The following is a 144,179-nucleotide window of genomic DNA, read 5'->3' on the forward strand; positions in this document are numbered from 1 at the left end:
GGAGCACCACAGTACGTAAGACAAATACTAACAAGTATGAAAGGAGAAATTAACAATAACACAATAATAGTGGGAGACTTTAATACCCCACTCACACCTATGGATAGATCAACTAAACAGAAAATTAACAAGGAAACACAAACTTTAAACGATACACTAGACTAGTTAGACCTAACTGATATCTATAGGACATTTCACCCAAAAACAATGAATTTCACCTTTTTCTCAAGCGCACATGGAACCTTCTCCAGGATAGATCACATCCTGGGCCATAAATCTAGCCTTGGTAAATTCAAAAAAATTGAAATCATTCCAAGCATCTTTTCTGACCACAATGCACTAAAATTAGACCTCAATTACAGGAGAAAAACTATTAAAAATTCCAACATATGGAAGCTGAACAACACACTGCTGAATAACCAACAAATCACAGAAGAAATAAAAAAAGAAATCAAAATTTGCATAGAAACGAATGAAAATGAAAACACAACAACCCCAAACCTGTGGGACACTGTAAAAGCAGTCCTAAGGGGAAAGTTCATAGCAATACAGGCATACCTCAAGAAAAAAGAAAAAAGTCAAATAAATAATATAACTCTACACTAAAGCAACTAGAAAAGGAAGAAATGAAGAACCCAAAGGTTAGTAGAAGGAAAGAAATCTTAAAAATTAGGGCAGAAATAAATGCAAAAGAAACAAAAGAGACCATAGCAAAAATCAACAAAGCCAAAAGCTGGTTCTTTGAAAGGATAAATAAAATTGACAAACCATTAGCCAGACTCATCAAGAAACAAAGGGAGAAAAATCAAATCAATAAAATTAGAAATGAAAATGTAGAGATCACAACAGGCAACACAGAAATACAAAGGATCATAAAAGACTACTATCAGCAATTATATGCCAATAAAATGGACAACATGGAAGAAATGGACAAATTCTTAGAAAAGTACAACTTTCCAAAACTGGACCAGGAAGAAATAGAAAATCTTAACAGACCCATCACAAGCATGGAAATTGAAACTGTAATCAAAAATCTTCCAGCAAACAAAAGCCCAGGTCCAGATGGCTTCACAGCTGCATTCTACCAAAAATTTAGAGAAGAGCTAACATCTATCCTACTCAAACTCTTCCAGAAAATTGCAGAGGAAGGTAAACTTCCAAACTCATTCTATGAGGCCACCATCACCCTAATATCAAAACCTGACAAAGATCCCACAAAAAAAGAAAACCACAGGCCAATATCACTGATGAACATAGATGCAAAAATCCTTAACAAAATTCTAGCAATCAGAATCCAACAACACATTAAAAAGATCATACCCATGACCAAGTGGGCTTTATCCCAGGGATGTAAGGATTCTTCAATATCTGAAAATCAATCAATGTAATACACCACATTAACAAATTGAAAAATAAAAACCATATGATTATCTCAATAGACGCAGAGAAAGCCTCTGACAAAATTCAACATCCATTTATGGTAAAAACTCTCCAGAAAGCAAGAATAGAAGGAACATACCTTAACATAATAAAAGGTATATATGACAAACCCACAGCAAACTTTATCCTCAATGGTGAAAAACTGAAAGCATTTCCTCTAAAGTCAGGAAGAAGACAAGGGTGCCCACTTTCACCATTACTATTCAAAATAGTTTTGGAAGTTTTGGCCACATCAATCAGAGCATAAAAAGAAATAAAAGGAATCCAAATTGGAAAAGAAGTACAACTCTCACTGTTTGCAGATGACATGATCCTCTACATAGAAAACCCTAAAGATTCCACCAGAAAATTACTAGAACTAATCCATGAATATAGTAAAGCTGCAGGATATAAAATCAACACACAGAAATCCCTTGCATTCCTATACACTAATAATGAGAAAATAGAAAGAGAAATTAAGGAAACAATTCCATTCACCATTGCAACGGAAAGAATAAAATACTTAGGAATATATCTACCTAAAGAAACTAAAGACCTATATATAGAAAACTATAAAACACTGGTGAAAGAACTCAAAGAGGACACTAATAGATGGAGAAATATACCATGTTCATGGATTGGAAGAATCAATATAGTGAAAATAAGTATACTACCCAAAGCAATTTATAGATTCAATGCAATACCTATCAAGCTACCAACAGTATTCTTCACAGAGCTAGAACAAATAATTTCACAATTTATATGGAAATACAAAAAACACCGAATAGCCAAAGCAATCTTGAGAAAGAAGAATGGAACTGGAGGAATCAACCTACCTGACTTCAGGCTCTACTACAAAGCCACAGTCATCAAGACAGTATGGTACTGGCACAAAGACAGAAATAGAGATCAATGGAACAAAATAGAAAGCCCAGAGATAAGTCCACGCACATATGGACACCTTATCTTTGACAAAGGAGGCAAGAATATACAATGGATTAAAGACAATCTCGTGTTTTTGCCTGGAGAATCCCAGGGACGGGGGAGCCTGGTGGGCTGCCATCTATGGGGTCGCACAGAGTTGGACACGACTGAAATGACTTAGCAGCAGCAAACACAATCTCTTTAACAAGTGGTGCTGGGAAAACTGGTCAACCACTTGTAAAAGAATGAAACTAGAGCACTTTCTAACACCATACACAAAAATAAACTCAAAATGGATTAAAGATCTAAACGTAAGACCAGAAACTATAAAACTCCTAGAGGAGAACATAGGCAAAACACTCTCCGACATACATCACAGCAGGATCCTCTATGACCCACCTCCCAGAATATTGGAAATAAAAGCAAAAATAAACAAATGGGACCTATTAAACTTAAAAGCTTCTGCACAACAAAGGAAACTATAAGCAAGGTGAAAAGACAGCCTTCAGAATGGGAGAAAATAATAGCAAATGAAGCAACTGACAAACAACTAATCTCAAAAATATACAAGCAACTCCTACAGCTCAATTCCAGAAAAATAAATGATGCAATCAAAAAATGGGCCAAAGAACTAAATAGACATTTCTCCAAAGAAGACATACAGATGGCTAACAAACACATGAAAAGATGCTCAACATCACTCATTATCAAAGAAATGCAAATCAAAACCACTATGAGGTACCATTTCATGCCAGTCAGAATGGCTGCGATCCAAAAGTGTACAAGCAATAAATGCTGGAGAGGGTGTGGAGAAAAGGGAAGCCTCTTACACTGTTGGTGGGAATGCAAACTAGTACAGCCACTATGGAGAACAGTGTGGAGATTCCTTTAAAACCTGGAAATAGAACTGCCTTATGATCCAGCAATCCCACTGCTGGGCATACACACTGAGGAAACCAGAAGGGAAAGAGACACGTGTACCCCAATGTTCATCGCAGCACTGTTTATAATAGCCAGGACATGGAAGCAACCTAGATGTCCATCAGCAGATAAATGGATAAGAAAGCAGTGGTACATATACACAATGGAGTATTACTCAGCCATTAAAAAGAATACATTTGAATCAGTTCTAATGAGGTGGATGAAACTGGAGCCTATTATACAGACTGAAGTAAGCCAGAAAGAAAAACACCAATACAGTATACTAACACATATATATGGAATTTAGAAAGATGGTAACAATAACCCTGTATACAAGACAGCAAAAGAGACACTGATGTATAGAACAGTCTTATGGACTCTGTGGGAGAGGGAGAGGGTGGGATGACTTGGGAGAATGGCATTGAAATATGTATGATATCATATATGAAACGAGTTGCCAGTCCAGGTTCGATGCATGATACTGGATGCTTGGGGCTGGCGCACTGGGACGACCCAGAGGGATGGTATGGGGAGGGAGGAGGGTTTAGGATGGGGAACACAAGTATACCTGTGGCAGATTCATTTTGATATATGGCAAAACCAATACAATACTGTAAAGTTAAATAAATTAAAAATAAAAAATAAAAATAAAATAAAATAAAATAGACATGTTTCCAATAGAAGACTAACCAGAACTTTTTTGTGTGTTTTTTAAAATTCTGAACAAGTTGTGTTGTTATAGTTCAGTGTTAGTTTAAAATATCACCTTCTAAAATACTACATTCCATACCCATCACTGCATCTCCCTGATTTCCATCACCCTATTTCAACACACTCTGTACTTAAAATTACTTTGTTTACTCACTTGTTTGTTTCTTGTTTACCATTATTAAACTATATAATCAGGGAATATAGATACTTTATCTGTTTTTCCCAGAACATACCTTAGTGCCTAAATGATATTCGGTACATGTTAGGAAACCAAACAAACAATACTTGTTAAATGAATAAATGTTATTTTATGAATTCGCCATATGACTGAGAAATCCTAGCAAACATTCTCAAAAGTTGGAGATTGGAATAATATAGGACTAGAGAGTTGTGGAGAATATAACTAATGTCAAAAAAAAAGTGGATATTTAGAGTATAAAAGGTATTGAATTGCCTCATTATGAAGCAGATTCAGTCAGATAAGAGATGCTAGAAGAGTACAAATGTGAAAGCTACTTTTGGAGTAAGTAGTTCTCAGAGTGTAGTCCAGGGCAAGCAAGACCAGCATCTCTCCAGTAGTTGTTCAGTCACTAAGTCGTTTCTGACTCTTTGAAACCCCGTGTACTGCAGCACGCCAGGGTTTTTTGTCTATCACCAACTCCCAGAGCTCACTCCAATTTATGTCCATCCAGGAGCTGATGTTGTCTAACCATCTCATTCTTTGTCATCCCCTTCTAAGAGAACTCTGAAAACAAAATAAATAAATAAATAAAACTCCAAGTATTCTAACAACAGTCCTTAAATGTTCGTGGTGGTGGTGGTTTTAGTCGCTAAGTCTTGTCCAACTCTTGCCACCCCATGGACTGTAGCCCGCCAGGCTCCTCTGTCCATGGGATTCTCCAGGCAAGAATACTGGAGTGGGTTGCCATTTTCTTCTCCAGGGCATCTTCCCCACCCAGGAATCAAACACAGGTCTCCTGCATTGCAGGCAGATGATTTACTGACTGAGCTATGCGGGAAGCTCACTGGGTTACTAAGCTCTCAAAATATACTACTTACCCAAATAAAATTCATTGTATGTTCTCAAAATTTGGAGATTGGAATAACATAGGACTAGAGAGTTGTGGTGGAGAAGGCAATGGCAACCCACTCCACTACTCTTGCCTGGAACATTCCATGGACGGAGAAGCCTGGTAGGCTGCAGTCCATGGGGTCGCAAAGAGTCAGACACGACTGAGAGACTTCACTTTCACTTTTCACTCTTATGCATTGGAGAAGGAAATGGCAACCCACTCCAGTGTTCTTGCCTGGAGAATCCCAGAGACGGGGGAGCCTGGTGGGCTGCCATCTATCGGGTCACAGAGAGTCGGACACGACTGAAGCAACTTAGCAGCAGCAGCAGCAGCAGAGAGTTGTGGAGGATATAACTCATGCAAAAAAAAAAAAAAAAAGGTACTTGTTAGGAATTTAAATTATCTGCCCCACCTGAGAACTGATACTCCATATATTTTAACAAGGCTTTCAGGTGATCTGTTGCAAAGTAAAGCTTGAGAACCATGGCTTTAGCTGTGAGGACACTGCCTAATGATAAAATTACACATAAGATAAATTGTTCTACATAGATCATGAATAATATAAATAAAATTACACTTAAAGATATTGTTTTACAGATATCATGAATAATATTCAATCAAAGTATATATTTCACAATTTTTTCCTCTGCTCAAGCTACTCTACTTGTTTACTTTGTTGAAGGCAGAATTCACACATCCATAAATTAGGGCTCAGATCCTGTCATTATTAAGTTAACCTCACAATCTTGAAAATCAGCAATTCTCAAGCTTTTACTCTACATTTAGTCTGCTATAGATAAATCCTTAAATGGAACTTTTTTTAAAATCTGCTCTCTTTACTCCAAAAGTATTCATCGCTCTGCAAATTGCAGTCATCTCCATTAGCTAAGACTCACAACTGAGAAGTTGAACTAAACTCATTTTAATGTATTTGATTGTCACAGACATCATTTATCTCTATAAATTATCTAGTTCTTTTCAAGGAAAATTTGTGCAGTGTCTCTGATTTTTTTTACCTAAAAATTGCCAGAATAACAACTACCCTGTAATGCTCCATGAGGAAAAAATGAAGTGGAATTAAATGAACACAGGAATATCAACCTACTACCTAGAAATTGATGGGGAAACAGTGGCTGACTTTATTTTTCTGGGCTCTAAAATCACTGCAGATGGTGATTGCAGCCATGAAATTAAAAGACGCTTACTCCTTGGAAGGAAAGTTATGACCAACCTAGATAGCATATTCAAAAGCAGAGACATCACTTTGCCAACAAAGGTCCATCTAGTCAAGGCTGTGGTTTTTCCAGTGGTCATGTATGGATGTGAGAGTTGGACTGTGAAGAAAGCTGAGCACTGAAGAATTGATGCTTTTGAACTGTGGTGTTGGAGAAGACTCTTGAGACTCCCTTGGACTGCAAGGAGATCCAACCAGTCCATTCTGAAGGAGATCAGACCTGGGATTTCTTTGGAAGGAATGATGCTAAAGCTGAAACTCCAGTACTTTGGCCACCTCATGCGAAGAGCTGACTCATTGGAAAAGACTCTGATGATGGGAGGGATTGGGGGCAGGAGGAGAAGGGGACGACAGAGAATGAGATGGCTGGATGGCATCACTGACTCGATAGACGTGAGTCTGAGTGAACTCCAGGAGTTTGTGATGGACAGGGAGGCCTGGCGTGCTGTGATTCATGGGGTTGCAAAGAGTCGGACACGACTGAGCAACTGAACTGAACTGAACCTAGAAATCAGACATACATTCTCAGGACCTTATCTAACAGGTATTGAAATTTTGATTAGGATTTTCTGCCAATGGAATATGGCTTTACTATTACAAAAAAGTCTGTTTAGGATGCTTAAAAACTTTCCAAATGATTTACATTGCCAGTACAGATGAAATACCTCTGTCAGCCACATCAGACTGATTGGAAAAAAATCATAAACAAGTGCCAAATTACATTTCTAATGAATTCCCTTAGCAGAGAAACCCAGGGAGAGCAGCAAATTGAAAATTAAATTGGTGCCATGACTGAGGCAGATAACTAGGGGGATGGGAATTAGAGGTTGGAAGTGTCAAATAGGGGTTAGAAATAGAGCGACAACTCTAATGCATGATCTTATAAGAAATAGACTCGGACTGATCATAGAAAAGTAGCCTAAAACTTGAACAGAAAGAGTTTCATTCAGTGTAAATAGTTGGGACACATAGGTAGTTAAAGTTTCACAGTTAGTTTTAATTGGGTTGTTATGTCAACTTACTTGTGGCAAAATTATATGCTCCTAAATGGTCAGGTTTACAAAATACAAATAATCCAAAGTATCTGGGACTTCCTCTGTCTGTGTTTGAGGAGAGAACTACTTCCTCCCATTCTATTTGAAGATGATCAGATTGACTCTCACAAGAGAGGATTTGAGTTTACCAGAGATGATACCATAGTCATTGTCTAGGATGTGTGAAAAATTTAAAACAATAAGGCCTTTAGAACACGCTGGCCTGAACTGGAGAGGATAAAAATATAAGATACACTATTGTGTACTCTGCTGTCTACTACATAAACCTGACTTTCGCATACCTTTGTAAGAAGGTATCAGTTCAGTTCAGTTCAGTTCAATCTCTCAGTCATGTCTGACTCTTTGTGACCTCAGCATGCCAGGTATAATAAGGTAAGAAGGTATAATAGACATTAATTATTACCTTATGATTCCACCACTGCGGTATCTATGATAGATCATTTAGCTATGTAGTAGGCTGAAAAACAATATATTCTATGTATGCTTTCCACACTTTTTAAAATGAAGATTTGCTCATCACTGTCACCAACCATGAGGTTTGCAATGTACTTCAAATGCTCTGTGTCCTACAACCACATACAATGGGGTTCTTCATTAACTTTTCTTTCAGTTTACCTATCTATGATAAAAAATGCACTGCCCTTCCAGTATAACTTTCTTCCACTCCTTCAAATTCATCTCTCAGAAAACTAAAAGCATCTGAGACTTGGTGTTAAATGCTAATATTTTGTTGCCTTTATAAAACATTCTCTTTCACATGTTAAACCCATAACTTTTATGAAAAGTCTTTAGTGCTTGCCTATTCTAAGATGGGCAGAGAAGAAAATTCTAGATGCTGAATCTGTCTGGTGGGCTTACAATGGCCACAGAATTGATGCTAATAATGTGGCAGTACAGCATGGTAAATCATTTAAGTGAATTTATTTACTAAGTAAAATTAAGTGCACTTCTGTTGTGATATAGTGATTGAACAGTTTTCCTGTTTTCTCTTATGCTCTTTCTCTTTCAAGACTAAGCAGTAAGCCAGTACCTTTTGAATAACACTGTCTTTATTGTTGGTAAAGTATTCCTGAAATAAATAGAATTTCTGGAATCCTAACTACCCAAAGCAATTGAGTTTTGAACTTAATAGTCTAATTTTTCATCATTTTGTTTCTTTTTTACAAAACTTTGTCCTTATCTCAAAAGTAATGTATATACTCCCTTGGAAAAGTTAGAGGCAAAGCATAAAGAATGAACTGTTAATATTTTAATAAAAATGAATAAAATAATCATAATTCCTTATAGAGAGAAAACAATTGCTTAATCACCTCTGTCCTGGCACTTCCTGATAATTAGCTTGGAGATTGGTAGGAAGGAAAATGTTTGTTAGACTGAAAAACTGAGTTGGACAGCAAATAATGTGTCTGGTTATTAAAAATCAAACTTTAGTGCATAAAGTCCTCTTATTTGCATTGTCATATTGCATTAGACAATATCTATAAAATTTCCCAGACAAATTATTAGTCGGATGTAGAGCTTATAATTTCTGATAACAGGTGACTCTAGGTAGATAAATCACTACAAATTTCTTATTTATAAATTATACTATATTTCATAAAAGTTAAAAGATTGACCATTTCAAAAAAGAAAGATCACAAGCAAATATGAACCTAGCCTAAGCAGTTGTGTTAGTACACACACACACAAGAAGTGTAATAATGTTCTTGAGGTACATTCTGGAGAAAAATATATCAAGCATGCCATGGAAGTTGACACAGGTTAAAAAGGATAAACATAAAGCAGAAAGACAAGTCATGCTTCAATACCTTCTCTCTTGTCTTTATTATCTGTTCTCCTCTGATTTACACACCTGGAGTAATGTAGACTGGGAGACTTGGAGCAGATTTCCTCAGGGTGTCACAACTGCTATATTTGTTTGGGAAGGAGAGAGAAGGAAGTGACTACTATGTGCATCCAAAGATAGCCTCAGTATTTAAATATACATTTAAATAGTATAGCTGCACAAGCAGCTGCTCAGTGAAAATTTTTGTAGGATTAGTTGCAAATTTTTTTCTTCTACTTACTTTAGGATTATTTGGTCCTTCTTTTTCTAACTTTTTATGGTAGAAGCTTAGAACGTTGATTTTACATCTTTCATATTCTCTACTATAAGGACTTAGACTTTAATTTCTCCCAATAATGTTTTCTCTGTAAAATTTTTGCAAGTATTTCATTAGATTCCCTGTTAAGCAGTTGGTAATTTTCTTATCTTACTATCTTTTAACACTTCATGCTTAAACTTTTATATGCTGGGAAAACAACTTTCAAAGTTACATATCCCAATATTTCATTCTTCTTGCTATAATTCTAGGAAGAATCTTCTAATAAATATTCACAGGCAATTATGAAATTTATATAAAAGAACAGATATCCTCTTAATAGAAAAAAATACATTTATAAACTCTATAGAACAATAGTTTCTCATGTAAAGAACTGAAAAGAATTATTAAACCTAATAATAATTAAATAATTATTAAATTATTAAATCAATGTTCTAAGCTTCTACCATAAGGAAAAAGGTACTTATAGCTGATAACCATATCTTCCTTTACCATAACTGGACTTCCTGAATCTATTCATAAAGATGATAGCACATTTCTAATAGCAATTCAAATTTCACTAGTTCTTACCTCCACCTTATGTTATGAGAATTTCAGCAACTTGAAAATAGATCATAGCACATTCCCTCCCCGAGTCACTTATTCTGCGATGACCAGAAAAGCTCACAATTAATACAGAATACAGCTGTTTCCTGTTAGGTGCTTCCATTACTTTTGCAGACTGTGCAACAAACCTGCAGGGACAGCTGCCGCTCACCAGATACCATCAGCAAACCCACAGAAGATTTTGTGTGCAGGAAGAGAACTGTTATTCTCTATGAGAATAATAAGAGTTGTATGATTTCTGATAACAGGGACTCTAGGTAGATAAAGCACTACAAATTGCTTATTTCTAAATTACATAGAGAACTTGGGAGGACTCCTCTCTGCCTGGATTTGCCACTTTGCTAAGAGGATCTCAAAACTTTGATGCTTATGCATCAAAATTTTTGGAAAGCTTTTATTACAACTCCTCTGGACTATATAGGACTCAACTGGAGCTGAATCAGTAGACAAATCTAAATAATAAAAGCTATAGCATTTCCAGTTTACTGTTGAAAGAGACAGATCTTAATAATTACTCATAATTTCCCCTATACTTTTCTGATAGCATAGGCAGATTTTATATAAATGAAAATGATATGGTACATGCCCTGTGCTTGTGTGTATCAGACATGATATGTCATGAGTCTAACATAAGCAGATTTAAAAAGCAACAACAACAAATTTGTACCATTATCCAAAAGTTCATACAAGTAGAAAGAAAACTATCCCACTTAGGCAGAAATGTATGTACATACACATATACACACATACAAAACAGATGTTCTTATGAAAAGAGAGGGTCAGTTGTCACTTGTATTCTATAATTTGAAAGATATTGATATAACTTTCACAGTTTCCCTCAAACTGATGTCTGAAGTCTGAGCATTTAGATTTATTTTACAGCTCATGTTACCCTGAATATGAAATGATTAATTAGAAGCACCCTGAACTGTGTGACCAGGAGGAATATTTTAAAGATTTACAGAGGAAAAGCGCTGTCAGTTCTGTTAGATCAAAGAGGGATTCTTTTGCCCTGCAAAGCTGAGTCAGAAGATATTCTACGTACAAGGTGATAGAACACAGTCCTATTTAAAGACACAGTATGGGCAAAATGCTGGAGAAGGCAGTGGCAACCCACTCCAGTGCTCTTGCCTGGAAAATCCCATGGACGGAAGAGCCTGGTGGCTGCAGTCCATGGGGTCGCGAAGAGTCAGACACGACTGAGCGACTTCACTTTTACTTTTCACTTTCACGCATTGGAGAAGGAAATGGCAACCCACTCCAGTGTTCTTGCCTGGAGAATCCCAGGGATGGAGGAGCCTGGTGGGCTTCCCTCTATGGGGTCGCACAGAGTTGGACATGACTGAAGTGACTTAGCAGCAGCAGCAGCATGGGCAAAATGCAGAGGCAATGACTAGAGATGGCCAAGGGCTTAGAGTAAGTGAAAAAAAGCACACTCTCTGTATATACATAAACAGATAAAAGTCAACTCTGTGAAACATGCAGCAGGCATTTTTCAGAGTAAATTTGGAAGGAACAAATGTCCTCTAGATTTCCCCAGATAAAACTCTGGCATTTAAATTGAACTTTTTTATTTTTTGCACTAAATGGCAATATAATGTCACTTCCTCCTGAAAATCCAATAAACCTATAGTAAAGGTATTTTAAAGACATTATCCAATAAGCATGGAAGAACAGCAAAGTATACAACAGAAGATTAATGAAAGAACAGGTGATAGATACAGAATATCAAGAAAACTGAACCTTAATTCAGCAAGTGAAGTTTGAGAAATAGGGCAGTTTATACCACAGAATGTTCGAGTGTTTTATGGACATACAGCACCAGATACCTCTATAAGCAGGGTGGCAAGGAAGCAGAAATGTCAGGAGGATTGGGTTAAAGTTGTTTGAGTAGCATTTAGAGTGTCATTTTATACTCCTGGATAAAGCCCTATCCCACCAATTCCTTTACCGCTACTGCTTTTTACTAGATATATATTTCCATTAAGAAAGAAAGAAAAGAAAAGAAAGTGAAGTTGCTCAGTTGTGTCCAACTCTTTGCAACCCCACGGACTGTAGCCTGCTAGGTTCCTCTGTCCATGGAATTCTCCAGGATCTCCTTAATATTTCCATTAAGGAGGATATAATGGAGAGTCTTTCTGGTAGAATACACTAGATACTGTTGGGGATCTGTCTCTATACTGAAAATAGGGGGATTAGTGAACACATGCATTCTGAATGGTAAGTGCTGAGTACCAAATATCCTTTCTACAATACAACACCCAAAAATCTGATGGCCAAACTACTAGTCTCCACACAAAATATTGGAAAATTTTTCTCTGGGAAATCTGACAAGCCTAAGAGAAAAAGACCTGGAAATACAGACAAGGAAAGTTTCCAACAAGTTTCTCACCTAAATTACCTTAGAAAAATGTTTCCCAATAATGGCTATTATCTCCTCTCCCCCCAAAAAAGTAACAAGGGTTCATGTATTGGTAAGGATATGGAGAAATTAGAAACATTATATACCATTAGTGAGAGTATAAATGATGCAGCCATAATGAAAACTATGTAGCGGTTCCTCACAAAAATTAAAAATAAAATTGCACAAGCTCTGGCCATCCCAATTCCATGTATCTTATAACCCAAAGAATAATATTCCATTGTATGTAGATGGCCCACATTTTTGTTTTTTGATTCATTAATTCATGGAAAAAATAGAAAAATATTAACAAAGTAGTTAGATATTAAGGAATACTATCTTAACAACCCATATTAAGAAGAAGTATTTAAACTGATAATCTGATTTATCTATAAAAAGAAAGGGCTACTCAAGAAACAGAAACCAAAATAACTAAGAATAAACATAGGTCAAGATGCTCAAGCTTGGTATTATTCATGGAAATGCAAATTAAAGCAACAAATGCACATATTTCAGTTATCAATTTAGAAAAATAAAAGTACAATTGCATTTATTGCTGACAAATGAGTCAGCATTTAATGTGGACAAAAATTATCTCATGCCTTACTGGTGGGATTCCAAATTGATACAACTTTTTTAGGGAATACACATTATCCTTGAGCCCAGCAACTCAGAAATGTAAACTAATATTTAAGAATAAATTTACAGAGCTGTTTCTATAAACATTAAAAAATGTACGTCTTGAAAGCCCATCAATTAGAGAATAATTAAATAAATTACATCATTCTATGCAACATTATAGGCTTTGGAAAAATAACTTCAGAAAAAAAGAACGTTTCCTTTGAAACAGAGGAATAGTAATTCTGGTCCATAGAGCTGACAGTTATAAACGTGGATCTAAAACAATGTAGTTCAAGAATAGTCTGGAACCCACACCACATGAGGTGGAACTCCATGAGAAAGGTCAGAAACACACAAGCTTTTGACTTAACAGTGGTAGTAAGGGTATCCTACAGAAACCAAGAATGTTTCCCACAAAGCCAGATACATATACCTTGGCTAGTTGTCTAGAAGTTGAACAAGGATATGGGGAATGATAGAGCAGTTTCAAGCCCAGCTGCTGATTCAGGCCACCAGAGAGAATCTGTAAATCAGTAGCAGTGGGTGTTAGCCACAAAGTGACTGTTGCTTCTCTTTTGTCCTCCAAATTTCCCAAGAATCTTCCCTCCAACCCTCCTAAATGGAAGGGAATTCTGAGAAATGTAATTTGATTTAGCTATTTTGCCACATTACAAAGCTACCACAGAAAGTATGTAGTATTAGTTAAAAGCATGAACTCGGGAGAGAAATTACCTCTTTAGAATCCCATGACCATCAGTCACTAATTATGTGAATTAAGAAAGTGACAATTTTCTCTGCCTCCATTTTCTCAACTGAAAAATCATATTGCTTTCCTACTTCATGGTGATTGAGCTAGTAGAATCTGTGAAGTGCTCAGAAATACAGCTAATATAATTATTACATTGTTGTTCAGTTGCTCAGTCGTGTTCTACTCTTTGTGACCCCACGGACTGCAGCATGCCAGGCTTCCCAGTCCTTCACCATCTGCCGGAGCTTGCTGAAACCCATATCCACTGAGTCAGTGATGTCATCCAACCATCTCATATTCTGTCATCCGCTTCTCCTCTGACCTTCAGTCTTTCCCAGAATCAGGGTCTTTTCTAAATAGTCAGATCTTCACTTCAGGTGGCCATAGTATTGGAGGTTCAGCATCAGTCCTTCCAATAAATATTAAGGATTGATTTCCTTTAGACCTGACTGGTTTGATCTCCTTGCAGTCCAAGGCACTGTCAAGAGTCTTCTCCAACACCACAGTTTAAAAGCAACAATCCTTCCATGCTGAGCCTTCTTTATTGTCCAATTCTTACATCCATGCATGACTGCTGGAAAAACCATAGCCTTGACTACATGGAGCTTTGTCGGCAAAGTTACGTCTCTGCTTCTTAATACTGTCTAGGTTGGTAATAGCTTTGTTTCCAGGGGGCAAGAATCTTTAGTTTCATGGCTGCAGTCACCATCTGCAGTGATTTTGGAGACCAAGAAAATAAAATCTGTCACTGTTTCTATTGTTTCCCTGTCTATTGGCCATGAAGTGATGGGACCAGATTCTATGATCTTCATTTTTTTGAATGTTGAGTTTTAAGACAACTTTTTGACTCTCCTCTTTCACTTTCATCAAGAGGCTCTTTAGTTGCTCTTTGCCATCTGCCACAAGGGTTGTGTCATCTTCATATCTGAGGTTATTGATATTTCTCCCATTAATCTTGATTCCAGCTTGTGCTTCATCCAGCCCGGCTTTTCACTTGATGTACTCTGCATATAAGTTAAATAAGCAGGGTGACAATATACAGCCTTGACGTACTCCTTTCCCAATTTTGAACCAGTCTGCTATTCCAAGCCCAGTTCTAACTGTTGCTTCTTGACCTGCATACAGGCTTCTCAGGAGGCAGATAAGATTGTCTGGTATTCCCATCTCTTTAAGAATTTTCCACAATTTGTTGTAATCCACACAGTCAAAGGCTTTAGCATAGTCAACGAAGCAGACATAGATGTTTTCCTGGAATTCTCTTGCTTTTTTGATGATCCAATGGATGTTGGCAATTTGATCTCTGGTTCCTCTACCTTTTCTAAATCCACCTTGAACATCTGGAAGTTCTTGCCTCACTTTGAGAATTTTGAGCATTACTTGGCTAGCATGTGGAGTGTGTGCAATTGTGTGGTAGTCTGAATATTTTTTGGCTTTGCCTTTCTTTGGAATTGAAATGAAAACTGACCTTTTATTACATACTATAATTTAAAATCACTTTCAGTAAATGGCCTTTGAATACCCCTTTCAAGTTTTCTCAGAAAAAAGTCTCAATAATATGGTTTTAATTAACATGAAACTTTCTTATTAGTTTTATTTCTCATTAGATTTTCCAATTGTCTCACCTTTGAAAGAAGAGATGTAATATTCTAAGCAGTAGACTATAAACCTATGGCTCATGGACCATCTATATCATGGGGCCTATTGTTTTCGGCTCACAAGCTAATATTATTTTTATGTATGGTTGCCCCTTGAACAGTGCAGGCTTGAACTTACATCCAAATGCCGGGAAAGTTTGTAAATTGTGTGCCTGACTGCTTCAGTAGACACAGAAATAGTGAGAAGAGGATGTGAGTAGCAGAAGTACTTAAATGGGAAAAAAAGAAAATATAAAGACTAGTCAACTCCTTCCTGTCAGCATGAATGCAAAAATTCTTACACAGCAAAGAATTTCCCACTAGTCCATAAAACCTCAACAGCTGAAGAAGGTAGCTGGGATAAATTTACTATGTTAAACAAATTTTACTACTCATAAATGAGTATGTATGTGGGTATAGACTTAATGTGATTTTGATACTTCATTTAATATCAGGTGTGAATTGAATGCTACACTTGCAGAAAGTTTTATAAAAATATTTAATAGAATTTATCAATATCCAAAACCACTTAAAAATTTTCAATTTTATTAAAATAATTTTGAGCTAACTTTTTAGTTTTTTATAAATGATATTTTACATTTTAGTTTCAAGAAAAATCTTTTGAAAACAAATGTGAAAATAATTTTATTTTTTTTTTCACTTTAATAGAGTTTGACTTAAATATACTTAGTTTCTTATACTTGGAAAACAATTAAATTTTATTCGATAATTAAGCAAGAGTTCAAGTCAGAGTCATGATAAAATATGCAAAAGTGGAGCTCAAAAAAGAGCTGGAAAAAATGGGGAAAGTCTTCATAGAGGTAGTTTGTTTACATATTTTAAAAGCTAAAAAAATTTAAAAGATTATTTTTATCTAAGCATAACCAACCTAAATTAAGCATATGAGACACTGCTGCTGCTAAGTCGCTTCAGTCGTGTCCCACTTTGTGCAACCCCATAGACGGCAGCCCACCAGGCTCCCCTGTCCCTGGGATTCTCCAGGCAAGAACACTGGAGTGTGTTGCCATTTCCTTCTCCAATGCATGAAAGTGAAAAGTGAAAGTGAAGTTGCGAAGTCGTGTATGACTCTTCATGACCCCATGGACTATAGCCTACCAGGCTCCTCCATCCATGGGATTTTCCAGGCAAGAGTACTGGAGTGGGGTGCCATTGCCGTCTGCGATATAAGATACTACAAGTGATTAATTTACTGAAGATTTAATTTCTTATGAAGAGAAGAAAACTAACTCATCAAATTCAAAAGTTGAACAGGTCAAATGAAAACCCTGTAATTTTGTTTAATCATTCTTGATTAAAGCAACATGAAGCATATCACTTGCATACAAAAAAAGAACATATGCAATTCATAGAACCAAAAGAAGGATAAGCAAATAAATAGCCATTCATGGTGTATAACAATTACTAGAAAATACCAATAAAAAATATTGGCTTGAAGTTATTTAAAGAATAAAATTACAAATGCATTATTTATCAACTGTAACAGTGATTTTATATACAATATTTATAGAAAACACTAGAAAATATTTAAGTATAGTAAAATGACTTCAAAATGTGATACCAGATGGACTAAACATGCACATTAGATATAAATAATGAAATAGTCACTATCTAGAATGAAAATTTCTAAATGAGATTAATCATTAAGTTTTAAAAAGAAAGAAGAAACCAAAATAAAGTAGAAGTAATTGAAAATTAGTTGATTCAACTAGAACACTTGGAACAAGAGTCCTGTTGAATAAGAAACATTTGTACATGTTGTTGAACTACTCAAAGAAAAAAACAAGAGATCAAAATTAATAAATGTTTTAAAGATTTTACACGAATTTTAAAAGCACAGGTTTTGATTCAAGTGGCAAACTGAAGAAACAAAATTCTATATTAGACCTTAATGTAAAAGTCAAAGGAAGGGTCCAAGATGGAGGCATAAGAAGATTGAAAACTTACCTCTTCCCACAGATACACGAACCTACACCTACCTTTCCAGCAGTTCCTCCTGAGGAAGAACTGAGAGCTGATCGAACAGCTTCTGCCCAACATACGACCAAAGGACCACAAAAGGATGGGGAGAAGACAAGGAGACACAGTGTCCATGAGAACTCCACCCCCAGTCTGGTGGCCAGCAGTAAGGAAGAATAACCCTGAGAGGCCCAAGTACAGACTTGCCCACCCTGGGGCACAGTGAACAAAACAGCAGTTTAGAAAGCACCTAGATTATCCATGAAGAAAATCCATTTATTAACCCTAGAGCATCTGTCAAATTGAGTGGAGAACTGCTGAAACTGTCTCTGAGGTTAGGAGAATCAGAGAATGCCATTGCTTTCTTCCCTCTCCATCTTATTACCCAGTAGGAAAATAGGTGATCCAGCCAGTCTGCTAAGGTTGTCCCAGTGCACCCCTGGCTGCCAGCTACAGTCGTCCTTCTAAGGCATCCCTGGCGTACCTGTCCAAGCTCCAGCCATTCCACCAAGATGACCCAGGTGAAATGCACCATGGGAACCTTGTCTTAGTAGTATAATCCGAAGAGACATTTTTCCAAAGCAAACATAGATGGTCAATAGGGACATGAAAAGATGCTCAGCATCATTAATCATCAGAGAAATGCAAATCTAAACCACAATGAGATATCACTTCACACTTGTCAAAATGACTGTTTAAAAACAATGAATACATTTTATCGAGGATGTGGAGAAAAGGGAACCCTCCTGCATTGTTGCCGTGTGTGCTTATTCACTCAGTTGTGTCCAACTCTTTGTGACCCCATGGACTGTAGCCCGTCAGGCTCCTCTGTCCATGGGGATTCTCCAAGCAAGAATACTATAGTGATTGCCATTACCTCCTCCAGGGGATCTTCCCAACCCAGGGATCGAACCTGGGTCTCCTGCACTGGAGGCAGATTCTTTACCATCTAAGCCACCACGGAAGCCCAAGAATACTGGAGTGGGTAGCCTATCCCTTCTCCAGGGGAACTTCCCCTCCCAGGAATCAAACTGGGGTCTCCTGCATTGCAGGTAGATGCTTCACGAGCTGAAATTTAAATTGCACATAGTACAACCACTATAGAAAACCATATGGAGATTCCTCAAAAAACTAAAATTAGAAACTACCACATGAGTGAGCAATTTCACTTCTGGGTATTGATCTGAAAAAAAAAATAAAAACTCCAATTTGAAAATGTATATATGCCTCTGTGTTTATTGCAGCATTATTTACAATAGTTAAGATTTAGAAGCAGTCTAAGAGTCCACTGATAGATGAACTGACTTTTAAAAAAGAAGTAGCTTGAGATGGTTGGATGACATCACTGACTCAATGGACATGAGTTTGAGCAAGCTCCGGAGCTGGTAATGGACAGGGAAGCCTGACATGCTGCAGTCCATGAGGTCACAGAGTTGGACACAACTGAGCAACTGAACTGAACTGATACACACACACACACACACACACACACACACAAAACACAATGGAATATTATTCAGCCATAAAAAATAACGTGTGGTCATTTGCAAAAACCTAGATATACCTAGAAAGTATTATGCTAAGTGAAATAAATCAGACAGAGAAAGGCAAATACTGTGTGATTTTACTAATATTTGCAATTTGAAAACAAAACACACAAACATTACAAAACAGAAACATACTCATAGATACAGAGAATAACCTAGTGGTTGCCAGAGCAGAGAGGTTGGGGTATTTGTGAAAAAGAGATGGTGATTAAGAAATACATTCCCAGTTATAAAATAAATATGTCATAAGGATATAATACACAACATCACAGTGTTGTGTATTACATATACATATATATTACAGGGAATATAGTCAAGAACATTTTACATTTTAATACCTTTGTATGGTGACAGATGATGACTTACTGTGGTAATAATTTTTTAATGTATAAAAATATCAAATCACTGTGTGCTACACTTGAAACTAACGTAATACTGTCAGTCAATTATACTTCAACAAAAAATAAAGTGGACCTGCAATATCATCTACAAATATAAACTAGTAATAAGGTAGATCATATCTACTCAGGATAGGTGGAGAGAGGAAGTAAATCTAGAACAGCTGTGAAAGTTAACACGTTTATGGATATAAAGGTGGCACTGAAGAATAAGAGTTGGAGTTAAAGGGAAAATTAAATTCACTGAGTAGCACAGGGCCACTAGTTCATGTTCAAAATGATGAAAGAAATTTTTAAATATTTATTTAAAAATTAGTTTGTGATATGATTGAGAGAACAGTTATTTTCTCCTTAGCTTCTTCCTCAGAAGCTACTCATATGACTTTTTTTTCTACTCTAGAATGTAGAGAGCAGGAAGAAACACCACTCTCATGCTCACAATAAAAAACTGTTGACTAACTTTGCATTCACAAATTTTTAAAAAATCTATCATGGGACTGAGGTCAAGTAACAACCAACTGGCCCCAAATCTAAGGAGGAGCACACAGGCACACACACAGATGGAGTGAGGAGAAACATAAATGCTCATTTACCTGGTGTAATAACACCTCTGACTCAAGGAAGGGACGGTAGCTAAATCCGGATAAAGTTCTGAGCCTTGGAGCTATGTGTGGGTTCACAACCATCAATTCCTTCAGCATGTCAGATCAGCTATCTTTGGCACCCCCTCACCAAAGAGAGGCCCCAACACTATTCTTGGACTCTTTAGGCATTGAGGCAGATTGTACCCAACTTGAAATTCCTACTTGATTCCAGTGACTGACCGTAATACAAATCAGCTTGTTCTGAGCTGTATCCTAATTAAAAGTCCCATTGGAAACTTTCCTGAAGATTATACAACATGCCTCCTACCTTTGAGTGTGACAATCCTAATGACCCTTTTGAACCACAAATATCACTTTGCCTATTGAAGTTCCCAGCAATTGGAGGTAGCCTCTCATTGGAGCTCCCTCTCAAGGTTTTAAAATTGTTGCCCTGAAACAACTCCTAAATATAGCATTTTTGATAAATAGTCATTAGCATACTATTGGCCTTGGTCTGAAGCCAAACACTTATCCAGAAAGGCCTCATAAACCTCTGATATAACATCCCTATTTGGAGTCAGTTCAGAGTCCACGACCAACAAGACAAAGCATACTCAAAAAGTCTTACTCGTCAAGTAGAAATGGCATATTCATCCAATTTAAGCAGCAATCTTAGCTTTACATGAGAAAGTACCAGCTGATCTGTGAGGGGTACTTTATTCCCCTCTCCACTGCCTGAAGAGAAGCCGCCTGTTCAATGGATCCTCTTGCTGCTGAGATTCCCCAAAATGCATGGCCCCATTTACTGACAGCTCTGCCAAACTGAAATGTGGTGGTGTGACAGGGCTTCTGCAGGTTCAGTCTCAGAGCATCTGGGCCAGACTGAAAAGCACTATGTTGATTCTCCACTGTGGGCAAATCTCAAACTGTTCTCATAGCTCAGACAAATACTTCTCATGATGAACTCCGTTACATTTTCACTGATTTTGAGCTGTTGCAAAAAGCCTAGAGGTTTGGTCAGCCACATGGAAAACTACAAACTGTTAGGTTAAAGACAACTTTTTGGGGCCATGAAGTATCACAATGAGGCTTCAAATCAAACTATCTGGGCCACATGTACAGATGGCCTCAAAAAGGATTCATTCTCTAATGAGGCCAACTGGACTCGTACTGCTAATTGAGCCTGCGCTGCCCAGATTGTCAAGAGTCACTGCATAGATTCATCACTATGTGAGATATGGCAATCCACCCACCATCATATCCTGGACACAGGGGAAAGGATTCTGTTTCTAATGAAGAGGCTACCACCACATGCCAGACTCTTGCTGAAGATGGCCCTGTTGTCTCAAGGTGGGAGAGACCAAGTTCTTTGGGACTTGGTCCCCACCTAGTCCTTACAGACTAATTACATTAGCTCTCTGATCCCCTTAGCCAGGAAGTTAATGGTGCCTTAGTGTTGTCAGCGGAGAAGGCACTGGTGACCCACTCCAGTGTTCTTGCCTGGAGAATCCCAGGGACGGGGGAGCCTGATGGGCTGTCATCTATGGGGTCGCACAGAGTCAGACACGACTGATGCGACTTAGCAGAAGCAGCAGCAGCAGCAGCAGTGCTGTCAGCACATTTTCAGGTTATGGAATTGCTTCCCACCCCCAGACAACTGACTCCAGTCACCCTGTTGTGGTCCTTAAAACTTAATCTCTATTATGTGCTTGACTTTCTGGACCGCTTGCAGTCTGACTGTGGTGCTCCTTTAATCACAAGTCATTAGACAATGTCCACAGTGCCCTGATGGGTATTTGATGGCTCTTCCACACTGCCCACCATCCCCAGGCATCCAGTATTTTTGAGTAATGGAAAATTTTCTAAACACCAGCTCAAAAAGATTTCTCAGTCTACTTTCCTCCCTGCCTCCTAATCTACACACCTGATTATGGCAGTTTAGTCATTAAATGAACATCTAATGATCAGGATGAATGCTGTGGAAGGATGTGTAGACCTATTTTGAAAATTAGGGGCTCCAGTCTGACCAGTCCTGAGCATTAGGCTTCTTTCTTTCCCTTAACAGAAAACTGAGACTGGAAGAGGTAGTGCATTCTCCTAGTTACAGCTGAACCAAAAGAAGTCTTAGAGGATTTGAACTGAATTCTGGTCCAGTCTCTGGATTCTCTCGTTGAATGTCCATAGTTTTAAACATAATAATAATGACTCTTTGGTTGAACACACTAGACAACAAACCCACAAGGCTAAAATAGGGAGTTTCCTGGGTCTCTGAAGACTTGATAAGAATCCTAAAACCCTGTCACTCTTGTACCAGATCCCTTCAGATGATAGCAGAGGATGGTTTAAAAAAAAAAAAAAAAAAGATGACTTTTCAAAAACTGTGACAGCATGTATAGATTTTAGAGTAGCAGAAAGAATGCAACAAACCTGGCACCTTAGGAAGGAATACCTTAGACCTGGGAGGTGTGAGAGAGGGAGGGATCTTATGATCATTTGTATTTCAGAATTGCCCTTGAAAGCTTCTCTGTAAAAGATAGTGCCCCATCACCAGTCTCCCAGCTGTTTGTGAGAAACTTGAATTTAACTGACTCCTGGATTCTATATCCATACCAGAGATCTTTGACGATTCTTTAATCATTATTCCACTTAACCATGCACGAAGTCAATTGGAAATAGAAGGAAAGGTCCCATATCCCACAGATCCCTCATAAAATGCTTGTCGGTCTTCTGGATCATTCCTACCCTTATTTTTGTAGCTGTTCCTCTAATGCTGCATAAGGCACAGATATCTGGCCTTATGCAGCCAGATGCATAAGGCATGCAACTGATGGCAACTGATGGAATGCAAGAACCAAACAGATCAGCCAAACTGCCTCTAGGGAGTGTCTCCAAAACCAAGAATTAGACTCAACCATTCAGAGTGTTCTGGGAGCTACATCATATGACTGGGACACGCTCTGAGAGACACTGTCAACTTGTGTCTCCTGGCCAACATAGGTCTCACTGAGGGATCCTTACAATTAGAAACAACATTTTGTTTCCAAGTTTACTTCCCTCTCCATGGCACTTCTTAAACAAAAGCCACCATTAACTTTTTTCTCTCCTTCCAGTGTCTAAGAGAATCCTTCTATAATTGATATAGCTTTCAGAAGACTGTGGCAATCTCCCCAAAATGGGTACCCTCAGTACTTAGAGGAGCTTCCCAGAGGGATAGCTGACTCATGTTTCACGAGTACAGAGAAGGCAATGGCACCCCACTCCAGTACTCTTGCCTGGAAAAATCCCATGGATGGAGGAGCCTGGTAGGCTGCAGTCCATGGGGTCGCTAAGAGTCGGGCACGACTGAACAACTTCACTTTGACTTTTCACTTTCATGCATTGGAGAAGGAAATGGCAACCCACTCCAGTGTTCTTGCCTGGAGAATCCCAGGGATGGGGGAGCCTGATGGGCTGCCGTCTATGGGGACGCACAGAGTTGGACATGACTGAAGCGACTTAGCAGCAGCAGCAGCAGCAGCAAGGGGACAGTTTTACCTCCAGTGAGAATCATTCCTTTAGAAAACATGGTATAGATTTGTAAGATTAAACTGCCGGATGTAGGGTTGTTCATATCTTCTCATAACCAGTCAGCAGAGTCTAATATAAGTCACCACTGACTGTGTCCTTTTGTGAGTATAGGCTTGGCAATCAGATGGTCTCTTTGAAAGACATGGGTATAATTCCAGATGTGCCACTTAAAAATGAAATGATCTTAAGAAAATCAGATCACTTCAGTCTTTTGAAGTTTTTCTACCTCTGAAAATGTGAAAAATATTACCCAAATTGACAAGGTCATGAATTCTTCTGGCACATTCACCGGCTCAAATAAATGATGGTTCCTTTCTTTTCTTTGCTTCACTTAAAACTTTTAATGATACAATTGAAATATTTTTTCGTTATTTTTCTTTAGACATTTATCGTTTGAGACTTTAAGCTTCTGACTTTCCTAACGAGAAAAAAAGTCTTGCCAATACTATGTGATGTGCTGAAAGAAAAACTGGACTTTGCAATCTTCGAATCTAGTTATAAATTGAGGTCCCATCACTCTTTTTTTAAAAATCATTTATTTATTTTACTTGGAGGCTAATTACAATATTGTGGTGGTTTTTGCCATGCATCAACATGAATTAGCCAAGGGTGTACATGGGTCCCACCGTCCTGAACCCCCCTCTCACCCCCCTCCCCATCCCATCCCTCTGGGTTGTCCCAGTGCACCAGCTTTGAGTGCTCTGCTTTATGCATCAAACTTGCACTGGTCATCTATGTCACGTATGGTAATATACATGTTTCAATGTTATTCTCTCAAATCATCCCATCCTCACCTTCTCCCACAGAGTCCAAAAGACTGTTCTTTATATCTGTTCTCTTTTGATATCTTTCACATAGGGTCGCCGTTACCATCTTTCTAAATTCCACATATACGCATTAATATACTGTATTGGTGTTTTTCTTTCTGACTTACTTCACTCTGTATAATAGGCTCCAGTTTCATCCACCTTATTAGAACCGACTCAAATGTGTTATTTTTTATAGCTGAGTAATACTCCATTGTGTATATGTACCACAGTTTTCTTATCCATTCATCTGTTGATGGACATCTAGGTTGCTTCATGTCCTAGCTATTGTAAACAGTGTTGCAATGAACACTGGGGTACACGTGTCTCTTTCAATTCTGGTTTCCTCGGGGTGTATGCCCAGCAGTGGGATTGCTGGGTTATATGGCAGTTCTATTTCCATTTTTTAAGAACCTCCACACTGTTCTCCATAGTGGCTGTACTAGTTTGCATTCCCACCAACAGTGTAAGAAGGTTCCCTTTTCTCCACACCCTTTCCAGCATTTATTGTTTGCACACTTTTTGATGGCAGCCATTCTGACCGGCATGAGATGGTACCTCACTGCAGTTTTTATTTGCATTTCTCTGATAATAAGTGATGTTGAGCATGTTTTCATGTGTTTGTTAGCCATCTGTATGTCTTCTTTAGAAGAAGACATTTCTTCTGAACAGGAGAAATGTCTGTTTTTCTTGGGCCCATTTTTTGATTGGGTCATTTATTTTTCTGGTATTGAGCTGCATGAGCTGCTTGTATATTTTGGAGCTTAATTCTTTGTCAGTTTTTTCATTTGCTATTATTTTTTCCCATTCTTAAGGCTGCCTTTTCACCTTGCTTATAGTTTCCTTCATTGTGCAAAAGATTTTAAGTTTGATTTGGTCCCATTTGTTTATTTTTGCTTTTTTTTCCATTACTCTGGGAGGTGGGTCATAGAGGATCTTGCTGTGATTTATGTCAGAGAGCCATCACTCTTTGTCAGTGTAAACTTAAGCAAGTTTCTTAAACTTATAGACTCAAAAAAATGAGGGGTTTGAACTAAATGATCATTATAGTGCTACAAATTTCTAAGAGAATAAATGTCTTTTGAGCATGGTGTAAAATTGCTAAAGTATCTTTTTAAAAGTCTTGAGATCTATTTTAAAGTGCCATCTTTTTAAAATGTATTACATATATTCTTACCTTCTTTAAAAAAGTACTCCAAATACACTTAGCTATTTATTGATAAATCATGATTACTATTATGGTCATTAAATATTATTATGAGCTATAAATACTGAACAGTCTTAAAATCATTATTTTTAGATTTAGAATCAGACATGTGGGCTCTTCCAAAATCTGAGAAACATAAATTTCCTTTTTAAAAAAGTTAGAAAAGTAGTTGGTCAAGTTTTATTTTTTAACTGCAAATTAAGTAAGACAGAGAATTTGTTTATCCTAGGTTAAAGGCTCTATCTAAATATACCTTTAATAAGATTTCCTATATTAGTAAATTTTCTTATAGAAACAGTTCACATTTCACATCTTTATTGAAGACTAACCCAGGTATTTTAAAATATATACAGGAAATGATGGGATTCTTGTTTGCAGAGCTCTAAGATATCAGGACTATGTGACATTCTGAAGGGTCCCTGTCAGTGAAGTGAATGTACTCTAAGCACTATTTCAGCTCACTGCCAGCTCAGGCCCCATGCACAGATTTTCACAAATTAATTCTTTCAAGTGTGAAGTATATTCTGGCAGTTATTTTCAGATACACAACCAAAGAATGTTGTGTTGTGTATCCAAGAACCTAGGGGCTGTGTTGGAGCTTTGGGAAAAAAGATGAATATTGTGTGCTACTATATCATGAGCCCATTTTCTCATGGTTTACTTTTTTATTATTCAGATTCATTCAGAAGCAGATAATCACGTTTCCTAAAACAAAACATCTAATTGCCAAGAGAGCGACATTGGAGTGACTATTGAGAATGGAGAATCCTTTTGCGGATCACAATGACATGAAATCTCCTTTAATTCCTGTTTCAAGAGCATGTTGATAGGAGTGAAGCTTGAAATACTAAAGGGAAATAGACTTTACAAAGAGGAGACAAAATGATCTAAATGATGCTGCCTGTATGGAGATTGTCCTATTAGCACAGGGCAGTCTTGGTTTGGATAGACCATGTTAATGTTGAATTAATCAAGATGTTAAATATTATTGTTGAAATAATAATAAGATAATATTCTTCTTATATAGATGCTTATGATCTCTACTTATGCAGTGTCTCTTTCCAAAAAAGGCAGTGTAGTGTATTTACAACCTTGTGTCAGTTTCGGGCACACAACATTGTGATTCAGAAATTGAGCATAGTCCCTGTGCTATACAGCAGGTCCTTGTTGGTAATAATTCAATATATAGTAAATGTGTATACATTAATTCCAAATTCCTAATTTGTGCTTCTCTCTCTCTTCCCCTTTGGTAACTATCAGTTTGTTTTCTATGTCTGTGGGTCTGTTTGTGTTTTGTATATAAGTTCATTTGTATCACTTTTTTAGATTCCATTTATAAGTGAAATCACACTATTTGTTTTTCTCTTCCTGGCTTACTTAGTGTGATTGTCACTAGGTCCATCCATGTTGCTGTAAATGGCATTATTTCATCTTTTTATGGCTTAGTAATATTCCATTGTATACATATACCACATCTTCATCTGTTCATCTGTCAATGGGCATTTAGGTTGCTTCCATGTCTTGGCTATTGTGAATAGTACTGCTCTCAACGTTAGGGTGCATAATTCTTTTCGAAGTATGGTTTTCTCTGGATATATACCCAGGCGTAGCATTGCAGTATCATATGGTAGTTCTGTTTTTAGTTTTCTAAGGGCCTTCCATACTGCTCTTCATGGTGGCTGCATCAATTTACATTCCCACCAACAGTGTAGGAGGTTCCTTTTCCTCCACATCCTCTCTCGCATTATTTGTGGGCTTTTTGATGATATGGCCATTCTGACTGGTGTGAGATGATACTTCATTATAGTTTTAATTTGCTTTTCTCTAGTGATTAGCAATGTTCGGCATCTTTTCATGTGTGTTGTGTCTTTTTTTTCAGAGCTCAAAGCAGTCTGTTGTTCACAACTCCTTAGTCAAGTAGAGTCACTGAAGGAATCCTATATTTTAATAGTTTAAATTTGATCTTCTTTGTTGAGAACTATGGGCTTCCCTGATAGCTCAGCTGGTAAAGAATTCACCTGCAATGCAGGAGACCCAGGTTCCACTTCTGGGTTGGGAAGATCTGCTGGACAAGGGATAGGCTACCCACTCCAGTATTCTTGGGCTACCCTTGTGGCTCTGCTGGTCAATAACCCCCCTGCAATGCGTGAGTCCTGGGTTTAATCCCTGGGTTTGGAAGATCCCCTAAAGAAGGGAAAGGCTACCCACTCCAGTATTCTGGCCTGGAGAATTCCATGGACTGTATAGACCATGGGGTCTCAAAAAGTCAGACATGACTGAGCAACTTTCATTTTACTTTTCACTTTTCACTGAGAACTATAATTATGTCTTCCCAGTTCCCCATCTGTATGAAGTAGAACTATTTCTTTGTCTCAGGCAAATATTGAAATTATTTTTCAGCCTTATATCTGCAAAGAATACCTGATTTAATTGTGGAAGCTCAAGGTATTTTCTTATCATTTTGCTGAAAGATATCCACCTAAAATATCAAAGAAGGCATGTAACCAAAAACATTTTAAAAGGAACTGATTGATGTTTTACCTTCTTTGTTTTCTATATGAACACTCACTAAAGGCTATTTGGAGAGTGATTTTATATATATGCCAATTGTGTTGGTAATGGCAGTTTTATTTGTTTTGCATAGAAGCTGCATTTCAATAAGGAGTAAGACAATAAGAACATAAAGGAAGTGCTCTAAACTTCCTAGCTTTCCAAAATTCTGAAACATCCTAGAAAATGGATATATTACTTTCCCTAGGAAAAATTCTAAGGTAGTATTCTCTTTATGTAAGTAAGGGAAGGGTTTCAGTGAATTGAGAAAGTTATTAATAAGGCATTTATTACATTCCTTCCTTTAAAGTCTGACCACTACCTCAGCGTCCTGGCTACGTTCTTTACTTGTGGCTCCTAAGACATTTCCAAATCCATCTTCCCTTTCATAATTTACTTTCTCTGCAGAATGACTCCTTTATACCTTCACTATTCCTTTGTAAAGCTTTGTTTGTCAAGTGCAAACATGAGAGACATTTCTAAGGAAGAATAAGTAGGATCTAATAGCCAGTCCACTCTGAAGGAGATCAGCCCTGGGATTTCTTTAGAGGGAATGATGCTGAAGCTGAAACTCCAGTACTTTGGCCACCACACGCGAAGAATTGACTCATTGGAAAAGACTCTGATGCTGGGAGGGATTGGGGGCAGGAGGAGAAGGGGACGACAGAGGATGAGATGGCTGGATGGTATCACTGACTCGATGGACGTGAGTCTCAGTGAACTCCGGGAGTTGGTGGTGGACAGGGAGGCCTGGCGTGCTGCGATTCATGGGGTTGCAAAGAGTCGGACACGACTGAGTGACTGAACTGAACTGAACTAATGGCTTATTTGATAATGGGGACAAGGGAGATGATGGCATTTAGATAAAAAGAATCTGAAGATTGTACCAGCAGGGATAGAGGCAAGGTATTTATTTATTCTCACAAGTGAGAAATGTCTGCTGCACTGCTCCTTTACTAAAAAGTTTGCTGCCAGCTTGGGTTCTGGGACATTTACCAAGGTTTCTGCTTCTTTGCCTAAACAGTCAAGAAACAGAATGAGAAGTCAGAACTTTCCTAACCATCCATTCCAATTTCCATCTATTTTAGACTGATGTTTGTCTCTATTTGCCAAAAAATGTTTATGTTTTTCTGTGTACTGCCTAACCTGAAAGTTCTTTTCTTCCAGATCCTAACTATACTTTTGAAACTTGAATATCTGTGGCTGATTCATGTTGATTATGGCAAAAACCATCACAGTATTATAAAGTAATTATCCTCCAATTAAATAAATAAATTAAAAAAAAGAAAAGTTTTCACTGGAAAATATATTCCCCTTTGCAATATGCCTTTGCCTAAATTATTAGAGAAAGTGGCATTTCTTGTCCTTGACTCTAATGAGCCTTATCTATTGCCAGACATTGTATAAGTATTAAGGATTACAAGGCAACTGAGAAAACTCCCCTGATTCAAAAGGCTAAAAATTCAAACATATAAAAAATAAACGCCATACCATTCAGCGAGTGTGTGGTAAAGGTGGGGAAGAAGTCCACAGGGAATTAAAAAATTCTTCCTAGGGAATGTGGCATCACAGATAGCTTCATAGAGGTGAGGGTCTTCACCCATTTTTAAACAAGAAATAGAAGTTTCCCTTTCATACAGAGAGAGCAGATGAGTATAGACACAGATGCAGGAAACTGACTGGTGTGCTCAGAGAATGGCAAGCAGATCTGTATGCATAAAACCCCAATACAGACAAGCATTTCACAAGAGATAAAAATGGATAGGCCAGAAGGTCACTTTACAGAAGAACTGTGTCATCTCTGGGGCACAGTGATCATCTGTCTTATGCTCACCCACTCTATCCACATTATGTGGCTGCTCTACTTGTGGGATCACCCCACTCCAAACTCAGGGGTGGACCGTGATTGATCTCAGCTATCACGGTATTCCCACTTCCCTTGCCATAGTGGTTGTTTCAGCAAGAGATGCTAACCAAGGCCTAAATGAATCAATTCAGTTCAGTCGCTCAGTCATGCCCAACTCTTTGTGACCCCATGAACCACAGCACGCCAGGCCTCCCTGTCCATCACCAACTCCCGGAGTTCCTTCAAACCCATGTCCATCGAGTTGGTGATGCTATCCAGCCATCTCATCCTCTGTCATCCCCTTCGCCTCCTGCCCCCAATCCCTCCCAGCATCAGAGTCTTTTCAAGTGAGTCAGCTCTTCATACAGGTGGTCAAAGTATTGGAGTTTCAGCTTGAACATCAGTCCTTCCAATGAACACCCAGGACTAATCTCCTTTAGGAGGGACTGGTTGGATCTCCTTGCAGTCCAAGGGACTCTCAAGAGTCTTCTCCAACACCACAGTTCAAAAGCATCAATTCTTCGGCACTCAGCTTTCTTTATAGTCCAACTCTCACATCCATACATGACCATAGGAAAAACCACAGCCTTGACTAGACGGACCTTTGTTGGCAAAGCAATGTCTCTGCTTTTGAATATGCTATCTAGGTTGGTCATAACTTTCTTTCCAAGGAGTAAGCGTCTTTTAATTTCATGGCTGCAGTCACCATCTGCAGTGATTTTGCAGCCCAGAAAAATAAAGCCAGCCACTGTTTCCACTATTTCCCCATCTATTTGCCATGAAGTGATGGGACCAGATGCTATGATCTTCTTTTCTGAATGTTGAGCTTTAAGCCAACTTTTTCACTCTTCTCTTTCACTTTCATCAAGACGCTCCTTAGTTCTTCTTCACTTTCTGCCATAAGAGTGGTGTCATCTGCATATCTGAGGTTATTGATATTTCTCCCAGCAATCTTGATTCCAGCTTGTGCTTCTTCCAGTCCAGTGTTTCTCATGATGTACTCTGCATATATGTTAAATAAGCATGGTAACAGTATTCAGCCTTAACATACTCCTTGTCCTACTTGGAACCAGTCTGTTGTTCCATGTCCGGTTCTAACTGTTGCTTCCTGACCTGTGTACAGGTTTTTCAAGAGACAGGTCAGGTGGTCTGGTATTCCCATCTCTTTCAGAATTTTCTACAGTCAACATGCTGCAATTCCTTGTCCAAAATAAATTGTTAAAAGAAGGCCCAGTTATTAATAGCATGAAGTTCAAGACCTTTTTTAAATGGTTGTGAAAACTGATTGGAACTGCCCTTCTTCTGGGAACAGAAGATAGTTATCCCATTTGCAACTGAACAAAGAGAATGAAGCTAATGAAATGGTGGGGAGAGTAAAAGAAAAGCAGGGAAAAAATGCATGAGGCTCATCCTATATTTTGATTGGATGATCCAGTTAATTTACTTTTAGACATAGTATTAAATTTTCTCTGTTTTAATAGCATTATTATTATTGAAGTATAGTTGATGTATAATACTGTATGTTACAGGTATACTATATCAGTTCAGTTCAGTTGCTCCATCGTGTCAATTTCTAAAGATTATATTCTATTTAAAGTTATTATAAAATATTGGCTATATTCCCCAAGTTGTCCAACATATCCTTGTAGGTTAATAGTTTGCACCTCTGTGGCCTCTGTTCCTATGTCCTCCCACCTTCCCTCTCCCCACTGATAACCACTAGTGTGTTCTCTATACCTGTGAGTCTGCTTCTTTTTTTGTTATATTCACCAGTTAGTTTTAGTTTTTTAGATTCCACATATAAGTGATATCATAGCTTTTTTTTTTCCTTTCTCTGTCTGACTCATTTCACTTAGCATCATGTTTTTGCTAACAGTAAAATTTCATTCTTTTTATTCTATTAATTTATTTTATTATTCTATTATTTATTTTATTCTAGTAATATTCTATTGTGTATATGTTTAGCACTTTTTCTTTATCCATTTATCTGTTGATGGACACTTCAATTCAATTCAGTTAAGTTCAGTCGCTCAGTCATGTCCAACTCTTTGCAACCCCATGAATCTCAGCATGCCAGGCCTCCCTGTCCATCACCAACTCCCAGAGTTCACTGAGACTCACGTCCATCGAGTCAGTGATGCCATCCAGCCATCTCATCCTCTGTCGTCCCCTTCTCCTCCTGCCCCCAATCCCTCCCAGCATCAGAGTCTTTTCCAATGAGTCAACTCTTCACATCAGGTGGTCAAAGTATTGGAGTTTCAGCTTCAGCATCAGTCCTTCCAAAGAACACCCAGGACTGATCTCCTTTAGAATGGATTGGTTGGATCTCCTTGCAGTCCAAGGGACTCTCAAGAGTCTTACACCACAGTTCAAAAGCATCAATTCTTCAATGCTCAGCTTTCTTCACAGGACAGCACTTAGGTTGTTCCATATCTTGGCAGTTGTAAATAATGCTGCTGTGAATATTGAGGTAAATTTATCTTTTAAAATTAGTGTTTTGGGATTTTCTCTGGTATATACTCAGGAGTGGAATTTCTGGCATAGGGTCTTAGGGTACTTCTATTTTTAGTTTTTTAAGAAAACTTCAGCCTTCCATAGTGGCTGCACCAACTTACATACACACCGACAGTACACAAGAGTTCCCTTTTCTCTGCATCCTTGCCAGCATTTGTTATTTGTATTCTTTTTGATGACAGCCATTCTGACATGTGTGAGGCGATATCTCATTGTGGTTTTGACTTGCATTTCCCTGATGATTAGTGATGACAATCTTTTCATAGTATTAAATTTTCTGATACAGTATCCTAAAGCAGCCGTTGAAATATTTTAGTTAGAAATGTAATATCACCAGTTTTATACTTTAGAAATACCATTAAGACACAGGTGTAGAAAGAATTCAAGAAGCACATGACTGAGCTCAGGGAACTCTTAAAAATCTACTTTTGTAGCCATATAAGAAGCTATTCAATATGAAAGATTCAAGAGTCAGGTATCAGACATAATGAGAAGATAGAGCCTGCAAGACTTAGTGTCTTTTGGCCTGGGGAGAAGGGTGAGGAAAGAAGATTATTTTATAGTGATTACTAGATTTCTGAGTCTAGGATACACTGTTTCTTATTTTACAGGAAATTCTGGAGGTGGAATAATTTTTCAAGAAGATTTCACTATGTTGATAGGAGCAAACATAGGAAGTAAAAACAGATGTGTCAAATAAGCCTTGGATATTCTCAAAGTAATCTTTGATAGCAATATAAATTTGAGGACTACAAACAGCTTTAGGGGAATACATTGAGTGTGAAGAAAAAATAATAAAACATAAAATTCAGAAAGAAAGCTAATATTTCATATTGATCCAGTAGAGGAAGTATAGGAAATGTACAGAAAAGCAATATGAGAACAGAGACAGTGGCATACCAGAAACTAAGGAGGGCAAGAACGGCCTAAAGAAAATGAAGAAGATGTTGAAAATACTGCAGGAGGAAAGAAACGATACCACTCATCAATCCACAGACATTTATCACTGCTCCGACACTGTGCCAGGTAAGGTTGTGCAGGTTGCAGTACCCTATGCAGGAGGCAGCCAGAGTGCATATCTCACAGAGCTTGGCATCTACATGGGTCATTTCCCACTGTAGACAAAGCAGTTTCAGCGCAGCAGTCAGAACAGAACCCGAATTACAAGTATGGGAAAATGAGTGGAATGAAAGGAAGTGAAGTCTTCAACAGCAGGCAGAAGTGTTGCGAAGCATGCTGGTGAAGCTGGGAATTGTTGGGGAGTGGCCTATGACAGGCCATCTTTAATATTTTTAAGATGAGAATGAGCATGTTTAGACTGTGAGAGGAAGAACTTAGAAACATTTGAAAATATAGATGAGAAAGGAAACAACAAATGTTGCTCAAAAGGTCCTAGAAGAGGTGAGGAGAGTTTGAATCTAGAGCACAGATGGAGAGGTGAGCCTTGGATATGACAGAAGATGGAAAAACAGAAGAGTTGTTGGCCATCCTTGCCCCCACTCACTCCCCCATGCAGTGAGGGACTCTGCTCTGTGATCTTACAGAGCCATCCACATATATCTGTATTATTGGTGTGCTTATTTTTAAGTGTTTTTCTCCCCAATAAGCTGAGTCCCATGCAACCAGCAGTGGTGTATACCACTTGTTTGCCCAATGAGAAGAGCGCTGTCTAGGATATATCACATGCTTAACAAGTGTGTGTTATTAACAGAATGCTTCCAGAGTTGAACTGAACATTCTTGACTTAAAAAGACTGCATTCCAAAGGTAAAGAAATTTTCAAGTAACTTCAGTTAGTTCTCACTTTGTTTTCATGAGCCCTCAGGCATCAGTAACATAAATAAAATAAAACACTTCAATGTTATAGTGGGATTTTCTTTTGAGTTCTTCATGGATTTTGTTACCATCATGGCTATAAATAACACATACAAACATCTCCATATGACTTCAACCTACACTCAGGACAATTGTCATCTACTTTCACTGAATAAAGGCCCTTCAAATGCTAACAGCTTATTTGCAGTTAACTCTTTCAAACATGTAGAAACTGCTGTTATGGGACCTCAGAATTAACACTACTACTTAATGTTGTAAACTACTAGTTTCTCTAAAGCATAAATAAATGTAGACATTTCATAGGGTTCTTTGTATTGATAATAAAATCAGAACTGGTTTTTAGTTAAGTGAGGGTTTTTTAGTAACTCCTCTGTTTCCTTGTTGGCTCAAATGGTAAAGAATCTGCCTAAGTGCAGGAGACCTGGGTTCAATTCCGGTGTTGAAAAGAGTCCCTGGAGAAGGGAATGGCTACCTTTTCCAGTATTCTTACCTGAAGAATTCCATGGACAGAGGAGCCTGGTGGGCTACAGTTCATGGGGTTGCAAACAGTCAGACATGACTGAGAGACTAACACTTTCACTTTCCCTAATAACTCACATAACCAATATTCTCTATGAAGGAATGGGATTAAAAACACTAATTGGAGATTTATTTTTATACAACTAAGCACACATCTGCAATCACTATGCTTGCCCTGTCTCCTTCCCAAATTGTCTCTAATCTTATAAACAAAGAAACATATTTCATGATTCAGTAAACAAGAATAAAATGTTGTCCTTTTGAAAATTCTATTTCAGAGAGACTTTCAATACCTTCAAAGTTCTTTCTTTATCCTTAGATGATAGACTCATTTTTAGTTCTGAAAGAAAGGACAGTAGGAAATAAAATGTTAATGTGTAGCCACCATCATTGATCTCTACAGAAGAGATTATACTCTCTATTAAAAATAAATTCTTGACATTTTGTACCACATTTCAAACCCAATTAAACCAAAAATTAATATGACAATGATTTCCAAGCTCTTACCAATGACTCACTTAATTCACATGAATGTTAGAAATACAAAATTTGTCCTGTACTGCTGGCTTTAATTTACGTTAGTCTGTTACATCCCTATTGACTCTTTTGTATATGTGTATCTATAAAGAATTTGTTCCACTGTGACAGTTAACCTAGTTGATAATGACTTACACTAATAGGGTTTATTTTTCTCACATAATGAGAAATTGGAAGGTAGAAGGTGGCTATAGTCAGTTCAGCTCCTCAGTAACATCTCAAGGAATAGCTCTTTCTACCTTTCTGCTGCACCATCTTTAGCGTGTTAATGTGTTTCTCATGAAACCCAAAATATGATCACAATATGTTTGCTTCAGGTCCACAACCTGTCTGCTTTCTGTGCAGAAAAAAATGAGAACAATTGATTCTGACCTCTAGTGTTCCCTATTTCAAGAGAAGAAAAGCTTTGCAGAAACCCGTCCATGTGTTATCATTTTGGTATCATTGGCATGCTATAATGCAAGAGAAATCAGGAAAACAGAGGACAGAATTCTAAGGACTGGATTAAACAAACATTATGCATTGCCCAGGGCTGTGCATCTTGTTCCTAACAAAATAAGACAACACTTATAGCAAAAAAGGGAAGAGAGAGATTTTCACAGACAACTAGTAATGTCTACCTGTGTACATAATAAAGTCTCTCTTATTTAAATTATTCACAGAATACAATTTCACTTTTTCTTACATTTTCTAGTTTAAAAAAAGATATTAATAGTTTTATTATAAGCTCCTCAAGAGCTGGGATTGTGACTTTTTTATTACTTTGTTACCATAGATATAATAACTGACATACAGCAGATGTCCAATAAACATTTGTGGATGGGTGTATAAACATATGCAAATTACTGATTTTCAAAAAACATCGAATGCCATAACCTCATTCAGTACTAAAATTATACTGAATAGTAGATGTTTTATGATGTATCATGTAGCTGTGAGCCTCTCATGTTTTTAATTCCTTTTCTTTTTAAATTAATTTCCAGGTTTATTGAGTTGACATAAAACACTGAATAAGTTGTGCAACATGTTGATTTGATACACTTATATATGGCAAAATGATTATCACTATAGTGTTAGTTCACACTCTATCACGTAACTGTCATTTCATTTTTGTGTGAGAATATTTAAAGACATACTCTCCTAGCAACACCCAAGTATATACTCGGTTCAGTTCAGTTCAGTTGCTCAGTCGTGTACAACTCTTTGCAACCACATGAATCGCAGCACGCCAGGCCTCCCTGTCCATCACCATCTCCAAGAGTTCACCCAACTCACGTCCATCGAGTCAGTGATGCCATCCAGCCATCTCATCCTCTGTCGTCCCCTTCTCCTCCTGCCCCAATCCCTCCCAGCATCAGAGTCTTTTCCAAGGAGTCAACTCTTCGCATGAGGTGGCCAAAGTACTGGAGTTTCAGCTTTAGCATCATTCCTTCCAAAGAAATCCCAGGGCTGATCTCCTTCAGAATGGACTGGTTGGATCTCCTTGCAGTCCAAGGAGTCTCAAGAGTCTTCTCCAACACCACAGTTCAAAAGCATCAATTCTTTGGCACTCAGCTGTCTTCACAGTCCAAAACTTACATCCATACATTGCCACTGGAAAAACCATAGCCTTGACTAGACGGACCTTTGTAGGCAATGTAATGTCTCTGCTTTTCAATATGGTATCTAGGTTGGTCATAACTCTTCTTCCAAGGAGTAAGCGTCTTCCAATTTCATGCCTGCAATCACCATCTGCAGTGATTTTGGAGCCCCCAAAAATAAAGTCAGGCACTGTTTCCACTGTTTCCCCATCTATTGCCCATGAAGTGATGGGACCAGATGCCATGATCTTCGTTTTCTGAATGTTGAGCTTTAAGCCAACTTTTTCACTCTCCTATTTAACTTTCATCAAGAGGCTTTTAGTTCCTCTTCACTTTCTGCCCTAATGGTGGTGTCATCTGCACATCTGAGGTTATTGATATTTCTCCTGGCAATCTTGATTCCAGCTTGTGCTTCCTCCAGCCCAGCATTTCCCATGATGTACTCTGCATATAAGTTAAATAAGTAGGGTGACAATATACAGCCTTGACATACTCCTTTTCCTATTTGGAACCAGTCTGTTGTTCCATGTCCAGTTCTAATTGTTGCTTCCTGACCTGCATATAGGCTTTTCAAGAGGCAGGTCAGGTGGTCTGGTATTCCCATCTCTTCCAGAATTTTCCACAGTTTATTGTGATCCACACAGTCAAAGGCTTTGGCATAGTCAATAAAGCAGAAATAGATGTTTTCTGGAACTCTCTTGCTTTTTCCATGATCCAGCGGATGTTGGCAATTTGATCTCTGATTCCTCTGCCTTTTCTAAAACCAGCTTGAACATCTGGAAGTTCACGGTTCATGTATTGCTGAAGCCTGGCTTGGAGAATTTTGAGCATTACTTTACTAGCGTGTGAGGTGAGTGCAACTGTGCGGTAGTTTGGGCATTCTTTATACTAAGTATTATTAATTATAGTAACTGGGCTGCGTGTTAGATCTGTAGAACGTATTCAACTTATAACTGGAATTTTTGTTTTTTGACCAACATCTCCTCATTTTCCCCATCCCAACCACTGGTAACCACTATTCTACTCTCTTGTTTATGTGAGTTCAGCTCTTCTCAACTTAACATACAAGCAATATCATAGTGTTTCTCTGTCTGACTTATTTTACTTACCATTATGCCCTCAAAGTCCACTCAAGTTGTCATAAATGACAGGATTTTTTTAATGGCCGAATAAATTCTATTGTGTATGTACACAACATCTTCTTTACCCATTCAACTATTAATGAACATTTACATTGTTTCTATATCTTGGGTATTGTGAACAATGCTGCAACGAATGCTTAAGAGTACAATATACCTCTTTGAGATTTTATTTTCATTTCCTTTAGATTTATACACCCAGATGTGAGAATGGATCTTATGGTAATGCCATTTTTAACTTTTTGAGAAAACTCCTTCCTGTTTTCCACAGTGGCTGTACCAGTTTACATTCCCAACAATACACATCCCCTTTTCTCCACATTCTCACCAGTATTCTCTCATTATTTCTTGTCTTTTGTGATGATAACCATTCTAATAGCTGTGAGGTGACATCTCATTGTGGTTTTGATTAACATTTCCTTGATGATTAATGATGTTGAGCATCTTTTCATGTACCTATTAGCCATTTGTATATCTTCTTTGGAAAAGTATCTATTCAGTTCCCCTGCCCACTCCTTCATCAGATTGTTTTTTTGCTATTGATTTTTATGAGTTCTTTATATACTTTGTATATGCTATGCTATGCTATGCTTCGTTGCTCATTCATGTCTGAATCGTTGTAACCCCATGGGCTGTAGCCCAGCAGGCTCCTTTGTCCATGGGGATTCTCCAGGCAAGAATACTGAGGGGGTTGCCATGTCCTCCTCCAGGGGATCATCCCAACCCAGGGATCAAACCCAGGTCTCCCGCACTGCAGCCAGATTCTTTACTGTTTGAGACAGGGAAACCCCATACTTTGGATATCAACCCCTTATCACATACAATTTACAAATATTTTCTCCCAATCCAAAGGTTCCTTTTTATTTTTTTGATGGTTTCTTTGCTGTGTAGAAGGTTTTAGTTTGGTGGAGTCCTGCTTGCTGATATTTGCATTTATTGCCTTTGCTTTTGGTGTCAAATCTTAAAAATCATTGTCGTGACCAAAGTCAAGGAATTTTTCTCCCTGTGATTTCCTCTAGGAGTTTCATGGTTTCACATTTTACATTCAAGTCTTTAACCCATTTTGAGTTGAGTTTTCTATATGAGGTAGGACAGGGGTCCAGTTATTATTTTGCTTGTTGCTGTCCAGTTTTCCCAACACCATTTATTGAAAAGACTACCTTTTCTTCCATTGCTTGTTCTTGGCCCCTTCATCATAAATTAATCTGATCTTTGTCATTTCTTCCTTTTGCTAACTTGGGGCCTAGTTTGTTCATCTTTTAAGTTTTTAAGTTTTGCCAAACCTTATGAAATTTAAAGGCAGTTTCCTTTCTCCAAAGAGAGATGTTGTTATTTACCTATTAAGTGTATTAAGGGTAAAAAATAGAGTAAATGTCCACAGTAATTGAGAAGAAGGAAGGAAGGAACAAGGGAAGGAGGCAAGGAAGAAGCAAGAGAAAAAAAGAGAAAAGGCAGGAACGGAAATGGAAGAAACAAGCTATCAAGTGATTGTCAAGGTTTGGATAGCAGCTAGAGGTCCAACGGTAAAATGCAGCACCATCCAACATCCTGGAAAAGATAAAAAGTGTAGGTTGATTCAGCTCTGTCTTCCTATGTCCAAAGAGCTTCCCTGGTGGCCCAGACTGTAAAGCGTCTGCCTGCAATGCGGGAGACTCGGGTTTGATCCCTGGGTCGGGAAGATCCTGTGGAGAAGGAAATGGCAACCCACTCCAGTACTCTTGCCTGGAAAATTCCATGGAGTGAGGAGTCTGATAAGCTATAGTCCATGGGGTCACAAAGAGTCGGACACGACTAAGTGACTTCACATTCACTTTTCACTTTCCTAAGTCCAAAATGAAAACTAAGATTAGATTAAATTGTCTTTGATAAAAAAATAAAATGAAAAAGACTCAGTTATAATGGGGCCTTAGAAGCTCTTCAGATAATACTCAGAGTAATGCTTCTCTCTTCTTAAATAGTATTATATAGCATTAGGAAAGCAAGAATTTTCTTTTCCCTGTAAACCCTTTCTCTATTGTCTAACCCTCTTCTCAACTTTCTGCTTTTGGCAAAAAAAAAAAAAAAAAGAGTTATTGGTTGGATAGAGAAGAGCCTCCTAGATTACCCATACCAAATGAAGAAAAAATCACAATAGGAATGGTAAAGAAAGTTTCACACCATTTTCCAGACTCCATGACAGATAGCCTTTGATAGATAATTATAGGCACATTTTCTTTCTGGAAACAATTTACCTAACCTTGTAGATGGTTCAAATGAGAAGCTACCATTTTTGCAGTTATGTTTCTGATATTTTTAACTTTTTATACACACACACAGAAAAATTGAAAAGTATTCAATAATCCATAACACAACTACACATGAAAAAAACTCATTAGGCTGAGGGGACTGTGCCATCCTCGTGAGAGGTTATGTTAATGCAAGGAAAATATGTAGGAGGAAACATACAGCATCATAAATATCATGCCTCTGTACACATACAAACCAGCTAAGTAGTGGCAAATTCAATGAAATCATAAAAATTAAACCAGGATAAGACCTTTGAAAACAATGTATCCAACTTCATATTTAATGAAGAATAAACTAATATTTAAACCTGTATAAATGGATGACAAAGGTCAAACTAAAATGACAAGTGATTAACCCATGCTACAAACTTTTGGAAAGTATTAATATATGACTGTCTTTTGACTAAGTTTATCATTATGATCATCAGATATGCAAGCAAATTTATATGTAGATAGTTCAAGTTAATCCAAAAACCAGTTGGACAGATTTTCATTGACTACCTTGATTTGCCCAATGGCTGACAAGATTATGACTTTTAAAATTTTCCATATTAAATGGGTGTTCTTGGCTTTCGCTGTGCATGAATTATTATGCATATGAAATTATGGAAGCTTCTACATATACTGGCCTATAAAATTCGAATATGCATAAGGCAAACATTCAACAGGGAAGGAAGTCTAGCAGAGCTATGCTGCAGCTGGTGAATGCCATAGATAAGACTATTTGCCTTCAAGTTAATTGCAAATAACTTTTATCTGAAATGGAAAAGTGTTGCAGTTTTACATTTACTTAAAATCAGCTGAAATTGTATATGTGGTTGCCACGGACTAGGAAAAAAAGTTAGTATTTTCATTCAAATGATGTGTGCTAGCCATCTGAAATGGCTGATCACAGATATGGTCCTATGATGCCAGCTTTACTAACTGTGTATCAAATGTTTTCTTAATTACATGCTATTATATGAAGGATGACACAATAAATATCATGGCCATGTTTTTACCTAATTAGTAATATTCAATTACTGGAAACTAGTATTGTTTTTCGGAGAAGGCAATGGCACCCCACTCCAGTACTCTTGCCTGGAAAATCCCATGGACAGAGGAGCCTGGTAGGCTGCAGTCCATGGGGTGCTAAGAGTCGGACACGACTGAGCGACTTCACTTTCACTTTTCACTTTCATGAATTGGAGAAGGAAATGGCAACTCACTCCAGTGTTCTTGCCTGGAGAATCCCAGGGATGGGGGAGCCTGGTGGGCTGCCATCTATGAGGTCGCAAAGAGTTGGCCACGACTGAATCGACTTAGCAGCAGCAGTGTTGTTTTTGGCTCTTTGTAAGGGTATTTCTGAATGTTTTATTCAGAAAGTTGGCTGAAGGTTATTTTATTCAAATGTCAAAGAAAGACTGATGTATTTTATTCTAATGAAATAAAGCTATTTTTTGTGAAGTTATAATCATGTTTTCTAAAGTTTTAGCATCAAATACTTTTATATTATCATATGTGATAGTCGTTCAGATGTTTCTGACTCTTTGCGACTGCATGGAGTATTCAGTCCATGGAATTCTCTAGGCCAGAATACTGGAGTGGGTAGCCTTTCCCTTTTCCAGGGGATCCTCCCAACCAAGGGATCGAACCCAGGTCTCCTGCATTGCGGGTGGATTCTTTACCAGCTGAGCCCCAAGAGAAGCTCTAATATTATCATATATGCTATTCTAAAATTTAATAATTAGTGTCTTAAACAATAGTAATATACTTATTTTAATTATTTTTCTGTTTCAAAGATCAGTTAAATATTCATTTTGAATGAGAAGACAGGAAGGTATGCTCTATACTCAGCTGCCTTCACTGTACAAAGAGAAAAATACGTGGTGATTGCATCTAGTAGAGGAAGGCGCAGCACAGAGATGCATTGAGTAGACCTGGATCGTTGTTAGCAGGGAGAGAACAGAGAGCGCGCATTAGGAGAGGAAAATGAGAGAATACAATGGAGAAAGGAAGAAGCAAAGTAAATGCAGAGAGTGGCACAAACAAAGCAAACAGGGCTAGCTCTTTAAAATCAAGGGTCAGTTTTATGACAAAGGAAAACAAATTTCAGTTCTCAGCATTGTGTGCTGGGAAGAATAGGGAGATAAGGAATGACAAGTGTTCTGGAACTAGCCAGAGCAAGGGGGCAGAGTAGGAAGGTCTTGAGCTCACCACCTCCTGCAGACACACCAAAGCTACAACGACACACAGGGCAACTGTCTCTGAGAGTAACTGAACACTGGCAGACAGATATTCTACAACCAAAGACATAAAGAAAAGACCAATCTGAGATGCATAAGAGGGGCAGAGACGTGGTCTAGTCTGAACCCACACCTCCAATGTGGCAACTCACAAGTGGGAGAGCTATCCCAACTGTGGATGTCTCCCCAAGAAACGGGTACTGTGAGCCCCACATCAGGTCCCCAGCCTGGGAAACCTAGCAGGGCTTCTGCCCAGGACTGAAACATGGCTCTTGAAGGACTCGTACACAAACTCACTCATCCCCAGGGACAGATCAGAGGCAAAAGCTTATACAGTGCCTGGGCCATATGAGAAGGACTGATGGACTAATTTCAGGGCTCGTGCAGAGGGACAGGGATCTGGTGGAAGTTTCTCTGAGGATGGGAGCAATGGTGTCACCACTTTCTTTTACTCTCCTTCCACATAGCTAGCTGGTGTGGGCTGATACCATTTCTTTCATTCTCCCTCACCTTAGCTAACACAAAGCAACCCATTCCACCTATCCCCGGAGGACCCACCCTGCACAACTTGCCCACTACAGCTGGCCCCTCCAAAGTAGCTCCCACCTGCCACATCTGGCAGGCCACCCCAGCTAACACTAATAGCTCCCCAAGGTGACTCTTACTCTGGGGGGCCAGCCCTCCCCACTAGGGCCATTGCAGCAGTCACAGTTGAGCCATGTCTCGCTAGTTAGTGATGCTTACTAGGATTCTGGCAGCTACTGTGACTGATCCTCGCAGCCAGCAAGCCTGGGAATCGACTCTGCCTGCCTATGTACCTGCAGTAATCATGGCCCAACCACAGTCAGAAGATGCATGCAGCCCCCACAGGAAATACTCCTGGAGCATCTAGCTCTGGTGACCAGGGGACATTGTGCCACTGGACTCCAAGGGACAATTTCTTTTTAAGGCCATTCTTTCAAGACTGGGGATGTAACTGATAAACCTAGACGTAAAAACAAACACAGAGAGTTAGGTAAAATGAGAAGACAAGTGAACACCTTTCAAATGAAAGAATAAGACAAAACTTAGGAAAATAACTAAATGAAATAGAGAAGCAACTTACCAAATGAAGGGTTTAAAGTAACAGTCATAAAGATATTCAACAAACTCAGGAGAATACTGCATGAACTCAGTCAGAATGTCAAAAAAAAAGGATGTAAGATATACAAAAAAAATCAGTCAAAGCTGAAGAATATGGTAAGTAAAATGAAAAATGCCTTAGAGGGAATCAATAGACTACAGATGTGGAAAAATGAATCAGTGATCCAAAAGATAGAGTAGTAAAGATCATCCAATCATAAGAGAAAAGAGGAAAAAGAATTTTTAGAAATCAGACTAGTTTAAGAGACTTCTGGAACAACAAGTAAACTATCATTCATATTAATGGATCACAGAGGGAGGAGAATGGGAAAAAGGTAAAGGAAAACTATTTGTAAAAAGAGTGGCTGAAAACTTCGCTAATCTGATGAAGGAAATAGATATCCAAGTTTAAGATTCAGAATCCCAAATAAAATGAATCAAAAGCGACCCACTCCAAGACATATTACAATTAAAATGTCAAAAGTAAGAGACAACCTAAAAGGTAATAAAACCTTAAAAGCAGCAAGATAAAAATAACTAGTTACAGATAGAAGAGCACCTCTAAGACTAGTTGTAGTGTTAGTTGCTCAGTTGTGTTCGATTCTTTGTGATCCCATGGACTGTAGCCCACCAGGCTCCTCCATCCATGGGATTCTCCAGGTAAGAATACTGCAGTAGGTTGCCATTCCCTTTTCCAGAGGATCTTCCTGACCCAGGGATCAAACCCGGGTCTCCTGCATTGCAGATGGACTCTTTACCATCTGAGCTACAGTAGAAAAGTTACAGGCCAAAAGGCATATATTTATCCTTTGCTATATTTAAAATGTGGAACATTTTAAATGATATATCTAATATATATTTAAAATGTGGAACATTTCTCAGCCATAAAAAATGAAATCTTGCCATTTTCAACAACATGGATGGACCTATAGGGCATTATGCTAAGTGAAATAAGTCAGATAGAGAAATACAAACATTGTATGATTTCACTTATCTGTGGAATCCAAAAAACAGAGCAAATAAATAAACAAAACAAAACAGAAACAGACTCATAGATACAGAGAACAAATTGGTGGTCAACAAAGAGGAGGGAAATAGGGGTTTCACAAAATAGGGAAAGGGATTAAAAGGTTGAAACTTCCCATTAACGAGTAAACATGTCCAACTCTTTATGACCCCATAGACTACATACAGCACACCAGGCTCCCCTGTAGTGATCAATTGGTAATGATACAAATGTCAAATCATATGTTGTATACCTGAACCTAATATAGTAATGCAGGTCTATTATACTTCAATTAAAAATAAAAATAGAATAGAATAAAAAATACTGAAGAAACAAACTGTCCTAGAAGAGATACACTGTCTCTGGTTGTAATTTTACTCATATTTTTGAAATTCTTGGACTAATTTCTATTCATCATTGCATTATAGTCACTTGTGAAATGACTGACAAAGAGCTGGTCCTCAATAAATATTTTATGGATAAATGAGTAAGTGCAAGTGAGAGTGTTAATCACAAAGGTAAAGGATTACTTTGTTACACAAAATGTGGTCCTGTGACCAACAGCAACTTTGTTATACTTGGTAGAAAGTTATGATATCAGACCCTAGACAAACTGACAGAATTAAAATCTATTTTTAGCTAGGTCTCATATCTAGTTAGAGTGAACAAATCTCTAACTAAATGATTTCTATGCATTTTTAATTGAGCTAAAATTGGTATTTAAATAACATTATATTAGTTGCAGGTCTTCAACATGATAATTCAATCTTTGGACACACTACAAAGTCATCACCATAATAAATCTTAGTTACATTTTAAAGTTTAAGATGCACTGGGCTAGATTTTACATATCATCCAGATTTAGATAGGCAGATTTTAAAGAGTTCATCAAAAATAACAAGCATAAGTTTATGACACGAACCTCTAAGAGGGTTTAAAGCAACAAATGAAAGTTGGGGAGCTCTAAGAAGTGAAAATTTAATTGTACAAATAATCCTGATGATAAATGAGTGTGTGCTATGTAACAAAAAGCAAAAGCAATACTAAAATGATGTTTGACAAGGAGTTCTCTGGAGTCGAGGTTCTTAAAACAAGTATAATGCCTAATATTTAATAGGGAATTTTTATATACCAGATGTTTTCTATATATCATATACTAGGGTCTTTATATAAATTATTTCTCCTTTATATAATAATTAATATAATTCATGTAATACTTGCATTTCAAAAAAGCTGTTAAAAAAAACTATAACTAGGGTATGAGAAACTGTGACTAAGGTTAAACTATAAAACTAGGGTGAGTGAAAGAGCAAAGAAACAGGGAGAGGGTAGAAAGGAGAGATGAGTCCTAGGGAGAAGGCTGAACAACGAAGTACAGGCTGGAATTGGAGTTGGTAGGCTGATCCTAGAGATTTACAAAAACAAAAACTCAGGCTTTGAAGTGTGTGCTATACAACACCACATAACTACTCTTAATAATATGTTTGGTTTTTAAATTAAAACATAAAGAAAACTTTAAAATTAAAAAATATTGAGAAACTGTTTTACATTTGAAAATTGAAAACTTTATGGGTGAGCCCTATTTCAAAAAAACTACTCATCCAATGTACTTAGTAGGACTCCTCTTATACAATAACAGGCTTAATTAATTAAGCTCTGTTTTAGGCTCTCATTTTCAACTTTGGACTATGACTATGATGACACTTTAAATCATTACATAACTGGCATAGAGCTTTGGACAAATTATATTAAAATCCTGTGGGGACTGCCCTTAATAAGCAATAATTTATCAAAAGCTTTACTAAGTTGTTAGTCTAGTTCCACATTCATAAGAAGAAACAAAAGTATAAAGATGTAATAAACATATCATTTTAAAAATAATCACAATTTTTTCTCCATCAAGGACACAAATTAATCAATCTTAAATATTAATGTTTTGAGATAATTTTATTCCATTATAACACTTGGGAGTCTACTTTTTGTCCTAGTAAATTTCCATTAATAACAGTAAAGCCTGTTTGATATATATTATTAAACACTGGCAAAGATTCAAGCGTAGCGTTTATGTTGATTTTTTTCAAAGGCATCCTTATTTTCATTGACATTGTTTCTATAACTACAACTCTGTAGAAATAACCACAGGACATAGGGCAAGAAACAGACTGTTTAAGTACATACTGATTTTTTGGATGTTCCCATTTTATATTCCAATTGGTTGAGTACTCACTGGTACTAAGGCATGCAAGACACCCTATCTGGATATTCAGAAGCTGTTTAGTTGCAAATTACATTTGTATGAGATAGCTTTAAAATTTAGCTTGTATGTGTTGACAAGATTTTGATCAAATGATTTGCAACCTTGACAATACTTCATTGTGTCAAAACCTAATTATTTTGTTCTGATTTCCTTGGTTTCTTCACATAAGTTTGATTACATGTTGTGTAATTGTTTACCCTCTCAATAGAAGTTCATATAATACGTGTCCCAGTATATTCAGGGTAACTATTGGAGAAAGAAACATTTGGCATTATTTACATATGTAATTTTAGAAAGATGAAATTAGAAAAAAAAGTTAGATACCTTCTTTAAGTTACCAAACTAGTTAATGGCTAGGTGAAATTCAGACTCAAATTAGTTCAATTCTAATGCAAGTCTCCCTCATGATCTTTATGGCTAGTTTACTCATGAATGCAGAGAGAAAACTGCGATAACTGCAATTTTCCTGTTGCCTTACCAAATACAGAAAAAAGGAGAATTTGTTAAATGGTATTGAAAATATTAAAACTTATATAAACAATGGTTGTAGGTAAAACACAATTATAACAAAACATCATCAAAGGTATTAAGTAATATGAATTTATTGACATTATTTCTTGAGATAACGCAAGTTTTTAGCTAGAGTTTGATTATACAGTAGTTTAATGTTGTTCATATCTGTTTATATGAATTTGATCATCAGGGTTTTTTCCTTTCATCATAATAGGCTTACTAACTATCCATTGTTACAATCACATATTCTTCAACATTTTTGCCCAGCTATATTACACAGTATAGTGTGCAAAACACCTTGCTGCCATTCTTTCAGTTGTGAGAACAAAGAACAATGTGGCAACAGATAAGAATATCATTTAAGTGTTTGTGTGTATTTTGCTCACTACTCCTCAATCCAGTTTTAGAGATTAACTAACTGTGGCCCAATTCACGATTTCATAGTGACAGACCTGGAAGTTTGTAGTTAAGTGAAGTATCCACTTCATCATTTTGCCAATGTTTGAAAATAGTTCAATGATGTAGTTTGAAAATAATTCAGTGATGTAGTCTGAAAATAATTCAATCATTGAATTCAATGATTCAATAATTCAATGAGGTATCCACTTCTTCATTTTGCCCCTGGAAGTTTGTAGTTAAGATGAAGTATCCACTTCATTATTTTGCCCATGTTTGAAAATAATTCGTGGATTTAGCTAGCTAGAATGGGAATTTTAATGATTTATATAAAAGAACCGATCTAAATTATGAAACCAATTTTCCCATTTATAGTTTAGTTATGACAGTATTCTCTAGAGATTAGTTTAGGCATATCTTATACCTACAAGAAAATAATCATTATTTTGTAACAGGGGTTATCTCATGTATTATGGAATTATCAAATTATATTTATTCAATCTCTTCATACCTTTGTATTTGACTTTCTTCCAAAAGAACTGAGCAATCATCTGATGAATTTAATGAGTGAATGAAGTCAATCTGAATTATTACAAAAAAATAAAATGCTTTCCCATAAACTTAGGGAGAGGTTGCTTATTTTATTGATTTACTTTGCATTATGAATTTTCATTTTACTCTGCAGTCTTTTTTCCAAAAGAAAAAAAAAAGCTACTTAAAATAATGCTTTAAAAAGTGACCTTTTAATGTCATAGAATGAGTCAGTGGATCTTACTTGTGAGGTTTATGAGGTCAAGTTAATCTGTAGTTAGCCAAATAATTCAAGGAAAACATAGCCATTAAGTCAAGGTTACATTATTTAGGTCTGCACTACTTGTGTCCTTCTACACTATTTACATTCTTTTACAACTTCCCAGCTTTTTCATTCATTTTTGCACCTTATGGCTGAGTTTTATAATTGTCTTAGTGCAGTCAGCTTAATTGAAAGAAACAAGAGAACATCAACTTAGTCATCACTAGGATAGATATTATTATCAAAATAGTGCCATTTAATGAAAACTTTCTGGCCAAAGATCAAGCAATAGATTATTAGTGTCTTATCTATTAATATATGTCATATCCCTACATATTTAAGATTAAAAATAAACAAGACCTTTAAGCACTGACACTTTCTGGATCTTTCAACTAAGCTTTTGAAAGAATTTGTGATGACTTAATTCACACAAAAGACTTAAAAACTGTAAACTTAAAAACTGAGGTTCTAGTCTTTTTCTCTCTGAGAATCAGGCTTTTAAAATGTAATAAGATATATAAAGAAGCATCCTAATTACTCATCCTCTACTTACTCAGAGTAACCCTGGTTGAATGCTGTGACTGTGTCTTTACTGGATTAAGAATCTGTGTACTGAATAGCAAATGGAGTATCTTTAGAGCACAATGTCATGTTGCAGCTTGCAAGGTGCATTTTCATCACTGATACCTAAGCAAATTTGCTTGCTGAAGTAGCAATAGTAGAAGCACCTGACATCCTCTTCACATCACAGGTGACACTTTTCATACATCTTCACTAAATATATTCTACTCCCCCAAATGTATTACAGAATTATTAGCTCCAATTCAGTTCAGTTCAGTCACTCAGTTGTGTCCAACTCTTTGTGACCCCATGGACTGCAGCACACCAGGCTTCCCTGTCCATGAACCACTCCTGGAGCGTACTCAAACTCATGTCCATTGCGTCAGTGATGCCATCCAACCATCTCATCCTCTGTCGTCCCATTCTCCTCCCGCCTTCAATCTTTCCCAGCACAAGTTCTAACATGGCACCTGGAAACATCCCTCAGTGCAGCAGTTAGATACACTCCTAATCTGTTGGTTGAGGTGGTATAAACTTGGACTCTTTCCATGGCTGTCATCTACAAATATTTGTTACAAATTACTCTGGCAACAGGTATAAAATTGGGGTAGTCAATGTTGTATCTCCTATGGAAATTACTGTGGTTGGTTCATTAGGAAGGTCATAAATCTCGATTTCCTCTTGGATTATTTTCACTATGCTTTCCTAAATGAGTAGCCATAACCACATAGTCGGAGAGCTGTAAGATAAGGGTGGGAATCATGCAAATCATGGCACAGGGAATTGAGGTTTAAGAATTAAATGGGCGTTTAAGGTTAATGAGGTTTAAGAATTTACATGAAATAAATGTTAATGATAACCCAAAGTCATTACCCATAATAGTTCAGCTAACAGTTCTTGAGTACTAAATGCCAAGCATTATTTTTAGTGTTTTATATACAGGATCTCATTTAAATATATGATGTCAGAGAACAAGCATGAGCTCACCAACAGAAGAAAGATTGGCTGGAAAATACACGTTTAGTCTATAAGAAACATTTACAGAAGATCATCTTTGGATGATAGAAAATTTTGTGAGGTGAGAGAGCAGAAAGAAGCTTTAAATGACTGGAGTTCCTTTCTGGAAAAAAAGGACCTAAGACAGTGGATTCAGGGTAAACTCAGTCCTGGGTGGATCCACTTGTGCTCTGTACAAAATATCTGTCCCACTGTATCGGCATTAGAGACCTGGTCTAATGCTGGAAAACTGCCACCTCCTGATACGGAACCAAACTTGGTTCCATCACATACATGCAGTTAAGCCAATCTACTGCACTGGGTTGTGATGAGGGAACGTGTAGCATTTCTTTTGGGGCACCAAGTATAGAGTCCAGGCAGCTAATGCTCAAGAGACCTGAATTCCTAGTTGGCTTTCAGGGAAACACTTTTCACTTTTTTTTGCCACACTGCATGACTTGCCAGATCTTAGTTCCCTTACCAGGGATTGAACCCCAGACCACTGCAATGAAAGTTCCAAGTCCTAACCACTGGACCACTAGCAAAGTCCCAAGAAAAGGATTTTAAAGACAAGGTGAAGACAGGGGCTGGGGAGTGTATGATCAGCTTGTGGACAGGTAATGAGTCAACATCATCAACCTGGTCTCAACTCATTCAAGGCCTACCTGCTTATGGGCAGCATACAAGTAACTTCTTTCACTTGGTGGAGGTTTCAGTCTCTGCCAAACAGCTCAAAGAATATTATCCATGGCCCTTGAGGAGGAACTAAAGGTACATGACTTTGTTTAATAGCTAAACTATTATTATTCTGTCTTGCTTAACAGTTTTCCTTTCCTTCTCCATTTTCTCCTGCTCCAATTAAATTTATTCTTTGGAACTTGAGGAAGGCCTAGGAGGCTAAAATTTTTCTATAGACAAGAGGCAAGCGGAGGGAAGGCCGCATAGGGTCCTGCTCTGTTACATTACCAAGAAGCACTAAAGCTTCCCTGCTTGCTAAATTGCTCAGTCATGTCCCACTCTTTGCAACCCCATGGACTATAGCCCATCAGGCTCCTCTGTCCACGGGATTTTCCAGGCAAAGATATTGGAGTGCGTTGCCATTTCCTCCGCCAGGGGATCTTTCCAGCCCAGGATCAAAGTCAACACAGGTCTTTGGAGTTCTGATAGCCTGCAACTGAAGGGAGTCAGTCTACTGGGCTACAAAGACATTGGATTAAAGAAGAGATTTAAAGCCAGGAACTGGAAAGGCCAACTATTTTCTCAAGGTCAAATCCAGGTCATAAGACTAGAGATGAATTCTAATGCATCTGGAGAGTAAACCACTACAGATAGCATGGAATAAAGCCTTAACTAAACCCTGGTCCCATTACCCTGCCTACCTCCCTTCTCCTCTCCCACCTCAATCTCAATTATATTCAGGAAATGCCTGCTTTGTGAAATTGTGGATAAAGAGATCTGTGGGTCCTCTCGGTGGATGGTTTTCAGTCCCACTTCAGAGGACCGCCCTCTATTACTCCCTCTTCGCTTTCCGTAACTGACCTCAGCTCCTTCCTAGCCACCCAACAGGATAAAAAGAACCACTGGGAAGGAGAAGCAAAAAAAAAAAAAAAAGGGGGGGGGGTACTAAAGTCGTTACGTTTTAGATAGTTTCAGAAAGGTTATTCACGTCATTTCCAGATTCCATGAACAGATGATCTGCAAGGGTATCACTCAAGTTAAAGAGACGGGACTTTTTTCCTCCCCCGCCCTTCTCCACGCATCAGTGGAAAGGGAGGGAGGAAAAGGAAGAGAGAAGAGAGAGGAGGCGGAAAAGTGAAAGAAGATAGATGGAAAAGGGGTGTGGAAGGAAGGAAGGGATGAGGGCAACAGGAGAGGAGTATTCCGGGTGGTAGAGAGCCCGGGGCGTCCGCCCACCCGCGCTCGGGACCCGCCCCGGCGCTTAGCCAGAGTCCCGCAGCGCGCAGCCAGCTCAGCGGGCCCGAGAGCAGCCGGGACGCGCCGCCCTCCGCCCGGCGGCCGCCGGCGTCCCGCGCCGCAGCCCTTGCCCTCCCGCGCGTCCTTCCCCCACCCCCACCCGGGGGGTCCGGGATACACCTTTCCTGCTCCGGACTGCTGCGGCGAGCGCTCGGGTGAGTGTGCGGCTCAGCGCTCAGCCCGGGAGAGCGCGCCGTGCCCGCGGCCGGAGCGCAGGTGGGGAAGGGGCGCGGGGGAGCCCCGGGCAGCGGCTGCCCTGGGCGGGAGGGCCGGGAAGCCTTGCGGAGCTGTAGCCGAATTCCTTTCCTTCAGTTCTTCTGGGGCAAAAGCAGCAGCTCTGGAATTTCAGAATCGCCCTTTCGCACTCGGTGTACAACCTCTGCTCCGCCGGGCTGAAGTTGTGGGAAGCAGGGATGGGCCAAGGCGGAGAAGGTGGTCCAGGCTGGGAGGCGGGGGCCCGGCCCCGTCGCTGGGGTGAGGGGTGGCGGTCCGAGCCGGCGACACCCCACCTCGGGGATAGGCTCCCAGCGTTCCTGCGTTGTGGTGGAGAGAGAAGGGGCTCGGGCCAGAATGCAGCCCTGGAAGGACAGGCGGGAGAGTCGCGAATACATCCCTCGGGGGGATCTGGGGAGAACACTGGGGAAAGGAATTAGAGAGATGTGTGGAGCCGGGCGGAAGCGTAGTTGGCTGGGGGTGGGGCGGGGAGCAGCAGTTTTCTACTTGATTTCCCGAGAGTAGGAACCCTCGAGCTAAAAGGGCGGGAGAGAGCTTCCACTTCGGGTTAACGAATGGCTGCTGTGGGTCCTGCGCGTCGAAGGAAGACACCTTCTGATTTAGGAGCAAAGGTGAAACGGAGGTTGGAGTGAGGGTTCATCCTCAAGGCTCCTGCCCCTCCCAAAACTGGGAGAGCCGCATCGTGTGCTCGGAAAGTTAAGGAATAAATGGAAGAGACGGAGACGAGGAGGAAGAATACAACCAGAGATTAGCATTTTGGGTGCCTCAGTGCTGTGTTTGGGTTTTGGGTGATTTCTATTTGCATGCAAGAGGTGGACCCTATAAGGTGAGAACAGAAAATGCGCTTTGGAAGAAACCTTGAGAAGACTTCTTTTGCTGCATGTAAAGTACGGCCCAGGCACCTTGACAGTTGTAATCCAGTGAAGCTGATTTGTTATATGAGCATTTCAGATGACGTATAAGCAGGAAGCATCACCCTCCCCGCCCCTCAGTTTTTCTGGAATATCTGTGCTGTTATATCGTTGCAGTTTGGTGTGCTATACCTAAAGCCAGTAAAATGAAGCACATTCAAAATGGTTTTCTCCTGGTTCCATTTACATCCAGATCTTTAAAATTTTGTTTGTTGATCAACAATCGAATGACCCTTAAGTTTGAGTTGCCCACTGTGTTAGATGAGAGAGGTGGACTAGACTCTGAGACTCTGCGCTGGCTTTCACTGAAGCAGTGGGAGTGTCAACAGCCAAAACAAACCTAAGCAAGACTCTGTCTTTCCTCTGGGCTCGAAGATGCTGTTCCTCCTTGTCTTTCCTTTTCTCCTTCAAACACATAGGCGGGTTCAAGTATCATCACTTTGTGTATCTCAGGAAAGTGTCCTTCTTGCTCCCCTCCACCCCTTCTGATCTGTGACAGGGTCTGGCTTGATAAGGAAAGTAGTTATTTGCTGTTTCCAATCCGAAGTTGTGTTCTGTGCTTTGGATAGATAGTTCATTAAACTCAGATGTTTGTAGAACAACTATTATACCTACCTGTACTAGCTTTGCTGCTAGTTTAGTCGCTAAGTCGTGTGCAACTCTTTTTGCTACTCCAGAGAGTGTAGCCCACCAGGCTGCTCTGTCCATGCGATTTCCCAGGCAAGAATACTGGAGCAGGTTGCCATTTCCTTCCCCAGGGGATCTTCCTGACCCAGGGATTGAATCTGTGTCTCCTGCACTGCAGGCAGATTCTTTACAGCTGAGCCACCAGGGGCAGCCCCCTGTATTATTAGCTGAAGAGTTCCCAGATATGAAAAATAACTTATTTATTTATTTCGTCCAAGGGAGTATATTTTCCTGTACCTCCTTTGGTCAGTGTGAATCATTTGTCAAGCTTCATCCACTTAGACTTATTGCAGAGCTGATGAGCTTAAGGTGAATCAAGGGGTTGTTCTCTCTTAACAATGTATAAAGATCTCTGTTGGAATGAGATTTAAAGAATAATTCAGTTTTTGCTGCTTTACCTCACAGGCAAATTTTATAGATGACTGGGATTAAGCAATAGTAGCACATTTGTAAAGGCAGTGTTTTCATTGTTTTAAATACATAAATATATTACTAAGCTACTTTATAAAGACTTAAAGATGCTGATAAAAATATTGCAACATTCATATTTCTTAAGAAATTAAAAATTTTTTAATTTAAAATTGGGTGCCTGTCTCTTTTCAAAGACTTGTAAATTTATAACTTAATTCTTTATTTTTTTTTACTTTACAGTATTGTATTGGATTTGCCATACATCAACATGCATCCACCACGGGTGTATACGTGTTCCCCATCCTGAACCCCCCTCCCACCTCCCTCCCCATACCATCCCTCTGGGTCATCCTAGTGCACCAGCCCCAAGCTTCCTATATCCTGGATCGAACCTGGACTGGCGATTTGTTTCTTATATGATATTATACATGTTTTAATGCCATTCTCCCAAATCATCCCCCCCTCCCTCTCCCACAGAGTCCAAAAGACTGTTCTATACATCTGGGTCTCTTTTGCTGTCTCGCATACAGGGTTGTCGTTACCATCTTTCTAAATTCCATAATTTTCTTATCTTTTTCTTATCTATTCATTGTGGTCCTTTTGAATTTGATTAACTGTTACTGAAATTATTTCAAAGATTTTTGAAAGGTACTTGCTGGGAAAGATTGAGGGCAGGAGGAGAAGGGGACGACAAAGGATGAGATGGTTGGATGGCATCACCGACTCGATGGACATGAGTTTGAGTAAGCTCTAGGAGTTGGTGATGGACAGGGAAGCCTGGTGTGCTGCAGTCCATAGAGTCGCAAGGAGTCGTACACATCTGAGTGACTGAGGTGAGCTGAGCTTCTGGTATAATAGTAATACACGGCTGATGTAAAACAACATGGACATGATAATATTTGAAAAGCCATGGCAGGATTCTCTTTATTCAATTTTAGTTTAAGAGGTGGGAAGGATGCTGTTTGAGGCAGAGTAAAGGAGATGCAGTGTTACTTCCTGGTTGCTATTAACAGAAAACACTAATAATCCTTAGGTGGTGGAGTCCTGAGAGCCCTAAGGAGGCTTCGGTACTGATCTGATATAGAGCCACAGCTCTGTGCTTGGTATCACAGTCAAGTGAGAAACCTCACTTTCCACTCCCTCAGCCTTAGACAGGTGAGAGATACTAATTTCTTTTCTAAAAGTGAAGTACACTTGAAGTACTGTAGGGAAACTTGAAATTGGCATCTATAACAGAAATTAGTACTTGAACTTGGACAAATATAAAGAGAAAAGTTTTAGAGCCCAGGGATGGACATAAATAGGCAAAAATTATATCACTGAGTACATACAAGTATTAAAAAGGAAGGACAGTATTGACCTGATAATTTCTGCCATTCCCTGGTGGTATTTCCTTCTCTCAAAAGTAGTATGTTGTCTGTTAGCCCATGGTATGGGGTATCTGTGTTCTTGTCTGTATAATGGCAAATCATTAAGGAAGTTCTAGTGGGAAACTTTTACCAGGATCCTCTTACTATTGTGTCAAGATATCTCTTGAAAGATAAGAGGGGGAGGTAAGGAGGTTATTAAGAAGCTATTAGAATTTCTTAGCCTATTCTTCAGCCAGAGTGATAGCAATGGAAATGATGAGAAGTGGCAGAATTCTGGATGCATTTGGAGGTAAGGGTGACAAGACTTGATGAAAGATTAGATGTGGTTGCTGACAGAAGGAAAGAAACCAAGGCTCATGTTGAGATTTATGACCAGAGTAAGTGGAAGAATGCATTTGTCACCAGCTGATTTGGGAAGATTAAGGAGAAGCAGTTAAGTTTTTAACAACCTATTGGATATTCTGGGGGCTTCCCCTAAGGGCTCAGACAGTAAAGAATCTACCTGCAATGCAGAAGACCTGGGTTCAATCCCTGGGTAAGGAAGACCCCCTGTATTCACCCACTCCAGTATTCTTGCCTGGAGAATCCCATGGACAAAGGAGTCTGGCATGTTACAGTCTCTGGGGTGGCAAAAACAGTTGGACACGACTGAGAGACGGACACTCACATTTTGATTAGATATTCAGGTGCAGGCATCAGTGTATAGCTGGAATTTAAAACAATGGGACTTTACAAAAATGATTTAAGGAGAGAATGTATTTAAAAGATCAGACTGAGAAAAGATCCCTAGAACAGCTCAAAATATGGACACTCAAAAGAATAGGAGCTAGAAAAGGAAACTGAGTTGTAGCAGTCAGTGAAATAGGGGGAAATCTAGAAGGCTATAATATCTTGGAAGCTGAGAAAAGAAAGTATTTCAGCAGGAGGAAGTGATGATTAACTACGTTCAGTGCTATGGAAGAGTTAAATTATATGAAGACAAAGAATTACCTTGGAATTATGACCTTGATACGAGTTATTTCAGTTAAAATGATGGTGACAAAAGATTGATAAGGATTGAATAAAGACTGGTGACCTAGTGATTCCAATCCTAGGATACATCTTAGGGACATATTTTTACTTTGAACAAATAGTATACGTTCAAACGTATTCCCTGAAGCTTTTTATATTAATAAACAATTGAAAACTGTTAATACTTATAAATGGAAAACAAGCAAAATAAGCCATGTACATCCATTCAATGGAATATTACATAGTTGCTAGAATTATTAAGGCTGCATTCTATATACTAATATGAAAAGATCTTCAAGGTATATTAAGAAAAAGTTATAATGCAATGTGCATGTTGTGTTATCATTTGTTAAAGAATAAAAATGAGCCTATTTTTTGGAAAGTGTATACTGACGGAATGGATTATAGTGTTTACCTACAGGGGGCAGGGGGCGTGAATGGTAGTAGGAAAGGGAGATTAAATCTTGTATAGACGTCAATACCTTTGAGTTATGTGCACATAGGTTAATTATTTAAAATACTAAATCTATACGTAAATCTAAAAGATGATTTGTACTTTAAAATAATAATGGTACAGAAGTAAGAATGGGAAGTGAGGAAGTGAATGCTCTGTATAAAGTAAGTCCTTCAAGAAGTGGATTAAAAGTAGCTGGAGCAGACCATGGAGATTTGTTCTTAATATGGGAGCTTTAATGTTGGAATTAGACCAATGAGATTGAACTAGACAGAAATACATCTGCATGCCCAGTCGTGTCCAACTCTTTACAACTCCATGGACTGTAGCCCTCTAGGCTCTTCTGTCCATGAGATTCCCCAGGCAAGAATACTGGAGGGGGTGGCCATTCCATTCTCTGGGGGATCTTCCCATATTCCCGACCCAGGGATTGAACAGTGGTATCCTGCATTGCAGGAGAATTCTTTACTGTCTAATGTTGATTTCTTAAAAAAAAAAAAAAAAAAAGGACAATGGTGGAAGTAAAACCCCTTAATAATTGGTAGAGATGAAATTCCAGAAACTAGTCAAGGATGGAACTAACATAACAGAACAGGGACCTTTGCGCACAAACCCTCAGATCTGAATCAGTCCCTTGGTCAGTCTCCAGCATTCCGAAAGCTAAGTGCTGCCTGGAATGGTGGTATAAACTATTCTAACAGACGCTACTGTAAAGTCTTAGTTCTAATATCATTTGGACACTCAACTTCTCATCACGTTCTTTTTTTTTTTTAACCTGTTTCTTTGGCGGCGGGGGGGGGGGCATCCTCTCTAGTTCTTTCCAGCAGGTGGACCACACCTTGCCACCCTTCTCAAAACTAACTCTGTCTCTTTCCTCTTTACTCTTAGGATAATTCTTTCCTGGGGATTCAGAGACTCCCAGGAGTGAAGGTCCCTCACTATCTCTAACTTCTGCATATTTATCTGCTTACTTGCTTCCCTTCCTCACAGTTGTGTAATCCTGCTGACCTCCCTCTCTACTCTGGGTCCCACAGCTGCCCCATTCCAATCTGAACTTTGCTTCATAAACCATTCCTTTTATCACCTGCCACTTTATCCTCTTCTTGATTTAATGACTTCATCATTTAAGTATATTACTGAGATCATATCATGTCCATACTTAAAATAAGCAAACAGAAAGCCCTCTAATTTTCCTGAGTACCTTCTATATTTAGTCTCCTATTCACTCCTTCTTTACTCAACTGCCTTCTAGAAAAAAAATTGCACATAAGTATAAACCTTTGCAATAATTTTTCTCAATTAGGAGACTCACTGAAGCTCATACATGGGAAAAAGGAATCCTTCCTGGACCTTCTTATTAAATAATTTCATTCAGTTCAGTTCATTTCAGTTGCTCAGTCGTGTCTGACTCTTTATGACCCATGAACCGCAGCACACCAGGCCTCCCTGTCCATCACCAACTCCTGGAGTCCACCCAAACCCATGTCCATTATGTCGGTGATGCCATCCAACCATCTCATCCTCTTTTGCCCTCTTCTCCTCCTGCCCTCAATCTTTCCCAGCATTAGAGTCTTTCCAAATGAGTCAGCTCTCCCCATCAGGTGGTCAAAGTATTGGAGTTTCAGCTTCAACATCAATCCCTCCAATGAACACGAAGGACTGATCTCCTTTAGGATGGACTGGTTGGATCTCCTTGCAGTCCAAGGGATTCTCAAGAGTCTTCTCCAATACCACAGTTCAAAAGCATCAGTTCTTCTGCGCTCAGCTTTCTTTATAGTCCAACTCTTATATCCATACATGACAATTGGAAAAACCATAGCCTTGACTAGATGGACTTTTGTTGGCAAAGTAATGTCTCTGCTTTTTAATAGGCTCTCTAGGTTGGTCATAACTTTCCTTCAAAGGAGCAAGCGTCTTTTAATTTCATGGCTACAATCACCATCGGCAGTGATTTTGTAGCCCCGAAAAATAAAGTCAGCCACTGTTTCCACTGTTTCCCCATCTATTTGCCATGAAGTAATGGGACCAGATCTTCGTTTTCTGAATGTTGAGCTTTAAGCCAACTTTTTCACTCCTCTTTCACTTTCATCAAGAGGCTCTTTAGTTCTTCTTCACTTTCTGCCATAAGGGTGGTGTCATCTGCATATCTGAGGTTATTGATATTTCTCCCGGCAATCTTGATTCCAGCTTGTGCTTCCTCCAGCCCAGCGTTTCTCATGATGTACTCTGCATAGAAGTTAAATAAGCAGGGTGACAATATACAGCCTTGACATACTCCATTTCCTATTTGGAACCAGTCTGTTGTTCCATGTCCAGTTCTAACTGTTGCTTCCTGACCTGCATATAGGTTTCTCAAAAGGCAGGTCATGTGGTCTGATATTCCCATTTCTTTCCACAGTTTATTGTGATCCACACAGTCAAAGGCTTTGGCATAGTCAATAAAGCAGAAATAGATGGTTTTCTGGAACTCTTTTGCTTTTTTCCATGATCCAGAAGATGTTGGCAATTTGATCTCTGGTTCCTCTGCCTTTACTAAAACCAGCTTGAATATCTGGAAGTTCACGGTCCACGTATTGCTGAAGCCTGGCTTGGAGAATTTTGAGCATCACTTTACTAGCGTGTGAGATGAGTGCAATTGTGTGGTAGTTTGAGCATTCTTTGGCATTGCCTTTCTTTGGGATTGGAATGAAAACTGAACTTTTCCAGTACTGTGGACCCTGCTAAGTTTTCCACATTTGCTGGCATATTGAGTGCAGCACTTTCACAGCATCATCCTTCAGGATTTGAAATAGCTCACCTGGAATTCCATCACGTCCACTAGCTTTGTTCGTAGTGATGCTTTCTAAGGCCCACTTGACTTCACATTCCAGGATGTCTGGCTCTAGGTGAGTGATCACACCATCGTGATTATCTGGGTCGTGAAGATCTTTTTTGTACACTTCTTCTGTGTATTCTTGCCACCTCTTCTTAATATCTTCTGCTTCTGTTAGGTCCGTACCATTTCTGTCCTTTATCGAGCCCATCTTTACATGAAATGTTCCCTTGGTATCTCTAATTTTCTTAAGGAGATCTCTTAAGTCTTTCCCATTCTATTGTTTTCCTCTATTGCTTTGCATTGATCACTAAGGAAAGCTTTCTTATCTCTCCTTGCTATTCTTTGGAACTCTGCATTCAAATGGGTATATCCTTCCTTTTTTCCTTTGCTTTTTGCTTCTCTTCTTTTCACAGCTATTTGTAAGGCCTCCTCAGACAGCGATTTTGCTTTTTTGCATTTCTTTTTCTTGAAGATGGTCTTGTTCCCTGTCTCCTGTACAATGTCATGAACCTCTGTTCATAGTTCATCAGGCACTCTGTCTATCAGATCTAGTCCCTTAAATCTATTTCTCACTTCCACTGTATAATCATAAGGGATTTGATTTAGGTCATACCTGAATGGTCTAGTGGTTTCCCCCAATTTCTTCAATTTAAGTCTGAATTTGGCAATAAGGAGTTCATGATCTGAGCCACAGTCCCCTCCTGGTCTTGTTTTTGCTGACTGTATAGAGCTTCTCTATCTTTGGCTGCAAAGGATATAATCAGTCTAATTTCTGTGTTGACCATCTGGTGATGTCTATGTGTAGAGTCTTCTCCTGTGTTGTTGGAAGAGGGTGTTTGCTATGACCAGTGCGTTCTCTTGGCAAAACTCTATTAGCCTTTGCCCTGCTTCATTCTGGACTCCAAGGCCAAATTTGCCTGTTACTCCAGGTGTTTCTTGACAACTTTTGCATTCCAGTCCCCTATAATGAAAAGGACATCTTTTTTGGATGTTAGTACTAGCAGGTCTTGTATGTCTTCATAGAACCGTTTGACTTCAGCTTCTTCAGCATTACTGGTTGGGGCATAGACTTGGATTACCATGATACTGAATGGTTTGCCTTGGAAATGAACAGAGATCATTCTGTCGTTTTTGAGATTTCATCCATTAGCTACTCCCAAATAAGATGATGGATCCTAGTTTTTCCAAATGTGAGGATGAATCTCAGTTTCAGTATTGGCCATTAACAGTCATCTTTTCCTGTATCCAAGTCCTAACAATACGTACTACCTTCATGATTTTTTCTGTTCCTTCACACTGTTTCTTTTTTAAATACTTTCTCTTTAAATCGAATCACATTTTAAATAAAACATTATAAATAAACAAAATTAAATTCTTATCACTGTTTTAGTGCAAAATCAATATTATTGCTACCTGTGAGACAAAATGATTTTAATAAGAACTATGACAAAAAATGGAGAAGGCAATGGCACCCCACTCCAGTACTCTTGCCTGGAAAATCCCATGGACAGAGGAGCCTGGTAGGCTGCAGCCCATGGGGTCGCCATGAGTCGGACATGACTGAGCGACTTCACTTTGACTTCACTTTCATGCATTGGAGGAGGATATGGCAACCCACTCCAGTGTTCTTGCCTGGAGAATCCCATGGACAGAGGAGCCTGGTGGGCTGCCGTCTATGGGGTCGCACAGAGTTGGACATGACTGAAGCGACTTAGCAGCAGCAGCATGACAAAAAATGATGATGATACTGTTTTAATCAGATGCTTATTGCCAGCTAAAAACCTTGAACCTGAAGCTCATAAGGGAAATAGCAAAAGTTAAAAACAAATTTTGACCAAATATCAACTCTCTCAAGGGATTACTCCAAAGGGAAAGAAAATTAAAAGGGGAATCAGTTCCTCACTATGTGACACAATATTATTTAATGCCATGAGCTAGTACAAGTAAAGCAATGTTGAGTAGCACAAATGGGACTTGCACCTGGGAAAATTCCTCTCTTCTGTATATCCAGCCCAAAGCTCCCCATTAAACTACAGATACTAGAGATCACTGTATTGACAAAGAAATGACCCTTAGGCCCTGTCAACAGGTTCTTAGTTAAATTCATCTTCTTCCTTCCTTAAATATCTAAAAGTGAAAGTGTTAGTTGTTAAGTCGTGCCCGACTCTTTGTGACCCCCAGGACTATATAGCCCACCAGGTTTCTCTGTCCATGGAATTCTCCAGGCAAGGATACTGGAGTGGGCTGCCATTTCCTTCTCCACAGGATCTTCCTGACCCAGGAATCAAACCCAGGTCTCCTGCATTGTAGGCAGATTCTTTACCATCTGAGCTACCAAGGAAGTCTAAGCCTGTTATATTCCATATCCTGTCAGAAAAATTCAGTTTCTTTTGTTTAAAAAAAAAAAAGTTTTTCTCCATACCCATTCAAATTCAGTCTGATAGGTCTCTTGAATCGGTTTTCCTGATCATCTGTTAATTTGCTTTAACTCAATATGCCTGGCCTGGATTCTTTTAAAACCTTCAACCTCATTTCCCTGGACCTAGCCTTACCTCCGTGAATCATTTGTCCCACATTCTCACAAAATTAATTTTAGAGATTAGTTCTATCCCATGCTTTGGGGACACCACTTGCCTTTTCCTTCTGGGAACAAGCCAAGCCATGTACCTCACTTTCCCAAACTTCTTTTTTATTTCTGCTCCTGTTTACTTCCTGCCACTCCACCTTGTCCACCTGCAGCTATTATGCTTCAGCAATAGGAAATGGCTCACACTTATCTGACATGTGTGGTTTTCTTCTCTGTTCATCCCTTCGCTCTGAATATCCTCCCTTCTGCCTACCAGATTCTTAGTTATTGTTGTTTTTCAGTCACTTAAGTTGTGTCTGACTCTTTGCAACTGCATGGACTGCAGCACACCAGACTTTCCTGTCCTCCGGTATCTTCCAGAGTTTGCTCAAGTTCATGTCCATTGAGTTTGTCAGGCTATCTAACTAAATTCTTAATTGACCAAATGCAGGTTTATTTGTTTTCCTTTCCAGAGCCTATTCTTAGCCAAAAAAAACAAAAAACAAAAAAAAACTCACTCTTGTGCAGTAGTTATGGCCCTTTCGCTCCCTTCCATGCTATCTTCACCGTGCTGGTTTTTTTCTTTTTTAATTGTTTGACCTCATCACATGGCATTTGGGATGTGTGATCTTAGTTCCCAAGCCAGGAATTGAACCTGCCGTCGTAGTGGAAGTGGGGAGTCTTAACCACTTAACTACCAGGGAAGTCCCCATGCTGCTTGTATTTTATTTATTTACACGTATCTCCTGTCCATTAGACCACTGAGTCCTTGGAAGCAAGAGTTGAGTCTTTTTCATCTGTTTCTCCAGACCAAATGAACCATAGTACTTGGTACAAAGAGTGTCAAAGGGAAACTTCTTTTACTCCTATTTCCTGGGGTAAGAACATTTGTCAACAAGCTGTGACACTAAACTTTTCATAAATACTCTTGGGTGGGAGTCATTTTTTAAAAAATTGCTTCAAAAACTTCTTTTTCTCTAGTCAGTGGTGGTTCTCTTTATGGCATTTTACTCTTTCAAACTGTCTCATAAAATTAAAAGGAAAAAAAAACTCAGAGAAACTTCTTAACTTAATCTACTGTACCCACAATCTCTAAGACAGATGGCTATTTTTCTTATATAATAAAATCTCAAGGGAAGAAAATTGTATAACCTCACTCAAATAACCCACTTAAGTATCCTACTACCTTAATTTTTTATGCAATATGAATTGACATTGCTGAGGTCATTTCTCTTTTTTTAAATGGACAATATGTGGTTACATTTTCAGTCCTTTCATTTTAAGACAATGTCAACTAATATTGAATAAAATTTTCTCAATTAAGTCAAGAGTTATTGATACTCATCCATCTTTTGCAAATGCTTAACTTTCAGCCTTATCTAAGATACAGTGATCTTTGGCTCCAGTTAAATTGGAATCTTTCATCTCTGTGTTATTTATTCATCTTTTAAATTAATATATATCAGTTTATTAACATACATGTAATGAGAATAAATGAAATAAAATCTATTTTGAGATAGATGTTTTATATAAGTAGAAACCAGTATATATGTTAAAGTCATTCAAGGTTATATGCAAATTCTCTAGCCATAAAAAGCCCTAATTTCACAATTATGTTTTTGTTTATTCTTACAGTACTTGGCTTTTTGAGGCATTTGTGTTATTTTTAAAAGTATATAAAGTATGATTTTGTTTTCTTCATCATAGCAAGCAAAATTCCTGACTACTTCTGGGCTAAGATCATTTCAGGAAAAGACTAATTTGGCTCAGTTTATAAGCAAGGGTGACTTAGTTATGTGTGGTATAGGTAACAATGTATAGATCAGTTGCATATTTTCATAGTGTCTTATTAAATAGTGCTTGAAATAATGAGTTCCAGATTTGGAAAGTGGTCATTTCAACATTCTGTCTGCATATTATCCAGGGCAGCCACTACAATTCAGTGCTAAGAATTCAAAGCATCTTTTAGCTTTTCTTTAGAATCTTGGCAGCTGTGCTTGACAAGGCAAAGACCCTTGAGTCTTTTTATTCTAGTTGAAAAAAAGCACTGGAACTCTATTCTTACCTTTCATAACTAAAGACTAGACCATATACAGTTTGGAGCCTTTCTGTTTTGAGAAAAGGAGCTTGGATTTTAAATTCTCAAAGAACCATCTTGTTTCACATTCATCTGTAGATCTTTTTCCCTGTTACCTGATTAGATTCAATCAGCCATCGTCAACCTGGAAGGTATCAGAAGAGAGAAACTACTATTATTCCCTTCATAGTCATAGTCTCGGAAAGGGCTTTCAAATGAATGGTTAAAATCTTGACAGACTGCATTTTTGTCCTAAATAAGTTGACCAAGATTTAGCTGTAATCTATGTAAGTTTCCTTTCTATCCATAACTTCCCCAATATGCCCTTTCACTAAAAGTATTTGCAAGTTTTCACTGAATATCACTGCTACTTTAGGACTGAAGTGGAGAAAAGCTGTAAAGAGTGTTGCACTTTTAAAAAAGTACATAAATGCACCACACCAATGTAGAATTGTGGATAGTAAATATGCAGTGACTAACGGTCAAATGAAAACCAGTGTCACATGCTGGAACGTTTGTTCAGAAAAACATCTGATTTGATGTAAGATACAGATAGATATGTGGGCTTCATAGTAAAACAGTAAGGATGTAAGAGCTTTTGGAGTGAATGAAATGATGATTAGCATACAAAGGTGTTATTGAACCTGACTAAATGAAAAGTAGTAATGCCCTGCCCTTCATACAAACTAAGTAAATAATTAACAAAATGGCGCATGCATGCTTAGTTGCTCAGTTTTGGCAGACTCTTTGTGACCTTATGAACTGAAGCCTGCCAGACTCCTGTGTCCATGGGATTTCCCAAGCAGTAATACTGGAGTAGGTTGCCATTTCCTTTTCCATGGGAATCTTCCCGAAGGAGGGATTGAACCCACGTCTTCTGTATCTCCTGCATTGCTGGCGGATTCTTTATAGACCGATTGAACTATGCATAATTGCATGAGTACGCTCGTAATGGCTTAAGAACAAACTTTTTGATAGTTTTCACAGCTGTATTCCAATGTGTAACTACATTCCATCACATCTTATCAGGAATGATTATCCCCATTTTGTCAAGAGGGAGGTGATTCCCAATAGTTTGTCCTATTGCTTGGGGCTCATCAGTGATAGAACTAGAGGACACAAATCCACATTTAATCTTGGTCCAATCATCATCCAAATATAGAATATGTTGCCTTCAACCCTAAAATATTTGAGAAAAAAACTGCATCTCCCTCTGAACTCATTTTTAAGATGAATTTAACCATTTTCATCATTAGCTTAAAACAAAAATGAATTGCAAAATTTAAAAATTTAAAATATTATCTTTCTTGTTACCTGCAGGTGTTTCTAAATATAAAAATGTGATTTTATTCTTATAACATTTTCCTCATTGTTGAAAACCTATATTTATAATATTTAAAGAATAAAGTGAAAGTGAAAGTTGCTCAGTCGAGTCCTACTTTTTGTGACCCCATGGATTATACAGTCCATGGAATTCTCCAGGCCAGAATACTGGGGTGGGTAGCCTTTCCCTTATCCAGGGGATCTTCCCCAGCCAGGGATCCAACCTAGGTGTCCCACATTGCAGGTGGATTCTTTACCAGTTGAGCCACAAGGGGAGCCCAAGAATACTGGAGTGGGTAGCCTATCCCTTTTTCAGGGGATCTTCCCGACCCATGAATAGAACCAGAGTCTCCTGCATTGCAAGTGGATTCTTTCCAACTGAGCTATCAGGGAAGCCCCATTTAAAGATTCTCCATGATTCTACCTCAAGATTCTTACAGAAATCAAGCATTATGTCAAATTAAAAAAATTTTTTCTGGAGTTGATAGCCAATATTATATATCTCAATTCATGTTGATATATATTTATTTGATTACCTCTGGTGTCTCAGATGATAAAGAAAGAAACTGCCTGCAGTGAAGGAGACCTGAGTTTACTCCATGGTCGGGAAGATCCCCTGGAGAAGGGAATGGCTACCCACTCCTATATTCTTGCCTGGAGAATTCCATGGACAGAGGAGCCTGGTGGGCTAAAGTCCATGGAGTCACAAAGAGTCAGGTATGACTAAGCAATTAAAAAACAACAAAAAATGGAATATAATTTAAAAAATTTTATGGTCATTTGAATTTCTCCTTTTTAAGTTAACTACCAATGTTTTTTGCTCATATTGCCATAGACATGTTTATGTTTTCCAAAGCTTTATCTGTCATATATTGCAAATTTTCCACTTCGTTGATGTCTTTGAACTGGTGGTGTCATAGTCTTTGAATGTGTGATGGCATATACATTTAAATTTTATGTGATTAAGCATTTTTTTTTAAACTTTGATTTGGTTTTGGTTTCATGAAACCAGAAGTAAGCTTACAACTTTCCATCCCAAGCTCAGTTGGGTATTTGTTGATAGTTGTCAATTATAATGATCTTATTTATCTTCTATGTAGCTCTTTGATCAAGCTGTAATTTACTTTTGTATATCATGTGTGATGAGTTCTGTCTTGATCTTCTTACTGAAGAGTTAGCCTATTGTCCTAAACCATGTCTTGTCCTCATAAACCTCATAAACCATGTTCTGTTCTCATAAGTATGAAGTGTAAAATTTCTCACCTACTAGGTGCTTCTGTTTACAGTAATCAATACTGTTTCATTTTTCTTTCTTGATAGTTGCAGTATATCTGTCCTACTTTAAGTTATTGTAAACATTTTAACAGCTGTAGGGCAAGAGTTTTTAAAATCACTCTTCTCCATAATTTTCTTTATTCTTTCATGTTTGTTCCCTTTCAGTAAACATAATTTTGTGAGATATCAGAAAAGTTAAGATTTTTATTGGAATAGAATTTTGAGTAAAAATTAATGTGAAAGGCCTGACTGGATTTCCCATGGAGGAATATGGTATCTCTCAATTTATTTAGGACTTTTTTCATATTTATTTATTTAGGACTTTTTTCATATTTGTCAATAAAGTTTTATAATTGCCTTCTTATGGGTTCCACACATTTCTTATTTGGGTCTTTACTTGGTATTTCATGATATGAAATATTAATATGAGTCATAATTATTTCTTTTTTGTGGTTATAGTTGTGGATATTTCTCCTTGTGCTTATAGCTAGAGCACTCATTTGTTTTTATTTGCTTGTCTTTATTTAGTTTGCTTAATTCTTATTAATATGAATGTATTTTTAGTTTATTCTGTTGGCTGTTTAAAATGGCCAAAAAAATCTCTGAATCTAAAATTTTGTCTATTTCATATTCTAAGCAAAGCAAAAGAATATAATTATAGAGCTATTGCATTAGAATTACTATTTATCATTCTCAATAGTACAAACCAAATAGTGTACCAATGAATTCAAATGTTTCTCTTTGATTTAACAGTTATTTTGAAGAGCGTGTTATAAATGATAGGGTTTGAGGTTTTGTATTCAAATATTTTCATTTGATGCTTATTTTTATCATTATATTGTGGCCAGAAAGTGTAACCAGGATGATTTATATTGAGATGCTTTAGTAGAGTTTGCTTTTTGGTCTACAAATGTTTAATTTCTGTAAAATACACTGCATAATTGAAAAACAGTGAATCATGTGCTGTGTCCAATATTAAAATTATCCTTATGTTCAACATATATATTCTTTTGTTATTTTATATGATTGATCTATTATTAATTTATAGAGATCCATTAATAATCTCCCTTTATCACATTTATTGATTCCATGTTGGATAGCCAATGTAAGGTTATTTGTATATTGTGGTATTTGATTATTGGTCACTTCACGATATATATTCATCAAATTTTCCAATGTGACATTTATCTTTTTTAAAATTCAATTCATTTTGTCTTATATTAGCCTTATTATACTTTTTATCATCTCATGCACTAGCAAAGTAATGCTCAAAATTCTCCAAGCCAGGCTTCAACAGTACGTGAACCATGAACTTTCAGATGTTTAAGCTGAATTTAGAAAAGGCAGAGGAACCAGAGATCAAATTGCCAACATCAGCTGGATCATCAAAAAAGCAAGAGAGTTCCAGAAAAACATCTACTTTTGCTTTATTGACTATTCCAAACCCTTTGACTGTGGATCACAACAAACTATGTAAAATTCTTCAGGAGTTGGGAATACCAGACCACCTGACCTGCCTCCTGAGGAATCTATATGCAGGTCAAGAAGCAGCAGTTAGAACTAACATGGAACAACAGACTTGTTTCAAATCAGGAAAGGAGTGCGTCAAGACTGTATATTGTCATCCTGCTTATTTAACCTATATACACTGTACATTATGTGAAATGCTGGGCTGGATGAAGCACAAACTTGAATCAAGATTGCTGGGAGAAATATCAATAACCCCAGATATGCAGATGACACCACCCTTATGGGAGAAAGTGAAGAAGAACTAAAGAGCTTCTTGATGAAAGTGAAAGAGGAGAGTTAAAAAGTTGGCTTAAAATTCAACATTCAGAAAACTAAGATCATGGCATCTGGTGCCATCACTTCATGGCAAATAGATGGGGAAATAATGGAAACAGTGAGAGACTGTTTTGGGGGGCTTCAAAATCACTGCAGATGGTGATTGCAGCCATGAAATTAAAAGAGATTTGCTCCTCGGAAGGAAATTTATGACCAAACTAGATAGCATATTAAAAAGCAGAGACATTACTTTGCCAACAAAGGTCTGTCTAGTCAAAGCTGTGGTTTTTCCAGTAGTCATGTATGGATGGATGTCAGAGTTGGGCTATAAATAAAGCTGAGCACTGAAGAATTGATGTTTTTGAACTGTGGTGTTGGAAAAGACTCTTGAGAGTTCCTTGGACAGCAAGGAGATCCAGCCAGTCAATCCTAAAGGAAATCAGTCCTGAATATTCTTTGGAAGGACTGATGCTGAAGCTGAAACTCTAGTACTTTGGCCACCTGGTGCGAAGAACCAACTGATTAGAAAAGACTCTGATGCTGGGAAAGACTGAGGGCAGGAGGAGAAGGGGACAACAGAGGATGAGATGGTTGGATGGCATCACCAACACAATGGACATCAGTTTGAGTAGGCTCTAGGAGTTGGTGATGAACAGGGAAGCCTGGTGTGCTGCAGTCCATGGGGTCGCAAAGAGTTGGACAAGACTGAGTGACTGAATTGAACTGAACTGAATGTTTGTTGGCTTGAGTCATTTTATATTTGGAGTTTTATTTTAAGCAAAGGGCTTCCCTTGTGGCTCAGTTGGTAAAGAATCCTCCCGCAATGCCAGAGACCTGGGTTTGATCCCCGGCTGGGAAGATCACTTGGATAAGGGAAAGGCTACCCGTTCCAGTATTCTGTCCTGGAGAATTCATCCATGGGGTCACAAAGAGTCGGACACAACTGAGCAACTTTCACTGTAAGCAAAATATTATTAGCTTTTATTTTTACCTGTTCTTGATAGTCTTACCTGGATCTTTTTCCTTTTTAATAGGTGGATTTATGTAATGTTTTTACTAGCTGCTATAAATATCAGGTTTCATTTTACCTGAACCGATTTTCAGTGTTTTCTTATTTTTTCTTTCTGTCAGTTACTCTATTTTGTCATTGTCTTTTGACATTGATTGGTAATTTCTTGTTTTATTTACTCTTTTTAGAATTATAACCAGATAGTTGATATCTATCAACTAGAAATTGGTATTGGTCATTCTTTAAATTCCTTATCATTTCCAAGATTGTGTTTTCTGATAGAAAGCAGTGGGGACAGGCAGTCCCCAAAGAAACTTCTTTCATCAAAATGCTGTCTTTCATTTCATTTGATGTTACTGTCCTTGCCACAATAAACTTCAGCAGTGCCCAGTTCCAGGCTCGACCAGATGACATATTTCTGGACGTTAGCATGCCTCTCAGGGTCCAAGCAGGCCACAAGTGTAGGAATAATACTTTCCATTCCCGCCCAAACCTTCTTTTGTTGTGATTATTTAACCCACATTTACAGTGTGTCTGGTTGCATCTGCCAACGTTATCTTTACTTACTCCCATATAAACAGTTTCTTTTTTTTAATATGGCCAAATTAAAATAGTTAAATTTCCATTCTCTATGATTTTAAATCAGATTGAGTTATACTGTCTCAAAGAGAAACTCCTGATATTTTGGCCAGGAAGATGTCAGGTATCACTAGTTTCTAACAATATCTCAGTCACTTCCATCTTTGTGATGTGCTTAGTCGCTCACTGGCTCAGTCATGTCTGACTCTGTGACCCCATGGACTGTAACCCTCCAGTGTCCTCTGTCCATGGGGATTTTCCAGGCCAGAATACTGGAAAGGGTTGGCATGCCCTCCTCCAAGGTATCTTCCCAACCCAGGGATCTAACTCAGGTCTCCCACATTGCAGGCAGATTCTTTACAGTCTGAGCCACCAGGAAAGCCTAAGAATACTGGAGCAGGTAGCCTGTTCCTTCTCCAGGGTAGTCTTCCCAACCCAGGAATCAAACCAGGGTCTCCTGCTTTGCAGGCAGATTCTATATCAGCTGAACTACCAGGGAAGCCCATTTCCGTCTTTACTGATTTATAAATAATTTCAGTATGAACTCAAATGGGTGAAGAATCATATGCAATCAGGTAAATAAATTTCTTGAGTTGTGGCTTTTGACTCAGTTTATATTTCATGTGAAGAAGAATAGAGAGTAACTTTGCACAAGAATTATTAATTTTAAAAAACACTTTGCCAGATGTGTGTATAATGAACTCTTTATCTGAGATAGATCTTCTATCAGCTCTTAGTACTTAAAAATGTTAAAATTTTCTCTTATTTTTTCCAGAATAATATGACTCTCTTTTTTATGTACTTGTTGACCATAGACTAGATACTAGCATATAATCCTGATTTCACACAATTCATTAACTTATTTTTTCTCATAGTTCAGAAAGACTACTCCATACTTCTTAGACTTTCACTTAGGAAATATTTTGAATTTTATGTGAACCATGGTCATAAACTCGGGAATTATCCAATACTCTGGCTTATTGGCTTCTCTAAATGATTACCTATATATCTTCCCTTGCAGTTCAGTTATTTTCAGGGTATTCAATTAAAGTTCTGTCATGCAAAGAACCATTTCTATAGACAAGTGCTCAAACTACTTGAATGTGATAGTTGGCACAACTGTACACTGAAACTGAAATTTTCAAAGGGGACAAGGAAAGGCTGTAAGTAAATTAGGAGGAAAGGGAATTTGATGAATTTTATTTTGTAATAGTGGGAAGTCATTGAAGTATAAAGGACATGACAGTGATATTTCAAAAGTCAACAGATGAAAACTGAGCTCTGAAAGGTATATAAAAGCAAAGGGAGAAGGTTAATGTTATAATTTTAAAAAGATGCTTTTGAAGATTTGAATGAAAGCATTCCAGCCAGTGGTGTTCTGGTAAATATTTAACGGCCAGCTGGAGGAGGGAGAGCAAATCTCAGATTTGTAGGGTTTGCAAATTTTCATAGTGTAAATACTCCTGATGTGATCAGTTTCAAACTACCAACATGAAGTCACTGAACACAGAATTGTGAAGAAATGTGCCCCAAGGCTTTCAGGAGCCAGTGGGAGCCAACTCCAGCATGCTACTGGTACAGTTTTTGAACATTAAAAAAAAATGGTTACCAGGATATATAAGATCTAACTGGTAAAAATAAAAAATGCCTTGTGCCTGATGGTATGTACTTTCACACTTAAAGTAGTGAATGAGGCAATGTGGTGTGATTCAAAGTGATTAAGACCATAGGACCAGAAACTCATGGGTTGGATTCTCAGCAATATCACTTAATGTGTGATTTTGGTTTAATTGTGTACTTTATCTAAGCCTTAATATATTTGTCTGTAAAATTCTGAATAATGAACAACACAATACATATTGTGATGATTATAAGATACAATAAAAAAGACTGTGTTTGGTATAGAAATAATAATATTTTTCTTCATCTTTCATATAACTCATTTCCTTCTTTCTGTCGTTATTCATTGGAAATGAGTAAAATGAGGTCAGAATTGATACAGTACATTTAGTAAGGACATGACAATGCCTCTAGTGTTAACACACCTATAAAGCTACCAGAAAATTGATCTCTTGTAAGAGGAAGTGTTGCTGAGAAATTCAGACACCACAGGCAGAATTTGGGAAAACTTAACTACATTTGTTTGCCTTTTTATCTTTGAAGTGTCAAAATAAGCACAAAACTTTGAAAAAGCTATGGGGCTGTGACACACAGATAATCTCAGGAGTTGATGTTATTGCTTATCATTTTGTGGCCTCTGTGGTGAAAAAAGAGACAAGAAATATGGAAGGGGTATTGAGTTGGCCAACCTGTGGAATTTGTAACAAAAATACAGTTTTAGAGATAGTAGAAATAAGATGTCATGAGAGTTCATGGAAGAAAATAACTTGTGGCTATAATAAACAGGGAAGGCTTAAAAGCCTGACATTTAAATATGTAAGAGGTTTTCCAAGTTCAGAAAAATAAGAGTTAACCGTATGATCCAACAGTTGCACTCCTGGGCATATATCTGAGAAGACTCTGATTTGGAAAGATACATGCACCCCAGTGTTCATAGCAGCACTATTTATAATAGTCAAGACATGAAAGCAGCCTAAATGTCCATCAACAGGTGAATGGGTACAGATGTGGTACATATACACAATGGAATGTTACTCGGCCATAAAAATGAATGAAATAATGCCATTTGCAGCAACATGGATGGACCTAGAGATTATCATACTAAATGAAGTAAGTCAGACGAAGACAAATACTGTGATATCACTTATATGTGGAATCTAAAATATAATACCATAAAAATGAACTTATTTATAGAACAGAAACAGACTTACAGACATAGAAAATAAAATTATGGTTACCAAAGGGGAAAGAGGGTATAAGTTAGCAGTTTGGGACTACCGAATATGATCTACTATGTATAAAATAAACAGTAAGTCCTACAGTATAGCACAGGGAACTATATTCAGTATCTTGTAATAGCCATAATTGAAAAGAATGTTTATAAATATCACTTTGCTGTATTGTAACCTAGAAACTAATAAAATATTGTAAGTCAACTATACTTCAGTTTTTTAAATGCTCAAAAATGGTGTTTTCAGGAGTGTGTGAATAGAAATAGGTTTAAGACATTTTGGGTGAATCTAAAAAAACATCAGATCAGATCAGTCACTCAGTCATGTCCGACTCGTTGTGACTCCACGAATCGCAGCACGCCAGGCCTCCCTGTCTATCACCAACTCCTGGAGTTCACTCAGACTCACGTCCATCGAGTCAGTGATGCCATCCAGCCATCTCATCCTCTGTCGTCCTCTTCTCCTCCTGCCCCCAACCCCTCCCAGCATCAGAGTCTTTTCCAATGAGTCAACTCTTCGCATGAGGTGGCCAAAGTACTGGAGTTTCAGCTTTAGCATCATTCCTTCCAAAGAAATCCCAGGGCTGATCTCCTTCAGGATGGACTGGTTGGGTCTCCTTGCAGTCCAAGGGACTCTCAAGACTCTTTCCAACACTACAGTTCAAAAGCTTCTTGGGCACTCAGCCTTCTTCACAGTCCAACTCTCACATCCATACATGACCACAGGAAAAACCATAGCCTTGACTAGACGAACCTTTGTTGGCAAAGTAATGTCTGTGCTTTTGAATATGCTATCTAGGTTGGTCATAACTTTCCTTCCAAGGAGTAAGCGTCTTTTAATTTCGTGGCTGCAGTCCCCATCTGTAGTGATTCTGGAGCCCAGGAAAAAACAAAACAAAACATGAGCTGACACAAAAGTTTAAGAATTTAGTTCTTTAAAAATGATTAACCTAGTATATTCCCAAAGCAACAAAAACCTAGGGTAGGATCAGAAGATACACTGCAAAAGTAGCTTTTGGGCATGCTAAGTCACTTCAGTCTTGTCTGACTTTTTGCGGCCCCATGGACTATAGCCTGCCAGGCTCCTCTGTCCATGGGATTTCCCGAGCAAAAATACTGGAGTGGGTTGCCATTTCCTTCTCAAGGGTATCTTCTCGAACCAGGGATCAGGTCTGTGTCTCTTATGTCTCCTGCACTGGCAGGCAGGTTCTTTACCACTAATGCCACTAGGAAGGCCTGCAAAAGTAACTTGTGCTGTGCTATGCTTAGTTGCTCAACAGTGTCCAACTCTTTGAGACCCCATGGACTGTAACTCGCTGGCCTCCTCTGGAGGATTCTCCAGACTGGAGTGAGTTGCCATGCCCTCCTTCAGGGGATCTTCCCAACCCAGGGATCGAACTGGGATCCCCTGCACTGCAGGTGGATTCTTTACCAGCTAAGCTACCAGGGAAGCCCCTGGTACCATATTAAAAAGCACTATGAGCTGTCTTTTATTTCCTATATAATTAACATATTTGAAGATGCAAACACTATATTAGCTACTTTATGTTTCTATTAATTCTCAAATCAATACTAATAATAAAACATCATCTCATACTATAGAAGAGGAAACTGCTGCCCAATTATACATGGATGATCTGAGGTTATACAGCTTATTACCAGAGAGACACTGAAAGCTTTTGTTTAAGGAGGTAACATGGTAGGACATGTACATTCCTACTGTTCTTTAATGTTTGTTGATTAAAATTCTTAACTTACTCTACACTAAAGGTGTTGGTACAATTAGAAACTATTGATTACTACAGATGCAGAATTGTCCTTCAGGGGCTTCCCTGGTAGCTCAGCTGATAAAGAATCTGCCTGCCAGTGTAGGAGATACTGATTCCATCCCTGGGTCAGGAAGATTCCCTGGAGAAGTAAGTGGAAATCCACTCCATTATTCTTGCTGGGAAATCTCATGGGCTGAGGACCCTGGTGGACTTCAGTCCATAGAGTTGCAAAGATTCAGACATGACTAAGTACACATGCAAGGCCAGGCATCTAGGTAATTATTTCAGGCTTTTAATCCAAGTCTTCACTGAGGCAGAAGTTAACCCATCTACTCTATGCAGTGCATGAATTTTTATTAACCTTCTGTGCAGTCAGAAATCCGTGTATCACTTATAGTCAGTCTTCCACAATCAAGATTCCTTTGTATCCATGATTCCTTTGTATCCACTGTCCTGCATTTGCAGATTCAACAAAATGTGGATTGTGTGGTATTGTAATTCAAATTCAATATTTACTATTGAAAACAATCCATGTATAAGTGGACTTGTGTAATTCAAACTGGTGTTGTTCAAGGGTCAACTGTAATATATAATGTATCGTTATATACAAATAGTCGATAAAGAAGCATCTTTGATAGTGATAATGATTTTCTGAATGGTTATAAACAGGATTGGAAGCAATAAAAACCTGACAATTTTTAAAAGTCAGATAGAAGTCCTTACCAGCCCCCTTGCAAAATTGCTGCAGAGAATGGTATGCATTTTAGCTAGCTAACATTATGACTTCTTGCAACTGTACCAGTTGGGAGTGCTACACTTGTTGAATTGCTTAGAGCTCGGACCTTTTATTATTGTTCTGTATATGAGCTAAGCAGTGCTTTTTGGCATTCTGCAGACTGTTCAGTTTTACAAATGAGATGCATTGCTGGAATGTACTTTGGCCTCTACTTCCAACAATTTTTCAGATGCCTGTACTCCAAGTGAAATAAAAGAAGTTTAAATTTTAAAAGTTAAAGACAAATGGTAAGATTACCACAGTGTTTAAATATGTGTCAAAATATTCATCATTCATGGTTTTGCAGATGCCACGTTGGTACTATTGCTCATGTTACTGATGAAGCCATGCTATATAAAGAATAGTTCTGTCAAATTCAGGAGAGCTAGTAGAAAGATATGTCTTGTCAGAAATGAAATTGACAAGTAGAAATTCTGTGGCAGCTGTCTTATAACCTTCAGAAATGGCACTCTACTTTTGTAGGATCTCAACGAGACACCCTTATTAAAAAAGAAAATGAGTTCTTGTGATTTATTCTTGGTTGCTCTCCTGAAGAATTATATAGATGCAATATAGCTGGGAATTTTGTACATATTTGTCTGCTTCGTGGTCAAAGAGCTCTCAACAGGGAGACCTTGCTAAGATGTAACACAACCCTCTGAGTGAATCAGAGAATCTGTAAAGAACTGAACTAAACATATACATACATGACAAAACTCTCCAGATTTTTTTCTCAGTATTGACAGTATTGATACTAACTGTCAGAAAGACCAGAGAGTTTCTGATAGGAAATTTAAAAATAATCCTTGTACAAAGCGATAGGACTGTGGAAAGGTGACAGTGAAGAGTCAAACCCACAGTTCAGCATAGGAAGGTGGCATTTTCCTAAGTTTCAAGGGGAAATCTAGCTGATGCTGTATTTGAGCCATCCTGCCAGTACCACTCCATGAACAGTCTTCAGGGAAATCTAGAAGCCGAAAGACCTGGGCAGCAGGAGGAACAGTGGAAGAGGGTGATGGGGACCTAAATATCGTCCCAGGCCTCCTCTTGATCCATAGGAGACCTGCAGCCCTGTCATGGCAAGTAATGGACTTGTAGGTTCTTCCACTGCATGCCTCTTTCAGTCCCCCATTCCCTACTCATCTATCCCTGTCTCTCTCTTGTGGTGGTGTTCCTCCTTTATGTAACCTACAGACATACCATCTACAGTTCAGTTCAGTCGCTCAGTCATGTCTGACTCTTTGCAACCCCATGAACCACACAGCATGCCAGACCTCCCTGTCCATCACCAACTCCCAGAGTTTACCCAAACTTATGTCCATTGAGTTGGTGATGCCATCTAACCATCTTATCCTCTGTCATACCCTTCTCCTCCTGCCTTCAATCTTTCCCAACATCAGGGTCTTTTCAAATGCGTCAGCTCTTTGCATTAGGTGGCCAAAGTACTGGAGTTTCAGCTTTAACATCAGTCCTTCCAATGAATACCCAGGACTGATCTCCTTTAGGATGGACTGGTTGGATCTCCTTGCAATCCAAGGGACTCTCAAGAGTCTTCTCCAATACCACAGGTCAAAAGCATCAATTCTTCTGCGCTCAGCTTTCTTTATAGTCCAACTCTCACATCCATACATGACTACTGGAAAAACCATAGCCTTGACTAGACAGAACTTTGTTGACAAAGTAATGTCTCTGCTTTTTAATATGCTGTCTAGGTTGGTCATAACTTTCCTTCCAAGGAGTAAGCGTCTTTTAATTTCATGGCTGTGATCACCATCTGCAGTGATTTTCAAGCCCAGAAAAATAAAGTCAGCCACTGTTTCCCCATATATTTGCCATGAAGTCATAGGAGCGGATGCCGTGATTTTACTTTTCATAATGTTGAGCTTTGAGCCAACTTTTTCACTCTCCTCTTTCACTTTCATCAGGAGGCTCTTTAGTTCTTTTTCGCTTTCTGCCATAAGGGTGGTGTCATCTGCGTATCTGAGGTTATTGATTTTTCTCTCGGCAATCTTGATTCTGGCTTGTGCTTCCTCCAGCCTAGCGTTTCTCATGATGTACTCTGCATTTAAGTTAAATAAGCTGGGTGACAATATATAGCCTTGACGTACTCCTTTTCCTATTTGGAACCAGTCTGTTATTCCATGTCTGGTTTTAACCGTTGCTTCCTGACCTGCATACAGGTTTTTCAAGAGACAGGTCAGGTGGTCTGGTATTCCCATCTCTTTCAGAATTTTCCAGTTTATTGTGATCCACAATACCATCTACAAGGCAAACTTATAGCCTATATGAAAGAAGCCTGGATAAAGAAGCATTTATTCTCAGGGCTGTGCAAGTACCCCTTTGAATTTTGCACACTGGGAACATCACTTGACTTACCCTAGACACAGGTGTGAGGGGCGAGTATAATGGAGTGTCTTAGTCAATTTGGACTGCTGTAATAAAATACCATGGACAGGCTGTGAGAAATTTTTATCTCAGAGTTCTGGAGGCTGGGAGGTCTGAGATCAAAATGCTGACGAATCCAGTGTCTGGTGAGAACCACTTCTGTGTCCATAAATGACCATCTCCTAGTTTTGTGTCCTCACAGGGTGGAAAGGGGGAGGGATCTCTTTGGGGCCTCTTTTATAAAGGCAGTAATCCCATTCATGAAGGAACTTCCCCCAAACCCCACTTCCAAGTACCATCACACAGGGGCTGAAAGTAAAAGTCGTTCAGTCGTGTCTAACTCTTTGCGACCCCATGGGCTATACAGTCCATGAAATTCTCCAGGCCAGAATACTGGTTTGGGTAGCCTTTCCCTTCTGCAGGGGATCTTCCCTGGATTGAACCCAGATCTCCCGCACTGCAGGTGGATTCTTTACCAGCTGAGCCACAAGGGTAGCCCAAGAATATTGGAGTGGGTAGCCTACGCCTTCTCCAGGGGATCTTCCCGACCCAGGAATCTAACCAGGGTCTCTTGCATTTGCAGGCAGCTTCTTTACCAACTGAGCTATGAGGGAAGCCCAAGGGGCTAGGTTTCAACAATATGAACTAGGAGGGGACATAAAAATTTAGTCTGTAGCACAGAGTAACTTTGGGATCTTCTTCTGTAAGCTCTATAGAAATTTGTCTAGCTTCAAAAACCAGAACCTTGTTGGTAAATTTATAAACTTACTATTGGGTTCTTATTGCCTTCTGTCTTTAGCTTAGGCCTGAAATTCCAAGAAACAGAAAAAAATATCCTTCAACATCCTCTTACGTGTAGAACAACAAAGAGAATTTTCTTCCAATTTTTTGCTGTTATAAACAATTCAGTAAATTGTCTCATGTGTATACTATATTACTTCATTTAAATTATTTCTTTGCGATAAATACCCAGCAGTAGGGTTGCTGAAGTGTGCTCAGTCATGTTTGACCCCGCGACCCCATGGACTGTAGCCTGCCATGCTCCTCTGTCTATGGGATTTTCCAGGCAAGAATACTGGAGTGGATTGCCATATTCTACTCCAGGGTCTTACCAGGGATCAGACCTGTGTCGCCAATTACCAGTGTGCCACCTGGGAAACCCCAAAAGGATCGCTAGTCAAGGGATATGAACATTTGGGGTATACGCTGCTTATTGCCAAGGTTTTTTTAATCAGTTGTCACTAAACTGTATGGTTATGTTCATTTACTCACGAACTGACACATAGAAAAAAGAAAGTGAAAGTGAAGTTGCTCAGTCGTGTCCGACTCTTCGTGACCCCATGGACTGTAGCCTACCAGGCTCCTCCATCCATGGGATTTTCCAGGCAAGAGTACTGGAGTGGGGTGTCATTTCCTTCTCCAGAGGATCTTCCCAACTCAGGGATGGAACCTGGGTTTCCTGCATTGTAGGCAGATGCCTTACTGTCTGAGCCGCCAGGGAAGTCAAGTATTCTAAATGCTGATACAATTGGCATAAGATTTTTTTTTCACCCTTGAATATTTTTATGTATCAGTGTCAATTATTTTTATCTTTTGGCTCATCATTATAGGGTAGTTTTATTTTTTATCTAGTTTGCATGTATGCATCTTCTAAATTTATGAAATGATAAGAGAAGTTTAGAAAATTACCTCATGTTAATTAGACTCTCCTTTATTAATTTTTCTTTTGCTTTTTTTTTTTCTTGGCATTATCATTATAATGCTGTTCCTTTTAAAAATGTCTTATGCTCTGTTATATTCATGCTGGGATTTGGTAAGTTGCATAAAGAAATAAAATTGGGAGATACGAATTATTTATTAACAAAAAGACTTTATAATTGACCAGTATCTCTATCATGCCAACATATAAGATTTTACACTTTTAATGTATATAGGATAGTAAAAGATAATTAGCTAATATGAAGCAAAATGTTTTATACTTTATAAATTCCCCCAAATGACTCAATATCAGTTAATATTTCAACCAAAGTTCATGCTTACTGTTGACATACTATAGATTTTATTAAAATAAGGAAAAAAGTATTGAATGTGAACAGTTTAACTCAAATGTATTGACCTTCTTTTCGAGGATATTGCTGACATATAATTTTTTTTTCACTTTAATATTTTACTTTTTTACATTTTATGTGCATGTTTGAGTTTCTTTTTGAGCAATAGAAATATTTTAATCCAACTTTGAAAAGTAGTAATAAGGAGTAAGTTTAAATCCTAAATCCTTAAAGCAAAAGAAATAGACAAATGAAGATCTTAGTAACACTGGTTTCCTAGAATTATGAACTATTTTAACATGATTTATGCTCATATGCAGAGAATGGAATGTGTTGTATACTACCATCCCCCAAATATTCAGAAATATGCAAAACAGTGGCCACATACCATCAAAGATGCAATTAGATATTTGGAAATGTACTAATATGTGTTTTTAGAGTCATTACTTAATAGCACTTCATGAAATGATATTTTTACATTCTTTAAATTCAGAAGGTAAATGTTAAGTAATAAACTTGGGAGTTACTAGTGGTACACTTGGCTAAAATCAATCTCATAAATTCATTTTTCATATTACTAATTTTCTGTCTTAAAGGGAGAGAAATGAGCCTAAAACTAAGTGACTAAGATTTTCATATTTAACCCCAGCAGTAGTATGTATTACCCTAATTATGTTTTGTATTTGAATATTAACAGGGACATGAAATTTTAATTTTATCTCAAACAATACTAAATAAAAAGTCAGTGTTGGCTTCCCCTTAAACATTTCAAATAAACCAATTATTTTTCAACTGAAGGTAGTGTCCACTAATTTCCTAACTAACTGATTTAGACAAGGAACAATAGGACTGCCAATGAATATACCACGCCTTCAGTAATATTTGGCATTTTGTACCAGTGGTGCTTTATTCAACATTTTATTCTTCCTAAAGATACTAAGTAATGAATGATATATGCTTTTGGTGCATAGAGAGTGTTTAAAATCTATAAAAAACATTAATTGGATTATTAGATCCACATGTTTTCTGCATGGTGTTATTTTCTTAAAAGTCATCATAAAGAATTACAAGAACTCATAATGAGTTACATTTATATAATATTTATATTTTTCAAAGTACTTTCAAGCATATTATCTCTTTTGATCCTCTTATCAACACTATGAAATAGATAAAACCAATAGTGTGGGTTCCTTTTTTTTCATAAGAAATTGACCCCAGCCAGCAATCCTATAATGTTCTACTCTAAATTCCACAAAGCATAGGATGCCATTTAGCTTACTTTAAATGTTAGCAACTTGATGTCCCACACCTGCTAGAAATAATCTTACATTAAAATGTTAGCAACTTGATGTCCCACACCTGCTAGAAATAATCTTCCTGTAAAGCTCAAATCCCAAAGTATTCGTGATTGCCTTTGAATTATTGATAACACTCGTCTTCTTCCCCTGTGTAGAGTAAATAATCATCAGGAGCAGCTCAATGAAACCACTGTCCCAAGTGTCAGAGTTAAATTACTTCCAATTCTCTAATTGGTTCTCTAATCAAATGCCTGGTAGATTGATAAATGTTAACTACAAAAATAACTTGCCAAGTATCTCCATTTAGTATGCACTTTATAACTCACCTATTACAATTTATGTGTTCACATACCCACACAGCTTTTTATTTTCTTTGACTTCTAAATCTGATGTTTAATTAAAAAGTGGTTATTGGTAGGGGAGAGGAAGAAGGGACTATGGCTATATCAATACTTCAGAGCCAAGTTTTCTAGTGGCTGGAAAGATTTCAGAAGAATAGAAGAGAAATAATGTTTCATTCTTTTTTTTTTTTTAAGGAGGGGCTAAGAAGAGAGAGTGAGATTAAATTGACTGTGATCCTTACTTCTCACAAGAGTAGGAATGTAAGGAGGCAGAGTCGTGATAAAAACCAGTACTATAATTCTATCTATCACAATACAATGACTCATATTTAAATGATGAAGAAAAAGAAGTTGAGAACTGGGAAGAAAATGGGGAAAAAATGTGGTAAATCAAGGAACTAAAGCAGAAGTCACATGGGGAAGGGGGTCGGGGATGAAACTCACTATGAGCCCTGTTTCCAGGAAAGCCCAGCACCACTGATTAATTGGTTCGCTTACGGTAAGGAGTGTTTAAAGGAAGGACAGGCCCAAGAACCTACTGGAAGAAGATAGGGTAGGAACTTAGAAAGTTGCTAAGGGAACAGTTGAAGGAGTGAACATGAATTAAGGATAAAAGTGAATTAAGAGAAATATTTATGGAAAATTAAAAACAAACCAAATATCATAAGAAAACAACGGAATTTTAGATTTAACAGATAATAATCATTTGACAAATCCAATTTTTCTTTTTTATTATTTGGAGAAACAATAATTATCCCTGATGGAATAACAAATTGGTTTTAGCTCTTATCTCACAAGGTGTCTGAGGCTATTTGAAGTATATTGTTTTATTTTATTTATTAATTTTTGGGTTTTCTTTATTGACTCTCCCCCTACTGCCTACACCCGCCACCCCCATCCACGATTCTGGTCAGTCATTCTGAAAGCCATGTTCTCCAGATTGCAAGTGCCTTTACTCCACACGCCCATTTGTTGTCTTTGGACTTTGTTGCCATCTATACAGAGATATTTTTATTCCCACTTGGAGTTGGTGATGGACAGGGAGGCCTGGCATGCTGTGGTTCATGGGGTCACAAAGAGTCAGACACGACTGAGCCACTGAACTGAACTGAACTGAACTGAACTGTATGGATTCAGAATGTATCCTTTTCCTTTCTAGCTTCTGAGCTTTGTGTGTCTGCTTCTGAAAGACCTGCTCCTTTCAGTTAAGTGTTAAAGTGTTACTTTTATCATAGCTGCTGCTTGTGTTGCTCAGGCTGCTTACTGCCCAGTGTGAGGGCTCAGTTCATAGCTACCCATGCAGCGCACCACTTGTGCGGCCAACAGACATGCCTCTGATTCTAAGTGTTAAAAAGAAATCAAACTATATAATAAATAGTGATCTTGGGAAAGTGGTGGATTAGGAGTTATAAGTTCCTTGTTCAGGTCATATATGTGCTAGCTAATAGCCAGATGACATCATTCAAATTAGTCTCTTTGAGTCCCAGTGTGCTTATTAGCATAGTGGTGATAAATAATATTTACCTTCCAGGCTTATACAGTCCTCTGGGTTAATCAAACAATGTTTTATAAAATTTCAGGGTTTTTTTCTTTTTTAAATTATGAAAGTATGATAACACAGTTGCAGGAGACTTGGAACATACAGACAAAGTTATAGTTCCACTATATATTACAGTGCGCTTCCCTGGTAAAGGGGAGTTGGTAAAGGATATGCCTGCAATGCAGGAAACTGCCTGTAGTACACCTGGGTTTGATCCCTGGATCGGGAAGATCTGGAGGAGGCATGGCAACCCACTTCAGTATTCTTGCCCAGGAAATCCCATGGACAGAGGAGCCTGGAGGGAAACAGTCCATGGGGTCGCAAAAGTCAGACATGACTTAGTGACTAAATCACCACCGTATATTGCAATTATTTTTTAAGTAGATAAATTAAGATTAAAGTTTCAAGTTGTATAGAAGTGAACATTATTATTTAAAATATTAATGCAACCATAAGATAATTGTGTTACCATGTATATGGACTTTGATATTTTTGAACAGGTAGCATGGCATACCATATCATGTATGCTACAGTACCACAACTCGAAGTATCTGTTTAATAATTGAGCCATTTTCTTTTCCCAAATGGATATCCATAATGTTACCATCTGTGAAAAATATTTTTGCTTATACTAATTTCTCATTCTAGATTTAGAAATCTCAGTGGTCCCCATTCTACATAACATTTCTTTTAAAATATTTGTTTTTCCAGTGCACTGATTCTTAGTTGTGATAGAAGATGTCAACAGTTTATAAGCCATAGTGGGTTGCCAGTTTGAGTTAAAGCAAAGGTATTCTGCCTTAAGACCCTCTGATCCATTCATAGTCTAACCTTGCAGCTCATCCTCTTTTTCAGGACTTGAAGACTTTGGGATGCTCAAGGAGTCTCTCCTTTTCCTTCATTATCCATACTCAGGTTATCTCAACTATTCTTATGGCTTAAAAAAATTTACATATGGTTTTCCAGATGTACAGTCCCAGCACTGAATTGTCCGTGACCTCTAAACTAAGATCTCAAATGGCTCTGGCCACATCTTCCTTTGAATGTTCTATCTACATCCATCCCACTATCTATCTACAAACATGTCTTCTTTGTGTGTCTAATTACCATGTTCCAAATCGTGTTCTCGAAGTTCCTCCCATATCTTCCCTGTTTTTCTTACGGTGCCTGCGTGCATGCTAAGTCACTTCAGTCATGTCCAACTCTTTGTGACCCTATGGGCTGTAGCTCACCAGGCTGTCCATGGGGATTCTCCAGTCAAGAATACTGAAGGGATTGCCATGCACTCCTCCAGGAGATCTTCCCAACCCAGGGATCGAACCCAGGTCTCATGCATTGCAGGCAGATTCTTCACCATCTGAGCCACCAAGGAAGCCCCTTTCTTATCGTACCATAAAACAAAGGCCAAACTATGAGTGTCATTCTTAACTCCTCTTTTCCCCACTCACCTCCTATCCAAATCATCAGCAAGTCCTGTCAGTTCTATACTAATATGTATTCCTTATCATACTCTGTAAGATGCTACATGATTGGTTTCCTGTCCACCATTTCGAACTCATCTATGTAATACATGCATTTTCATCTTTCACTCATCATAGCACAAACCCCTACGGAAATTGTATTTATTTGTTGATCTATTTTTGTCTCTCCCCCTAGGAAAGGACATTTTCAGTTTTATTCCCAGGTCCATACCTAGGATGCTGCCTGATATGTTGGAGATACTCAATAGTACTCATGAATGAATTAAACCATAGTCATAGTATAAATCTGTCAATGGAAACAGGCTTGGAATTATGGGAACCAGATTGACAGCTACACATGACCGTCAGTGTGTTAAGGTGTGCTTTCATAAACATATTCTTCACCTATGAAACACACTCTTGCATTTCTTTTGAATACAGAGAGCCCAAAATGTCATATTGATTCAAAGAAATAAATTCTACCTATTTTCAACTCAGGATAATTCTGTAAGGATGAAAGCTCTCAAAACAAGACAAGGAAAAAATTTTTTTGTTTTTATTTGAACTATCCATCTCTCCAAACATCCTTCCCTAACTCCTGAATTTTTATGTTTAAGAACATATTTTGTATTTCCTCTCAGAGTCAAAAATAATGTTCAAACTTGAAGATACTGATCATAAGAACTATTATTATGCCAAATCACCTCAAATTATGCAGTAGCCAAAGTACATAAAAATATGTCATGGTAATAAATCCATTTTCCTACTCTTCATAGTGTCTTATTTGTCCTTATAGCTTTTCATACTATAGCATAATAAATGAACTTTCCAGTGTGATGTGCATATCTCTCACCGGAAAAAGAGTTTCAGATCTTAAAATTGTATTTGATATATTTAAGTGATCTTGAATAATAGTCCTCAGAGTTGTTCTGACCTAATTGATAATGAATTTTATAGTTTACTATAGTGTTCCTTTGCCTGGGCCTGCCATAAATTAATTACCAGGAAATGTATTAAATATGCTATTGCAAATCCCTGGTTTCTCTCTTCTGAATTCATTTGAATAATTACTAAAGTATGTCTCATTGTTTGCAGGCCAAACTTGATTTCTTAATCATGGAGCTTGTATCTCCTCCCACGTTTTATATGTTGGTTGATTGGACCTTCTTCGGTCTCACTCCCAAGTCAGAAGAGTCATTCCTTAATGCTCAGCTCCCCTTCACTTCATATGCTGAATGGGTCACCTTATCCTCTCAGTTCTGCTTATAAAATATCTCTGGATCCATCTCTAGATCTATTCCCTTTTCTTTAACACTGTGACCTCTTTGAGAGATTAACCCTTTCTGGCATCACAGAGGTGTATTGACCTGGCTTCTGACTGCATCACGTCTTCCCCATAAAACCAGAGAACAGTCAGCTCAGAATCACATCCAGAAGGCAGTAGGATTGGGGAGTGGTTGGTTGTCCAGTTATTATATATTCAATCAGAGAGATGCTACTTAAGGTGGGAGATTCTACAAAAAAGAGCATAAGTTGTGATACTGTAAATTGTGATACCACATAGGCAGAGTTTCAGAACCTGTCTCTGCCTGCACACTGCTATTATCTTGGGCAAGTTCCCCTCTCTGGAACTTAGTTTAACCATATTTAACTTTGAGATGATAATTCACACTTCATAGGATTGCCATGAAAACAATAAGATTCTGTGGGCTAAAAGATATTTCATGACATGTGTTGGATGCTCCCCATATGTTAGTTCTCATCTTGCATTCTCCTACCACTTCTAGGCCCCATTGCATGCTACTCTGAACACACCCGCAGAAACCCTGCATGTTTTCTTGGCCCTCTTATACTGAATTTGTTTGGGTAGCAAGAATTTCTTTTATTTCCCTCAACCAGGATAAGGGAACCCGAATGAGACACAGTTCTATATCAGGAAACCTGTTTTTATGTTTCTGCAATCCTCATTCTAGAACAGCTGGAAACGATTTCTCTTTGTGCAGTTTGCTTATTTTAATATGTGTCAATGACTCTCCCTAGGTTATAAGTAAAACTACAGATTTCTTAGCCTTCTGTACTTGCATATTTTTAAAAACTCAGCTCTGACACTTATGCTCTTTAGCTGCTTGTCTTCCTCGTAAAGTTTATGGGTTTTTTTTCCTCCTCTGCGCCTTACATGACCAGTCTCTCCAATTAGGATGCCCTTCTCTGCTTGTAAGTCCAGTAAATATCTAATATTTTCAGGTAGAGTTCTCTATAAAACTTTGTCAACCTTTGCCTCATCTCAGGAAGTCAGTTTTCCTGGTTTAATGCTCCCATTTCGGTTTGATATATCTCTATAAGCTTGCTGCTACTGCTGCTGCTGTTAAGTTGCTTCAGTCGTGTCTGACTCTGTGCGACCCCATGGACTGCAGTCTACCAGGCTTCTCCGTCCATGGGATTCTCCAGGCAAGAACAGTGGAGTGGGTTGCCATTTCCTTCTCCAATGCATGAAAGTGGAAAGTGAAAGTGAAGTCGCTCAGTCGTGTCTGACTCTTAGCGACCCCATGGACTGCAGCCTACCAGGCTCCTCCATCCATGGGATTTTCCGGGCAACAATACTGGAGTGGGGTGCCATTGCCTTCTCCCACTGTTTGTCTTACCCACTATTATATACATTCCTTGAATGGCTGACACTACTACAGCACCTAGAATGTGTTTGAAGGTCCATGGCTAATTGATGGACAATGGAAGGTGTTATTATCATTGTTTCTATTGTTACCCTTACCTATTTAAAGAATTTTCTTAGATTTTCTTGGTCAAACCATGAATAAAATGTATAGGATACATTTTGTTTTCTATATCATAAACAAATACGATTTTTATGTAAACATTATTTTCATATAACCTAAGCACCAAAGATTTTAAAACCTAATCAATTACTCCAGTATGTGTACTTCTCATTTGCATGAAACTAACATTCTGCAGTTGAGATTTCAGAGCTTCCCAGGTGGCTCAGTGGTAAAGAATCTGCCTACAAACGCAGGAGACACAGGTTTGATTCCTGGGTTGGGAAGATCCCCTGGAAGAGGGAATGGCAACTCAATCCAGTATTCTTGCTGGGATTATCCCATGGACAGAGAAACCTGGTGGGCTACAGTACATGGGGTCGCAAACAGTGGGAGATGACTGAGTGACTAAGCATGCATGAAACTGAGATTTCAAAGCCCTATTTAAAAAAAAAAAAGCTTAGAAAAATGGATCATACTTTAGTCATTTTATTAAATAACTTGGAAAGCAATGAAGCATAATTTCAACAGCCTTCAAAGTAAACTCACCTTTTATTCCCAGTGTTCTTTGGTATTGCTTTTTGGTGCCAAGAAATAATTGGGTTGGCCAAAAATTTCATTTGGGTTTTTCCATATGATATTACGAAAGACCTGAACAAACTTTGTGGCCAAACCAATACATCCCTACCATGATAGCCCTGAGATAAACACCTTACTTTGAGAAGGATGAAGAGATGTAGGAATAATTGGCATCTAGTTATTATATAATATTTAACCTCAAGACAGCCAGGCCAAAAGGGATCACATGTTCCCAGGTCCCAGGGTCTGTCTCCTTCTCTCCTAAGGTAACTTAATGAACTCCTGCAGTTTCCTGCACCGGAACTTAATCAATACAGTGTAAAGGTCAGAGATAGAACATTTAAATATCTAGCAGTTAAGTCTACTCTTTATTGACTATGCCAAAGCCTTTGACAGTGTGGATCACAAAAAACTGTGGAAAATTCTGAAAGAGATGGGAATACCAGACCACCTGAACTGCCTCTTGAGAAATCTGTATGCAGGTCAGGAAGCAATAGTTAGAACTGGACATGGAACAACAGACTGGTTCCAGATAGGAAAAGAAGTATGTCAAGGCTGTATATTGTCACTGTGCTCATTTAACTTATATGCAGAGTACATCATGAGAAATGCTGGGCTGGTGAAGTACAAGGTGGAATCAAGATTGCTTGGAGAAATATCAGTAACCTCAAATATGCAGATGACACCACCCTTATGGCAGAAAACAAAGAACTAAAGAGCCTCTTGGTGAAAGTGCAAAAGAAGAGTGAAGAAGTTGGCTTGAAGCTCAATATTCAGAAAACTAAGATCATGGCATCTGGTACCATCACTTCACGGCAAATAGATGGAGAAACAGTGGAAACAGTGGCTGACTTTGTTTTGAGGGGCTCCAAAATCACTGTAGACGGTGACTGCAGCCATAGAATTAAAAGACGCTTACTCCTTGGAAGGAAGGTTATGACCAACCTAGATAGCATATTCAAAAGCACAGACATTACTTTGCCAACAAAGGTTCGTCTAGTCAAGGCTATGGTTTTTCCTGTGGTCATATATGGATGTGAGAGTTGGACTGTGAAGAAGGCTGAGTGCCAAAGAATTGATGCTTTTGAACTGTGGTGTTGGAGAAGACTCTTGAGAGTCCCTTGGACTGCAAGGAGATCCAACCAGTCCACTCTGAAGGAGATCAGCCCTGGATTTCTTTGGCAGGAATGATGCTAAAGCTGAAACTCCAGTACTTTGGCCACCTCATGCGAAGAGTTGACTCATTGGAAAAGACTCTGATGCTGGGAGGGGTTGGGGGCAGGAGGAGAAGGGGACGACAGAGGATGAGATGGCTGGATGGCATCACTGACTCGATGGACGTGAGTCTGAGTGAACTCCGGGAGTTGGTGATGGACAGGGAGGCCTGGCGTGCTGCGATTCATGGGGTTGCAAAGAGTCAGACACGACTGAGCGAGTGATCTGATCTGATCTGATCTGATAGTATTTACTTTATTTTCAGGTCCTTCTGTAATTTCCAGCTCATTCCTTAAGAAATCCAGTAGGCTGTCATATGTCTCTACATTCTTCAGTGTGTACATGCAAATTTTAAAAACCTACTTTGTAAAGTAGCTGATAAAGTAGGGAACTTGTACTCTCTGACATAGCATGAACTGAGAGTGTCATTTAAGTTTGATTAGTTAAGTATTAAAAAATATTAATCTCATACTTAGGGAAAGATAATATTTTTAGGCCTTTTCCATTACTTTAAGAAGAATTTTATAACATTCAGTTTAGTATAAATACAACTCAATTATCTGTAACAATGGTAATGGAAAATTGAAATCTACAGATAATCCAAAATTTTATTTTAAAGGAGCACAATAAACCTTTGTTCCCACGAAGCTTCTTAATATTGCTATGAGCTTAGAATTAATTTGTGTAGATTCTTTTTTTATTTGACACCTTCCCCATGGAGGAGAGATTGATCAATAATAAATTAGACACTAAGTACAGAGCAAGGGAAACAGAGTGAAGTCAGAGACCGAAGGACTTGAATCAGCCACAAGATTCATATTAATACCTGAAATTTAAAATGAATTAAATCTTCATTTTGGATTTATAATAGAAATAGACTTTCTAAGAGCTAAATACAAAACATTTTGAGTGTGTGAGTTGTCGTTGAAAATATAGGTTAGTACTTTGATTCCACTTTCTGGATCAAACAATACAAATAATTATTTCATAGTTTATCAACTCTATTTCTTCCCAAGCAACAACAGCAACAAAAGCAAACAAAAAAGCCACTTTGTTTCCATTCTGGATTTTTCAAATGTGGCTTATCAACGGAAAACCATTTGCAGATGTGGTCTTGTTTCAAAGGTAGACAAGTAATATTTATTTGTTGTGCAAAATCAACATTCCAAACAAATACTAAAAAGTCAGTAAGATCTGCCCTGTTGCTGTCTTTGGTTTTGCCTCTCCCTTTGCAAAGGCTCACCACTCAGCTTGCCAGTTCAGTAGGAAGCATCCTTACAGCCTCAACAACACTTCCTTCTGCCTTTTATAAAGCTTAAATTTTGTTTTCAAATGCTGATGTTTTGGTTGGGTGAAAATTATTTGCAAAAGGATATTCATTTTTCACTTCTAATTTTTAGAGGATAAATAATGTTCTGTATTTTTACATACCATGAAGAATCTGAAATGTGGCTGTTGGATGTGCCAAAAAAAATCATCACCTTTCCTAATAAATTAAAATCCTAATCCTCCAAAGTTGGCACAGGACAAAATCCTCCATTCCTGAGAAGGAGGATATGCCTTCATAATTGGACCTGTTACAGTTATTCTCTTAGGATTTCCTGTTTCCCTAGGGATCTCTTGATGACATCCCCACTTCCATACTGGTTTGAGTGGGGCCGAGCAGTGCTGCATCTAGGTTTGCACACTTACCTTCTCTTAGCAAAGCATGTAATTACTACACTGTTGCTTCAAGTAAACCAGCCTCACAGAATACACTGTCATTCTCATGGCGGTAATACACAAGTCCTCCTGTGGAGAAATCATCACTTATTTAAATTGTAAAAATAATGATTGGACCTCACTATTTAATCAAGGTGTATGCGATTCATAAATACTTCAGAGATTACTGATAATCTCAGTTAAAACCTATTATTAATATCAGCCATAGAAGTGTAAATATGATCTCAGTGAAATAACTAACCACTATTCCTTGTTTAAAATTTTTAACCAAAAACAACCTTTAACCTCACATATCTAATTGTATGCCTCTAATTTAAGCAAACTTATCTTTAGTCTTATTTACAAAATAAATTGAGTACCATCATTAAATTTGGAAATGAATTTTTAATCTTGAAAATAGTTTGGCAGAGAATAAAAAACTATATTCTCTCTGGGCATTCAGATTTTAACATGGACATAGTCTTCTGTAGTATATTTGTTGCACTAAAATATAATCCTAGAGAGTCTGTGAGCCCCTTGAAATTATACGCAAAAACATACATGACTTTGTTTATATAATGTTGGGAGAAAAAGTACAATGGATTTCTTCAGAACCATAGCATAAAGTAAAATCCCTTCATTGTGTGTAAATTCACCTATATATATATATGTTTTTAGATAATGACAAATACCTATACTCAGTGAAGTGCAGTGTGAAGAATACCAGTGAGTCTATCAGCATATGCACATAGATGTATTGTCAGAAAAGGAATATTCTTGGCCATAACATAAATGATATATATTTTAATGATATAATTTTATTATATATGCTCTGGTTTTTCATCATAAATCTATTAATGTCTGATATATTTACTTTATAGAAAAATTCTTTTATTGAAAAAGTTATTAAATAACTTGAAATTAGCTGCAAAATAGATTTAATAAGATCTGCTTAATGAGCATTTAGTGACATCTCACTAAATTTTGGTTATTTAAAGACAGAAAAATATTTTGAATGTTTAAAAAAAAAATGTGTGGAACTAGAAGAGCTGTTACTATATAAACTTGCTCCAGATAATTGAAGTTCCTCGGTGAAAGGTGATATGACTTGACAAAAATACTTTGCTGTAGGCTCCTTTTTGAGTCAGTGCTAATGGCATATTTATTGAGATTTGAAGTCGAAATGAGTTTTAAATAAACATTACATATAAATAAATATTAGCTACAGTTCCATGAAAAGTACTGTGTCTTTATTCAGTGTAGTATCCTCAGAGTCACATTCAAATGCTAGTGAATGAATGAAACAGTTACTTAATCAATATTTGTTATAAATCCGTAGTTATCCTTCTGGTTCCTGCAAGTAGTAAGAACAGTACGTGATCTCCAAAATACTCTTTAGATGGTCTTTTATGTATATATATATATATATGAAAGGAATTTGCTAACATGGTGGACAAGCATTGTGATACAGAAAAACGATAACCTAATTGGATGACAAAACATTTTGACCTGTAAAATGCATAATAGTGATAAAAACATAACTAATTTTCATAGTGTCCTTATCCATTAAATGGTATTAAGAAAGTTATTTTAGATATGTGAGTAAGGCAAGAGTGAGTGCTTTTAATATCTAAACAGACCAATTCTAAATTATTTAATAGAGATGTGCTTTGTTAAATTCACTGTTATTGATGAAAAGTCAAGATTTAGTAAAGTTACATATTAACTTGTAGATTTATTTTCTAACACACATAGAAATAATTTCTGTCCAGGAGAAAAATAAATCCAACTGTTATGGATTTATTATCCCATAGGACATTGATGAGTTTTTTTATCCTACCTAAAAATCTTGTACTAATAATGTTTCAAAATGCTTATAAATACCCAGCTTCTCAAAATCCTGGTGAATTAGCCTTGTCATCTGACTGATTTAGTCATTAATCAACTAGTTGAATAAAATCTTTGACATGTTTATTTTATATTTGTGTAAGAGTCATGCTGTTAATTTTTTGAAATTTTGCATAAACAATGGATTATTATTATCCTCACAGTTTCACATAAAGAAGGTACTAAAATCATCCCTGTGTACTGTTATTATTAGTATAGTAGAGTAGGTACCATTGTCATCCCTATAAGGAAACTGAGAATCAGGGAGGTTAAGTGAGGTCTCCAAGGTCACACAGGTGTTAAGGATTATAGAATTTTTAATATTGCAAGCCTGTGCTCTTAACCATTACACAATGACATCCACCTTGAGGCTAGAAGAAACCTCACATTGAATAAACTGAAGTTAAAGCCATGTCTTGCATAAGTTTTAAAAGCATTTTGAATGGCAAAGTGAGCTTATAAATATTGCTCTAGGGTTTGCCTTTATCTCTGAAATTCCCTTCATTAATCAATCATTTTGATAGTAACTGGCAATGAAAACTCTTCTTTATTTAAAATTGTATTATATATTTGAAAAGGCATGAAAGAAAATTTTAATCCATTATACCACTAATTATGATAGCAAATATATAAGGGTAAAAGGGAGGTTGATAAATACTATTTGAAATTATAGATTCCTGTGAAACTTAAAAACTTAAAAAAATTAAAATAATTCTCATACTTTTGAAATTTTCCCAAGAACTACTGCTTGTGCCTCATTTATGGTCATTTTTAATTCCCTCTCCTAAAACTCAGAAATTGATTAGATTGTGTGATAATATTAAGCCAAAAGTTTCTACAAGTAGTTGTAATTTACAGTTACTGAAGAGCAATCTCAAAAATAAAACTATTAATAAAAGCAAAAGTTATGTTTAAATGCAAAGTGAACCATTTCTACCTGCCTACCAATGTACATCTTTCCACATTTCTCTCATAGCTGATATAAACTGAACATTTAAAAATATTTGTTTTTTAATTTCTGTTTTACAAAACAAAACTATTACATCCACCATTTTGCAGATCTTTTTCCGTTAATGTATCATGATCATCTGACAAGCAGATAGGTCTACTGTTCAGATTTTTTTATGTATGTATCATTTACATAGGTATGATTTGACTGAGATGAAAGCATGCCATACAGTTTTTTATTGCTATCTTTATTAACTTCCTCTTTATCCTGTAATTTTCAAGGCATTCATTTTCATTTAGAGATAGTAATCTGTCAAAATTTACTTACGTAATTACCCACATGTTTGGGATTTATCAATATTTGCTTTTAAAAAATACAATATCGTATACACTTATTTGCATCTTACTATTATTGCTTAATCGGAGAAGGCAATGGCACCCCACTCCAGTACTCTTGCGTGGAAAATCCCATGGACAGAGGAGCCTGGTAGACTGCAGTCCATGGGGTCGCTGGGAGTCGAACACAACTGTATAACTTTCAAGTAGACAACCTGAGTGACTTCACTTTCATTTTTCACTTTCATGCATTGGAGAAGGAAATGGCAAGCCACTACAGTGTTCTTGCCTGGAGAATCCCAGGGACGGGGGAGCCTGGTGGGCTGCCGTCTCTGGGGTCGCACAGAGTCGGACATCACTGAAGCGACTTAGCAGCAACTATTATTGCTTAATACTGTTTCAGTGGGGTCTTAAAATCAACCATGCGAATTCACTCTTGTTGTTATTCAGTTGCTAAGTTGTGTCCGACTCTTTGTGACCCATAGACTGTGACATACCAGGCCTCCCCCATCACTCACTACCTCCTGAAGTTCGCCCAGATTCATGTCCATTGAATCAGTGGTGCTATTTAACCATCTCATCCTTTGCCACCTCCTCCTTTTGCCTTCAATCTTTCCCAGCATCAGGGTCTTTTTGCACAAAGTATTGGATCTTCAGCATCAGTCCTTCTAATGAGTATTCAGGATTGATTTCCCTTAGGATTGACTGGTTTGATCGCCTTGCTGTCCAAGCAACTCTCAAGAGTCTTCTCCAGTACCACATTGCAAAAGCATCAATTCTTCAGCCCTAAGCTTTCTTTATGGTCCAGATCTCACATCCATACATGACTACTGGAAAGACCATAGTTTTGACTGTACAGACCTTTGTTGGCAAAGTGATGTCTTTGCTTTTTAATATGCTCTTTAGATTTATCATAGCCTTCCTTCCAAGAAGCAAGTATCTCCTAATTTCATGGCCGCAGTCACCATCTGCAGTGATTGGAGCACAGGAAGGGAAAATCTGTCACTGCTTTGACTTTTTCCCCTTCTATTTGCCATGAAGTGATGTGACTGGATGCCATGATCTTATTTTTTTGAATGTTGAGTTTTAAGCCAGCTTTTTCACTCATCAAGAGGTTCTTTAGTTCCTCTTTCCTTTCTACCATTAGCATGATATCATCTGCATGTCTGAGGTTGTTAATATTTCTCCCTGCAATCTTGATTCCAGCTTGTAACTCATCTGGCTAGCATTCCACATGATGTACTCAGCATGTAAGTTAAATAAACAAGGTGACAATATACAGCCTTGTTGTACTCTTTTCTCAATTTTGAACCAATAAATTGTTCCATGTAAGGTTCTAACTGTTGCTTCTTGACCCAAATACAGGTTTCTCAGGTGTGATGGTCTGGTATTTCCATCTTTTTAAGAATTTTCCACAGTTTGTTGTGATCCACATAGTCAAAGGCTTTCACGTAGTCAATGAAACAAAAGTAGATGTTTTTCTAGAATTCCCTTGCTTTCTCTGTGATCCAACAAATGTTGGCAATTTGATCTCTGGTTCCTCTGCCTTTTATAAACTCAGCTTGTACATCTGGAATTTCTCGATTCAAGTACTGCTAAAGCTTAGCTTGAAGGATTTTGAGCATAATCTTACTAGCATGGGAAATGAGCACAATTGTCTGGTAATTTGAACATTCTTTAGCACTGCCCTTCTTTGGAATTGGGATGAAAACTGAGCTTTTCCCTCTTCTTAGCGGCAGCCTAATATTCTATGCTGTTGATGTATCATGCTTACGTGCCTAGTCACTTCAGTCATGTCTGACTCTTCTGGGACCCCATAAAGTGTAGCCCGCCAGATTCCTCTGTCCATGGGATTATCCAGGTGAGAATACTAGAATGGGTTGCCATTCATTTTCTAGGGGATCTTCCCAACCCATGGGTTGAATCTGCATCTCCTGCATTGGCAGGCAGATTCTTCACCACTGAGCCACCAGAGAAGCCCCTCTGCTGTAATAAATTACCACAAATGTAGCAGTCTAAATAATACAAATCAGTCATTTTACAGTTTGGCAAGAGAGAAGTCCAATACAAGCCACACTAGGCTAAAAGGAGTGTTGGCAGAGCTCTATTCCACCTGAAGACTTTGGGGAAGAAGATATTTTCTAGTCTTTTCCAGCTTCTAGAGCCCAGCCACATTCCTTGGCACATGCTCCTCTTCCTCTGTCTTCAGAGCTAGCAACAGCAGCCTGAGTCCTTCTCACATTTCAACATTCTCCTTCTTTTTCTGTCTTTTCTTTCTGACCCAGTTGGGAATATTTATCATATTATTAAACTGGATTCAGTCAGATAATCCAGGATACTATTCCCATCTTAAGATCTATACTCTTAATCATATCTGTAGAGGCTGTTGGTATCATATAAGGTAACATATTTGCAGGATCTGGGGATTAGAGCATGGACATCTTTAAGGATTATTATTTTGCCTGCCATAAGACATGATGATATCACTATTGTTTTATTATCAAACTAAAATTTTCTAATGTCATAAAGTAAATAAAAGAGGAAAGAAAGATGGTAAAGTGTGCCATTATTCAGTTTCCCCTTTGGTTAGGAATGCAGTAGTAAAAAGAGAAAAAGTATCATAACATTCTCTATTCTCCCAACTCAAACTCAGTCCCTTGTCTAATTACTTTCAGTATTTTTCAAAATGCTTTTTGTGGATAAAGGAGTCCAAGGCTTAATAAAAGTCTTGATAACATATAGAATGTGAGTTTACAACTTTCACTTGGGATCATGTACAGAGCACCGTAAAAATGTGTGTTCCTCAAGCTGTACCCAAGCCTGAATAGGCCCAGCTCATTGCGGCTTGTGATCTGTTATGGACATCCGCTCAGTCTGACCTGTCTGTATTGTGACTGGATCTAAAAACTTCACCTTGTGAATGGATCTAAAAACTTCACCCTAGGCCAGCATGTTGCCTTGATTAGCCTAGGAAGACAACTGTATCCTTTGTGTTTTGCTCCCTCTAAGTCCTCTCTTTCTACCAACATGAAACAGCTGCATGTCAATTCACCTCTTTGCCTATCCATACTTCTTATAGATGTATTTTACTTTATTGAATGTTATTCTTTGTATTTTGGAACCCTGAAATACCATACTCTTGGATGAAGTTTCAGTTCTTTCAAATACCTGCAATCACCTGTAAAATTAATTTTATCTGGGAAGGATGAATATTCTATTTTATACAGCAATGGGACATTGTATGTAGACTTTCTCCTACTAAAACCAAGTGTGATATGTTTAGTGAGAATGATAGAGAGATGTTTTACCACAAAAGTCAGCAGTTTATAATGGGTCAGACCAATTCCAGTTCCTTTGGATATCCAGGCTGCAAAAATCACAAATCTGAGGTAAGTGAACATGGGATATATGTGTGTTTTCAGATTAGTATACTTTATGTTTGGATAAATACTTAGAAGTAGAGTTGCTGAATAATATGGCAGGCCTGTTTTTTAATTGTGGAGGAAACTTACACTGTTTTCTATAATGGTTACACCAGTTTACAATCCCAAGAGTGCACAAGGCTTCTCTTTTCTCTATATCCTTCAACACTTATTATTTCTTTTTTTTATACTAGCCACTGTAACATGTATTAGGTGATACATGTTAGAATGATAACATGTATAGGTGATACTGTGGTTTTGACATGCATTTCTCTAGTGGTAGTGATGTGAACATGTTTTCATATCCGTTTTGGCCATCTGTATGTCTTCTTTGGAAAATGTATATCCATATCCTCTGTCCACTTTTTAAATTGGATTCTTTAGTTTTTTACTATTGATTTGTATGAGTTTTTAAACATATATGGGATTGTTGTCGTTTTTCAGTAGCTAAGTTGTGTCTGACTCTTTGTGATCCCGTGGACTGCAGCATGCCAGGCTTCTCTTCCCTATCTCCTTCCCTATCATATCCTTCCCTATCTCCAGGAGTTTGCTCAAATTCATGTGCATTGAGTCAGTGATGCTACCTAACCATCTCATCCTCTGCTGTCCCCTTCTCTTTCTGCCCTCCACCTTTCCCAGGATCAGGGTCTTTTCCAGTGAGTCGGCTCTGCATATCAAGTGGCCAAAGTACTGAAGCTTCAGCATCAGTCCTTCCAGCGAATATTCAGGATTGATTCCTTTAGAATTGACTGGTTTGATCTCCTTGGGACTCTCAAGGGTTTCTGCGTTTGAAAGCATCAATTCTTCGGCACTGAGCCTTCTTTATGGTCCAACTCTCACATCCATACATGACTAATGGAAAACCCATAGCTTTGACTACATAGACCTTTGTTAGCAAAGTGATATCTCTACTTTTTAATACGCTGTCTAGGTTTGTCATAGATTTTCTTCCAAGGAGCAAGAGTCTTTAAATTCGTGGCTGCAGTCACTGTCCACAGTGATTTTGAAGCCAAAGAAAATAAAACCTGTCATTCTCCACTTTTTCCCCATCTATTTGCCATAAATTGATGAATCGGATGCCATGATCTTAGTTTTTTTTGAATGTGGGATTTTAAGCCAGCTCTTTCACTCTCCTTTTCCACTTTCATCAAGAGGCTCTTTAGTTCCTCTTCACTTTCTACCATTAGGGTGTTATCATCTGCATATCTAAGGTTGCTGGTATTTCTCCTGGCAATCTTGATTCCAGCTTGTAACTCATCCAGCCCAGCATTTCACATGATGTACTCTGCATACAAGTTAAATAAGCAGGGTGACAACATACAGCCTTGATGTACTCCTTTCCCAATTTTGAACCATATCAAATAAATACTTTGCAAGTATTTTCTCCCATTCAGTAGATTGTGTTTTCATTTTGTTGATGGTTTCTTTTGCTGTGTAGAAGCTTTAGTTTGATGTAGTCCCACATATTAATTTCTACTGTTGTTGTTGTCATTGCTTGTGGTGTCAAATCCAAAAAAATCATCACCAGAATTCACATAAAGGAGCTTCGCCCAGTGCAAGTGTCAGTCACTTTAGTCATGTCTGATTCTTTGTGACCCCATGAATCGTAGCCCGCCAGGCTCCTCTGTCCATGGGATTTTCCAGGCAAGAATACTGGAGTGGGTAGCATTTCGTTCTCCAGGGGATCTGCCCAAACCCAGAATCAAACCCAGGTCTCCTGCATTGCAGGCAGATTCTTTACCATCTGAACCACCAGGGAAGTCCATGCAGGAGCTTACTGACAATTCTTCTAAGAGTTTTATGGTTTCAGGTCTTTAATCCATTTTGAGTCCTCTCACCTGAAATGAATTTGTTGTAGGCAGCATACAGTGGCCCTTGTTAAATTCATTCAGCCATTCTTCTGATTGAAGAAATTAGTCCATTTACATTTAAAGTAATTATTGATAGGTAGTACTTATTGCTGTTTGATGTTTTCTGGCTCTTTTTGTAGATCCCTAATTCCTTTCTTTGCTTGCTCTCTTCCTTTGTGGTTTGATGACTTTCTTTAGTGGTACGCTTAGATCCTTTCTCATTACCTTTTGTGTGACAGTGGCCACAGGACTGGAAAAGGTCAGTTTTCATTCCAATCCCAAAGAAAGGCAATGCCAAAGAATGCTCAAACTACTACACAATTGCACTCATCTCACATGCTAGTAAAGTAATGTTCAAAATTCTCCAAGCCAGGCTTCAACAGTATATGAACCAACTTACTGATGTTCAAGCTGGATTTAGAAAAGGCAGAGGAACCAGAGATCAAATTGCCAACATCTGTTGGATCATCGAAAAAACAAGAGAGTTCCAGAAAAACATCTACTTCTGGTTTATTGACTATGTCAAAGTCTTTGACTTTGTGGATCACAACAAACTGTGGAAAATTCTTCAAGATATAGGAATACCAGACCACCTAACCTGCCTCCTGAGAAATCTGTATGCAGGTCAAGAACACTGGACATGGAACAACAAACTGGTTCCAAATTGGGAAAGGAGTACATCGAGGCTGTATGTTGTTACCCTACTTATTTAACTCATATGCAGAGTACATCATGAGAAATGCTGGACTGGATGAAGCACAAGCTGAAATCAAGATTGCCGAGAGAAATGTCAATAATCTTAGATATGCAGATGACTCCACCCTTATGGCAGAAAGTGAAGAAGAACTAAAGAGCCTCTTGATGGAAGTGAAAGAGGAGAGTGAAAAAGTTGTCTTAAAATTCAACATTCAGAAAACTAAGATCATGGCATCTGGTCCCATCACTTCATGGCAAATAGATGGAGAAACAATGGAAAGAGTGAGAGACTTTATTTTGGGGGGCTCCAAAATCACTGCAGATGGTGACTGCAGCCATGAAATTAAAAGACACTTGCTCCCTGGAAGCAAAGCTATGGCTAACCTAGACAGCATATTAAAAAGCAGAGACATTACTTTGCCAACATAGGTCTGTCTAGTTAAAGCTATGGTTTTTCCAGTCATGTATAGATGTGAGAGCTGGACTATAAAGAAAGCTGAACGCTGAAGAATTGATGCTTTTGAACTGTGGTGTTGGAGAAGACTCTTGAGAGTCCCTTGGACAGCAAGGAGATTCAACCAGTTCATGCTAAAGGAAATCAATCCTGAATATTAATTAGAAGGACTGATGCTGAAGCTGAAACTTCAGCTTGGGCACCTGATGCAAAGAACTGACTGATTGGAAAAGACCCTGATGCTGGGAATATTGAAGGTGGGAAGAGAAGGGAACAACAGAGGATGAGATGGTTGGATGACATCACCAACTCAATGGACGTGAGTTTGAGCAAGCTCTGGGAGTTGGTGATAGACAGGGAAGCCTGGCATACTGCAGTCCATGGGGTCTCAAAGAGTTGGACATGACTAAGCCACTGAACTGAACTGAACTGACCATAGATTTTAGCTTTTCACTTACCGTGAGGCTTACATATAACAACTTAATTTGTAATATAACTGCATTTATTACTCTTATGTTTACTCCTAAAGGGTATGTTCCTGCCTTCAAGAATGTCATTGTTAATATGTGAAACAGTTACATGAATCTGTTCTGTGGTTAAGGTAGACTAGAGATAGACTGGGATGTAAATTACTCTGAAGTGTATGCTCTAAAGTAAATTGCTCTGGTGGGCCCAACACCATTGGCATTACCTGGAAAGTTGATAGACAGGTAGAACCTTAGCCCCCAGCCCAGGCCTGCTAAATCAGAATCTGAATTATAACAAGATCTCCAGGAAACTTAACAAGCAGTACTCTTGAAAGTAGTTCTACCATGTGTGTAGTTCTATCAGAGAAACCAGTCCTTTCTTCACTTTGTATTTGTTTAACTGCTATCCAAATCAATGAGTGCTTTAACATGAAGGACTCCCTTCTTTCTCTAACTCCTGTGATTGTTTTCTGCACGGTTAATTTTGCAAGTAAATTATATGCTGTTCTATTGTTTGTACTGATTTCATTGGTATGTGCTGGTAGTACATAAAGTAGCATCATATATATATATATATATATATTTATTTATTTGATTAGATTGATTAGTACATATAATAGACATGGCTGCCATATATGGCTTACTAGGTGGAGCTAGTGGTAAAGAAAAGTGAACATGGAAGTGTTAGTCCTGTCCAGACTCTTTGCAGACCTCATGGACTATAGCCCATCAGGCTTCACTGTCCATGGAATTCTCCAGGCAAGAATGCTGGAGTGGGTTGCCATTCCCTTCTCCAGGGGATCTTTCTGACCCAGGGATTGAACCCAGGTCTTCTGCATTGCAGGCAGATTCTTTGCCATCTGAGCTACAGGGGAAGCCCAAAGGTAAAGAAAGTGAAAGTCAAAGTCACTCAGTTGTGTCCAACTCTTTGTGACCGCATGGACTATACAGTTCATGGAATTCTCTGGGCCAGAATACTGGAGTGGGTAGCCTTTCACTTCTCCAGGGGATCTTCCCAACCCAGGTTGAACCCAGATCTCCCTGATTTTAAAATTCTGATTATCCTGATTTTAAAATTCTTTTATAACTAGTGGCTTAATATTACTACCTTGTTTAACAGTTCTCATTGGTATGATAAGCTACTAGGAGATAGATTATATCACTTTATCTTTGAACAACCCTGCATGATTTGCCCATAATAAGGCACTTAATATTTACCAAATCAAATTTTAGAATTTGATTTCTAATCACACAGTGAAAGCATATTAACAAAAGTATAATGATCTCAGGAAATGCATTTATATTGCTTTTATGTCCTTGGAGAAACCTGGTATACTGAGAATGGCTCAGCAGTGCTTGATGAACTAAAAAAGCTGCTGAAGATGTGATATCCCATATACAAGCACATGAGAAGCACAGGGTTTCTAGAAACTAGAGCATGTTTGAAACCTGCCATGACTCTGCCTCTCTTTTGTTGCATTTATGTAGGCCCATACCACCAAGCTTTAGCTTATTGCAGTCAGCCTAGGCCTTATTCTGGTGAAAGCAACAAATGCTGAATTATATATACTCAATTTTCATTTTTTTAATTCCAAGTCTAGTCCTCAATATAACTGAGAAAAAAATAGATACCTTGATGTGTGTTTTATTATCTAGAGACCAAAATCATGAATATTTTTAATTCCTTGGCCCATTAATAATCCATTAGAAAGCTGTAGACTCCAAACCCAACAAATAACAAAACAACAATAACAAAACAATACAAAAATAACAAAACAATAACAAAAACAGAAAGGTCTGAACATATAATCTTCACTAAAAACATGGTTCTTAAGGATGCAATCTTTGAGACATGACCACTTATACAAAGTTATACTTGACGTGAAAGACAACTTAGAAAATTTCAAAATGCACTGCATAGATATGGAATTTTGCTTAGAAATCTGTATCATAATTAATCTGAATATGTAATTTTGCATAAATAATGTTTTTAGGTAACATGATTTTTTTAAAGTGAAAATGGAAAAAAATTTATGAATTGTAGGTAGTTGTGAAGTCAACTGTCTAGATTGAAACCAATAACTATAGCTTTTATTTTACTATACCAGTTAATAAGTACAGGGTACTTCCGTAGTGTGTAAATATATGAGTGCCACTGAAATACTGGGTGGCAGTTTTTGTTATTTAATTGAGGCATAACATACATTGAATTGTAATTTTGGGAGAACACTAGGAATTCTTTCACTGTCCTTTCTCTATGAAACTCTGACATCAGGCCACATCTGTATTCAGACATGCCTCCTTCTTTGGCGTTCACTCCCCACCCCCATCAGTTTTTATTTCCTGAATCCAAAGTCATTCTTGGTTACTTTGATAAACTAACCTATTAAATGAATTTTATGTTAACCTTTCCCCTCTCAGCATCACTGTTGTCATAAATACACACAGCAAATTGTACCATGTATTTTTTTCAGTTTTGTTAAGATCCAGGCTTAGAATCAGAGAAGAATATTGAATTTATCTCTATCAGAGTTCAGCAGTTGTTTCTTTGAGTAAGGACATGGCATAATAATTGGAATATTTCAGTGTTGTGCTCAGAAACCTCTAGACTCATAAAAATGTGAGAAGTTGAATAAATAACTGCAGACGAGAATGCCAGAGTGACTACTTTGACTTACATGTAAAATTGTATCATCAATTTGGAACCCATTGTACCTAAGAAAGTATATAAAATTTTGGCTTTTGCTTGTAGGCAAAACATTGAGAACATATCTTCACTTGTTTTACTAGGAATTTGGTTTATTAAGAACATTTTTCACTCTTATCACTGTGCATACTATATCTATTTTGAATGAAGCCCAAATAATTACATTTTAAAGTAAAGCTCAAAGTTAGGATGAAAAATTTTACTGCTTAGAAATGATATTTCTTTAATCTCCAGTTAGAAGAAAAAAGAAAAATCATTTCCTTTATAAAGGGCTAACTTTCCATTAATATAGCAATAGCCAATGGCAACCCACTCCAGTACTCTTGCCTGGAGAATCCCATGGACGCAGGAGCCTGGTGGGCTGCCGTCTATGGGGTCACACAGAGTCGGACATGACTGAAGTGACTTAGCAGCAGCAGCGGAAGCAGCAGCCATTACTAACTTTAACCTGTATAGGTACACAAACCATTTTCTGCACTTATATAAGGTAACAATATTCAACATGCCTTACAGTCTTTATTATACCAGGTTTAAATTTCTCTTGCTAAAGTTTAAGGCCATAGAGCTCATAAATATTTTAGAAAACACAAAAATAACTCTTTGCTATTGCACTGTGAAAATTAGATGGTGAATTCCTTTCCATAGCTCTTCCAGTTAAATAAATTTGTGTTTTCCTTTGTTGATTTTCATTTTTATCTGCTGTATTTTTAGGCACACTTTGACTTTTTTTTCCTCTGAATTATTTTTAGATGAATGCTCTAGGAATTACATCCTTAACTTTTCACGTACTTCTTGGAGTTAATGTAGTATCTTTGAACATAAAACATCAAAGCCATATAACCATGTTGGTTCATTTACTCCTCCATCCTTTATGTGTTTCATATGTATTACATTTATATATGCTATAAATTCATTGCTATAATTCATTGCCACAATTCATTGCTATAATTTCTTTTAATCAACTATGTATATTTTAAATAAATTAGGAAGGGAAGGGCAAGCTTCTTATATTTACCAGAAAATTTACCATTTCTGATATGCCTTATTCCTTCTAGAGGATAAAAGTATCATTAAGACTTCCTTGGTGGCTCAGGAGGTGAAGCGTCTGCCTAAAATGCAGGAGACCCAAGTTCAATCCCTGGGTGGGGAAGATCCTCTGGAGAAGGAAATGGCAACCCACTCAAGTATTCTTGTCTGGAAAATCCCATGGATGGAGGAGCCTGGTAGGCTACAGTCCATGGGGTCAACAAAGAGTCGGACATGACTGAGCGACTTCACTTTACCATTTGCCAGAAGAATGTCCTATAGCATTTTTCTGTAGTACATGTTTACTTACAATGAATTTTATTGGTTTTCTTTTATCTGAAAATGTCTTTAACTTGACTTTGTTCTTTAAGAATATTTTCAATAGATAAAACATTCTTGGTCTGCACACCACCAGTCACAGGCAATTTTGAAATCCAAACAAGCAAGCTCTGTTTGTTTTCAATGCTGGGGGATGGTCCTTTGTGATACAGAGCAGCACCCTTTGGAATCAATGTGCCATCCTCTGAGTAATCCTTCCTTTTGTAAAGGTATGTATTTGCAACTGAGTAGTGTTATCATCCTGTATCTTGCCTATAGAGTTTTGGAAGTCCAATAGCCTTCCTTTATTTTTTACATTTTGTACTCTCTCTGTTGTTTTAAAATTCAAACTGATAGTGTTTCTGCTGTTATAAAATTTCCAAGGACGTTATGGTTGGCGCTATTGGTAAAGAACCCTCCTGCAGGAGGAGACTTAAGAGACACAGATTGGATCCCTGGGTCGGGAAGATTCCCTGGAGGAAGGCATGGCAACCCACTCCAGTATTCTTGCCTGGAGAATCCCATGGACAAAGGAACCTGGTGGGCTAGATTCCATAGGGTCACTAAAGAGAAGGACATGACTGAAGCAACTTAGCGTGCATATGGATCTCCTATGTGTCACACAAATTTACTGCATAAGACAAGAGGCTCCTCCACATATCTTACCTAGAAACCATCACTTCAAAGGTGATCTACTGTCTTCTTGCTTTCATTATCTGTGATGTAAACTGAATCATTGAAAGTTACTCTTTCATACATAATATGTCAGTTTTTTCTGACTTCTCTACATGTCATCTTCCTCTAACTTTATCTTCTGCTGAGATGGCTAAAGGGATTCCCAAGTGACTCAGTGGTAAAGAATCTGCTTGCCAGTGCAGGAGACAAGGGACATGGGTTCAATCCCTGGGTCAGGAAGATCCCCGGGAGGAGAAAATGGCAACCCACTCCAGTATTCTTCCTGAAAAAAAATCCCACAGACAGAGAAGCCTGATGGGCTACAGTCGGTGGGATCTCAAAGAGTTGGACATGATTAAGCATGCACACGTGCATGAGGGGCTGAAAGGATCTGAATCATACACTATCTCTTTAAAGAACCTTTTACATGAATGAATTCCATGACCTTTAAATCTTTTTGGAAGCATTAGCAAAAGATTGTCTAGCTACACTCTCACTTGTTTTCTTTTTACTAGAACACATTTTCCTGACAGTGAATGTCTTAATTTTAGTGTCTCTTGCAATCTGGATGGATGGAGAATATCCCAAGTCGTCAAATCCTGATCCTTGTTGTATGACAGTTTGTCATTGTTGTGTCTCTGTTCTCTCACATTTTACTCTAAGAAGCAAAAAGAAATCAGGCCACAGCTTTGGTCATTTGACTGGAAATCTTCTCAACTCAATATTTGAATTCATTATTTACAAGTTCTATTCTCTATATAACTGTAGAACACAATTCTACTTACGTTTTCTGCCACTGTAATCCCCTTTTTTTTCCAGTTTCCAATAACATGTTGCTTATTTCCTTCTGAGTCTTAGCAAGGTGATTAACATCCATATTTTTACTAACCAGCTGTCAAGGTAATCTAGACATTTCCTGAAAATTTTTCCAGGCTTAATCCATTGCCCAAATCCAAGGTCACTTCTACATTTTAAGGATTTATTACAGCACCGCTATACTTCCAGTACCAAAATCTATATTAGATTTCTATGCCTTGTATAAAACATGACTACAAGCCTAGTGAGCTAAACAATGCAAATTTGTCTTACAGTTCTGGACATCAGAAGTCCGAAATGGTTCTCAGTGACATAAAACAGAGGTGTTAGCAAAACTGCATTCCTTTCTGGAGCCCCCTCCCCCATCTTTTTATTTATTTATTTATTTATTTTAATTGGATGCTAATTACTTTACAATATTTTGGTGGTTTTTGCCATACATTCACATGAATCAGCCATGGGTGTACATGTGTTCCCCATCCTGAACTTTCCTCCCACCTCCCTCACCATCCCATCCCTCAGGTTCATCCCTGTGCCTGACAAACAATTAATCTCAAAAATATACAAGCAACCCCATCTTTTTTTTTCTTTTTTCTAAGTATCTTGAAACCAATCTGATTTTCTTTGGCTCATGGCCCATTTCTGTTTTCAAAGCCAGCCATGGCTGGTCTAGTCCTTCTCATAATGCATCATCTGAAACTGACTCTACTGGTTCCTTCTTCTGCATTTTGGGACCCTGTGACTACATTGGACCCATCCATATAATCCAGAAAAATTTTCCTTTTTTAAGGTCAGATGACTAGCAACTTTACTTCTGTATGGTACCTTAGTTCCCTTTTGTCATGTAACTTAAACATATTCATAGTTTCCAAAGATTGGGGTATGGACATCCTTGAGAGGCCATCATCCAGCTATGAGCATAGACTCTGCAGTCTGTTCCTTCTTGGTTTCTAAATTCCTTAAAAATCAGTGTCTTCATACATAAAATGGGAGAATAAAAGTAGTTAATCTTCAGGGATGTTTTAAAGATTAAATGAGATAATGAGCTTAAAGTGTTTAACACAGTACTTAGTACAAAATAAGCACTCAGGAAATATTAGCATCTACAGTTACTATTATTTTAGAAGGAACTAAAGGAGATAGAATGACTAAATTTACAGTATAAAAAAATTCATATTTTTCATCCTAAAATATGTTATTCCCCAATTGTAATGGAAGACTATTTCATTTTTAGATTTTAGGTTGTTCCAAAAAGACTTTGGCATTTCTAAAACATAAAAGATATAATGTTACCATTTTAAGTAGAGAAAATTGTCTTTTTTCCTCCAAAGTAGTTCAAGTTTTTTATTGAGTAGAAGGTGAAAAAAATCAAATATATCTGGGCTTGAGATGCTACAAGGAAAATGTTAGTTGAAAAGTTCTTCAAAAATGAGGCTATCCTGTTTAATAATCCATACTACAGCAAAATTGGTTGTTATTTCCTTTAAATGAGCCCATGTTTGATGTTTGACAATTACCATTTGATTATTTAATAAATGGAAACCTATTGTGCTGAGTAATTGCCAGCCTGCTGAGTCTGATAAGTGAATTTCTGATATGAAAATGAGATTAATAATTTAACTGTGATTTAGACATTATAAGCTTTGAATTTAGATCACATGTCTTATACCAGGGACCTCTGTTAAAAACAGAACTTGGATTTCATTGAAATAATAAAATAGTTTAAAGTCTCCTTAACATTTCCTTGTATCAAATTATCAAAAGACAATTATGACAAAGATGATCTTGTGATTTTAATGGTAGATTTAGAATATATGTAGTCTCAAGTTTAGGAGAGGACCACCTAAGACTCTGTACACACCTTAATCTTGTCGGCGACCCCACCCTTTTGAAACTTTGCAGAAGGAATGAAGATTGTTACTGCTTTGATCCTTATCACACAAACCTGCCTGACTATGTAACCTCTCCCTATTCACTGCCAGGGGCGGTGCACAGTTCTTGAGTGTCTAGCCTCCTGTGTTCCCCCTTTACCAGGCAAAGTAATAAAACCACTCTTTCTTTCTCCTCCATTAAAAAAAAAGAATATGTAGTTCTTACATTTTATGAACCCTATATCCTGAACTGTCAGGCAGAGACCCAGGTAATATAATGTAATCATAAATAACACCCAGTATGCTCCTTTTAAAGAGTTTGTGTTATCCAATCAATAAGGCAAATCCTGTCTTAGTTGATGAGGAGTTTGGTCTCTGTGACATCTCAGAAGCAAAAATAATTAAAGATGGTACTTAGTATATTAAGACAGTTAAATAAGATTTATTCCTAATTTTAAATATATACTTTAAAACAACCTCAAACATACCTGAGGGCAAATAATTGATTAAAATTTTAAATCTTCATAAAACTCATTACTACTTATATCCATTTTGGATACTCTTCAGTTCAGTTCAGTTGCTCAGTCCTGTCTGACTCTTTGCGACTCCATGGACCGCAACACGCCAGGGCTCCCTGTCCATCACCAACTCCCGGAGTTTATTCAAACTCATGTCCATTGAGTCGGTGATGCCATCCAACCATCTCACCCTCTGTGGTCCCCTTCTCCTCCTACCTTCAATCTTTCCCAGCATCAGGGTCTTTTCAAATGAGTCAGTTCTTCACATCAGGTGGCCAAAGTATTGGAGTTTCAACTTCAACATAAGTCCTTCCAATGAACACCCAGGGCTGATCTCCTTTAGGATGGATTGGATGGATCTCTTTGCAGTCCAAGGGACTCTCAAGAGTCTTCTCCAACACCACAGTTCAAAAGCATCAATTATTCAGCGATCAGCTTTCTTCATAGTCCACCTCTCACATCCATACATGACTACTGGAAAAACCATAGCCTTGACAAGACGGACCTTTGTTGGCAAAGTAATGTCTCTGCTTTTTAATATGCTATCTAGGTTGGTCATAAGTTTCCTTCCAAGGAGTAAGCGTCTTTTAATTTCATGGCTGCAGTCACCATCTGCAGTGATTTTGGAGCCCCCTAAAATAAAGTTTGTCACTGTTTCTACTGTTTCCCCATCTATTTGCCATGAAGTGATATGACCAGATGCCATTATCTAAGTTTTCTGAATGTTGAGCTTTAAGCCAACTTTTTCACTTTCCTCTTTCACTTTCATCAAGAAGCTGTTAGTTATTTTTCATTTTCTGCCATAAGGATGATGTCATCTGCATATCTGAGGTTATTGATATTTCTCCTGGCAATCTTGATTCCAGCTTATGCGTTTCTCATGATGTACACTGCATATAAGTTAAATAAGCAGGGTGAGAATATACAGCCTTGACGTACTCCTTTTCCTATTTGGAACCAGTCTATTGTTCCATGTCCAGTTCTAACTGTTGCTTCCTGACCTGAATACAGATTTATCAGGAGGCAGGCAGGTGGTCTGGTATTCCCCTCTCCTGAAGAATTTTCCACAGTTTGTTGTGATCCACACAGTCGAAGGCTTTAACATAGTCAATAAAGCAGAAATAGATGTTTTTCTAGAACTCTCTTGCTTTCTTGATGATCCAGCAGATGTTGGCAATTTGATCTCTGGTTCCTCTGCTTTTTCTAAAACCAGCTTCAACAACTGGAAGTTCACGGTTCATGTACTGCTGAAGCCTGGCTTGGAGAATTTTGAGCATTACTTTACTGGCGTGTGAGATGAGGGCAATTGTGTGGTGGTTTGAGCATTGTTTGGCATTGCTTTTCTTTGTGATTGGAATGAAAACTGACCATTTCCAGTCCTGTGGCCACTGCCGAGTTTTCCAAATTTTCTGGCATATTGAGTGCAACACTTTCACAGCATCATCTTTTAAGATTTGAAATAGCTCAACTGGAATTCCATCACCTCCACTAGCTTTGTATGTAGTGATGCTTTCTAAAGCCCACTTGACTTCACATTCCAGGATGTCTGGCTCTAGGTGAGTGATCACACCATCGTGATTATCTGGGTCGTGAAGATCTTTTCTGTACAGTTCTTCTGTGTGTTCTTGCCACCTCTTCTTAATATCTTCTGCTTCTGTTTGGTCCATACCATTTTTGTCCTTTATTGAGCCCATCTTTCCATTAAATATTCCCTTGGTATCTCTAATTTTCTTGAAGAGATCTCTAGTCTTTCCCATTCTGTTTTTTTCCCTCTATTTCTTTGCACTGATCACTGAGGAATGCTTTCTTATCTCTCCTTGCTATTCATGGGAACTCTGCATTCAAATGGGTATAATTTCCTTTTCTCCTTTGCATTTCACTTCTCTTCTTTTCTCAGGTATTTGTAAGGCCTCCTCAGACAGCTGTTTTGCCTTTTTTGCATTTCTTTTTCTTGGGGATGGTCTTGATCACTGTCTCCTGTACAATGTCATGAACCTCTGTCCATAGTTCATCAGGCACTCTGTCTATCAGATCTAGTCCCTTAAATCTATTTCTCACTTCCACTGTATAATCATAAGGGATTTTAGGTCGTACGTGAATGGTCTAGTGGTTTTCCCTACTTTCTTCAATTTCAGTCTGAATTTGGCAATAAGGAATTCATGATCTGAGCCACAGTCCGCTCCCAGTCTCGTTTTTGCTGACTGTATAGAGCTTCTCCATCTTTGGCTGCAAAGAATATAATCAGTCTGATTTTGGTGTTGGCCATCTGGTTATGTCCATGTGTAGAGTCTTCTCTTATGTTTTTGGAAGCGGGTGTTTGCTATGACCAGTGTGTTCTCTTGGCAAAACTCTATTAGCCTTTGACTTGCTTCGTTCTGTACTCCAAGGCCAAATTTGCCTGTTACTGCAGGTGTTTCTTGACTTCCTACTTTTGCATTCCAGTCCCCTATAATGAAAAGGACATCTTTTGGGGGTGTTAGTTCTAAAAGGTCTTGTAAGTCTTCTTAGCAATCCTTTAAAGGAACAAGTACAGATAATTTTGGAGGTTGCAGTTTTCCGGAAGTTAATAAGTAACTGCAAGAGAAGAGACAAATCTTTATAGGATTCCAAATTGTATATGTAGATAACTACCCAATCTAGGAGGTGAAGCTTAGTCGCCACCCTTTCTGTTGAGTGGGGGCTGGATTTAGAATACAATATCAAAAGGGAAAAATAGTAACTTCACAGTGGACATACTTGGAAAGACTATTTAACTTAGTGATTAAAATTAATATTACCAGAAATATCATTTGATGTTGTTGTTTAGTCGCTCAGATGTGTCCGACTCTTTGTGACACCATGGACCACAGCATGCCAGGTCTCCTTGTCCCTCACTGTCTCCTGGAGACTGCCCAAACTCATGTCCATTGAATTGGTGATGCCATCCAACCATCTTGTCCTTTGTCGTCCCCTTCTCCTCCTGCCTTCAATCTTTCTCAGCATCAGGGTATTTTCTAATGAGTTGGCTCTTGGTATCAGGTGGCCAAAGTATTGGAGCTTCAGCTTCAGCATCAGTCTTTCCAATGAATATTCAGGATTGATTTCCTTTAGGATTGACTGGTTTGATCTCCTTGCAGTCCAAGGGACTCTCAAGAGTCTTCTCCAACACAGCAGTTTGAAAGCATCAATGCTTTGATGCTAAGCCTTCTTCATGGTCCAACTCTCACGTCCATACATTACTACTAGAAAAACCATAATAGATATCATATATCCTCTGAAAAGATGAATACATGATATGGGATGAGAAGAGCACTTCTCACTATTCCTAATTACTCCAAAATGAACTTTTTTTTTAAAAAAAAGTTCTCACGTACTAATGCCGGTGTTTGGACTAAGCTGAGTTCCTACTGAAAGTATTCCCCCCACTATACCTCAGCGCAATTATTTCTTAATGCCCAGGAAAAATATGTGTGCATACATACACTGGGGCTTCCCTGGTAGTTCAGAGGGGTAAGGAGTCTGCCTCCAATGTGGGAGACCCGGGTTTGATCTCTCAGTGGGAAAATCCCCTGGAGAAGAAGTGACAACCCATTCCAGTATTCTTGTCTGGAGAATCCCAATGGGCAGAGGAGCCTGGCGGGCTACAGGCCATAGGCTCACAAGGAGTCAAACATGACTGAGTGACTTCACTCGGAGAAAAAATGGTTGTAGTTCTTCATATTTTAATTTGCATTCAACTTATTAAAATTACAGTTTAAATCAGTTCTTAAATCTGCAAAGAGAAATTCTGATAAATGCACTTATAATTCTAATATTTTTGTTAAAATGAAAAACATGCAATTTTTCCTTATTCTTTAATCAATGCTCAATTGACTTGTAAGTTTGACAGATTAATTTCCCCTAAATATTTGGCATCACTTATAAATCTGATTAATTCAGTTTCCTTAGGCATTTTAGATTGTGATTACAAATTTTAACTCATCCAAATCCCTCCATCATTTCAAACACCTAACAAGAAAGGTTTATGAATCTTTAAAACATTTAACATTTAACCACTTTAAACGTAAGAGGGCTTCCCAGGCGGCACTCGTGGTAATGAACCCGCCTGCCATTGCAGGAGACAGAAGAGTTGTGTGTTCGATTCCTGGGTTGGGAAGATCCCCTGGAGAAGGAAATGGCGACTCACTCAAGTATTCTTGCCTGAACAATCCCATGGATAGAAGAGCTTGGTGGGTTACAGTTCATCGGGTCTCAAGGGTTGAACACGACTAAGCAACTAACACTTCAACTAACAGAAGAAGTCTAAATTTCTAGAATATTAAACTATCAAATAGTTAAACATATATTGTATACAAACAACTTATCTTACAGTTATGAATTTAAAATCATAAGAACAAAATGTGTACCTTTTATTATTTCATCTTAAAATCAAAATTCTAATACCAAATAAATAATCCTGAAAATCCCAAATTAAAACCCATAAGTTTAATATCAATCACATTTTCTTAAACATTTACATTAAGATGACAAATTCAACATGACAGATTCTCTAATGTTAAATTATCTTCAACATTTACACAGTTAATGAACAAAACACACACAAGTTACCATGCAGATTATAAAACCTATTCCTAAATTTAACATAAATACATGTCTTACTTCCTTATTTTCTCAATAATATGTAACATTTCTACTGCTATGAATGATATAGAGAGTCATTTGCTGACTACATGGAAGAATGCAAAACAGGCTGGATTTATGATGTTAGTAAGCAAAGATACCAGCATATGGGAATCTGGGTTCATCTTTCAGGATGATTTAGTTAGCATATTTTTAATAATGGTCCTTTCTTATAAAAACATAGCATTTCAATGTCTAAAAAGAGTTGAGACTTGGTATCCCTATGCAAACTGAAAATAATCTGCTTGTTACCTGGTTGATTTCTGAACCCTCTATATGTTTTACTTGCTTACCAGTCAGACTCATCATCACTTAAGGTCATTTTTACTAATCCATTGCTGCTTCTCAATATATGTCACCCATTTAGCTTTTTTTTCCACGGAGGAATGCCCATAAAATTACCTGTTCCAGACTCCAATTAATCATTATGCCATGTGTCTCAAGTTCTTTGTTCTGTTCATCAAGACATAATTATTTTGGGGAATTTTTAAACTCAGTTATCAACACTACAATTAGCATTGTTTGTTATTCATCTTTTTTGGCTACTGTAGAATGCCAGGAGGTGGGGAAAACAGACATTTTAAATCAACATCATCTTCCTGTTGAGCTACCATCTCAACACAGACTCAAATGTAACATTTTAAAAATAAAGCAAAATTGTATTATTGTGCACATTTTGGGGACTTTATTTGGTTTTCATTTGCCCTCCAATGAAGAGCAGTTAGTACTCATCTGGACCTCTTGAGAGTCCCTTGGACTGCAAGGAGATCCAACCAGTCCATTCTAAAGGAGATCAGTCCTGGGTGTTCTTTAGAAGGAACGATGCTAAAGCTGAAACCCCAGTACTTTGGCCACCTCATTCGAAGAGTTGACTCATTGGAAAAGACTCATGCTGGGAGGGATTGGGGGCAGGAGGAAAAGGGGACGACAGAGGATGAGATGGCTGGATGACATCACTGACTCGATGGACGTGAGTCTGAGTGAACTCCGGGAGTTGGTGATGGACAGGGAGGCCTGGCGTGCTGCAATTCATGGGGTCACAAAGAGTTGGACATGACTGAGCGACTGAACTGAACTGAACTGAAGCAAAAAGAATTGATAAAAGAGTTGTAAAACTTTTTAAAATAGTTTACTCTTTTCACTTGAATGTAGAGGTACATAGTTTTATTGACATGTTGCTTGTATAAACTTGTGACTAACATATTGTCTAAACAGTAATCTAACCTTTAGTTGATCAGTGTCAGTGATATAAAAATTTTATGGCATAGGACTAAATATTAAAAACATTTTCAGTCCAGGCATTGCATATTTGAATGTGTGTGTGTCTGCTGTTGGAGAAGGTAATGGCACCCCACTCTAGTACTCTTGCCTGGAAAATCCCATGGACAGAGGAGCCTGGTGGGCTGCAATCCATGGGGTCGCTAAGAGTCGGACACGACTGAGCGACTTCACTTTCACTTTTCACTTTCATGCATTGGAGAAGGAAATGGCAACCCACTCCAGTGTTCTTGCCTGGAGAATCCCAGGGACGGGGGAGCCTGGTGGGCTGCTGTCTATGGGGTCGCACAGAGTCGGACACGATTGAAGCGACTTAGCAGCAGCAGTGTCTGCTGTGGGCTCAGTCATGTCTGACGCTGTGGCCCCCTGGACTATATAGTCTACCAGGCTCCTCTATCCATGGAATTTTCCAGATAAGAATGCTGAAGTCAGTTGCCATTTCCTACTCCAGGGGATCTTCCCAACCCAGGGATTGAACCCACATCTACTTGCATCCCTGCATTGGCAGGTGGATTCTTTACTATGCCACCTAGGAAAAGTCCATATATTTGAATAGATTATTATCTAAATCTCTTTTATATAACATTCTAGTAAGTCATCAAAATGTATAAAAATAAATTGAGCAGGTTAACTAAGATTATTTATAAAACATATTTAGGCAATGCCAGACATTCAGGAGCATTGATGAACTTGGAAATTCTTGACCATATTAAGTATGATTGATTATAAATATAGAAGAATATTTATGGTATGAATTAAAAACATTTGTAAAAACAGCTGATAAATTTTCTTAACTGGTAAAAGACAGTGCTAAAAATATAAAAGGATTTGGTCCAGATGCTCTTTTATTTCTAGTCCAGTAACAATGTACCTAGGGAGTCCGTGATGTATTTATCAGTATAACATTAATAATGTTTTTGCCTGGAAGTCACTTATTTGGAACCCAAAACCTACCAAGCATAATTGAAAGATAAAAAGACTTCTAAACAATCAAAATTGTTGGTACCAAGGAAGCACAAGCATTAACTCTAGTATATACATGTATCTGTTCACATTCAAAAAAAGATTTCATGTATAATAATACCCAGAAATCATAGTGCATAAATTTGAGCGATTCATTTCGGTGTTGTTTTTCAGTTGCTTAGTTCAGTTCAGTCAGTTCAGTTGCTCGGTCGTGTCCGATTCTTTGTGATCCCATCGAATGCAGCACGCCAGGCTTCCCTGTCCATCACCCAACTCCGAGAACTTGCTCAAACTCATGTCCATTGAGTCAGTGATGCCATCCAACCATCTCGTCCTCTGTTGTCCTCTTCTCCTCCTGCCTTCAATCTTTTCCAGCATCACGGTCTTTTCCAAACATAGGTCTTTGCATCAGGCAGCCAAATATTGGAGCTTCAGCTTTAGCATCAGTCCTTCCAATGAATATTCAGAGTTGATTTTCTTTACAATTGATTGATTTGGTCTCCTTGCTGTCCAAGGGACTCTCAGAAATCTTCTCCAACACCACAGTTCAAAAGCATCAATTCTTTGGTGCTCAGCTTTCTTTATAGTCCAGCTCTCACGTGCATACATGACTACTGGAAAAACCATAGCTTTGACTAGATGGACCTTTGTTGGCAAAGTAATGTCTCTGCTTATTAATCCACTGTCTAGGTTGCTCATAGCTTTCCTTCCAAGGAGCAAGTATCTTTTAATTTCATGGCTGCAGTCACCATCTGCAGAGATTTTGGAGCCCCAAAAATAGTCTGTCACTGTTTTCATTGTTTCAGCATCTGTTTGTCATGAAGTGATGGAACTGGATGGCATGATCTTAGTTTTCTGAATGTTGAGTTTTAAGCTGGCTTTTTCACTCTCCTATTTCATCCTCATCAAGAGGCTCTTTGGTTCCTCTTCGCTTTTTACCATACAGGTGGTGTCATCTGCATATCTGAGGTTATTGATATTTCTCCTGGCAGTCTTGATTCCAGCTTGTGCTTCTTCCAGCCCAGCATTTCACATGATGTACTCTGCATATAAGCAGGGTGACATATATACAGCCTTGACTTACTCCTTTCCCAATTTGGAACCAGTCCATTGTTCCATGTCTGGTTCTAACTGTTGGTTCTTGACCAGCATACAGATTTCTCAGGAGACAGGTAACATGGTTTGGTATTCCCATCTCTTGAAGAATTTTCCACAGTTTGCTGTGATCCACACAAAGGCTTTAACATAGTAAATGAGGCAGAAATAGATGTTTTTCTGCAATTCTCTTGGTTTTTCTATAATCCAGCGGTTGTTGGTAATTTGATTTCTGATTCCTCTGTCTTGTCTAAATCCAGCTTGAGCATCTGGAAGTTCTCAGTTCACATACTGTTGAAGCATATCTTTAAGGATTTTGAGCATTACTTTGGTAGCATGTGAAATGAGTGCAATTGTGCAATAGTTTGAACATTCTTTGGCATTGTCTTTCTTGGGACTGGGATGAAAACTGACCTTTTCCAGTCCTACAGCCACTGCTGAGTTTTCCATTTGCTGACATACTGAGTGCAGCACTTATACAGCATCATCTTTTAGGATTTGAAATAGCTCAACTCGAATCCCATTACCTCCACTAGCTTTGTTCATAGTGATGATTCCTAAGGCTGACTTGATTTCACATTCCAGGATGTCTGGCTCTCAGTGATTGATCACACCATCAGATCTCCTTTTAAAAAAAAAATCCTCAAAGAATCCTAATACATCCTTAGACACCAGAGTTTTGTAGCTTTGAGAAATGCCAACCAATTGTCTATTTTTTGACCCTTCACTCCAGCATATGAAATTAGAAGACTGCTAGGTTTAAGTGCAGTGTCAAGATCTCTTGGAGAAGGGAATGGCTGTCCTCTTCCATATTCTTATGTGGAGGCTTACATGCATAGAGAAGCCTGGTGGGCTACAGTCCTTGGGGTTCAAAGAGTCAGACACAACTGTGCGACTAAGCACAGCACAGCACACAGAGGCTCATAAAATACTTTATACCAGGAAGAAGTTATCAAGTACAGTGACCTGGAACCATTTAGCCTATTAACATAAATTGTATGTTAATACAAAAACTGACACTTGCAATGACCCTTTAGGATCAGTGCTTTGCAGTACATGATAGTAACGAGTACACTTTCAAGACACTCATTCTGAGTCATTTCAGGACATTATTTAGAGAACATTATGCTCTGCATAGTATCTAACAAGACAAAGATTATATTCATTCTAAATGATTACAAGTTGTGTCATTAATTTCATTATGCAGTTGTATAAACAAAGGTTTGTAAAGTTCCTTGAAATCATAGTCTCATATATACATTATCTTACAGGCCTTCCTTGACCACTTACCCCTGAATAATCTTCTGGTTACTTAACTTTTCTGAGTTGTTTGCTCATCTTCAACATAAGAAAATAAAGAGAAAAGACTTTGAAATCAGACTCTCTGGATTGTGAGTGTCTTCTCTGCATTTGCTAGCTGGGTTATGTTTACCAAGAAATTTAATCTTCTCTGCCTCAGTTTACTCAACCCTAAAATGAGGATAAAGTAATCACTGCCACCTGGGATTGGATGAATATGTGTGAAGTGCTGAGAATAGTCAGGAACACATTAGAAGGGCTACACACGTGTTCATGGTTGGTGCAGAGAGTTGGACGTGACTTGGCACCTGAACAACAACAACTACGAATTTTTGAGAGAATAGAATAGAATAGTGTGAATAGCACCTATTAGCATGTTGCCTGGTTCATGGCTCATAATTAAGGATCGATTAATGTAACTAATACGTTATTCACTACTATGGATTTAAAATGATGAATTAGGTATTTAGTCTAAGGGATTGTCTGCTTCGACGCAGCAGTGGTGGAAAGGGCACAGACTCAATATTAAATAGATACGGGGTTTGGCTTTGCTAGCAATGATTTCTTTATAGGTAACCAGAAGTTAAAAATATCTAAACTATATCTCTTTTCACCCTCTCCCACCCCCATTATCCTCTCTGGTAACCATAAGTTTGTTTCCTCTAACTGTGAGTCTGTTTTCATTTTGTAAATAAGTTTATTTATATCATTTCTTAGATTTCACATATATGTGATATCATATAATATTTGTCTTTCTATGTTTTGCTTACTTCACTTAGTATGATAATGTTTAGGTCCATCCATGTTTATACAGATGCCATTATTTCTTTTTTTATGGTTGAGTAAGAGGAGAAGGCTGGAGAAGGAAATGGCAACCCACTCCACTACTCTTGCCTGGAAAATCCCATGGACAGAGGAGCCTGGTAGGCTGCAGTCCATGGGGTCGATAGAGTCGGACACGACTGAGCGACTTCACTTTCATGTATTGGAGAAGGAAATGGCAACCCACTCCAGTGTTCTTGCCTGGAGAATCCCAGGGACGGGGAAGCCTGCTGGGCTGCCGTCTATGGGGTCGCACAGAGTCGGACAGGACTGAAGCGACTTAGGAGCAGTAGCAGCAGCAAGAGGAGAAGGCAATGGCACCTCACTCCAGTACTCTTGCCTGGAGAATCCCGTGGATGGAGGAGCCTGGTAGGCTACAGTCCATGGGGTGGCTAAGAGTCGGACACGACTGAGTGATTTCACTTTCACTTTTCACTTTCATGCATTGGAGAAGGAAATGGCAACCCACTCCAGTGTTCTTGCCTGGAGAATCCCAGGGACAGGGGAGCCTGGTTGGCTGCCGTCTATGGGGTCGCACAGAGTCGGACACAACTGACGCGACTTAGCAGCAGCAGCAAGAGGAGATTCAGAGAAGGCAATGGCACCCCACTCCAGTACTCCTGCCTGGAAAATCCCATGGATGGAGGAGCCTGGTAGGCTACAGTCCATGGGGTCGATACGAGTCGAATACGACTGAGCGACTTCACTTTCACTTTTCACTTTCATGCATTGGAGAAGGAAATGGCAACCCACTCCAGTGTTCTTGCCTGAAGAATCCCAGGGACCGGGGAGCCTGGTGGGCTGCTGTCTATAGGGTCACGCAGAGTCAGATACGACTGCAGGGACTTAGCAGCAAGAGGAGATTGGAAATAATATATACACACTACTATATATAAAACAGAAACAACAAGGTTTGTTTCTCTAGCACAGAGTAGGTACTTCAACAATGTCATTTCCTACCCTTTACTGTTAAAACATTTTTTGACTGTTGGCACTGATTTCCCTACCATACAAAATACATCTTTGAATTTTATCAACTTAATAACAAATTCAGCTTATAGGAGAAATGGAATTAAATTCCAGTATGTGTTTTCTTCTTTTTGTAGTTTTCAACTATCATCTTCAAATTGCCTGTTATTTTCCAGATTAAGTGAGTGAATATATCATATTGTGCTTATAGATAAAAAGAGTTTTATTTAATGAACATTCATCATTTTAAGGGCTTCTCTTGTGGCTCAGCTGATAAAGAATCTCCCTGTAATGTGGGAGACCTGGGTTTGATCCCTGGATTAGGAAGATTCCCCTGGAGAGGGGAATGGCTGCCTATTCCAGTATTCTGGCCTGGAGAATTTCATGGACTGTATAGTCCATGGGGTCACAAAGAGTTGGACACGACTTGGTGACTTTCACTCACTCACTCATCATTTTAAAAAATTCCTTAGAATGATTTTGAGACATTGATAATTTTTAAAAATTTCTAACAGTTCATAAAATGTGGTACAGATAAGATATAGGTTAATAGCACTGACACCAAAAAAGAGAGGTGGGGGGAGAGAAACACTGGGAGGTGGTGTGATGAGTAAGTGATTTATAGTCGTGATGAATTGAATGTCTTCCAAAAGATGTGTATACTAGAAGAGTGGTTTAAATGTCACCTGTGTTGCAAAACTAATACAATATTGTAAAGTTTAAAAATAAAATAAAATAAAAAACAATGTAGTGGCCAATTGAAAAATAAAAATGAGATTACTTTTAGAAGAAAAAAAAAAAATTAAAATGGGAAAGAGAAACTGTTGTAAATCTTTTATTTTCTCTACTTTGGGACAATGCTAGAGAACACCAGATGGCCTCTCAGTCTCTGAATGCTTTCTGCCAGTGCTACTAAACTATGACCTGTCTTAACCCGCCAGTGTATTTCACCCCAGAGCCATTAACTATAATACCTATGCTAGTAGTCATAGCAGCAGCCTGGAAATCCTTGTGAAGCATGGGACGGGAACGGGAACCTAATCAGGCTTCAGGGAAGGGATTTACCAGCCACCTACCATTTTGTCTGGTTGCCTTTTATGTGCCAGGCACAGTGCTAGACATCACTATGTTAAATTACCCAAGATAGGCCATTCTTTGTGTTTTTATTCAGTCCTTAGCTGAAAGAACACTAAATGATTTAAATTTAAAATTGCATCTACCTAACTTCGATTTGCTTGGGGCTGGTGCACTGGGACGACCCAGAGGGATGGTATGGGGAGGGAGGAGGGAGGAGGGTTCAGGATGGGGAACACATGTATACCTGTGGTGGATTCATTTTGATATTTGGCAAAACTAATACAATTATGTAAAGTTTAAAAATAAAATAACATTAATTAAAAAAAATTAAAAAAAAAAACAAAACAATATTGTGAGAAAAAAAAAGACTCTATAAATGACATTAAAAATATTTTTGGCATAAAAATTATAATGTTAAAATTTGATCTGTTCTCCAGTCTGTTATACATTTATTTTAGAAAAGATGTTGTAAAAACAGTGTCTTCATCTGAAAGAAATCTTAACAGTAGTTTTGATTGATCCAATTAATGAGAGTTATATCTAAATTAGTTTGTCTGCACCGGTTCATATTATTTGTGAATATTTACTACCATTTTAATTAAGCAAAGGATTTATTTTGTGTCTTTAGATTTCTGAGTTCTTATTTCTATAGCAAATAATATTGAATGCTTGCTAAGGTGAATTTTAATTAAAACTGTTTAAGTGCATCATAGCTTAGCTATAAGAGGAGACCTTGTGTTTGCAGTGCTGCTGAAATTGATGAAGGAAGGCTACATGTTTTTGTCCAATAAAGAAAATTTAAATTCTCTAAAATTTAATTAAGCTGAAGTTTCAACTTTTAAAAATTTAATATTTTATTTTTATAAGTCATTAATATTTTTTCAAACTTTTCCTCAAATTGAAAACAATTTTGCTTTTTCTGATTAAATAAATCAATGTACTATTATTGACATAAAGTTATGAATACTGTTGTTGTTGTTTAGGCACTAAGTTGTGTCCAACGGTTTGCAACCATGTGGACTGTAGCCCACCAGGCTCCTCTGTCTATAAGATTTCCCAGGCAAGAATACTGGAGTGGGTTGCCATTTCCTTCTCCACGGGATCTTCCTGACCCAGGAATCAAACTCACATCTGCTGTGTTGGCAGATGGATTCTTTACCACTGGGCCATCAAGGAAGCCACGGGATGTATAAACAAGAATACAAAAGTCCTCTATAATCCACCTCCAGACAAATAACCATTGTTAATCAGTCTTACTGGCTTTGTGTTTAGGTGATTTATTTTTACTAGTTAAATCCCTTCATTTAATATGTGAACTATTTGAGGATAATTTTTTTAATAGCTCTTCTGTTTTAAATAACTTTTTCAATTAAGAGATCACATCATTTTAAATAACTTTTTCAATTAATAAAGAGATCACATATCTGTTCAGTTGTCAGATAGAAATGTTGATTCAGTTTTGTTTGAAAGTAAAAACCGAAAACAATTTTTAATTTCTTAGTGGATATAGTGACCACATGAAAATATTAGTCTTTTTGAGCTCATTCACTCTTACCAGCCCTGTGAAGATACCTTAACTCAGTAGTACTTAATATGGCCTATAGAACCCCTCGTGATCTGATGGTGCCCATTTTTCCAGCCTCAATTCCTGTTACCTCCTGTTTCTTGCCCCCACCCCCAGCACCTCAGCACCAAATACATACTTACAGCCTCTTGCAGAAGCAAGTTTGCTTTATGCAGTCTTCATATTCTTTTAAACTCCTGCACATCTCATTTCTTCTCTTCCAATCTATCTTCCCACACCATCCCAAAACTCTTATTAGTACCTCTTCCTGGAAATTTTTGCTGTCTATTCCAAATCAACTTTCTGATGCATATACTTTTTTTGCAAACTGTTTATTATACTTATCTGGTATGTTACAATTGGATTAAATGTCTGTCCCCCTCACAATTGTAAGCCCTGCACAGATTAAGTGCTGTACGATTAGCTGATGAATGAATGAATGAATGGATAGATCAGTGTATGAATGATGAGTGGTAGAATAGATGGATGAAAAAAGTTGATGAATATAGACTGGATGCATAGCTGAATGGGTGTAAGCAAGACAGAGTGGGACTCTTGGAGAAAAAGGAACTCTGTTTATTCTAAAGTAAAACCAAAGATTATGCTCTCTAAATGAGAGGAATATGCAGAAATATGCATCATAGCCAAATGTTTAATATCAGAGAAATGATCAACACTGATACTGATTTTATGCACTGGAAAAAAATTTTTAAAGAAGAAAAAATTATTATAGTCATATGAACTGTTTATACTTGTGTATAAGTATCATTCATGAAAAAAATTATATGCATCATTATTATGTGTTAAATTAATTGTTTTGTATATTTACTAGAATTAAAGACAACATATTTGTGTGCCTAGTACTTAAATTTTCCACTATGTTATCACTGTATTATATTATGTTGTTATTATTATTGGTGAATATTCCTTACATTCTCCTTAATGGGATACTTGGGTTTTTAGAATTAGTAATGATCTTTAGCCAACCCAGAGACTTAAAATATCAAGAGCCTTGCATTTAGCATACTCCTTTTATTACTCTGAGTGTTAGGGCAGTGATGACATCTTCCTTAAAATGTCTAGTAAAATAGAATTTTCTAATGGAATTTTGTATACTTAAGATCAGAAAAAAAAAAAGGCATAAAGAATGTAAGAGCATAACCAACACACTTTTCTACAAGTGTGGATCATTGACTAACACCTCTCATGTACTAGGTAAGGTGTCAAGCACTGGGGACATAAACACATCAGGTATGGTGCTTAACTTCCAGGTGCTCACAGTCGCAAGGAGAATTCAGACAAAGTAAATTAAAACAAGATGAGCTAAAAATAATATAAGTGAAAGAATCCAAATTACAATACAGTGCAAAAAGAACTCCAAGAAAGATGAATACAGATCTTTATCAGATGGGATAATTGTCCACTGTTAGAATTGTGGAATGGTGAAGCCTGAAATTCATCTTACGTCTTCTCGTCCTAGACTGTCATTTTAAAATATAGAAAATGAGGCCCAGATATATGAAATCTCTTGAGGCCTTGGGTAAGTCGCTTAGCCTTTGGAGGTTTTAACTCATACTGATGCTTTTCCTATAGACACAGAGAGAATGGGTAGGAATAAATTGGCTCATGTCATAAAGCTAAATCAGTAGTTTACTAATAACTAGTAGTAAGATTAAGGTAGTATGTTATTGCAGCACGGTTCATTTCTTGGGTAATACTTCCATTTTCGCTGAAGAAAGTGAAGGTGTTAGTCACTCAGTCATGTCCGACTCTTTGCAGCCCCATGGACTGTAGCCTGCTAGACTTCTCTGTCCATGGAATTCTTGAGGCAAGAATACTGGAGTGGGTAACCATTTCCTACTCCTTTAGTTTTTACTAGAAAAAAATTAATCTAATAAGGAAGATGAATTCATTTTTAATTTAAAAATATGAAATCACTACCTATCATGTGCTAGGCTGGCTGGTATTAATACTAAGATATGATAGCTTATCACCTTCTTTTTTTCTTGAAGACTATTTCCATTTACCTTTTTTAAAAGTGCTTTTGATTTATATAAATAAATATTTTTATTCATTCTTCTGAGTTATAATTATTTGCCTGTTGAAGTTATTCATATAAGTAATGTTGCTTACTAATAACTCAGGGAAATTCATATTATATTTTTAAAAATGAACTTTGGATATTTGAAAGCTTGATTTAACAGCTATTTCTCAGACAAGATATTTGCTTACTCTGCATTGTTTTACCTACTAAGGTAACTGGTCAGTCTCTTAGAAGAGAACTATGCCCCTTGATCTGAAATTGTAAAAAGATTTGCTGTAAGAAACAAGACATGGAATATACTTAATATGCCCCAAAGTAAGTACTGACATTAAGTTTTCTGTGACAGAATGGTCCTCTTTAACCTTATAAATTTTTCATTCATCAAAATTAATAAATATCACAAGTAAACATTGCCATTTAACAGTGCTAGCCAAGCCAAGTAATGTACTAAGAAAATCAAAACAATTTATTTTCTAGTCTCAGATATAAAGGAGGAAATGCCCCAAGTTCTTATGTCATCAATATCATTAATATACCATGGTATATTTTAGGTGTACTTTTCTTTGATCACTACAAATACTACCAAAATTCTTTTATTAACACAGCTTTTAAAAAATGTTTACACTTATCTGTTGTTGGTAGCCAGTTTCTTAGTTTTTATTTTACTTGTAATAAAATGGAAACCAGCTGACTACCTATTAATTTACAAAGGACTTGGTTGACTGTTTATAAAAATGAAAGCTCATAGAGAAAAAGTAAATTGTTTTATAATTTTTAAACAGTTTAAATAGCCTAATACAAATATTTGGATTAAGAATTAGTATACCATTTATGAATTTCCCAGGCGACACTAGGCATATATAAAGCAAAATAAATAACTTATTTATTTAAATAAGTTCAAATAAGTTTAAATAAATAACTTCATTGTGTAGTATTTTAGTGGTGATAAAAATGGTATAAAGAAAAAAAGAAGGAAGATGGGGAGTAGCCTAAGTTTAGCAGAGTCAGGGAATGCCTCACCTAGAGGATGCCATTTGAACAAAACTGGAAGGAGGCAATGGAAATTAAGTTATGCAGACGTATGGGAAAGGATTCTTAAAGGCAGGGCAAGCAAGCGGTGTATTCCCTGTCTCTGCCCAGAAAATAGCAAAGGGGCCCATGTAGCTTGTGCCAAGTAGGTGAGAGTGGGGAGAGTTGTCAGAGACTAGGCTACATAGACAGGTTTTTTGACATTGTTCTGGCTTCAGCTTTTGCTTAAGGTAGAGAGTCATTGGAGGTTGCAATGATGGAGGGGCATCATTGAGGGATGATGGACTTACGTTGCAGCAGGCTCACTCTCCTGGATTGATGAGTGTGACAAGGGCTGAAGCAAGGAAAGCAATGAGACTATAACATTGACCTGGTCAGGAGATAATGGAGGTGTGGACTGGAGAGGTTATGGAGGATGTAGTGAGGGTTCATTTCTGAATATATCTTAAAGTTAGAACCGATAGAATTTGCTGATGTAGTAAGTACAAAGCACAAGGAGCTGAGGAGAGCCTTAGGGTTTTATCTAGAGCAGCTAGAAGGACAGAGTTGCCACTAACTAAGACACAGAAGACAACAAGACAAGCAAGTTTGGGGAGAAAGAAAAATAGGAATTTGAACTTGGACATGTTAAATTTGAGATGTATATCAGACATCCACGGAGAGATATTGAGTGAATAATTGTGTATAAGTATGAAATCCTGAGGAAAAAATCTGGAGATAAAAACTTAAGTCATCAGGACATATACATGCAGGGTGAAAAAAAAAAGACACAAAATGAATCACCAAGGGATGAATACACATAGAGAGAAAAGACATCCAAGAACTGGGTCTGGGACCAACATTTCATTGAAAGAGAAGAGAAGCACAGTATAAAATGGGCCTTTGCATAAAAGCATTTTTTTTGGTAGCACTAGCATTCATTGAAACTGTTTATTTATAGGGTCTTATGAAACTTACCTGACCTTTGGTATCTGTATTGATATCAAACTGTATGCTTTCTAAAAAGCAACTACTTTCCAGGAACTAGAAATAATAGCTATTGAACAAGTCATTGTAGGAATGCTATGCTAAAGTTGTTTTCTCACATTCAGTTTTGAAATAAAAATGTTTTTCTGTTGACAGTCTACTGATAATATTACTTGACAAACTGGACTGTTAACAGTTTTAATTAGTAGGATGAAGAGTTAATGACATTCTTAATCAAATGGTTTGAACACGATAAAAAAATGTAACTGTGCTTTATAATAAAAAATAATCAGTTGTCTAAAACAAAATTGATTTGGAAGATCCTGTTAAGCCATACCACATTCATGTTTAAAGGTAAAAAAAAATGTATTGATCATTTATAATAGAAACATTTATATCATATCTACTGTGAGAAAGGTCTATTCTAGATTTAAAGCTGTGCAGGAAAGAAGGAATGGATAAAGTAAATAGTAAATTATTAATAGATGAAAAGTAATAGAGTAAAACAAAATTATAATCACTAGAATATAATATAAATAAATATTGTGGTTTCTGAAGAGAGAGTTTTTCAGCATAAAAGCAGTGGGAAAATAACAAAGAAATAGAATAACTTTTATAAGATTTTAAAACTAAAATGAAGAGCTATTAATATACTGGTGGTATATTGGAGTGTAAATTAGTATGTTTCTGGAAGCAGCTTGAAACTATGTTGAATTTACTCTTTTAAATTTGTGTTTATACATTTTGAACTAATATTTTTATTTTGGGCCATCTATCCTAAATAAATAACCAGAATTTGGGAAAATGCTTTTTAAAATAAATCCAAAAATGTTGCACCAACACATTGAGAACATAAACGCATAATTGGCAACTTCCTTATTGAGATACTTCCCATCATAGATTTTTTTCTCAAGTTATTTAAAAATGTTGCCTTATATTGCTATGAAATTTTATAAGAGATTCTGGTTCAGTAATATTTAGAGCAGCTCAATATATACCATTTTAAGGAAATAAATTAGATTGATGATTCGAATTAAAATGCTTGAATCTAGTGAAAAATAGCCACATAATTATATTATTTCAAAATGTTTATGCAGCTAGCTAGTGTCAGCTGGTCAGGAAAGTCTTCTTCAGAGTTTATCCGTGGAAAAATCTTATTTGTTTACTCAGATGTATTCTTTTTTAAAATTCCCCAGTTGGAATAAATGTCACAGAAGTATTTTAATCATGATGATATAATAAATTTCCAAGAGCTATCTGAAAACTTAAAAGTATTTGGAGGCTATAATGTAGTTGCTATGTTCCTTAAAAAATTATATTTTGAGAGAGAATTCTAAAAATATTTAGAATCATGCCCATTTCCCTTAAACTTTTCTCACTATGCCCTCATTTTAGAAGGTTTTATCTGAAATGTGCTTAACAGATGCTCCATCTGTGTCTGCTAAATAAATGGATGAATGAACATGTGGGTGTTTGCTAATCTTTAAGATTTAGTCTCATCTTCTCAAGCAAAGAGACTTGTATCACAGTCAAATTGCCTCACACCTGCCAAAGAGAGATTAGTCTTATAGACATTATCATCTGAAACTCTTATTTTTTCTTTCTGGTGGAAAATCTTTCTAAAGAAATTGAATTAATTATAGTGAAATTTTGTGACCAAAAGGTAAAAACATTATTGTTGTGCATTAAAAGTTTTCACATAGATTCTTTTACATTTTAGTAGCCTATTAAATACCATTCATGTTTCGCAATATTTGGTTCTCTTCTGTTTCTGGATTTGAGGAAGTCTATACTTCCCTCCTTTGAAATTAATCATGGTCATATAACTAGTTCTGACCAATTAAATATGAAGGGAGATGTGTATCATCAGCAGTAAATACTGGTGCCCAACTATCCAACTCATTCTTTGCTTCTTGCAAAAAACCAAACTTTTCATATAGTGTAGAGTGACTACATGGAAAAGGGCCCATCACGAACCTGTTTTTGCCATGTACAGAGAGCAATAAATTTTATTTTAAGACATGGGAATTTTGTCATTTATGCATAGCCACAGTGCAACCTAGCTTGTTTGCTTCAAAATACTGCTGGTCAGTCTGTAGATATAGGAACTTTCTTCAAGACCATGTGTACATTCACTAACAGGGGGGAAAAAAAACAAGTAGATTGGTATTCATGATATGCTTCATCTGCTTGACTTAAAAGTGGAACAGTTTACTGATATGATATATTTAAAGGATTAATTGCATCAAATTATATTTTCCTTTTCTTTTTCCCTGTAGAAGCCTACTAGTGGTAGACACTATAGAAATTCAAGATCTCTGGGGATTTCCCAGTCTCTGGTCAGGGAATTAAGATCCTATATGTCACATGGCATAACCAAAAAAAATTTTTTTTTCTAAAGTAAAAATAAAAGGAAATTCAAGAGCCCTGGAGATACAGAATCAGTCTCTGTCAAAAGGGTTAAGTTCAGCTGCATGAAACAGAAATTAAAAAAAAAAAAAGATTTCCCTAAGCATGGAGGAGTTTATTTTTTTATGTAAAAGAAGCTGAGCTTGAAATCTAGGTCCAGTGTGGAAGATCCATAGTGTCTTCAGGAATCCTGGTTCGAGTCTGTTCTGTTCTGCCTTTCTCAGTTTAAGGTTTTATCTTCAAGGTCACCATGTTGGCCTAGGATAGCTACTATAACTTTAGTCATTGCACTGGCACCCAGACCTGTAGTTGGAGAAAAAGGAAAAATGACAAAAGAAAGCCCAACCAGCTTTCTTCAGTCAGCCTTCATGGTTTATCCAGGAAATCCCTCACAACACTGTTATATCTCATTGGCCAGAACTTGGTCCTGTGAATTTACTGACCTGCAAATGCAGCCTGGAAGTACAATCTTTTAGGTAGAATTAGGAGGGAGATGAATGTTTTGTGGCTACTATGATCTGTGCCACACTCCTTGCCAAAGATTCTAGTCTATGTTGGCTATAATAATTTTCTATATAAATATTTTTAACTTCTTAAAATCTAACTTCTATTCCTGCTCATCCTTCATATGCATATTAATACTATTGTCTTAAATGTTACACATTTTTCTCTTTTCTCAATACTTCAATGATCCTTTTTTGATTCCAAATCCTTTTGGCACTTCCATATTGAAATGATACCATTCCCTGCTGCTTCTCATCTTTGTTTTCTGATTATACATTTCCTTAGGTTTTAATTTACTATCTTACACAGTATTTTCCATAGCTCAATACTTGATCTTTGAGGAAATCTTGCATTAAGTACACAACTGAGTTTTTCATTATTATTCTGAAAAAAGTTTATCTTTCGTGTTTGAAGGTACCCCACCAATAGAAGGTATCTAATGCTAGGTTTAAGTCGGTATGACATGCTGCTGCTACTGCTGCTAAGTCACTTCAGTCATGTCCGACCCTGTGCCACCCCATAGACAGCAGCCCACCAGGCTCCCCCGTCCCTGGGATTCTCCAGGCAAGAACACTGGAGTGGGTTGCCATTTCCTTCTCCAATGCATGAAAGTGAAAAGTGAAAGTGAAGTGGCTCAGTCGTATTCGACTCTTAGCGACCCCATGGACTGCAGCCCACCGGGCTCCTCCGTCCATGGGATTTTCCAGGCAAGAGTACTGGTGTGGGGTGCCATTGCCCTACCAATAGAAGGTATCTAATGCTAGGTTTAAGTCGGTATAACATATCAGGACATAATTCTTTTTGTTATGTTAACAGCTGCTATCAAAATAGAAAATGACAGAATACCTAGTGTTTAAGTATATATTGATTGGTTTTAACTTATACTCTTTCATGTAAAGAGATTATAATTTATCATAAGAATTGAGTTTTTGCTGGTAATTTGACACAAAGCAAATGCAATATGTGTAACTAATATTTATGTAATTTGTATGCAAGGCGAGTTCCAGAAGGTTGTGAAAATTTTAACTTGAAATACATATTCTTTGATTTCTCAAAAACCACATACATTCATTTTACATTTTAAGTCATGAGCTTTTATGAGTGCATTATACAACAATACAGTCTTTCAGATATTCATATTCATACTTCTTTGACATTACTGAAATGAGAGTATCTAAGTGGATTAAATTGGCATTGATAGATCTTCTGTGTGTAGTTGAGCTCTGGATGGTATGTACACAATTCCCTTAAAAGGTCCTCCCTACAGGTAACTCATTGCTGACTCTCAAGTTCAACAGGAACTTCAGATTAACCAGATACTTGACCTCAGCCAGCAGATAAAAGTAGGATATGTATATAGGCGAAACTTTTCAGAGAACAATATCTTTTTCTTGCCTCACACTTACCAGCACAGCTTCAGGTAGGTGCCTCTCCTATATGCTGCAATAGCCTTTATTTTCCTCTTTATCGAAAAACACTGATAGCATTCTAATTATTAGTTTATTTACATGTTCCCTATTCTGTGGACCTCCTTTGATAAAATATTTCTCATTAACTCTTGTATTTTAGACTGCCGCTTCCCTGGTGGCTCAGTGGTAAAGAATCTGCCTGCAATGGAGGTGATGCGGGTTTGATCCCTGGGTCGAGAAGATCCCCTGGAGAAGGAAATGGCAACCCACTCCAGTATTCTTGCCTGGGAAATCTCATAGACACAGGAGCCTGGTAGTCACATAGTCCATAGTCCATGAAATCACAAAGAGTCAGACATGAGTTAGCAACTAAACAACAACAACACCTATTACATATTACATTTCAAAGAGATTATGGAACATATATTATTAAAGGTGAACTGAAGTCGCTTAGTTGTGTCTGACTCTTTGGGACCCCATGGACTGTAGCCTCCCACGCTCCTCCATCCATGGGATTTTTCCAGGCAAGAATACTGGAGTGGGTTGCCATTTCCTTCTCCAGGAGATCTTCCAGACCCAGGGATTGAACCCCAGTCTTCCGCATTGTAGGCAGACGCTTTACTGTCTGAGCCACCAGGGAAGTCATTATTGAGGTAACATTAATTTATTTTCTCTTATTCTCCCAACTTAAATATTGCTCACATATTTTCCAGTTGATTTTATACTGTGAAAGATCTTTAAAATAGAGAAGATTCATTGACCTCTCCAGTAATATGCATTATGACTATGTTCACTTGGGGTTCATATTACTCACTTTTATGAAATGGAAAAAAATCTTGTGTCACATAGGAAAAGTGTTATTACCCATAGCTGTCTAACAAAAGACTTTTCCTCTGTTTTTTTTTTTTTTTTTTTTGCCACATTGCATCAAACCCAGGCCCTGTGCTGAGTTTAACAACTGTACCACCAAGGAATTCCCAGAGATGTATTTTCCTAGCACTACTGTCTCCTATTCTGAAGATTACTCAGTTAAATATTTTCCTGCAGGATCTACTATGAAGCAAGCTAGTTTAAATGGCCTAGAGTTAAATTCAACAACTGGGTGAAGTGACAGCCAGGAGGGCAATAGTAGATTCGGTCATTGCTTTTACTAGAAGATAAAAGAGAAGAATGGCAGTCAGAAGTCTTACCCAGATGCAAGGGTTCTGTCCTGTCAAGCAGAAAATGGGTACCATGGGTATATTTTAAAACTCTTAAAAGAGCAAATTATCACTGGTGGGCCTGCAAAGGAAATAAATTAATAGTTAAAGCAAGTGCCTAAAATACAGCTGAATGATAAAAAGACAATAATTTCGTAGTATGGGTAAGAAAAGACTATGAAACAAAGGGAACACAAGATCCTTCTCATCTATTACAGGACATATTTATCCGTCTTCCTCTTGTGAAAATGGTTTGTTGAAATTTAAAAAATCCACTTAGCAGTTTATATTTTGAATGTTACCAGTGAAAAGAATTGCATGTAAAGTAGACCCAGACAATGTTTCATAGAAAAATCAGGCTCCCAAATGCCACATTTTATAAAAGTAATTGTTCTTTGAATCAGATCAGATCAGTCGTTCAGTCGTGTCCAACTCTTTGCGACCCCATGAATCGCAGCACGCCAGGCCTCCCTGTCCATCACCAACTCCCGGAGTTCACTCAGACTCACGTCCATCGAGTCAGTGATGCCATCCAGCCATCTCATCCTCTGTCGTCCCCTTCTCCTCCTGTCCCCAATCCCTCCCAGCATTAGAGTCTTTTCCATTGAGTCAACTCTTCGCATGAGGTGGCCAAAGTACTGGAGTTTCAGCTTTAGCATCATTCCTTCCAAAGAAATCCCAGAGCTGATCTCCTTCAGAACGGACTGGTTGGATCTCCTTGCAGTCCAAGGGATTCTCAAGAGTCTTCTCCAACACCACAGTTCAAAAGCATCAATTCTTCGGCACTCAGCCTTCTTCACAGTCCAACTCTCACATCCATACATGACCACAGGAAAAACCATAGCCTTGACTAGATGAACCTTTGTTGGCAAAGTAATGTCTTTGCTTTTGAACATGCTATCTAGGTTGGTCATAACTTTCCTTCCAAGGGGTAAGCGTCTTTTAATTTCATGGCTGCAGTCACCATCTGCAGTGATTTTGGAGCCCAGAAAAATAAGAAAAGGCAGAAACAAATATGAACCTTTTTTCTGCAATTTTTTTAATGATTTCTCCTTTCCAACCATTTGTGCTATTTGTACAAATACAAATTGGGATTTGCAAACATTTTTGACTGGATTACTGTATTTGCTAATTTATTATGCAACAGAAGTTCATTGATGCCTACCCTGTATAAAGCACAGTGCTAGATACTGCATACACAAGTATTTAAGACAGGGAACAGTGAATAGCAAATAGGTCTTCAGTGAACTGACAGCACATTAATATATCATTAATATAAAGAATTTTACAGATGGTCATTCTATACTGCATTAATTTTAAAGCATGTTTTAAAAACTTTGTATCAAAGGTAATCATGAAATATATAATCTCTACTAGTTTCTTAATAAATTATTTTGTAAAATCACTTTTTATGCCACAAATTGTGTTTATATTAGTAGTACTTATATCAGTAGTTCCCTGGAGGAGGAAATGGCAACCCACTCCAGTATTCTTGCCTGGATAATCCCACAGACAGAGGTGCTTGCCAGGTTACAGTCCATAGGGGTCACAAAGAGTCGGACATAACAGATTGACTGAGCATGCACACATATAAGTAGTTCATATAATCCTCATTTACTTCTAATTAATTATACATATGTGGGAGGGTGGCTACATAATGAAATTTGTGAATTGAATATGCTGTATTTGAATGGCTCTAGCAGTTCTAGCACTCTTACCTGGAAAATCCCATGGACGGAGGAGCCTGGTGGGCTGCAGTCCATGGGGTCGCTAAGAGTCGGACATGACTGAGCCACTTCACTTTCACTTTTCACTTTCATGCATTGGAGAAGGAAATGGCAACCCACTCCAGTGTTCTTGCCTGGAGAATCCCAGGGACAGGGGAGCCTGGTGGGCTGCTGTCTATGGGGTCGCACAGGGTCGGACACGACTGAAGTGACTTAGCAGCAGCAGCAGCAGTTCTAAGTAATACTTTAAGTGATTTAAGATCACTTGTCCATATACTTTTTTACATTTCATGATTAAATCTAATTTTTTGTATCCCTAAAGTAATATTTTCACTTGTAGGAATACCACTCACTTGTATGAAGTCAATCCATATACCAGAAACAAATCCTGCTGTTTGCCAGGGTGCATATGTAATCTTACTACTGACTAGAAGCATTGCTAAAATGAACTGTTTTCCATAGGTTTTGATTCTCCTCACTGTTTCCATTTCAGTCCATTTATTCTTCTGTTTATGCCCTTTGGCTTTTATCAGCTTACCATCTCTCCTAAAAGATAATAAACATAGAAACCAGGCAAGGCCACTACTCAACAGGAGAAGAAAAAGATAACACTAAATTGTAAAGAGCGAGTGATTCCCTGGTAGCTCAGACGGTAAAGCATCTACCTGCAATGAGGGAGACCCAGGTTCAATCCCTGGGTTAGGTAGATCCCCTGGAGAAGGAAATGGCAACCCACTCCAGTACTCTTGCCTAGAAAATTCCATGGATGGAGAAGTCTGGTAGGCTACAGTCCATGGGGTCGCAAAGAGTCAGACACAACTGAGCGACTTCACTTTCACTTTGTAAAGAGCAAGAGGAAGTATACATTTTGTGTGTGATGCAACATATCAGTTTCCATGTAATCCTGTTGCTGAGAAAGCTATGAGTGAAAAAGAACTGAGTCCAACAGCTTCTCAGAGCAGCTCTGTTGGTGATAATGTGATAACACATCCATTTTTATTGGCAAGATTAGTGTGTGAGTTCAGAGAAAATAACATCTTAACTTTTTATATTGCCTTGTCAACTGGAGATGAACAGGGATGTGAGGCATGATGGATTTAGATTTGATGAGTGAGAACTCAAGTCTAACAGGAATCAGCTATGGTCTAGAAGCAGGTTCAATGGTTCAGGTGGTTCCCATTCATACAGTGTTGGTGGCTGTGGTGAGTAAAACAGTAAACAATGGCCGTGAACAGAAAGTGTGTGGCACCTGGTACTTTACTGGTAGAGAAAATGCAGTGGTCTTGCATCAGGGCAGAGCAACTTCCCGTTTCTGACTTTGATGTGTCAATGACAACCTGGTGTCAGAGAGGGCAGGGAAGAGTCTCCCTGGTTGCCTATTGTTCAGTTCAGTTCAGTCGATCAGTCGTGTCCGACTCTTTGCGACCCCATGAATTGCAGCACGCCAGGCCTCCCTGTCCATCACCAACTCCCGGAGTTCACTCAAACTCACATCCATCGAGTCGGTGATGCCATCCAGCCATCTCATCCTCTGTCGTCCCCTTTTCCTCCTGTCCCCAATCCCTCCCAGCATCAGAGTCTTTTCCAATGAATCAGCTCTTCGAATGAGGTGGCCAAAGTACTGGAGTTTCAGCTTTAGCATTGTTCCTTCCAAAGAACCCCCAGGACTGATCTCCTTTAGAATGGACTGGTTGGATCTCCTTGAAGTCCAAGGGACTCTCAAGAGTCTTCTCCAACACCACAGTTCAAAAGCATCAATTTTTGGGCGCTCAGCTGTCTTCACAGTCCAACTCTCACATCCATACATGACTACTGGAAAAACCATAGCCTTGACTAGACAGACCTTTGTTGGCAAAGTAATGTCTCTGCTTTTGAACATGCTATCTAGGTTGGTCATAACTTTCCTTCCAAGGAATAAGCATCTTTTAATTTCATGGCTGCAATCACCATGTGCAGCTTTTTTTGGAGCCCCCCAAAATAAAGTGTGACACTGTTTCCACTGTTTCCCCATCTATTTGCCATGAAGTGATGGGACCAGACGCCATGATCTTCGTTTTCTGTATGTTGAGCTTTAAGCCAACTTTTTGACTCTCCACTTTCACTTTCATCAAGAGGCTTTTTAGTTCCTCTTCACTTTCTGCCATAAGGGTGGTGTCATCTGCATATCTGAGGTTATTGATATTTCTCCTGGCAATCTTGATTCCAGCTTGTGCTTCTTCAGTCCAGTGTTTCTCATGATGTACTCTGCATATAAGTTAAATAAGCAGGGTGACAATATACAGCCTTGACGTACTCCTTTTCCTATTTGGAACCAGTCTGTTGTTCCATGTCCAGTTCTAACTATTGCTTCCTGACCTGCATACAGGTTTCTCAAGAGGCAGGTCAGGTGGTCTGGTATTCCCATCTCTTTCAGAATTTTCCACAGTTGATTGTGATCCACACAGTCAAAGGCTTTAGCATAGTCAATAAAGCAGAAATAGATGTTTTTCTGGAACTCTCTTGCTTTTTCTATGACCCAGTGGATGTTGGCAATTTGATCTGTGATTCCTCTGCCTTTTCTAAAACCACCTTGAACATCTGGAAGTTCACCATTCACGTATTGCTGAAGCCTGGCCGTTTTGTTAGTCTTTCCCAACTCTTAACATCTTTCATATATGAAATGATATTCTATACTTCAGCCCAGATACCCTACATACTCAATGCACTTTCTACCATATTCTGTTGATTCAGGTTCTTTGGGTTTCAATCAACAAAAATTAATTATAGCAATTTGGCCAGAAAGCATGTTTGGGTACTGGGATATCTCACAAAAACCAAGAAAGAATGACCACATCAGAAACTAAGGCAGCTCTGAGATCCTCAGGAATCTGCTCCCTAGACCACTGCCATCAACAGGCCTCAGCCGCCAAAGTTTTCTGGTGTCTGTATCTCTCATTTCAAATATTCAAGGGTCCCGGAGAAGAGTGTCTGATTGGTCCAGCTCTGGGCATAGTTCTGTCTCTGGACAATTCAGCTAATCTGAATTGCTGAGAGCTCGTCCTTACTGAACACTGGGTAGGTGTGCCCTCTACAGACCTTAAAGACTCTGATCTGAAATCCAAAATAAGCTGTAATCTTCAGATGATAATATTAAGGTTGCATCTGAGCATAAAATTTTAGAAACTATCTTATCACAAGAATTAGAAAGTTTTATTGGTGCACCAACAGTAAAGTTCAGTCTTAGAAATAAAAGAAGTGTAAATATTTTTCTAAAAATGAAACCAAATGTAATAGTAAAGATTTGGAATCAGAAATCTTGTCAGAAATATCAGAAATATTTCCCCACTTTTATTAAGATTTTAGCAACTATTTACTATATGTTCATTACAAGCTGAGGAAGTTGCTCCTACTAACTGTAATTAATACCTTCAGCAATTTATTTACCTCTGTTGAGCTTCAGTTTATTCCTCTGTATATGAGAAGGATTTTTAGAACTCTGCTGAAATTCAAATGAGATAACATGAAAGACCATTGTAAACTGAAAAGCACTATATTAATATCACTTATTAAAAGTTCTTTCACTTTATAATTCTACCTTAAAATTGACTGCTTGTCTGTAAACCATCTGGTAGATTTTGAGTTTAATTATATGGGTCTTTAGTGATTATCTCTGGTATCCACAAAAATCAACACTTGTGTTGAATGACACTAGAAGAGCTAGCACAAATTAAAATACAAAACAAACAAACAAAAAAAGCACAGCAATGTGAAAAATACTGACTAGGAGCCAAAAACCATCAAGAAAAAAGATCTGGAGTGTGGGTAGCACCTGATCTCCTCCATACTCATGTCACAGCTCCTTGCCACCAGACTCCATCTCTTGGTAGCTTGGCATCTCACTGAGTGTTCTTAAGTCAGTGAGATGTTCTCCTTAGGGCTTCCGTTTCTTCTTAAGGCTTCCCTGATAGCTCAGTTGGTAAAGAATCCACCTGCAATGCAGGATACCCTGGTTTGATTCCTGGGTCAGGAAGATCCCCTGGAGAAGGGATAGGCTACCCAGCCCAGTATTCTTGGGCTTCTCTTGTGGCTCAGGTGGTAAAGAATCTGCCCACAATGCAGGAGACCTGGGTTCGATCACTGGGTTGGGAAGATCCCCTGAAGAAGGGAAAGGCTAGGCACTATAGTATTCTGGCCTGGAGAATTCCATCGACTGTATAGTCCCTGGGGTCTCAAAGAGCTGGACATGACTAAGTGACTTTCACTTTCACATTTTCACTTTCATCCCCTTTCCTCTCCCAGAAGATAAGAGGGCAGGCAACTTGTCCCAGTTTTCAGCTAAATAATTCTACCAGTGTGAGGCTCCTACAACTTCCCTGAACTCACTAAGGCTTTCTTACTAAATCAAATTGCTTTATTCAGTCATAAGGCCTACTCCCAAATTGGAAACTTACAAGTTGAAAATTTCAAACTGGATTATATATGTTACTGAACTCAGGTTCTGCCACTCACCACTCAAAAGCCAATTATTTGAGAGTGTCGGTAGAAAGGAAAGGTGCTCTAATCAGAAAAGTTTGCAATCTGGGAGGAAGGTAAACTAATGCCCAGAGACCAATCCTGAAGATTCTGCTCTGCCATGACAGTTTTTAAAGGAGAAAAGTGGGGAAGAATCTCAATGAATCATTCACTGAGGCAGGAGGTTGGGTTCTGCATCATTCTCCACTACGTACAGGCTGGCTGACTCTTCATATGTTATCTTGCCTGCATGATCTACATACAGAATTGCTAAGGGAGGTGTTGGAGATAGAGAGCTAGTCATTTTTTAACTACTTCATTCTTCTTTTTGTAAAGGAAAAGAGGTTAATTAGGTTCTTTCGAGGTTAGAGGGGGACAGAAGTGGGCAAACAGGAAAGAGGCAAGAAAGCTGCTTTAAATTTCCCATTGTCAAACCTCATTCTGTTTCTATGGGATTAGGAGTTGAAGGTCCATCTTCTATAATGTCTTCACACTGACATACAGTGTATATTCTCAGAGTGGAAGATGTCAACACGGGTCTGTAGCATTTCTTTGCTGACAATTTTAGTTGCCCAGTTACATATATGGACAGAGCAAGCTGCAATTATTTTGATGCCCAGAAAGTTATATAGATCATTCTGAGTGGTAATGTTAATCCCATTCTCTTGAGGGCAGTTCTTAGAATTGTGTTAGAATTGTGTTAGCTATAGATTTACCACTACTCAAGATGGAACAGCCTATGTCATGTACTCTGGTGGCAGTTACAGTATCTGTGAAACAGCTCAGGAATGTGTATCAGACACTGAGTCTGTGAGTCTACTGTCGTAATCATGAGTTGATCCATTTTATACTGGGGGGAGGTGGACTGGAGGGTTCTGTTTGCTTCCAGATATTCTCCCAAAAGTACTCCAATTAAAATTTAGAAACTATGAAATAATATGGAAATAAAACATTTTGGTATTTAATTAATTTTGTTTTGTTAAAAAATGTGCTAAAATTATAAAATTGTGAGAGTTTCATTAAATATCTCCATGTTGTATATTCATTTAATGGCTACAAATGAAACGATTTAGGCAAAGAAATTAATATCTTTGAGAAGTTTAGGCTTAATAACATTTTCCTCACATCTTTAGGGTTCATGAGTTTTTGCCAATCCCCCCTGTCACACATTCTAAATAATGTATTAATACTCTGACAAGTTTTACACAATGGAGAATTTTCAAGATAAAATTAGCATCTTAATCAAACATATTTGTATGTTTACACATCCCCATGTAAAGCAGGTTTGCTATTAAGATCATTGGTGCCTATGAACCCCAAGCAAAAATTTTTTAGTTGTTTCTGTTCCATGATTTCATGTATGAAATCAATTTTAAATTATGTATTTTTTGTGCTTCAAAGTTCACTCCAGCTATCTTTTGTTTTATATTTTATAACTTACTGCCTTTCAGAAGTTCTGCTGCAACATTTAGTTAAAATCATCAGATTTTGCCTCCCAATTCCATGGGCAGTCTTAAACCTAGAGTGTTTTAAGAAGGAAAAATTACTAAATTTTTTAAGTCGTGTACTTAATTACCTTAAAAAAGTAAATCTTTATTACAGTCTATAGTGGAAAATCAATATTGATTACGGGACATTTAATTTTCCTTTCCCCTGTGCAGTGCTTTGTCGTTCAGTCATGTCCAACTCTTTTCCACCCCACAGACTGTGGCCCGCCAGGCTCCTCTGTCCATGGAGATTCTCCAGGCAAGAATACTGGAGTGGGTTGCCATGCTCTCCTCCAGGTAATCTTCCCAACCCAGGGATCCAATCCAGGTCTCCCACATTGTGGGCAGATTCTTTACAGTCTGAGCCACCAGGGAAGCCCAAGAATACTGGAGTGGGTAGCCTATCCCTTCTCCAGGGGATCTTCTCCACCCAGAAATCAAAGTGGGGTCTCCTGCATTGCAGGCACGTTCTTTACTAGCTGAGCTACCAGGGAAGCCCCACTTCCTTTATCCTAATATGTAGTTTTCATACTTTTTGTAATGTGTCTTTAATAACCAGAAAAAAAACTACTAAAAAATGTGAAGTGTGATTAAGTGATTCACAAAGTTAAAAACACTTATGGAATCTTAATTTATTCATATATGACAAATCTTAATTTATTCATATTTGGGGAAACACTGGCATATCTTTTTCATTCATTTAAACTATGTAAATATTGGCCTCTTCATAGTATTTGAGTAAGAAGCAAAGAAATGCAACTTGAAAATATTGAACACTAGCACCAGTAGGTTTAAAAGGATTTTACTTGAACTTCCATAATAAATACTCTGTTCTAACAGACTATGTAGAATTTGGAACTGTCTCAAAGTTATTGTAAAAGTCAATTATTATTGTATTTTTCTGTAGATACAGGGCTTCCATCATAGCTCAGTTGGTAAAGAATCCGCCTGCAATGCAGGAGACTCTGTTTTGATTCCTGGGTCAGGAAGATCCCCTGGAGAAGGGATAGGCTACCTACTTCAGTATTCCCTTGTGGCTCAGCTGGTAAAGAATACACCTGCAATGAGGGAGACCTGGGTTTGATCCCTGGGTTGGGAAGATGCCCTGGAGAAGGGAAAGGCTACCCACTCCCGTATTCTGGCCTGGAGAATCCCATGGGCTGTGTAGTCCATGGGGTCGCAAAGAGTTGGACACGACTGAGAGACTTTCACTTTAACTTTTTCACTTTCATAGGTACAGAAAGTAAAAAAAAAATGAGAGAGAGATGAAGCTAAAACTGCAGGGCCCACTTTAATTTCTTTTTCCTAGTCCATTGATTTGTTTTGTTCTTGGTTTAAATCCTAAGATTTTGAAAACTATTAAAAAAATATAATCAAATAAGAGAATCTGTACACTGTAGTAATTGAATGTATGTAGTTGGTTGTTTTTGAAAAGAATAAAATGAATAAAATTTTTCTAACTTTTCTAAAATTAAATACTTATTTACACTGAAAGTTGAATGCTTCTGATAAATATGGATAAAAGGATAGAGATAATTCACATGTATACTGATAAAGAGAAAGAGTAAAAAGGAGAGAAATACATACATACATAAATATATGTATGTATATATGTATATATATGTATGTATGAATATATATAAATACATATATTCACATGTATACTCTTAGAGAAAGAGTAAAAAGGAGAGAAACAATATTATTCTGTCCCAAAGTATTCTGATTCGTTAATTTTATAATTTAATGGTTGTATTTAAAATGGTCATGGATATTTTGGATGTCTGGGGACATCTTTGGGCTTTTTTTCAAGTATTTCTTTCAATGAGTGTCTTTAAACCCCTTTTAAAATGAAATATGTATTTTATTTTTATTCTAATTTTTTTAATCGTTAACTTAAAAAATGCACAGCATGAAAGTTGCAAGCTAAGTTTTATTTGAGGCAAAATGAGGACTGCAGCCTGGGAGACAGCACCTCAGATAACTCTGAGGAACTGCTCCAAAGAGGCAGTGGGGGAGGTCGGTATATATGTGATTTACATGCAGTCAAGCACATATTTTTCCAGAAGGTTTCTGCTAGTCTGGTGAAGCTTTCTGCTAGTCATAAGAAACAGCTGTCACCATGAGCAATTTTAGTGCTTGTCTAGATAGGAGGAGATACAAGAATTGGGCTTATAAAATCAACTCCTGAAAATATGTAACTGTCTGAAACCTGTCCTGCCAGCTTTTGCCCAAAACACCAAGCGCTTCATTTCTGCTCTCCACTCTGAACTCTTTTCAAGGGGTGTTGAAAATCAGCAGTGCGGCAGCGCATGATTTAATCCTTGAAGGTATTACTAGATGGAGAGTGCCAATTGAAGCTGACAGAATGTTCGTAACAGCTTTATTTACAACAACCAAATCTAGAATATCCCAAATGTTCTTCAACATTTAAAAGGGTAAATTAGTCATACAGTATACAATGGACTCCACAGAGCAATTTAAAAAAAGAATTATTGATACACTAATGAATGGATGAGTCTCACAGACATGCTAAGTGATAGATACCATACAGAAGCGTATATTCTGCTTAATTCCATTTTTATGAAGTTCAAGAACAAAGTCAAATAATGGTGACAGAATTCAAAAAACAGTGGTTATCCTTGAAGGAATTATGGACTGAGAAGGACATTTCTAGGGTGCTGGAGTCTTCTATGTACATCTTGCCTGGGATGTGGTTACACAGATATGGTTTTTTGTTTGTTTAGTCGCTAAGTCATGTCTGACTCTTTGTGATCCCATGGACTGTAGCTCACCAGCCTCCTCTCCATGGGATTTCCCAGGCAAGAATACTGGAGTGAGTTGCCATTTTCTTCTCCAGTGTGTCTTCCTGACCCAGAAATTGAATTCGTGTCTCCTGCATTGGTAGGCGGATTCTTTACCACTGAGCCACCAGAGAAGCCCCAAGTAAGTCGTGTCTGACTCTTTTTTAACCCCATGGACTGTAACCCACCAAACGTATGTAAAAATTCAGTGACTTGTACAGCTAAGATTGAGCTGAAACTTGTATTTTAATATCAGCAGTTGTATTATTTAATACAATTACTTTTGTTACCAAAATAATATTAATGCTATAACAATATTGTCTTCTTGTTATTCAGAGTAATTTGAAATTTTCATTACTGGAAGGACTGTGCTAAAAATAGGTATCTTGGGACTTCCCTGGCAGTTCAGTGGCTAAAACTCAATGCTACCAATGCAAGGGTTCAATTTCTGCTTTGGAACTAATTTGAAACATACTGTGCAGTGCAGCCAAAAAAAATTTGAAAGAAAAAATATATTGCTTAAAAATAGATGTATTTTGCTTTCAAATTGTCATTAAGTTAGATAAAGTACAGAAAAAAAGGTGACTTGGGGATATAAGATAAATTGCTTGTATGGGGAACATTAGAATAATTCTCTCTTTAACAAAATTTTAATAAAAATAAATTCATCCTCTCCGACTATTACAATTTTAAGTCTAAGAGGAAATTATTGATAGATTTCTTTTTGCTCAGTGAACTTTCAGTACAGTTGCTCAGTCATGTCCAACTCTTTGCAACCCCATGAATCACAGAATGCCAGGCTTCCCTGTCCATTACCAACTCCCGGAGTTCACCCAAACTCATGTCCATCGAGTCGATGATGCCATCCAGACATCTCATCCTCTGTTGTCCCCTTCTCCTCCTGCCCCTAATCCCTCCCAGCATCAGGGTCTTTTCCAATGAGTCAACTCTTTGCATGAGGTGGCCAAAGTATTGG

This window comes from Bos taurus, chromosome 1, assembly GCF_002263795.3.
Source record: "Bos taurus isolate L1 Dominette 01449 registration number 42190680 breed Hereford chromosome 1, ARS-UCD2.0, whole genome shotgun sequence".
Classification (NCBI taxonomy): domain Eukaryota; kingdom Metazoa; phylum Chordata; class Mammalia; order Artiodactyla; family Bovidae; genus Bos; species Bos taurus.